General features: G+C 42.3%; 3 protein-coding genes across 5 annotated transcripts; 2 read left to right on the top strand and 1 right to left on the bottom strand.

The window, feature by feature from the left end:
* Nucleotides 1-29,378: 29,378 nt before the first annotated feature.
* LOC133950288 (B-cell scaffold protein with ankyrin repeats-like) lies at nt 29,379-43,947 on the bottom strand. Its single transcript, XM_062384537.1, has 15 exons — nt 43,927-43,947; nt 43,111-43,546; nt 41,797-41,906; nt 41,560-41,698; nt 41,341-41,483; nt 40,372-40,486; nt 39,516-39,712; nt 34,416-34,479; nt 33,973-34,188; nt 32,163-32,225; nt 30,919-31,097; nt 30,453-30,516; nt 30,266-30,295; nt 29,987-30,066; nt 29,379-29,854 (listed from the first exon to the last, which is right to left on the bottom strand). Exons 1-15 carry the CDS (start codon nt 43,945-43,947, stop codon nt 29,822-29,824), a joined length of 1,890 nt encoding a protein of 629 aa, XP_062240521.1. The 3' UTR covers nt 29,379-29,821.
* Nucleotides 43,948-47,139: 3,192 nt separating this feature from the next.
* Nucleotides 47,140-107,533, top strand: LOC133950002 (protein phosphatase 3 catalytic subunit alpha). Of its 3 annotated transcripts, none has more exons than XM_062384145.1 (14): nt 47,140-47,340; nt 72,046-72,246; nt 80,047-80,171; nt 80,742-80,853; nt 81,305-81,450; nt 82,301-82,440; nt 85,716-85,793; nt 86,730-86,824; nt 94,337-94,462; nt 95,512-95,583; nt 98,702-98,786; nt 98,992-99,089; nt 102,497-102,526; nt 105,731-107,533. In XM_062384145.1, exons 1-14 carry the CDS (start codon nt 47,280-47,282, stop codon nt 105,934-105,936), a joined length of 1,575 nt encoding a protein of 524 aa, XP_062240129.1. In that variant the 5' UTR covers nt 47,140-47,279; the 3' UTR covers nt 105,937-107,533. The 3 variants fall into 3 exon arrangements, with proteins under 3 accessions (XP_062240129.1, XP_062240130.1, XP_062240131.1); XM_062384146.1 differs by lacking the exon at nt 102,497-102,526 and adding an exon at nt 97,246-97,272; XM_062384147.1 differs by lacking the exon at nt 102,497-102,526.
* A 1,436-nt stretch (nt 107,534-108,969) lies between these two features.
* On the top strand, nt 108,970-115,998 carry LOC133950045 (uncharacterized). Its single transcript, XM_062384209.1, has 13 exons — nt 108,970-109,173; nt 110,208-110,267; nt 111,523-111,603; nt 111,912-112,028; nt 112,336-112,431; nt 112,571-112,660; nt 112,741-112,770; nt 112,859-112,879; nt 113,176-113,223; nt 113,360-113,458; nt 113,702-113,726; nt 113,823-113,905; nt 114,993-115,998. The coding sequence occupies exons 1-13, from the start codon at nt 109,113-109,115 to the stop codon at nt 115,004-115,006; spliced, it is 825 nt and encodes a 274-aa protein (XP_062240193.1). The 5' UTR covers nt 108,970-109,112; the 3' UTR covers nt 115,007-115,998.
* Nucleotides 115,999-117,678: the final 1,680 nt, after the last annotated feature.

The raw sequence follows: 117,678 nt of genomic DNA, 5'->3' as shown, positions 1-117,678 counted from the left end.
AATCCCAGAGGAATAGTCTGCAGTGTTTGGACCACAGCAGAATCAGTCTGCTGGGACCGAGGAGGGTCATGCAAGGTAACATCCATCTGGGTCACTGTGTCAAGTACACGAAGCTCTGATCTAGTAAAGCCTTTCTAATGGGATTGAGGACATTGGAAGAGGCAAAAGTCAGGCATAGGCGCCAATTAAGTCTCATTATGGACCTGTGTATTGGGCTCAGGGCTCTGCTGGACATGTGATGACAACACCGGGCCGCATCAGTGGTGCGCACTAGGCCAGGTGCCCTGTCCGCAGCGGGGGTGCCCTCCTCATGGCCGGTTGAGGCACTGCATGCTGCACAGAAAAGCCCACCTGGCCTCAGGCACAAACCTGAGTTCATTTGGCTATCATTAAAGCTGACCAACAATGTGGCATGCTGATATAAAATTACCAGATCTATAATGGTAATCATTATGCCATTTATCAAAATTGGCCAGTTGAGTCAACATCTGGCTTCAATGGGGGACTCGAGTCGTTGAGGGTCTTGGCAGCGTCTTGCACCCTACATATTTTCCACTCTCTTTTATCAAGGCCTGCTGTCAGTGATTTGACGAAGCTAAATAGATGATGATTTGGCCCTATTATGTTTCTCAGGGCTCAAGCAAAGGGGATTTGTTGATTGCCTTTGTGTTGCCCCCCCCCCCCCCTTTTTTTTCTTCTCTTTTTCTCCTTATGGATCCATGAGAGGTAACGGCGCCTTGCGGTTCCCTGACTGTGCACCAGAGAGAGGATGGAGACGGGGGGGGGGGCGAGTACTCTCACACAGACCTGCGAGTGCAGAGGCTGGACTGGGCCGTTGGACACGAGCCAATGCCGGCACAAAGACCTCTGTCACATCCTCCGAGTTTTATGGCAGGAGTATAATATTCATCTTATATGCGGTTGAATCAAGGTAATGAATTAATCTGATTCTTTCACCTTTTTGGCATCAAAGTATGAATGTGATGCACTTAATCAAGCAGGGAGTCATTAAGGGAGAATTTGTGCAGATTTTTCATTGGTTTATGACCAAGGGGAAGATTTATATTGACAGTGTTTCGAGCTCAAGACAATGATCATGATTCTGATACAAAAGGGAAACGTCTTTTTTGAAACCGATAAAATCTTGCAAGGGCAGACGCTCCAGTGGCTACGTACTCTTTTAAAGGCATAGTTGTGCATCGGGGTTAATATGTGCATTTGCTCTCTTTTCGAGTGGTCATTGAAAAGTTTCACGACACCCAAAGACCAGGCAATGTCCATAGTCCACAGAAAAGTTCATATTCGAACTGTAACGACGGGTTCATTTAGAAAAAATCCCATCTGACCATCTCAAGTAGTTTGCTTCCTGATCCAGCAGAGGGCGTTCACTATCAGCTTGACCTATTGCATGTCCTCTTGACCTATCAGTGAAGTAAGCAAGTAATGTCTTGCTGTTTTTGCCACGAAAATGGAGGCCCCAGGCAAGCCAAGCTGACAATCACTCCAGCATAGCAATGAACTTAGGAGAAGCTGTATGTCGACTTTGTCCCATGCAATCTGTGGGCTCACATTTCCACAAATGGAACAACGTCCAGTTTTCATTCTCATATTTGAATGTATTTGAAGAAATTGCGTTTTAATGTCAAAAAATTCGAACCAGCTCCTGCACAGATCGCTAATCAACACATGATGTCTTAATTGTTTAATCCGTACCAAAGCCACAGTTAAACAAGACAAGCTGCCGCTAGCTCTTCCCCCTTTTTCCCATTGTTTATGCTAGGCTAAAATAACCATCTGCTGATTATAGCTTCATATTTAGTTTAGAGACATGAGAGGGATATTGATCTTCACATCCCCTGGCAAGGAGGTGAAAAGAAAAAGTCTTTAAACTTGTTAATAGCAGTAATGACAGCAGGGTGCTTTACTAAAATATATTTTGTGATTTCCAATGGGAGAGAATTTTGTCCGGATGATGGACGTTGCAAAGGGACGTGCCAGATCTCAGACAACAGCCCGCGTCTGTTTGGAAAAACGTTGCTGAGAAGGGCCCGGGGAATAAAAGAGGGCTGTTTTGAAAGTGCACTAGTCTTAAATAGTACACTCAGGCTCTGTGTATTCCCACACACATTTGCATAAATTTCATAGTCTAAGTCATGGACTGTGGTTGGAGCGTGTTATTAGTCTATCTTTAGGTGGTAGTACAGGCCGATCACACTGAGGGTTGTTGTTATCTCATTGAATGCACCCTGGTATTACACCCGGCGGATTGTGAGTGGGTCTTAAGATCGTGGGATTTGTTCACATATTAAAGCATGTCTGTTTGGATGCGCAGAAAAGAAACAGGTGTTCAGTGTGTGTGTGTGTTTGTGTGTGTGTGCGTGCGTGTGCGTGCGTGTGAGAGACTGAATTCATGTGTGTGCCTTGTTTGTTTGTTCAAAAGCATGCACACGCACAGGATGAGAACACAGCGTTCATGTGTGTGTGTCAGTGTGTGTGTGTGTGTGTGTGTGTGTGTGTGTGTGTGTGACTTGACAGAGGGGTGGGGGTGCTTTATTGAAAAGTACTCCTCTCCTCCCCTGTTCAACATGCTGGATTAGCACCAACAGTTTCCCATGGAGCCGTCCCCTCCCAGCCCCCTGCCCATTTGCATAAGGCGCAGACAGGCGGAGATGTGACAAACAAACCTGGCACACACAGCGCCGGCTGCCTCCTTCACATGAACTCCCTCTGTCGCCGGGACGAGGAAAAGAGACATGATACAGAGCTGGAGCGGACCCACCTGCGTGCACACGTTTCTCCACCATACATGACCTATTTACTGAATCCAAACTGTACAGTGTAAACAAATTTAAAGTCAGGGCCAGACTGGGGGAGATGGGGGGGGCGGGGGGGGGGGGGGGGGGGGGGGGGGGTGAGGCCTGTATTCCGCCTGGTGATCATAGTGATTCACAAGTAAAGGAATGCAGCTGGATGAAGGAGGTGAGAGGGGCTTTCAATGCTCTGTCATTTGGACAAAACTCCCCTGTATCGAAGTATCCTCCCCCTCGTTTTTTTTCCCTCCTCTCTTCCTCCAAGATGGTAATGTTCACCTTAAAACATCTTTACTGTACTGTAGCTACATAACACAGCTCTCCGCGCTGCTGTCCGGACGCCAAGTTCCTATCAAGTGGCTGATTTATGGCGCTTGATGCATTCCTTGGCCCTGGTAAGGAGGCAGTTTAGCTGAAATATGAGAAGAGATGCAGGGAACACGCTCTAAGTGAGTTTCAGCTCGGCCTGCTCCGTGCACTGTGAAGCTCCCGCACAAATTTTTCTTCTGTGCAAAACCTGAGAGACAACCTGGGCGATTGTCAAAATATTCCAGAAATGTGGCATGGCCTCATCAGCATATCCTGTTGGGTGATAACAATGATGAACTGTAACCCAGCTGTCGTGAACCCCCAACCCCCCCAAACCCCCCTTTTGTTGGTCTTGATGTGCAGCTCTCGCCCTCCTAAACTACATCGAGCTTAAAATCTACAACTCCTTCCTCTTTCCTGTCTACCTACTAGGAAATTGCATGCAGGTGTATGTAGGAAAGGAGACCACCACCTTTTTCATGTGCTGCTTTTGTTGTTAATGGCTTTATTGCTCGTGCACTAAAGACCGGTAATCAATCATAAAGAGCCAAGTAGCTGTTTGGGTCTTAATGTAAAATTGCTGACTAAAATCAGATAAGCATAAACAGACATTTCTGAAGACAAGGGGGGGGGGGGTCGCGATGTGAAGCTTTCCTGCGTCGCTTTGTCCGCTCCCAAGTTACAGCAGCGTGATTACATGCTTTATTAAGTGCCGAAGTGCTCTCCCTGAGTAAAAGCAGATGTCACCACAAGGTCTGTCACTGCGTCTGGATCGGGGGTGCCTGTGGTCAGTGTCTCAGCCCGCCTGTAGCTCCCTGTGGTTTATTTTTTTTAATCACTGTATGTTTCTATTTCCCCGAACATATACAATATCAATAAACAGTGTGCGAGGCATTAAAAGACTTCAAGCAGATGTTCCCCCGCTGCACAATACTGTCGCCTGGCATGAACAATTTACAGTAAAGTAAATTTATTTATTGAATTTAGCACAGTAAAGTGCAGCAGCACCAGACCGAGGTTCGGAATAAGGAGAATTTATTATTGTTCAAATGATTATTGCTGAATGCTTCCAGAGAGGCAGGTAACCAGCCGTCACGCACGTGTGCTGGTACAAGCATCCTGAACTGCTGAAGCGTCCTTGAGCAACACATTGCAACCCAAATAGCTTGAGGGGCTGCTGCTGCTCTGGACACAAATCTGACCTTTGACCTCCCAAGCAGGGGTCGTCAACGGAGATGCTGCTCATTCATTTTGAGCGGGATGACCACATGTGTAGCTGAACTGCATTGTGGTTCCGTTGCGTCACGCTGCATGTGGTGCAAGTTGAGCAGAACTCAACTTTTCCTGCGGCAGCTGGTGAACTTGGTGAACCTGGTATATGACCATGAGGTGGTTGATTTAATCTCCTGTGCACTTCTCTTTAGGATTGCATGGAAATGTTTTCCTCTCTATATTGGTGAGCGTGGTGTTTCAGTTTTAGAGCAGGACTTATTGATTAATTGACTTTGTAACGCTTTCACTCAAAACCCTGCACTGGCACTCAAATATACCGTGCTTGTGTTTAGTTTTCCTGCTCTCCAGCTTAAGCTCTTCTCATCGCGCTCACACGTGCTTCTGTTCACACAAGAAACGTCTGCTCTTGGATATTTTACTTCTGTGCTTGAATTTTTTTATGTCAGTCAAATTCCCTTACCAATAGAATTCCTGGTGTGGTCATGATGAATTAACATGGACAGCTAGCAGGGCTCAAAAGCCCGAAAATGTATCTGACGATTGATATTGATGACTGACTGGCTGTGTTACACTTGTCGTATAAGTTATGGTCAGGTGATTATTGTCCATATCCTGTTTGCCAAAATGTTGATGGTTTAGTTAAAGTAGTGAATGCCTGTCTTTGAGCCAGTGCCTCATTAGAACAGGGTTTTCCCAAATTTTGTCATCATGTCACACCATATAATATGAATATGTATTATGTAAAACCACATCAAATCAGCAGTTTTTATTTTCTTTGGGAGAATTTATATAATTTATGGTTTTCCTCCATCGGGAAAATGATGCAGTCAGCACATGGGGGAAACACTTTAGCATCATATAGTCATAAAGTGCAGAGGTACCGTCTTATCCACGTGTATTGTGCATTATCCCATCCCTCATCATCCTTTTACATCAAATCTTATCACCTTAAACCACATTAGATTGTGTCATGAAGACACTACACTTTACCCAGAGTGTGTCTGAAAAATATACACATCCATTTCATTGATGTCTCTGTCCCACTTTCTCTACATGATGGTTCCATAACTGCGTCATTCAAGTAAAAAAACATCTGGGACCACCAAACAAATCTGATTATTCTGGTCACCATATGTGGAACAATTCAACTCCTTTTAAGACTTAATCAATGTGTTGGACGCTTTAATCTTGTCATTATGTTTTTGTGTTGAGAGATATTTTATGCTTAAATTCTTAAAGTGAGCATTTCCACTTTAAATTGTCTTTACTCCCTGTGCTCCATGTGTTTCCCAACATTGGGAGGGAACAATGTTTATGATATTTCCTGCCATAGTATTAATTAATCATTGCACATCTGTAAGTGTGTATGTCCATTTTGGTGCCTGCTATGTTTGTTGACTAGTTTGTGTGTGTGTTGCAATGGTGCTTTGGCACTTTGGCACCTGCGCTACATTATAAACCTAAAGGCTTGGATAATAAGCTGCAGGTGCACTCCTGGCAAACAGAGGAGATGCAGAGGGGGGGGGGGGTAGTACTGGAGTGTCTGTGTGTGTGTGGGTTGGACGGATGGGGGGGGAATCAACTGCTGTTGCCGGTTGGCACTCTGCATTAGCGAGTGTATGATGTCAACCTGGCCCTTTACCTCGCTCCGTATACGGCACGTCGGCGGGACTCTTTAACAGCGGAAGCGACGCTTCTCTTCCTGGAAGCTGACATCAAAGCGCTTCAACAAAGGAACCGACTCTTTTGTCCGTCACTCGCCGCCGTCTGTGGCACTGTCAATAATTACTGATGTTAATTACCATGATGATTAGGGTAATTTCTTTATAGCTGTGTTGGCAGGTATGCAAAGTAAAGATGGGCCGACGGAACGGACCACAGGAGGGGCTTCTCTCATTGACAGCATAGAGTGGAAAGTGACAGCCAATAAGGAGGCAATCTACTTCATGAAAATCTAATTATGTGATGAATGGTGCGATGTATAGGCTCTGGCACAATAATATTGCACACCCACCTGTGAAAATACTAGCTGCAATAATTGTTTATGTTGGGGGGAGGCTACTCTAGCAGGCAGTGCTGCATACGTATCGAACGTATGGTATCCATAAACATCTGCCTTATGAAAGCTGCCTCAACATACCCTCATACAGACTTCTGCTTCTGCTGCTGTGTGTACACAGTATTCTCTAAAGATGTCAGTCCTGCTCTCCAGATATTTTCCTATGTGTGAGATTCTTAAAATTCATGGATCCAATTTTGAGAATAAAAGTTGCAGACTTTAAAAAATCTTTTCCGTACGATTGATGAGTAATATTCACGTCATTATAGCCTTTGAATCCCTCACCTGCTTAACATTTACTGTACTTTTCTGCTAAAGCGCCGCTGTACTCCACTAATGGCTTCCAGACTTCATCTTGGCTGAAGCACATTGCCGTGATTGAGCGAGAATCCTCCTCTGAAGCTGGAAAGCGTGACCGACTTCTGCTAAGAAATGTTTGCGTATTCGAGGTGAGGCTGATTCTGTGTGAGGGCTTTTGTTTCAAAGGGTTTTACCTTCAAGATTAAGGCTGAATCAGGGTTTCAATCCTGCACTGCATCCCTGCATTTTAGTCCTAAAATGTATTGCGACTGTTATTAACAAGAACCACAAGCCCACCTGAAGCAGGGTGTCTGCTGGGGCATATCAAATTGACAAATCTTTGGTTTAAAGGCAAGGTAGCGAGACTGCACACAACATATGGCATTGCACGTTCAAACCTGCCAACAGGCAGCGGATTAACAACAACAAAAAAATTCTAAATGAAACAAAACCCACCGGAAAAAAAAGGACCATCATTAAAAAGGGTTCGCAAGTGTAACCTTCACTTTCATGTGCCCAGGGGAGCGGACAAGACAAGAGAGGGAGACTTTTTGATTCTTTGAGCCGCATTTGGAGACAGACTGAACACGCACCAAGCTCTCGGATCTTCTCATCCACACTTTCCCATATGGCATATGGATCTGGGTGTGGATCGAAGGATGAGACAAAAAAAAAAAAAATAAAGTCCCATATGTGTGTCTGTTTTCCTTATTAGCCCTGAGCCAAGCAGAAGTACCTCCTCAGCAGCTCGATTGAAATAACGCTGCTCAAGATGTCAAGACGGACACAGCTCATTTACACAAGGAGTTGACATCACAAGCTCAAATGTTCGCTGAGATTCTGACATTGTATCGAGAAAAAGGCTTAAATTTATGAATTATGTAATTTTCAAGTTCCCCCTCAGTCTTATATACCTTCACTTGAGTTCACTTTCATTTCTAACATTGCTGTTGCCAAAATAAGTAGACAGGTGTTGTCAAACAACTAGAATAGCTTTAACTACCCCAACATGACCTTGAGACTGAGTTATTGGAAACTAAAACTTAACAGTTTTGCTCATCAATATTTTTGGTCATTTGGGAGCAGTACAATATCCTGTGAACACAACACTGACAAACACCTTATAAAGTTGATGTGGCAAACACAAACAATTCCTTGTTGCATATTTAATCTTGCTCATACATCTTATTTGCCTTAACACCTGTTTTTAGTGGATGTTTTTTTATTTTACTTGTGTTGAAAGCAGTTCAAGTTAAATAATCTTCAAACTATATTAATGTGACATGAGTCTCATTTTGCTTTGCACAGATGGACCTGGTTGAAATGGCCTTCAGAGTGGGATATTTAACGTCACAGTGTGAGTACATTCAGAGCCTGTGCTTTGTACTTTTACTGAAGTAACAAGGTAAAACTTTACTTGAGTCATATTTAACACAAGTATTGTCCCACTACAACAAGAAAAGAATGTGTGGACTTTTGCCACCTCTGCCAGTCATACGCTCTCATAGATATCAGTCCTCTTTTCCATCAATATCAATTAATTATTCTCTGGGAATCAGGGATAATGTCAAAAATGACATATTGCAATGTTCCTTTTGTCTGGATCTACCCTCAAATTGAATGGCTTCTTTCTCGGCCCGTATCCGATACTTCCACCAAGTTTCATGGAAATCCGTTTAGTAGTTTTGGGCAATCTGCAAAAAAGTAACCTCCTTGAACGGAGGACATGAGCTTGAAATACCCTCTGCAGTCCCCCTGCAGGTCCACATCACCTGTGACACCTTTCCATTGATTATGTATAAATATTCCTTAGAGCAGCTTTAAAGTGGATTATTTTCCAGGACATGGAGCATTTTAAAATTACAATTTTCCCTCCAAAGAACTGCCCGGATTTAAAGGAATAAATACCTTGCTGTGGTTTGTGACAAGAAACCCCAAAACCTTAGGATTACATGTACTTCCAAGCCATCTATTTAAGTTCAATCCATTAATGCTCCCTCCCCACTGCAGTGACCCCTCCCTCTGCTTACTACCAAGTCTAGACAAAGTACCCATTGTACGACTGCCCTTATTCTTCCTGCAGAACCACATCTCCCTATTCCCACCCCTTTGAAGCCAAACCTACATTTTCTCAAATGGATTTACATTTAAGTTTGAGAATATATATATTTTTGATTAATCGTACATAATGAGCTGTGCAAACAGCACTTATCTGAGTCATAAAATTGTGCCTGACCTCATTATCTTGATAAAGCACTTAAAAGTTACCTGTGGTGTTAATGCTCTGCACTTTCCAATCGCGTTCCGATGACTCATTTCTCCTTCAGCTTTCCGCTGATGAAGTTGATTATAGATGATTTTAATTTTTTTTTATCTGTCAACCAGAAGCTCTCACTTGATAATTGAGGAAACCAGGTGATAGATTGGGTTGCTCTATGTCATCATGAGGGCATCTTTCTATACAGATGTTTCGGTATTAGACCCACACCACCGGGGGCCCAACAGGAAATTCCAGCATCCTAAATCCATCCAGTTCCGACAGCCATCCTCTTTGCTGAGAAGCACATGTGCAATATTTGTTATCACACAGACAGCATCAATTTGCAAATGGCCTCCCCTTTACACTTTTTTTTCTCCCCCATGTCCCCAGTGGAATCAGGATTAATCTGCTGTTACCTTGAAAAAGGTGTTGACACACAGCCCAGCACCAATGAATTGCAGTGTTGCCTCAATTAGCTGCTCAGGATCTAATGTCAGAGCCATGAGGACAAGCGGGTGATGTGATACCCTGCAGGTGAGGCTCTGTCGCTTACCTGACGGCACCATGGTGTGTCTTAGCATATCATATGCTGGGGCATGCTAATGCATACACGCTCGCGGCTCTTTTTACATGGATTCGGCCGGAACACAGCCTCAGGGGCCTCTGTGGGCCCTTGATTCCTCCTTGGGCCAGGAATGCACCTCTCCAACCAGGGCCATGCCTGACGGGGGGAACTGATCGGATGTCAGATAGTCTCTGTAAACTAGTAGTTGCCAGCAGGATTAAGGTTAAGGAGCATTCTGGTGCTACGTCTGCGCTTGAGGGCAATGTGTAACTCGGAGGAAGTAGTACCGGCAGAAGGGGGCAAGAGTACCTCCCGGTTACCCCCTAGCCACTCTCTTCCAACTGCCATCTGATGTGAGGTAACATGTGAGGGCGAGCTTCCATCTGTCCACGGTATACGCTAGCAGAAGGTGCAGCTAATGAGGCTTGATTTGCTGCTGCACCTGCCTCCAATCTGGGGGGTGATGGTAGTGGTGGTGGTGGTTTTCTCCGAGGTTGTGTGTGTGTATGCACGTGTGCATGCGTGTTTGTGTGTACTGGGGATCTCACCAGCCTCTTCCCCTCCTCCTCCTCCCAACACCCGCCTCCTCTCCCCCTCAAGGTGTAATCATTGGTTAGCTTGTATGGGAGCGCCTGCAGGTTGATGGACCCTGGGAATTCATTAGGAAGTAGGTGAGGCCTTGGGTTGAAAGGGCCTCTTGACCTGCCTCCAAACACCCTCACATTACAAAGCAGAGGACGATTCAAAGGGAGAGGGAAGTCAGCCAACTTGTCGATGCATCTTTCCAGCTATAGTGTGTCTGCTGTTTAAAGGGAAGATCTTGACGCTCGTATCGTAGCGTTGCCTTCAATTCCTCCAGAAGATGCAGCTAATTCACGAGCACCGGGATCCGCGGCAATTCAAGCTTTATGAAATGCAACCAAAACAAGACCTTCTTTAGTAGTTGTGGGTGAGACTGTTTTCCTCCAGATGGTGTGAGGGGGGAGGTGTTATGTCCACATGTTAAATGCAGCATGTTTATCCCCCATCTCTGTTCCCTGTCACAGATACCATTTGACACAAGAGCTCTTCAGGGGCCAGTTATTCCAGGCCATTGAATCCAGATCAAAACCAGCCCCTGTGTTTTTGTGACTCTGTGCTCAGCTACCCCCTTTTTACTTCACAATCAGACCCTCACTGCTCCTGGAAACTGAGACGGGAGGCGAATCCTCACCGCAGCTCTGCATTACAAGCCACAAATACGACCAGCTCCATTGACTCGCGGCCAGCCACATTCGGAACATGACATCCTGCGTGCTCGGGTCTTAAATTTTTATTTTCAACAGTATTTTGTTGTCGTTCTTGTAAAATGTTTCTTACGCACGGAGGAGCAGTTAAGAGAAAATCCTGGAACGTGTGGTTGCAATGTAAGAATTTTTGAGGGCGAGAAAAGAAAAAGATAGGAAACAAAAGGACACATTACCCCTAAGGCAGCATTTAAAACTGGTTGTGAACCCATCGTTGGGAAACTTTTTTGGAAAGCTGCGTGAATAATCCACAGGGTGATGTCATCGCCGACAAAAGCTGTGTGCCACTTTAGATTATTTTCAAATTAGCAGCTCCATTCAGTAAAGGACTTTTTCATGTTTTGGCCCAAATAAGAGCTTGCATATTTATGACTGACCTGGACAAACTGGTAACACATAGTCACATTTAATCCAGATTTTACTTTTCAAACCGACTTTTCATCAAACTCCAAAACACTCTAGTTAACTCTCAGATGATAACATCATAAGAATTACATTTTTCTCTTTATCAGGTCTGCTATCAGCATGCATCTGTCTACTTGACCATGTTATTCATCAGCACCTGGGAGGAAAACCGTATCCTTGATTTGCCTTCTAGCCGTCCCACTTTATGCAACATCTCAGGATTTCATGAATACTTTATGTGTCCAGTTTGTCCAAATGGCTCACATTTCAAATTAGTAGAACTCACTGCAGTATCTTAGGAGACAGTAAAATGATACAACATACACTTCAGCGTCTATAAATAATGGGAGCGATTCTGGCTCGTTGCAGCCATGCAGCCGATTTACAAGTTGCATTTTAATCTCCGCCTCATCTCATCTTTGGCTTCTTTCTTTTTTCTTTTGGAAGATGTCAAATCCGAGAGCTATTATAAATCAGAGCTTCATCACTGAATGAATCAAGCACTCAGAGATGAATCCAGGGCCTGTGTTGAAATTACGAGGCAGCTCCATGGGAAAAGAGTTTATGCTACGACTCCCAGAGTTGCTGATCGTCCCATCGGGCTCATTTGTTTACTTTCAAATTCCCTCTTTTGTGGGTTTGGAATTGGAGCAATGTTTGTGCTTGCTCTAGCCAAGGGGGGAAAAATCACTGGAGTGTTAGTGTGATTGAGAATATGGATACTGCCCTCTTCTGGCAGAAAGAATGATCGCTCCATATGACTCCATATCCAGTACACAATTACTACAGTCGTCAGAGCAACTCGAAAAACGGAATTAATAGGTTTGTTCTGACTAGAATATACACAGGACGTATAGATTTATACAGAAAATAAACTTCTCTCTCCTCTCAGCGAATATCAATATTATTTTCCACAAATGTATCCATTTAATGCACATAACGGTGAGAGCTTCTGGGTGTTCACATGCCAGGCTACTATAAGAAATGTGGAGAACATTTTTCCTCACCCCAGCATGCGGGATGAGGGAGAAATATATGCAAAATTAACAATTGTCAAACAGTTTACCAGGCGGGCCATCATGCTCTAACCAGGTAATTGTCTAACGTTTTAATGACGCCTGCAAATCATTCATGAAAGCGACGTATAAATCCCATATGCTTCCTCTGTCTGTCCCTTGTGTGTAATGGTTCTCCATCCTTGTGGTTGACGTGGGTCAGATCTTCAGGCAGGTGGCAGGGAAATGGAGGCAGATGGGCCGAGTGTGCTCCACCGCTGAATCTGTGAAGTTCTCTCTTCAGTTTCAATCTGCACCGATGGGCCCTTGAATTATTACCGGGCCCCCCATTCATAATTAGCCCGGGCCTGGTGGGGACCAAAGGCCCACTAATGATGTCTTTGTTGCTGCTGATCTGCGCTGCACAATCAACAAGAGAGGGATGTATGACTGGGAGAAGCAGTCCCACACTGAGCGATAACGTGCCTTTAGGGCAGCCTCTCTAAAACAATCACGCACGGTTTCAGCTCTCCCCTCGTTAAAGATGAGTGTTCGCACGGGGCGTGAGACGGAGTGTGTGTATACGTGCGTCTGTGTGAGAAAGAGAAGCTTGTAGGACTTCAGATATGCAGGTTCCCACAGGCAATATATAAAGCTTTTTGTTTTCATAAGCCTTCCAACAGCAGTTAATGTATGTTAGTGATGCTTCCAGCCTTTAAAAGATATTCAGTCCAGTTGAAAGAAATCTTAATCCACATAATTGTTTTGGGTTATTTTTCTTAATTCGGGAAAGTAACCCCAAAATATAAACTTCATTCATAAACTCATTGAAAGGAACTAATTATTTTTTAACACTACATTTGAATTCTTAGAACATTAAATCAAAAGCTGAGCTGTGGTTGATGTTTCATTTAAAAGACACCAGCAAGGTGTTTTTTTTAATCTAAAGATAAACCTCAACAGTAGATCTTCCAGCAGAGGGAAAAAAATAGAAGAAAAATGGCAGGAATGACTCGGCTGTCATCTGGCATCCAGGACACACAGCTACTGTATGTGGTCTTTTCCTGGATGCATTTTGTGTCTGTGTCAAGAAGGAGAAATCCTCAATTACAAGTAAAAACCCTGCATTGATAATTAGCAAATCTTTCAGAATCAATAGCTGTCAGCATATTAGATTATTTGTACTTGTTGAACACTTAAGATGAATTTGTAAATTTCATTTTAAGTGATTTTAATTTGAACTTTTAAGTTCAAGTTTCTTCATGTAAAATGTTGTTCTTAAAATTAACCATAACTGTCACGTTAATGAAGTGTAATAAAAGTACAATATTTTACTCTGCGGAATATAAGCATAAAGTGGACAAAATGAAAAAAAAATTGTCAAATAATTCATAGCTCTTAAGTTAAAGTATTTTATGACTTCCTATTATGTCTCTTCAGCTATTATATATGTGGTTTTCAATCCACACAGTTTTTGTATAACTGTATTTGATTGTTATGGGTATTAATTACTACGTTTCGTTTGGCACATGTCTTTAGAGCTAACATCACCAGCTCTCCTCCACCTGCCCATCAACAGCCCCCAACACCGACAGTAAAACAAGTCATATAATGAGTGGGGATGAGAGGAAAAGTCACAAGAGTGTCAGGAATATTTTCTTAGTTTCTCCTCCATGGACCTGAAGCAGCGACAGGAGGGAGGTGAGGACAGGAAATGAATCACATCTGCGCCTTCTGTTCAAATTGGGACTTAATGCGATGATAATGCCAAAAACGCAGTAGTATTATTTCATGTATGTCCACGTTAATATCCCGGTCCTTTAACACATGAGGCGATTCCTCGAGAGGATGCACTTGAACATCACTTGAGCCTCCTTCGACTGAAGGAGACTGAATATTTGGCAGCTTCTGTCACCTCCTCTGCCATTGGCAACATGGCGGAACCAGCATCTGTTTCTGGCTTGCAGTATCAAGGAGGGGTTAGATGGGAGGAGGGAAGTGGAGTTAACACTTTTGAGACTAAATATCTGTTAGATATGGTGCTCCTATTGGATTCAGATTTTAAGAGATGATGAACAATTTTTTAAGCTTTGTTTATTGCCACAATGCATCTCCAATATTAAGTTTTTGTGTGTGTGTGTGTGTGTGTGTGTGTGTGTGTGTGTGTGTGTGTGTGTGTGTGTGTGTGTGTGTGTGTGTGTGTGTGTGTGTGTGTGTGTGTGTGTGTGTGTGTGTGTGTGTGTGTGTGTGTGTGTGTGTGTGTGTGTAATGTGCAGTGCAGGACGCGTACAGCTGAGTGGGTGGATCCTAGTCCAGTGCCCTGGCCCTTTTTCAAACAACTGTGTATTTATGTTATATTAGTGTGCATTGACAGGCTGCGTATTGTTCTCCACCCACTGGTTAGGTCCAGCTTTGAAGTCACACGTGGAAGGATTAGCAATCGTGTCCATGTATGTCAAGGCAGAGCCCTCACGCTCAAACAAGTCAAGTCAAACAAGCAACTTGAATGATCCCTTTACCAAGGAATACAATGGAAATTAGTTTTCTGTGCATTAACCTCAATTTCATTTATGTTAAACTACCTAACTTTATGCCCTGTCCACACTAATGCAGATATTTTGCAATAAAAACTTTTCCCTCTGCATTTGATCATCTCATGCACACATAAATGCTGTTTGAGGTCACTAAACAGAAATTATACATAAATATTTATGTGTATGTGTGTATAATGCGTTTGGATCCAGTGTTGTCGAGGCTATATTAATGCTTAATGCTCACCTCGCTCCATAGAGATATTTCACTTCTAGATTCAGGCCGGCTTTTTGATGACTGTTTCATAAGTGTCTTGTTAATGTCAGACTGGCATGTGATCCAAGATCTTTTAATACAGCCTTTGGCACCCAACTCTTTGGAAACGCGATTGTTAAGATGTTGTTGTAGTTGCCTGAACCCTGTGAAATTAACAATGTCGGAGCGGCGCGCCTCGTTGATCACATTGTAACTAAGATGTGGGAAGTCAGCTGTGGAGAAGCCCTTTTAGGGTTTTGGCATGTTGAGGGTGTTTGCAGCCAAATATTCAAAAACTTTCAATTTCACAGATCTGAGTAAAGAGCGTTCAGTGATGCAATGAAGTGATTCAAAGAGGCCGAGATCACAGCGTTTATTAGGTTCGATAAGTGAAAGCCGTAATTATGACTCCACAGAGGGCACTTGAGTGTTTTGGATTTCTGCGTTATCACAACTTTTGCAAAAAAATCACAAAAAGCTGTTTATGACATAGCTCAGTTCAACACATTGTGGCACCATTAAAGGAGGTGCTTGCATTAAGACCAGAAACTAACAATTTCCTGTTAAAATCCCACTTCTCTCAATATTTTAAATCCCCTCTACTGACCTTCCTGCTTAAAGTTATACACATAACACACATTTACCTAGTCAACGGTGCACAGCGTCTTAAAAAAATCCCCAAGTCCATAATGTGAAATGAGATTTCCTCTTGTTTCTGGACATACTTTTGGGACAAACGCAGGACAGGCAGCCATCACTGTGCTCAGTAGATTAGACTCCTCTACTTCTTCCTGTTTCATTCCATCCAGGTGCATACTGGGAACGCTGCCATGTATATCCCTTGGTGCACAACAGTACAGCGCAGCTGTGGAAGCCACCTAAATTTGATTCCTCTCGTCGTAGCCTAGCAACGGTGGGTATTAGCGCACACAAGCTGGATGGGTGCAGTTCTGGTGCCAGAGGCAGGATGGGCGCCTGGTTGCAGCTCATTGGCAGATGACATTGAGTGAAAGCTGGCATTCTGAGATTAGGGGATCAGATGCTCACAGTGCTTTTTGCAGGAAGTAGTATGAAATGTAAAATCAATGCCAAGAGGGCTTGACAGGCTCTTTACACTTGACGTACAGATGTACATAGATACACCATTTATAATGATGTTACAGAGCACGTAATCCCACGCCACATGAACTCAGTTTTAATGTGTGGGGACACTAAATTACCTTATTTTTAAGACTCCACTATCTCAAATGAAAATGTAATATTTGCTGTTGTGGAAGAAACCCAAGAAGCATTATAAAAATTGGTTATCAGATCTTGGCTTGCTCTCCAGACTGGAAAAGTAGCCAGATGTTCTCGGGGGCCAGATTCCTAATGTCACCTTTACTACCGAATTACTTTGAGAACACAGGAGTTGATGAGTGAGTTATTTAGAAAAGGGAGCATCCTGGCGGCATTGAGGTCTGAATTGTGTGTACTATGCAAACATGAATTGGTTTGTTTCTGGTTTGAATTCGGCCCAGGAACTTTGTTACTCAACAAAAAATCGTTTCCCCTCCGAAAAACATATAACTAGCTAAAAAAATACACCTCTTGTGGATTTAAAGTAGAACCAGTAGCATTTCTACTGGCTTGAGGCTGCCGAGTGGGGGGAGGAACACTCTCCCCCGAAAGCGTTGGCAGCTACGCTAGCTTCTGTTTGCTAGAATACCAGATGCCTCACGCCACATGCTTCAACCACTTTGATTTCGTCTCCGTGCAGTTGTTGATCAGATCTGTCTCTGTTTGACACAACCTGCCTCCCATCTCCCTCGTAACTTTCATCTTCTCCAAGCTGGGCAGGCGGCCGCGGCTGTCTTGAGATGTCACCCGGTGACGTGCAGCGTCCATCTGGTGTATGTTGTGAAGGGGCCGGATGAATGAATGACCAGCCACTCCACTGCTTCCTTTATGACTCTCAGCAGTGGTGCTGTCCAACTTTGATTCCCCAGTTATTAGGGAATCAAATTCCCCACTGAGGCGACGCCCAGAGGAGAGGAAGAGAAAGAGACACACAAAAAGAGTGTGAAATCCGTGGCAGCGCTACAGAACATACTGTACAGACCACCACTGCTCTCTTCCTGGAGCCTCCTCTTTCTTTGTGTGTGTCTATGAACGCGTTTACATCACCGTCAGTGCTCGGAAATCAAAAGTTGGAATCAATATTTGAGGCAGTAATACAATATATAACATAGGTTCTTATCTGAGGTGTGAAAGTGTATGAATAATTTTTTTTGACGAATGTAGAATGACAGGCTTTTTAGAGAGCAGCAGTTTAGTCAAAAGCCATCTGAGGGTCATGTAATGAACCAAGCACCCTGCAACAGGGACAGACTAAACTAGGTGGATAAACCTCAGGGGATTTTCCTTCATCTTAAAAACTATCGACCGTTTCCCTCTGGATTTGAAGGGCTCCGACTGGATCCCGTCAGAAGGGGATTAAAGAGGAAAAGGGCAACTAGGATCACTTGGAGAGCAGACCCCTTCCACTTGAGCCAACACTCAAGCAGGGATGAAGTGTAGGCACAGAGACGACCCAGAGGGAGAGTGTGCAGAGGGAAGGGAGACACAGGGAGGTGGCATAGTTTGGATTCCCAATATGGGTCCGGGGAATCCGAAGTGAGGCCAGATGGCACAGGCCTGTCGGTCTTTGGGAATCACAGCATACGGCGGCGGCACGCATGGCAGAAGGTAGCGGGAAACAGTGCCGGGGTCAGCTCTTGATGTTGGACGCTCCCCGGAGCGGTTCCTTCCATCCCTTTGAACAAGAGAGCATCTCCACACTACTGCGCCGCGTCCCTGCTTAATGCGGCAGTTGACTTCAAACGCCACGCAATTCCCTCCTGCCCAAAGCCTCCTGAGTTCTAAACATATGTTATCAGACCTGATGAAAACACAGTGCCAATAACTTGCCACTGAGCGCCACGCATGGACATATGTGTTCTGTTTTCTCCAAACTTTCATCTCGTACAATTTAATTTGACTCACGGCTGAAGCTGACATGTGGGAGCTACGTCACGAAGCTACGGAGAAGCGGCGTAGTCACTTCTGAACGCCTGCCATGCCAGCGTGCGATGCTATGGCGAAGCGCGATATGATGGCACCCAATTATATCCGTCAGCTTTCTGAGACAGATGTCCAATATAACCTGGTTAGTGCTAATAGGCCGATTTTTAAACAAGAGTAATTATTCATCGCTCACAGGCCAGTAAAGGAGACGGATGCTAATATCTGATGCTGAATGTGTGTGACAGGTGTTACCACCAATTTCCCCCAGTCTCCTGTGGCAGCACTCGCTATGAAAACATCTTAAAACACATGTGTGCACTCACATTGTAGTGATCTCACACATTTTGAACACATACTCTTTGACTTTGGGAAAGAAGCAGTTCTGCATGTGCATACTGATTATCCTCCTCTATTTCTGTCAAAATAACAGTTTTTTTAGAAGCCAAGTGTGGTGTTATGCTTGTCGTTGCATCCCCATATCCGTGTATAGACTAAGATCCCCTCATTATTCTCATTAATTGTCCATCTGTCATCTTGGCAGAAGCCCACTGGTTTAGTTAGCTGTGATTAACATTTAATCTATATGATTTTCTCATGAAAGCAGGGCTACCACACTCAGTAATGATTGATTTGTTCACATTTTTAATATTGGCTTGCGCTGTTTACTCAGACGTTTAACTGTGCGCTGATCGTGATGCAATTGTTTTCTGAAATTCATGAAGCGCTGTGTCTTAATATTTATCAGCAGTGTTTGTCTGCAGTTATGACTGAAGTCATACACACTGTATGAAGGATTACAAAGGCTCTTATTAAACTGTAAGTGATGTCACTAGTTTACATTTTGATATGGTTGGTAGATAATCCGTCTTTGTTCATTTTCCATGTTGTTAGGTGAAAATCAAACTACATTGTTTGGCTGAATATACAGTATGGTGTTACTGTGTTTCCCCTCTCTTTCACCAAATGCATGCTGGGATGCATTCAACCCCCCTGAATAGAAATAAGCAAGTAAAGATAACGAATGGAAACAGTATATCACCTATATTCATGTGAATTCCGTTTTCCTTTTAAATTGTGCTACTTTTTTTTTTGTTATCAGGATTACGCAAAATCTACAGAACGGATTTCCAACAGATTTGTGACGGGACTACTGATTGCTGTTCTAGTAGTCTACTTAATGTTAGATTATACTGAAACCTTGTCAAATCAAGTCACTTTTCTTTACAAACAATACCCTTTTAAAGGAAGGAAGAAGCTGACAGTGGATGTTATTTGTGCAGAGACAACAACAGTAAAGTTACACTGCTGCTCTGTCACTCTCACTGTCTCAATACTATTTCACCCTATCTTACAATCCCACAGACAGCTCAGCTACCTTTTGCCTGCGTATTGGTTATCTGGTCGAAACGCTGACATCAAGCTCTTGGCTGTGGCTCAGCAGGGAGAGAGGGTCGTCTACTAACCAGAATGTCGCACCTTCGATCGCTGGCACCTTCAGTCTGCCTTTCCAAAGTGTCCTTGAGCAAGACACTGAGCCCTAAATTGCCCCTGATGCCTGCGCCAAAAGTGTTTGAGGTATAATGGAAAAAGTGCTGTGTATAGAGGCACTGAGTGAATATGTGTGTGTGTGGTTGGGTAAGACTTGTACTGCGACGCTTCCTCTAAACAACCTTTTGTCCAAGGAGAACTTCAACAAGTGAAATAATATCCCAGTAGTGCAATATCATGTGCAACGTTAGTATGGGTAATATCCTCCATTTTATACTATTAATTGTGAGGAAAGTGAAAGACATATTGATTTCTCTAAATTGTCTCTTCCAACTCTTCCTCAACAAAGGTTTTCACTAATTAAATAAACTAACAAACCCACCATATCCATAAAGCAAAATAAAAATACCTCTACTCCTCACCCCGAGGATGCCTCAAGACGCCAACTTGCGACGCAGTTGTCAGTACGAGCGCCATAGATCTGGAACCTTCCATAGGCTCTCCGAGACATCTGCCGCTCATGGCAGCATGAATAGGGCTGTTGGCTCGGGTTCAAGCGTATGAGAGTCGCCCTTTTGTCGGCGAGCGGCCCATTGTGGAAGGATAGGAGGATGGTGTTTACGGTCGCCGCTACCTTCCTGGCCCCCACAAGGAGGATAATTAGATACAGTTGTTATCAGTGACAGCCAAGGGCCACGAGGAGCCGCGTCGGCCCCTGTGCCTTCGCTCTGATCCTCCCCTTGGTGAGACAGGAGATTGGGATGATGCGGGGACAGTGTTGACTTGAAAGCTTTTCTAATTGAGTAGAAACCACCTACTCTGTAACTGTGACATATATAAATGTAAAGGGGATATGACATGAATTTTAGATTGTAATTAATCAGTTGGTCAATGAGGACTTGCGGAATCCTCTGGGGCTCTCACTTTTGTTTAGTTTGCAAATTAAAGGAGCCACAACAAAACTCATAGAACCAGTTAACTCTCCTGTTTAGTAGGTAAAATATAAACTCACGCATCTTGCAGCACGCAGGCCTCCGGACCAATAAGGGTGAAATTGATAGAAATCATCTGTTTCAAAATGTGAAGTAATGGAAAAATTACCTGGGCTAATACATATACAGAACTCATATTTCCTTGATTACTTTTTCTTTGCCCTTTCTTTTGCACCACTGAGAGTAAGACATTTTGATCTGAAATATACCTTTTCTTTCAACTTTGACATTTTTATGTTACCCGACCAACCTCCCCCCCCCACACACAGATGCCATTCATTCTTATCTCGCAGCTCAGACCAAACATAAAAGGGAATCAGTGGTGGCACAGTTTACCCAATAACCATGCTGGATGTGGCACAACATCTTAATTGATTTGTTCCAAAACCAGATGAAGTGACTCGTAAGAAAAACTGCACTATATGCCCCTAGATAAGTGCAAAGAAACATGGCTGGTGCTTTGAAGAGTATCCAGCAATTAGGTTTGGTATTTGCGGACAAACGTCATTGTTCATGGAATTTAGGGTCGAAGCGGAGGCCCGTACAGATGATTTATGTATTCAGCTGGGGATGGGGGTGGATGAAATGGGCAAATTTCATCTGGCTGTAGAAAGCTCCAGCCCAGCAGGCCTAGAGGAGGCTTAAACATAAGCAGGACGGGTGCCAGGTCCTCTCCTCGGCCATTGTGCTTTAATTAACCTACATAGGAGCTGACTGCTTAAATGTGCAGTGATAGATAAGGCCCCTTGGATGATTGATTTATTTACTGCACATGCTAGTGATTTCCATAACATTACTACCCCAATTACTAGCCATATGAGGCACAAAAGTCATTAACAGCCAGCCTCAATGTATGTATGGCCGTGAATGCACCGACATCCGGTAAAACACCCATTAAGGTGCCCGTCAGCTCCCAAAAACACCAGCAAGCTTTGTGAAGCTGGAATCCGGAGGAGAGATCAAGATCGGCCAAGGTCAGCGATGTTTCAGGGCAGAGCAGCGAGGAGCAGCTACGCAGAATGATCAAGAGACCGGTGGATCGACGACTTTGGAGACACTGTTTTTACAAAAGCACACAGGGTCTGGCTTTGTCAAGAGAAGGCTGGCATGGGCCCAGCAGCAATCTGAGGCTGTGGTTGCAGCAGAACGTCTCCATCAGAGAGCACTAGAAGGTAACGGTGGGATTAAACTGGGCACTGCTGGCACATACAGGCGGGCAGGGTGTTTCTTCTTTTTTCTCTTTTTTTTTTTGCTAGGCCATTGTTCCATATGTGCTCCACCTGCGCCTCTCAGAGCCTCGCGCCAAACACACGGCCAGCAGGCTCTAGCATCCTCGCTGATTGGAAGTTGCCATGGCGATGCTGGAAGCCAGCGCTAAAAAGGGGGGGTGCGCTATAAATCTCAACATGGTATTTTTTTAATTTAGGAAATTGGCAAAGGAAGTGTGGTAAATGAATCGTCGTTAATAATAATTCACATATGGGACAAAACACAATTAGGCTGTTTTTGGCTACAGGCAAAGAGTGATCTCATCTCATCAAAGACACTTCAGCTCCACCAGTAGTCCTGAGTGAAGAGATAGTGCGCCTCGGATCTGATAATGATGTTTATGGAAATAATATCACTGCAGATTATCGTTGGACACAGAGAGCAGCGAGATGGAGACATCAATCACGTCATGATATCCCATAAACTGATTCCTTATCAGCTCATTCAAATAGATGGTGAGAGCGATTCAGTGCACGTGCTTATTAATCAACCAAAGTTAAACTTACATTTATTTCTTCCCTGTTGGAAGGTTACCCACAACCCAATGTTGCTCGGTATGGTAAGGTATTTTTTTTCCAAAAAGTGTTAAGAGTGAACAGGAGAGGCGAGCAGCAAAGCTCACCCGTAGCTTTTAATAACATGATGGCCACCATCCAGTTTCAGACGAGCACTGGGATTGGCTGATCCCTTCACACCCTGGCACCTGGAGCAGCCAGAAGTGTGTGTGTGTGTGTTTGTGTGTGCGCGCATGTGTGTGTGTGTTTGTGTGGGTGAGTAAGAGAAGGAGAGTGTGTTATTGGTGGCTGCACTATTGGAGGCGTGACATGACGAGAATCAAAGGCCCTCACCTGCAACCGAGTGAGAAGGAAAATCATTAAAATGGTTTCAGGCCAAAAGCCTTTGCATAAAATCCAAAAACTTTTAGTTTAAGAAGAATTTTTTGCCAGTGTTAAACTCCAAAGTTCAAAAGTACGTTCAAGAAGATTCTTAGCTTGGGTTGTGGTATTTTGCAGCAGGTGTGTGAGGGAATATGTGAGAAGAAAAAACCTCCCCATTCTGCAATCTGCAGGGCTCTGCAGACTCTTTGGGTGATGCAGATAAAGCCGCAGCGATGCTCACAACTCACTGTGGTGACCCGTGTATTTGCGTATGATTAGCACCCCCTGCTGAAAACGGCTGTGCAAATATGATATGTACATTTGCATGTTTGTTGTCATTCCTTTGACCATTAATCCGTAATCCAAACTAAACTGCTGGTAAACAGCATTGTGCAGATACGTGTTTGATTGTTCAGCTGCAGTCACGGGATCATCCAGTAGGCTTTAGGGTGGAAATTGCGGCATCGATAAAGATTGGTTTTAGAATTTTTGCCATTTCCTGACGTAGAATTCTGTTTAGCTCTATCAGGAAAAGGCAGAAGTGTTTACTCTTCTGATCTCAGGATGTGTTTCTTGAGTTGGCGCTGTTTGTGGGGCTCCTCTTCTGGCTCATCCAGTGAGGATGTGACCCATCCAAGTCATTGAAAATGCAGAGTAGCAACAGACAAACTGACCTGCAGAGGAATTAGCTGCTGCTGATTTCGTCTCCTGCAAAACCAACAGCTTGAACACGCCTGGGCGCTGCCTCACAAAGGCGCTCTGCTGAGGAGGCCTATTAATCTTCCAAAAGCCTCAAAAAAGCAGAGGAGTCAGTTAGGGCCCCTGAGTCTGGTGCCTGGGGCCCGCATAGACAGGGGTCCTTGGCAGGCTCGGCGGGGTCACGCTTGGCCCCCGATCAAATAGGCGAGGGCGGGACAAGGGCACAGGACGGTGTACCTGTGCCCTTTAACAGATGCCAGGCTGAGGCGTTGCTCCAGGGAGAGGTGAGAGGATCAGTCCTGGTGCTGCTGGGCTTCAGCAACATCAATCAGGACAGAGCTGCGATTTCTCCATCATTAGAGAGGAGATAGATGGAAGGTTATCCGTCTGAAAGCATTGTAGCTCTCCCCGGTGTGGAACATGACTGTGTAAGCTGCACCTGTTGCCTTCAACATTGTGTTTGTAGTTCAAATGATCACGTAGAGACATATATTTAGTATCAGTTTGATCTCTTTATACATGAAGTGACTGCACAGCGTGTAGATTCTGGGCCTTTGGTCCGAGTTCATATTGAAGAATACCATGGACAGGTTAGTTTCTTAGTAATATTTCCTTTGTAAGGCTCAAAATCTCTTCTTACAATGAATTAAATTGGATTAAATATATATTTCGGAGTCCTGTGAGTATTTCAATTTCGAAGTTTGTGTGTCTGACGTTCCTTTTTTGTTTTAAAATTTTATTTTATTTGATAAAACATCTAAATATGTCCTGAAAATAACCCTAAACCAAAGCTGTTGTCAAACATGACCTACAAGTCAAGTCCGGAGAATTTGGACCAGACTTTGCCTGCACAACACCAACAAATCCTCTGCTGTAAAGATCACGTGACCGGGTTTACAGCACCCTGACACTGACGTCAGCTCTCATCAACACAAACTCTCTTGGCATCTTCATTTGTGTGTTCCACCTGTATAACACCACCTTCGCACCTGCTGATCCCACTGATAAGTCTTGTCTGGGTGCCTTATACTCTATATCCTTATATTACCTTAAACATATCTTAATCCTTGTTCTCTAAAGTCCACCCACTTTACACTCAGTCATATTTCTTTATTTTCTAATAGTTTATTTTAACGTCATATTAACTTCCTTGCTGACATAAATATTCAGAATATGTATTGATGTACTGAAATGTGCTATTATGAGCTAATTGATTGAAATAATTACACAATTTAAACTCAGTTGTGATCGGTAGGCTTGGGGCTCAGCGCCACAGACTGCTGGGGATATAGATGCGTGATAGACTCTGTGAATTGACATAGCAGCAATCAACAACAATGATCTGTCAGTCTGCTCTGCTGAAAGTGTGGTGAGACCATAGAGGCTTAATTATAAATCCTTATAAAGTTGAATGGCTTGTTTCTTATATGCATTAAATCTATACCATTTAACATGGTGGAAATTTTTTATTTTTAATGAAAATGTTTTCCCATGAACCCAGTAGGCTAAGAAGTAGGGGAGTTTTTAATCAGTAACACAATATTAATGTTATCTGATTATTTCTGCCACTGACACATGTTCATGAGGTGTCTTTGAGTAAGAGCAGTTCTCTTCTAGTCCCAAGGGGGAGGTTCTGAATCCATCACTGACATTTGGACTCTGTGGAGGAGTTGAAGAGAAACCAGAATTTCACATCAGAGAGATTAAAAGAAAAGAGATCACATGATTAACATTATGTATATCAGTCAACCATTTCAAGGTGAAAAGGGAGGCACTGTTGAAAATTTCGGAAAGGTGCTGCCCTTTTCAAGACAGACTTTCAAACTCTCAACGTAAGTCATAATTAAAAGGAAGGGAGAGGATTGTAACTCGATGATCTCAAGTAATTTAACAAGTACTAATAGTGGTTTTGTCATGTTTTCATATTTTACAGCATGTGAAATGCGCTCGCTCCTCTCTCTCCAGAACACTCATTGACTTCCGCACTCTGATGGAATCACATTTATCTCTGATTAAACTTGAGTTATATATCCTTTAAAAAAGTTTTGTATTTGATAGTTTTTTTTTTAGTCAGTGTCGAAATTGAAAACTTTGCTGAACTGTAAATACCCAAACGGCGCAAAGGAAAAAATAAATTTACTATAAAATCATGCCAAAAAAGCCAAATCATTGAACAGTGCTGTTATCTGGTTAAAGCTTCAGCATCCTTCCGCTGGCTCTGTTGCCTCTTATACAAATAGACCTTGCTCTGGATTTTCAGTGTGTGTGTAAGGACTTGACAGAATAGATGTTCCCCGCTGTTGCTGCTGCTCTTTTCACCCGATAGCCTGCGAGGGCTGAACAGAGCTCCACTGTGCCTCAGCGGACATTGAAATTCCCCTGACGTTTGTACAGTGAATTCCATTTCCTCGCCTTTTGATGCATTCTTTTTTTCTCCTTCTCTCTTTTTTTCTTTGCTCTGAAGTACCTTCTTGTCCCCTGTTTGAACTTGGGTGAAGAATTGCTCCGCAAATGGAGGTTGGGGTCAGACAAAATGGGTAAAGTGAGAGTTGAGAAGTGGGGGGGATCGTACTGTAAAAGAATAATGGCTTGCAATGATTAAGGAAATGCATTAAACAAGTTCAAAAATGATGGCTACTAGGATTTTAGCTATCAGATCTTCTGAAAGTGGTTTAAATTATTCGAAAGTATGGTTTACTTGATATTTAGAAAATTCAGCATTTACTGAAACACTTCTTTCTTATTTTTCTTCTTTAATAGACCTAAGGCATTGGAATTCATGCTAACAAGGCTAATGGCTGTTGGTCGGACACAAACAAGGGAACGTCAATATGCCGCATTGGACCAGATACTTCTTTCTTTCTTTCTGCGGCACCCCACATTTTGGACGCTCAAAGTCTCTATATCCATCAAGGTGTCCGTATTGACCGGGTGGCGTCGGGGGTCCAGCTCAGAACAGCTTGTTCTCATCGCAGCGAGGTACATCTTTACTGTATGCGGGGTGTGGATTAGGGGATGAAAGAATGCCACTGACTGTGAAATTGCCTGATTTTTATCAGGGATGTTGGAGAGCAGCTGTGCACAATCCTCTGCCCTAATCCTGGGGCCGGAGAGAGGACCGAGCAAGGAGAGTGTGTGTGTGTGTGTGTGTGTGTGTGTGTGTGTGTGTGTGTGTGTGTGTGTGTGTGTGTGTGTGTGTGTGTGTGTGTGTGTGTGTGTGTGTGTGTGTGTGTGTGTGTGTGTGTGTGTGTGTGTGTGTGTGTGTGTGTGTGTGTGTGTGTGTGTGTGTGTGTGTGTGTGTGTGTGCGTGCTGCTTTGGCTCCCCGTGTGTGTTGCATACATGCCAAGGTGTATAATGCAGGAGTTCTGAGTGGCTGTGTTTATGCATGCCCCCTTCAGTAGACGAGTTATCCCTGATAAGTTATCCCAGGGTCTGTGCACTCATGAGTGTTTCCGCAGCAGCGTGGAACTCGCCGGGTCGCAGGGAGGATTCGGCACACGACTGCGGCGACAGCTCAGCTTTTCATGTTTCAGTTGGTAAGAGGCCATCGCCGGTTAAGAGCTGTGTCATGACAATATTATTGATGCGTTGACCGTATAATCCTGTCTCTCCACGATCTCACCAAGCCAGATGCTGGAAGAGAAAGGAGGAGGACATCCAATTGGGAAGTGTGTCCATTTCATATTTTCTTCACAGAGTCTTCAAATTATGCACCACAGACAGTCGGTACATAACACTTTGTCTTCTAGTCGCTGCTGAAAACAAACATGGATTTGCACAAATAACAATTGCCTCCAGAGAATCATCACATAACTTTCTCTCTGTTACAAAGCGTGTCTTTGAGGTCATGTGCTGAGGTTGTCTGACCCCACTTTTCCGTTCATGAGCACCTCGCTCATTAACCTTGTTTACATTTTCAGCAAGCAGCTGTTTTAACCAAGAAAAAAACTCTGACTATGACACTGCAGGTCTCCTGCCTGGAGCCAAGTCGGAGGCAGACAAGCTAAATATAAAAGGAGGGTTAAATGTTGGACTTATTTTCATCAATTGGGCAGAAAAAATAATTGAATGGGAAGATTGCTTCATGATTTCCAGATGTGGAATAAGGCAACTTTGTTTGTTTTATCAACTTTATATAGGCTTAAGATCTGTAACATGGGATGTCAGTGTTTTGCTCCTTGCCCTCCAGGGACCCAATGATCCATGATAGCCGCTATAAAGAATATTCTGCAAATGAAGATTTTTTCATTTTAGGTGCGATATGTGGCTAAGGAGGTAGACCATGTCATCCACTAACCAGGGCGTCGGCTGTTCGATCCAGGTCTCCCTCTGTGCATGTGCATGAACCCTATATTGGCCTTGATGGCCTTTGAGAGATATACGATAGGGGAACTGCTGCATGTAGATGCACTGTATGAATGTGTGGGTGTGGGTGGCAACTATGTACATCTACATTATATATATATATATATATATATATATATATGATGTCTATTATTTAGTATAGCTTTAAGATAAATTGTAAAATGCCACAATAAATACAGTACGTGTAGAAATATGTACAAATTAGTTCTCACATGGTGTAATTATAAACTTATACCTAAATACAAGATTTATTGTATTTAGGTATAAATATATTTGTTAGATATAGACAGAGTTTGATCAATCAAGTGACACAATATTGACAGTTTGGATCATTTACATTTCAGACTATTTTTTCCCTCTCGCTGTGGATGTACAGCACGAGGTTCTGAAAACCAGGGAATCTTTGATCCCTGGTCTTTGATGCTGCTCTGCCCACATATAGAAGCATGTTCGGCGTGGGCGACGTATGCCACTGAAGTTCTCGATCCGTCTCTCTGTGACAGGGGGAATCATTTCTCGTGGCGGCGCTCGGATATCTGCATACGTGATGAATCGCGGCCTATCTCTTTGGCTGTGCCCGACACGCAGACCGAAATATACTCAGCAGGTGACAGGCAACCATATGCCTCGAATGCCATGGGGTCCCGAAGCCGGATCATCTCCAAAGGCTAACTGGCAGGTCTAAGTAGGGACGGCATTAATACATATTATTCACAAAGAGCATCATTGAACAGAAAAATGTGCCCGGCGTGTACCCAGCTGCTTTGTTGGCACACAGCTCTGCCTCTGCCTGGGTTTCAAGACTGAGCTTGGATTTAGCCATGCATTCACTGAATTCCCCATGCAGCTCTTATTCATTCATTCAGGCACAGGCTGGGCTGTACCAACAAACTGGTATCTGTGCATGTGTGTGAACATGTGAGAAAGAGTGTGTGCATTTGTGCCAGCTCCTGGATAGCTGTGTGAACCGCAGCAATTTCAGATTTTTAACAAATCCATTCCGTACAAGTTTATTATTCAGAAATTCTAAGTTTCCAAGGAGTTTCCAAGGAAAATTAAGCCTCTGACTTTGAATCTCACTTGCTGTTACAGAAAAACTCTGTAACAGGTTAGGGCCAGGTTTTATTCATCTTACTGAGCTGCAATCTTTCAACAATTTTCCCTGTGCCTCATTCATAGAATCTTGAGTATTGGCTGATGCAAAGCAAGGTTCAACACCTTTTTTGTCTGGTTGCCGGTTGAAGAGCGTCATTCACGCTGTCACCTGCTGAATGAGAGTTTTCACATTCATAAAAATATATGGATTGATTTTGTTTAACCATGGCTTGCCTCCCAGCCCTCAAGAGGTCAGCAGGTGCGTCTGTGCGCCCCATGATGGATGAATATTTAGAGATACATCGCCCTCTAGAGGCAAAGATGGGGAGGGCTCTTCAGGCCCGGACCCAACCTTGATCACAGCTTCATGAAAGTTAAACATCTTGAAATATCACATCGTTAATTCCTTTTTATTAAGCATGTATTTTTGCTTCTCGTTCAAGTTAAATAAATAATTAATATAATAATAATGATACATTTTATTTATACAGCACCTTTCAAAGGGCTTTACAATAAATTGAAAGACAGGAAATAAGATAGATCCGTAAGAACATGTTAGAAAACAAAGACTTGGGATGAAACAAAAATTATAACTAGCAAATGGTATAAAAAGATGTAAAACAAATTAAATAAAGTAAAATACTTAAAGAAAATGGTGTTAAAAATACTAAGATCAAAGAATCAAAAGCAAGATCACAGATCATAATTAACATGACTCACAATTTTCAAATATGATTAAACTAAGAATGATAGTGAAATGCACATTTTTCTACTTTATCGGAGAATTAACATCCATATATTTTGAGCGAGACAGCTGAACAAGTAGTGTGTTCAGATTAAATCAGTATAATCATTTGAAGATCTGAATCTTTGTGGAGCGATGGAGCCTGTAAATATGGAAATTGTGACACATTAGAAGATCTTAAGTAACTTAAAATGAGTTTTTTGTATTGATATTCCTTCTGTTTTTAGACTTGCCTTCACCGCTTGTTGGGTCTCCGAAAGAAATGTGACTGCAAAGTAATTCAGAGGGATATTTGTCATTGGTTTTGTTTGTCCCATTTCAGAGTATTTGTGTATATGTCTCTTCCAACTCCAGTGGTTTACAGTATCATGTAAACTGTAAACTAAATGTGGCTACTTACATGCTGCTGTTTGAGCGGCTTGCTGTAAACCCCAGACTCCACCGGTACGCTTGCTCTGCGATTCTCCTTCTGCGTATTACCTGAGGGGAAATTATCCAACATTCACAGCCACACAGAGAGAATTGTTCAGTGAAAGACAATAATGCAAACTCCCACTTAGTTCAAGTGAACCTCAGCTGTGGGGATTTGATTTAAAGACCCTTCCCTGAGGATTAGATCCTCACCACTGAAACAAGGTTTTCTCTGTGCACAGTGAGACAAGTTTTTTTAAAGACTCACTTGGAGTGTGATGAACGATGTGGATTTGATCTGAGGAGAGAGAAGACTTTCTAAGCCCTTAAAGCGATACAGTTTAATACAGTCAGTAGTTAGTTTACCGCTTGTGTCAGTTTCACTTTTACAACATTGCATATTGTTGTTATAGTCTCTGTGCAGCAAAGTTTTATATTTATTTAGAAATATTTACCATAGACACTGTCATCGTCCTCGCTGCTTTTTATCATAACGTCTCTCAACTGTGTCAACTTCTCCTGTGCACACAAACATCAGTTAACTTCAATATCACACTGACACACACACAGGCAGTTACTGACCCAATTAGATTTCTACATATGATCCGTTTTATGTTTGTTTAAGTTGTGTCATAAATATGTTGGTGCCTTTTTGGAGTCTGTTGTAACACAAATAGACAGATGGGCGACATTACAGCTCCGCAAAAGTGAAGCCAAATCATCTGGCTCCTCCATGTTATCAGATGTGACAGGGACCAGACTAAAGTACACGGAGGCGTGTCGTCCATCTTTGTTTACAGTCTAAGACATGGCATAAGCAACAGTTGGCATTTAACACAGACCGTTTTATAAGGGTTTAGTCCGGACTGCTAATTCATTCCAAATCCAGTGTGTGGGATGATGTCTGTGTGATAGACCTACTTTCTGGGTGGCGTCCATGTCCTTCTGAGCCCTCTGCCAGTCACTGAAACGCTCCAGAGCCTCGTCCACAGTGAGCGAACCGGCCTTCACCCTCTGCTGGAGCCCGGCAAGTTGCTGAAGCCCATGCATCTCTACCAAGTTGTCATAGGTGGAAGAGATGCTGGGTTCTCGCCCTTGCGCTGCAAAGAGCAAGCAGGGAAATCTGACGGTTTTTTGCAGAAAACAGACGCCACACATGGGCACGACAAGTTAACAAGGTGGATTTCACATTTGATATCACAAATTAAACTGTAAAGCAGAAATAAGAGGAGGCAGAGTTTAAACCTCGTCCAGATGGCACTCGCACAGAGGATAAGATGTGGTTTTCCCCAGCAGATCTGTAATGTCAGTGAGTCATGGGGATGGTAAGTCATTTTACGGATGATCTATGGACCTGTCATTCAGTGTCACCAACACTACAGCAAAGCAGACAAATGGCTCTGTATCTGTGTGAGTGCCAACGCAGCAGCTCCTTCTCTCTTCTGCACATTTTTAAAGATTTGTTTACTCTGAGTTTGCCCATTCATTTGCTGCTGCGATAATCATTTCTCCGTTGTGATTGCTCTAATTTTTATTTACAAAAACACCATACATTATTTACTAAGAGGTTCACCATTGACTGATACCATCGAGCAGGTAATTCCAACAGGCAATCATAAGAGCGAAGTCGGCAAAAATGATTTGTTCAGTTTGTGTCCTGATGTTTTGAGTAAAATGTTACTAAGTATATTGATGCTGCATACTTTGTCCTGGGTACCACTAACAGACCACTCCTCAGTGATCTGAGAGATCTTGCAGGGATAATATAGCACCATCATGACTGTTAGGTATTTAGTGCCAATTCCATTAAGAGATTTAATAAATAAGAGGTAAAACTTACAAATTGATCCAGTGGCAATAAGGATCTCTGCATGGATCTGAGCCTACTGCACATGTTTATTGAGAGAGAACTATTATAAGCTTGTTTAAATCAAGTGAGAAAGTTATAGAAAGGCTGGTAATACCTAATAATTACAACAATAATTACCTGATAATGCAAAACCTGAACACTGGCTCCAAACCACAAATGTATTTAAATTGACAGATTTTACTTCCACATCTTTTTCAAGCAAAAATATCAGGCTTGATCTGAGTGTAATAAGCTACAAATATATAGGATAAGGGTTGTTTTTGTGGAGTTAACATCTTTACGATCTCACACTTACCTTCTTTAGTTGGAAGTGAATATAGTTCAGCATTTCCCTGTGGCGTTTTCTTCTTCTTGAACACTGTAAATATAGAATAGCCAACTGTAACTATTGTATATTATATTATGCATAGATTATTGATTTATTTTAATTGACTATATAACCTTTTTAATATGTTTATAAAACACTTGATATGCAGCTGCCTTAACACTAAATGGTTGAGTTCTGAAATGTTCCTGTACTTAAACTATTTTGCCACAAGATGGAGCCATACTCTAAATGTAAGAACTAGATGTGAGGATTGTGCATTGCTCAAATGTGAATTGCCTGCAGATTGAAACCTGTTACTTTCCGTCCAGAAAACATATTTTACATAATAGAATATAACGACTGTCTGTGAAATAGCAGGAATCTTCATGGAATCATTCAGAGCTAAATTCTCAGTTCCTCTCAGAGAAAGAGACTCACATTCAGCTCTGGATCAAATTAGTTGCTCTGAAAGATCCCTTTGGTTTGGTAGTGAGTGTTCAGAATGAAAGGCTACACTGTTGAGCTCGTCAGAGGCGGTGGAGCTGCGGCGGTGTGACCAACGCCGGATGAAAATTCAACATCCCCAGCCTGCGAGATAATCCTCCCCCTGGCTACTTTCTCCATGACAGCATCTCTCTTTTCCACTTCACGTTCATACACAGCTTCTCTATTTCAACCTTGCTCACAACACAAGTCTGGCTCTATGGCTTACACTCAGAATGAAGAGCACTGCTGCAGATCTGTCTTTCTCTGCTGCTACTACTTTCCCTACCCCGTAGAGCGGGTGCGTTGCTATCTGTGTAAGTTACATGGCCAGCAATTCCTCCCTATTGGACTACAATTCATTCACATTTTAGTCTCATTGAGCTGCTGCTGCTAACAAAAGGAAAACTCCTCATTATTTCCACTTGTGCCCTGTTCTCTCCAATAACTGGCTCCTCTCCTAATCCTCCACCAAGCCTCATCTCCCCTCTCACATCTCTCACTGCGGCAGTGGGAGTGAGGAGCAAAATGTGATCCTTGTGTGGTTTGAAGCTCCACTGTCTCGATAGATGGAAACCTCGAAATCCCTCTCCGTTCTCTTGTGCGCTCTGGGGACAAGGACGATGGAAAACACGTGTAATGACTTATTTTGGCTGACTTGGCCTTGGTCTGGCCAAGATTGGTTGCAGATGGCAGCCGAGTAGGTTCCCTCTCTGTTGCTGAGGAGACGGTCGGGATGCAGGGAGTTCAGTGGTGCGTTCAATTTAGTTTTTTGCTTTGTAAGGCCCATTGGGAAGGTAGCTGGCTCCCGGGATACAAACAAGCCCAATATGAGGCTGCATAATGACGTTGTTCCCCAACTACAATTTTGACGGTTTTCTCAATGCGAATAACAGTTAATTATGGATGCATGTGATGGTGTTTGCATTTGCGAGATGAAAAAGAGAAGCCCCGGCCGATTTAATGATTTATAAGCCTTAATAATACCAGTCACTTTTGGATGTTTCATCTTCATGAAATATTCACGCTGCTGAAATTGAACAGTTAGGGCCTGTCGGCTCTTGATGCAGGCAAATGGCTCTTTCTCTCCCCTCGCTTTTGTTTGTTTTGCAGCAGGGAGCAACTGTGTCCTTGTGGTTTATAGGATCAAAACAAAAGTGCACCACAAAAAATAAAATCCTCTCCCCTCTCAATCCAGGCGCTTCCTCCCTCCCACATGAGCTCCCTTTCACATGCTGTGCATTAACTCAGTGTTGTCTTTACACCAAATGAGCTCCATCATATCTATAATTTGGAGGGAAAAGTAGAGAGCTACCTTGAGTGATGTATGAGACTTTGTCCTCCACCACCATGATGCTCTCAGGGCGTGGAGTGGGCGCTGGTGGGCGATTGGCAATAACCACCGCCTTCGTTGGGTTCATGAAGGTGTCATAATCATCATTCATCCCCAGCGAAGCATAGATATCCTCCATCTCCTCCTGTTCATCCTCTCCTCCCTCCTCTTTCTGCATGTCTGCGTTGGAAGGACTCCCTAATGCACAAAGTGTTTACTGGTTGAATGTCAAGATGAAGTTCTGCATGCTGTGTTTTGCTACTCGGCTACTCGGAAGCAACGGCTACATGGTGTGCCCCTCAGCACTTGGAAAAATATTCATCGGTTGGAAATGAACAGCAATTCCAGCTTAATGATACGCTGGAAAAAAAGATTCCATTGTTCTTTTTTGGCCTCCTTCCACTTCCCACCAGTCCCTCACTCACCTGCAGCGCACATCACTTTGTGCACACCGGAATCTGCATTATCCTCGCCGGGGTTGGAAATATCCTGCAACAGTAGAGTGTGAAGACCATTTACCATTTAGTGTTTAAAATGCTGATGGTTTCATACACAACAGTAGATTTTTCATGCATTTGAAAAATTCTTGATGCATTGCAGACTTGTAATTTAGTAAAGGACGTGGCTTGCTCATTGGTTGGCTCACTACATCCTTTCTTCTGGCTCATTTTCTCATTCTCCACTGTATCAAAGGCGTCAAAATTCAAGATAAAGCAGAGGTGACCACTTCCTGGCCGGTGGGCTGGCCTGGAGGCTGATGTCTGCCTCCATGCCAACCTTTAATGTGGCTTTGTCATGTTAAGATGATTTATTTTAGGTTCCTAGACGCACCTCTTAGGATTTCACTTTTGGAAAAGCAATTTCAGGGCTATGCCAGGAATTACAGAGGCGCGCTGCAACCCTGCCTGCTGGCTGAGAGAACGCAGCTTTCCCTGTGACTGCAGCGCTTCTGCCGAGTTGAGGCCCTATACTCGCTAATAGCACGCTGAGGGACGGGAGTATGATCAGGGTAATTATGAAATCAGACAATCTTCCCCTTTCACTCCAAACATATCATTTAGTGAGCAACTCAAGACCCTCGGATAGACTGGATCCATAATTAGAATGAGGATACGTGCTTTCTAATTGACAGAGATTTGAAGAACTGGAGTTGCCTTAGACATTTTTAACAGTATTTATTTTGAGAACAACACAAAAGGAAAAAGAAGAAAAGAAAAAGTGCCTCAAACCTGTTTTTCACATTATAAAATTTTTGTTTTTTTACAATGCATGAGCACTAATGCAGATTTGTATCAGCAATCTACGGACGACAGGAGCCACACATAATACATATGATAATGCTTTAGTATTACTTTAGATTCCAGTGTCTTATTAAGAGCATACACGCTGAATTGAGAAATGTCAACAATAATAATAATTCTAAGTCTTTGCAGAATATATGAGACAGAGCCCACTTTGATCAAAATATCCTCAATATAACCTGCCACGCACTGTGTGCTGTTTCCAAGCAACACAAGCACTCCTGACTCAATTACAATATTGCACTGCTCCGAGAAGCCTACTGTAAATTACTTAACGGCTGCCATGAATGCATTACTGAACAGTGGTGTTTTATAACATGCCCAACAGGTAGAAAGGATGGGTTGATTATCGTGCAGCCTGAGCATTGAATCGAAATAGTCTGATGCTGCGCTCAAGCCCTATGCGGTACTTTCAGATCGTTCTCGGATGAGGGAGGGTGTATTTATTTACTAGCCACGAAACGCTAAATCATTTTTACAGATGTCTGAAACTGCAGGAGCCCCCAGGCGTTCCAGACAAATTCGGTTTCGCCGCTCCTCAAATTGCAGCAGCGCCTCAGACGAAAGCAGTGGGCGTGATTTTGTCAGAGGGAGAACAAAATCTCGAGTGAATCTAGGGAGGGATAAGCAGTATAAATCTGTTTTCAGCTGCTGAGATGGTCAGCTCACAGGTTAGCAGGTCTGGGCTCTTCAGTGCCGCCATGCTCTGTGTCTTTTAATGGTTTCAGGACTGTTTGATACACGGCAGATTGAGTCGCAGTCAAAATCCGTCCAACCTGTTTATCTGGCATGGGAAACTAAGAGGTGGTCCGCTCAGCAGGGAAAGAAATACTTCACACTTCAAACTATATTTACTCAGCAAAGTGTGATCTTCGTAGTTTTCTTTCAACACCAAACATGTGTTATTATAGTAGGCTCTTACTACCACACTGAGCTGGCTGCTGCTCCGAGCTAAAGGCTAATGTCAGTGTAAGATCACAAACATACTGAATAGGCATGTGTGATGTTTTTACTATGACTAACAGCTTGCTATAAGGTACTGCTGGAACAGAGCGGCTGTGGTTCAGGAGGTAGAGCAGATTGTCGGTGATTCCCATAGTCCATGGGCAAGATACTGAACCGTTAAATTGCATTTTGGTAACGATAACCACAAATCTCAACCTCGTGCTGGCACTAGTGGAAAAGTCAAGGGATCGCAGACACACTGATGATTCATCATTCATCTCGTCCCTGATGAGAATTCAGGGCAACACCAATGTCTGTAGGATATAGGCCTTATATAAACATGGACACCGTGTTTCCATTTCCCCCCACTATGCAAAATTTAAACCATATCAAGGATATGAACACTGCTGATGTCATTTTGAAGTATGGTGCCGCGATATCGACATCTCTCAACCAATCGGGAGTCATTCGCTGTCAATCGTGATGTTTCACCCCTTTTTTATATCATCAAATAACACTTGAACACAGTTTGAAAATAACTATAAAAATTGTATTTGAAACATTACTTTAGATCATGTCCTGAGTTTATAACACATACACAGCAGCCAACCACTAGGGGGCAATCAAGACGATTTGGCTTTACTTTTGGGGTGCCGCCATGTCTTTATATTCAGTTGATGGTGTCTATAGTCTTACTTCCCTGCAGCAACTCTGAGAGTTAGCATCTAGCAGCTTCCCTTTTAGAACAAGGATGACTAAATCATTCAAATGATAAACAAATCTCTGGATCCTACTGATAAAGCACAGTTTCTGACCAAACACTGACAACATGCAAAACAAGATGTGTGAACCCAGCGGATCCCTCGTCTGGAGTGTAGGGTGTTAACTGATTTGAATCGGACTCCACTGTACACAAAAAAAGCGTGCAGTACACACAGCTCTTTGAAGTCTGAGGTTAGTCTCGTACAGTTGCAGGCTTATTTGTATTTATCGAGCTCCGCTCTCCGTCCGAGAGTATACGGTGAAATCCTAGTTGGAGCAGAGAATCCATCTTAATGCCAAGTGACCCAGTAATAAAATATTAAATAAGGACAATGTGTGTTTGTGTTGGTAATTATGAGCAAGCACAATATTGCAGTCGGAAGACATAAACATTGCAGTTAACAGCAGAGCGTTTTCTATATTTGTATTCTAGTTATGCTCACCTGAATAATTCAGCTTCCCCCTCTAGAGCAGTTCACAGCTAATTAACAAAGAGGTGCTCTGCCAGGGCAGACTGCTGGATCTGACGCAGGCCCTGTGAGTGATTCAGCCTGTGTATGAAGCAAGGGACCAATCCATCCAGGGTTTATTGACAGAGCTGCTACACTGACGCCCAAATCACTGATGCATCATGGGTTGATTAATTGGAGGTGGTGGTGGGGGGGGGGGGGGGGGGGGACACTGCAGATGAGTTGATGAAACCGCCATGCACAAAAAATGGAGCAGGAGCAAATACCCACCCGAGCACAGTATGGACATAGGTTCCAAATTTTAACATTAACTTGAACTACTCTCCAGGAAAACAGCAATTGTTTGTGCATGTCCAATCTGTCTTTTGTGTCACATCTTTGTGTCACATCTATAGGCTTGTTGACGTCCCTGCGGGGAGACCTCTGCGGGACTCCGCTGCGGGACTCCGCTGCTCCCTGTCAGCTCAGCCGACTCACCGAGGGTTCACAGAGAGCACTGCGACTCGCTGGAGCAGTCGGATCAAACCTCGCTCCATCTGCAGGCCCTCTCAATTAGCAGGGTTGCTAGGAGGATAAATACATTTGCGACAGCTGTTGGAGTGTCTAAATTTCCCTCGAGAGGGAATCCTCCATAGGCCGGTCCCAGGCATCGGAGAAATGTTAGAAGTTGGCGCTATTATGGAGGTTTTTATTGGATATTAAATGAGAATGATGCTGTTATCTGTTAGAAATTGATACATGGATTATAACACCTGAGACAAGCTTTAACGGATTAGTTCACACAAATGACAAAATCATAATTATAGCTCTGATAATAATGAAAATAACATTTGTTGCCAGGTATGGTTCATAATTATATGCTACGGAGCCCCCTATTGGTCACAGTGATTTCTTTGAGAGTTACGTTTGCGTTCCCCTTCAAATCACTGCCCTACTGTGTTCTTCTGGAGTGACCTCTTGATATCGATATAAATATTTAGTTCTACATGAATAACAAAAAGGATCATCTCCATGTGCAGAAGCATCTGTTGCGTTTGTGTTTGTATTTGCCGAACACTACAGAAATACATGTGCTGTTTTCAACCTGCCATCTTAGCCCTGCCACTTGGTGCATCACATTTTGTTTAATGATAATGTGCTCACTGCCTAATGAAATTAGCATCGGAAAGAACATTATGAAGCCAGTGTCCTCCAGCTTTATCAGATAAAGGGATGTGCATGCATGCTCGGGATCTATTAAATCTGGATTGCTACTCATTAGCGAGTGAGTGGCAAACACGCTGCTCTTGTGTTACTGCATCCCGCCCGGTGAAATGGAAGGTTGCACGGGAAGTGGCTCTCCATATTAACATGAGAAAATGGCAGCTGTTATGCGGGGAAATCTCCAACATTAGAGGCTGCATTAATTGTCTGAATGTATGCAGACGACTTGAACTGTGAGCCATCGGGCATGCATGAACAAACACGGCCTCTCTGGTGTGTGCGGGGGTGTTCCATTAGGAACCTCGCAGGCCAAACATATTCAGGGCGAGAGACGGGAGGGTCATCGTCTCGTCGATGGTTATGTGGGAGTGAGGTCCCCCCACTCCCTGCTTTCCACATTTCCATCCTCTCCATTCTGTTCATTATTGATAAAGCCCCACTCGCTCATAGTGCTGAGGCATTGTTGGTGTTAGCAAGAGCACTGAGTGCTACACCACATCCTCTGGCGGCGAAACCTCAAGGGCCCATGTGCACCGTGTTGTTTTCTTAAGCCATCAGCAGGTAACTAAAAACTGAAGGATTCCGCTGAGCCGATAATACATCCAGCCAGCTCCATACACACTAATAATGTCACTGGGTAACTTTAATTGGCTCACAAATCACTTAACATGAGAAGCTGTCATCAGATATTGGTATTTTTGTGAAACGTCTTCATTGTATGGAGGATCAATAATATTATATAGCCTGTTGCAAGGATGAATGTCAACTGCAGGAAGGTGACAATCAACAGGCAGCAGTCAAAACGATTGAATATTAAATAAACTGTAGATGAGGATGTGCTTACCATTGTTTTCCTCAGTAAGGCGTCCACCTCTGCGTGGCCGTGACTCCTTGCAATCTCGGCCGGAGTCTGACCGTGCTGATTGGTCGTGTGCAGCGCTCGGTTGGCGCCAGGAAACTGCAGGAGTAGGTTGGACACACCTATGAGTCCATACTGGGCGGCAAAGTGAAGTAAGGTTGGCGAACCCGCGTGGTGGAGCTCTGATGTGAACATTTGAAAGTGCAGGAAAAGCTATTTTCAGACATTTTCACAAAAGTCCATTGTGGCCTGAAAACAGTATTTGAGCATGTAATATTTCTTTCCCAGCGAAGATATCGCCACTTTCTATCCAGGTAATAACCTGACCCCGGTGCAATGTGAGCAATTTAACACATTCAGGAGAGTCGAAGAAAGACAGCTCGGAGGCACTTACTGACCTATTTGACGTGGAAATGGATTTCCAGTGCCCTTTTTAACAGAGTTAAGGATCAATCTCAGTAGCTGATGAAGCCATCAATCTCCAACATAATGAGCAAAGAAATAATGGAAGACTTTTTGGTTCCTAGTGGATAATGTGCCTCATCCAGCTGGAACGCTCTGACCGTGTCTGACCGTGCTGATTGGTCGTGTGCAGCGCTCGGACAGGAAACCAGAGGCTTCCAGTCCTGAAATCTTGTTCCTCACCTACAGATTTTGCATATTCACACATAGTCTGCTGATAGAGATCCCTTTTGGCTTCACCTTGCATCTATTCATACCATAATCAAAAAAATATCCAATCGATTTTCTGGCAAGTATACAACTAATTAGTTTGTTTTGTTTCCTCAGTGTGATTGGTCAGCAGATGTTTTTTCAAAGTGAAGTGTAGACGAAGCTGTACCTCTTTCAGGCATGGTGTCACACCGCCGTGCAGGGAAGCCTCCACTGGGCATCGCCTCCAACAGCATGGAGGACAACTTGTTGTCAAGCTTGTCCACAGACGGCACCTGAAGAGCCTGAAAATCAGACAAACACACAGCTCACTCACAGGCAGATTTAATTGAATTGAATAATTTGTTGAGAAAAGACTACACAGAAAAATTAGGAAACCCTTTTTTCCCAACAACTTTCTAGCCGAGCCGTGGTCCAGATCTAATTGTTAAACTTTACTCTGTGCCAATTGAATCTGCCAACCATGGTTATTTCATTTCTGAATTGCTGATTGGACATAGTGCCAGTTTTTCAAAAACTATTCTCTGATTAAAATAGATTTTCATTTAAACGATCCATACATAAAAAGGACGGATTGATCGCACTCAGGTCCCCGGGGGTATAATACGTTTCTGTTTTGGTGCTGCCGGCAGGCGCTGTCAAAAAAATAAAACACTCACTGAGGACAACCAAGCTGAAGTCTCCAGGTGATCTCAGTTTATTCTTTTACCAAAGCAGACCGGGCTGTTGAACTTGTTTTTTAACATGTTTTAAGTGATGACACCTGTATCATTAAAAGTAATCATCAATGTTGTGTTTAATCGCAGTGTCGTCCATTCACAGCTTCCTTATTGGAACTCATCACCTGCATATCTGCTTCCATGTTGGCGTAAAAACGTCTGGAGGCGCTAGTCTGGGCCTGGAACGTGTAAAAACTAATAGTTTAATAATAGTAATGATTTCTACTACCGTTAATATGATTTATTATAGGGCTTGGTTGAATTTCCTACTGTTTTTAAAACTTGGAAAAACACCTAACACTATCCACTCTGTGAAAAAGTGCCGACCCCAAATTTTTTTTTCCCCCTCCAATCTGAGCAGCCTGACCGAGACAACTAAAAAGTAGACATTGTTTGTAACAGCCCTTTAATAGCTCTACCTGACACATGAAATCGACGGGGTCTGCAACCCTAGCAAGAAGGCATGCGAGTTCCTCCATGCTGCTGTAGTACTGCAGCTCTGCCTTGCTCAGTGGCACTCCGTTGATATACACGGTCACTCTGACGTTTCCCGCAGGAAAATCTGCAACAGAAAACACACAATAACTAAACACAGGCAGAGCACACACATTGATTATTTTTGCTTTCATGCTGCTCACCTGGTGCATGGACACGCAGGGCTCTGTCGTTCCAGTGGACAGGCTTCACTCGCAGCGTCTGATATTCGCCAGCAAACTCAACCTCAGTGTCGCCGCCAGGAGCCTCATTTTCCAAAAGGATGAACACTTCCATAGAGGTCTGCCAGGGAGACAGTACAGTGCACTGCAGTGTAGCCAATGTTAGTGGTGCTTTGTGGAAGAAATAAGAAATGGCCTCTGACCAGACGGGTGTCTCACCCTGCAGGGAACCCTGGAAGGAACGACCACAGATCTGCAACCGATACTTTGGACTGATCCAAAGGGTTTACGTGTCAGTGGGTTGATGTTTGCTGCTCTGGCTGAAACACCTATGAGAGACAAGACATTGCACTGAATAATACACCAGTGATGTGGGAAAAGCATCGCCTATCCAGGGGCAATGTTGATTTGCCACTAACTATCAGATGCTTGGCCAAGAATTTATCTACAGGCATTCATGCTCCCCAGAGGATGAATCTTTTTTTTCAAGTGAAATGTCTCAGTCACTGTTAAAAGAATTTGGTAAAACAATTAAAAACACTCAAGGTGCGCTCGGACATCCAGTGAACGGATGTGAGAATGCAAATGTCTGAGTCATTTTCAGAAAGCTCTTGACATTTTCTGGAGCTTTTCTTTTCCCCCTGCCTCCTCGGGAAATATCTGAGTGAACCCATGTGACATTTTTAGATTCTATTACTACTGTAACATAGTGAGAAGGATAATTTATGTTTTAGCTTTACCTTGAACCTCAGAGCAGCTAGCATGACTCTAATTTAAGCCTTATTATTTAAATTAAACACGGTTAAAATGACATAAGTTTTCATATTGTGAGCTCTTGTAATTTCTATTTAAAGTGGTGGCCTAGTCGTGGAGTGTACGTTCTTTTCCTCTTTTCCTATATGTCGGCTACGTGTGCTGACAAACAAACACTATCACTCTGTATGAACAGCAAAACCACCTCTGGGTTAAAATATAACTGTTTGTGATGTCCAGGCCTCCACCACTTCACTTCAATGAAGTGATGCAGAGTGCACTCAAATTTACATGGCTTGCGTTCTGCGGCGCGGGCTGAAGAGGAAAAGACTAGCCATTTGCATCACATGTTACACACACACACATCCACCCACACCCACACACACACCCACACACACACACACACACACACACACACACACACACACACACACACACACACACACACACACACACACACACCTGTTCAAATCCTCCCCTCTGCTGTTTTAATTTACGTCTTTATGCAAAACACACATCCAGTAAAAGTATATTTTGATGGATGCTTGATCAACAAAACATCACAAAGTGTTGTTTTATCAACACAAAGTTAATATCTTGCCATCTGCATCGTATCTACACTTAGTTATGTGGGTATCGCGACTTTAAAACCACCACGCCGACATATTCGTTCATATGTTCTATTCAAATTTGATTTTGGGTATTCAAGATGGTGACACTGTGTCTTTATCAGAAATTATATGGTTTTTCTCGGTCCTCAGAAAGTAAAAAATATGATACCTTTTTTCACAACATCAGTGACAGTGGATATGTACTCATGAACGTCTTGTTCGCTGGAAATCTGCAGGCACTCGTCACCATTCAGAGGCACCAGCTCCAGCAGCGGGGTCAAACTGTCCACGCCACACAGCAGCACCACCACCTGAGCGGCGGGGCTCAACACGCGGGCCAGGAAGAAGCGCCACAGCTGGCTGAGGCCGTCCAGCATGCCTTTGGAGAGGATCAGGATTTTGCAGCTATAGCCGGCGAGCCTGAGGAAGTCGTCCCGTCGACTGGACATTGTGGTGATGTTGTAGCAGCAGATGCCAGCCTCTGGGAGGGGACCGATGAAGGCTGACTTTAGGTACGTTGCCCATTGCTCTGCTTCAGTCTGATAGATGATCAACAGGTCCTCCGCTACAAGGAAAAGGCATCTGTGAGTGCAGTTTTTAATGTTCTATGGAAAAACAAGCACATACCCACAGTGAAACAGTTTCAAGTCTAATCTGAAACTTACCCAAGTAGTTTAAAAATGATTCTGTAAAATACTGAATGTATAGGATGCAGTGACATAACTTGACTCTACCAGAGTAAATCTTGATGCTGCTTTATCACTAAATGCAAAACTATTTAAATCCCTTTTTAGACTTAAATCCAAGATATATTGCACTAATATCAAAAAAATATGTTGCTCTGAGGCATCTAATACAAAATTAAAGCAATTCATCATTTTCATTATCCTAGGAAAATTGTAATAACTCGCTGAATAATTAAAGCAAACGTAAAGCTTACCTGTGTGGCTCATGGCTACAGTGTTGTTTGCCTGCAGGTCTTCACAGTAACTATGTCAAACACCATGCCTATTATATAGAGGATCTCAGATAAGAGTGTTTCCTGTTACATCCCAATGAATAGAGAAATAATCAGATGGAACAAAAATGCCTGTCCGCTCACACAGTGATAAGGAACTAGCCTGGATGTGATGTTTTTTTTATTCAAAAATTAAAGCAGCAATTCCAAGGACTTTGATCTCAATTCGTGCAAGCTGAATTTGTTTGAAATACACAAGACGGATTCAGTTCGCTGTCAATATTTCACTGGGGATGAGACCACCAAACCTCATAGGAAAAAAATGGGGGATTATAAATGTGAAGCAATAAATCATGAAGTTATAAAAAGCTGATATCTCGCTAATGTTTATGTAGCAAAGAGGGCGGCACAGAAAGATGAAAAAGGTCTTTGTGTAACTGTAAGTATTTCCAGTTTGAAAATGTCATTTGGAGAGGAAAGGTTTCCAGATTTTCTCATGTTTTAATGGAGTTTAAAAACAACCAAATCTACAGAAGTAAAAAAAAGCATATTGAAAACGATAACATAAACAATCATAAAAATCCCACACCATTTATTTCATGGCCATAACTTAGTATTTTATTATATAAAGTCAAGGTGGCTCCATATTTAAGCAAATAAGAAACTTAAAGGTCACTGTCAAGCAGACAACAGGTGAATAGAAAGTGAGAAACCTGAGTCACAGATTTGACCAGAGTTTAATGAAGTATGCAGAGCCATCAGTGTAAAGCAAGGCGCCGGAGCCTGAGGCTGGAGCCGGAAACTAATGATCTGGTGTGAATGTCTGATTGTCTGACATACCACAGGCACACACACACACACACAACCACACACATAACCACACACATTGAGAGAAATGTGAAACTCAGGCCTTCATTAACTGCCTCCGCCTGCCAAACAACTGACTCTTAACCATACCCCCTGTCTCACAAATAGCAGTTTGCCGTCGTTTATTAATTTGTTTGCTTTGAGCAGCAGTGGCGGGGCTAACTGAAATGCACAAGCGTTGAGAAAAAATGAGTGGGTGAAAGCTGCAGTCCTCTTCTTGCAAATTGCCGCTGCTGTGAACCTGGTGACTCACCAGGGATAGATCATGCATGCAGATCCACACACTTTGCCTCCAAAGACAGGACATGATATCGTCTGGATCTGCTGTGAGTTCAACAAAGCTGAAAGTAGTCTGCAGCTGACACCAGAGCCGTCAAAACAAGCTACTTTTACATATCAAGTGACGCAGAGATAAATTAGGTGAGGGGTAAGCCATGGCCTCAAATAGAACATTGACAATTCGATCATTAGAGTAACCAAAAAGAACTGAAACTGCTACATTTGTCCTGAGGGTGGTGCTGGAGTAAAGGACGAGGGCTATTAATGTCATAGTGGTTTATCTCCATGGGAGCATGAATATTCTCTGCAGAGTTTATGGAGATATGGCTGTTAAAGTTTGAAATATCATGTGTGCAATGCCGTGGCTTTTTACTGAGGTTGGCGTTCGAGAAGAGCTCTTAGAAAATTCAAGATGAAAAGGTCAGGGGGTCATATAAGTATCAGGATTCACCCTGAGGGAGCAAAAAATATCCCGAGCAGAATTCTTAGGAATCTGGCCCTGAGATATTGAAGTTCAGGTTTGCCATTAAAAACATTTAGAGGTTAGTCAGAAGGAAAATCTAAATTAAGAGATATTTAGTTATAGTTTTGATTAAATCCAGAATTAAAGTTTTATCTCATAATTATTACTTTCTGTCTCACAATTACAATCATTACTTTTTTCTCGACAATTTTCAGTTGTGTTATGATTTACAATTTCAACTGTCTTATTTTTTGATTAATTGTCTCATTAGTTGTGCTTTATGTGTATTCATTTTAAGTTACTACCTCAAAATATAAACATTTTGAGTTCCCATCTTAGATATGTAACAGTTTATCTCATTGTAAGGATAGCTATTGATGTTGGTAGTTTCTTTAGAACAACTTTTCAACTCCCAACTGTCTAACATTAGTTAATTCACAGAAATGTAGTTTAATGTGCACTGTCCCTATGAATAAATAAATAATAATAAGATCATCTTTTATTATTTAGACTTTATTGAAGTTTTAACACACTACAAAGCTCAAATGGAATTGAATCATAATTTCCATACTTTTTAACACATGACAAAGACAAATACCTAAGCATTAGGAAATATAAAAATGTATGAATGGAATCAAAACTAATATATACAGTTTAAAAACAAACAAATATGTGCAGTGTGAGAATATGTTCAGTGAATGGGTTGCATTTGAACCATTGTATTCCACAGGCTAATATTTGGGGATTTTTTTTTTATCCTGTGTTATATTTTTTATAACAAATATTGTTTTGATGAAAATGATACTCCAATAATAATTGATAAAATTTGTTTAATTTTTACTTTGAAGATGTGATGTACTTCTTTATAATAACTGTTCATATTCTCTGCTTCCTCACTGTGGTTGCACAGCTCATAGAAAACCCATCAATATATTGGACTTTTAATAAATTGCTCAGCCCCAAATATAATAACTGACTCATGCAAGAAAATGAAGAGAAACAGCGTAAAAAAAAATCTGAGTCAGAGCCAAATGTGTGATGCGATATGTTTTGGTGCTAGGTTTAATATGTGTGCATGTTTTATATTTTTTGTTATTATGGTGAGGTTTGGTTACAGCCTCCAGAATGATGTTAAGACACTGGGACGTGTTGTATCCCCAGACCTGAAAGACTGGATCAATGCTAAAAAGTGGAGACGGAATTGAATGAATCTGTGCTCAACAGATTGAAAGGGGACATGCACAACAAACAAAACAACAATCAAGGGATTTTAAACATCTGTATTGGTGCTTAAGTTTAGTAAGCATGCATCTTTGAGTATTAGTTTACGTCCCATATCTCTGTTCATTCATTCATGCAGCGTGCACACCCTGCTACACGTTTATCATAAGTAATTCATGCAGGCTGATCGCGGCCGACTGACACGGGAACAGAAAAGTGTGAATGTACAGTGCGGGAGCGGCAGCGCGTCGCCCTCCGCCAATCGGAAGCGGCGCTCGGCGGCGCGGTGGGCGGGTCCGCGGGGCGTCAGCAAGTTAGAGTGCGCACCGCTCCGGAGAGTAGGAGTCAATCAGACGGAGCAGCTCCTCCAGCAGCAGAAACCCCAGCCCTGTCCCAGAGTCTTTTTTGGCCGCTGAACGGACCCGGTGAGATCACTGCGGCCCATTTCCCTCGGATAGACTCGGGGAGAGTTGTTCGGCAGCAGCGAGACGAAGAGAAGAAGCGGAGCGTTTTTTCTGTCGCCGCGTCGCAGCGTCATATCACACTGGAAATGTCCGAAACCAAGCCGAGTGATGAGCCGAAGTTATCTACGACGGACAGGGCGGTGAAATGTAAGTGTTCTCTTTCGCGGGGAGGGGGACGCACACTTGGGAGAGAAACGAGTGTCGTGGCAGGAGCAGCAGCAGGAGCGTGGAGCTGCTCTCTGTGGACGCGGGTGTTAGCCGGAGCGGTGACAGCAGCGCTCAACTAGGAAGTGGAGGGTAACTCCAGTTTGGTGAACCCCTTAGCACAGAGATGTCACATTTAGCCCGCGAGGTGTCTGGATACACACGGGGCTGCACCACTGTGACACACGCACTATCTTTACAGTGTGCATGCAGAGATGTTGCACAACGACGCAGGGGCGATTTCTCCTCATTTTGCATGCAATCACCAAGCATAGTTCCCCCCCAAACACTTTATTCCCCTCCTCTTCCTCCTCCTCTTCCTCCAGCGTTGCATCGATACTACTTGATGTGTGTTTCTTGTGTAGTCTCATATCTGCAGGAGGGAGGGAGGGGTGGTGGTAGTTCATCGTGTGCTTTTTGAGTGTTCATGCCATATGGGGCTGGTTCTTCCTGCCTTCTGTGTTTACAGGTCTGACATTCCACCTTTGCAGTATACCATAAGAATGCAATAAAGATCATAATCAAATCGTGCAAGGAATACGGGGGGCATATGGCCTGCTGCAGTTTAATGTCATCTTCACCTTTTAGTTGCACCATCAAGCCTGTTTCTGCACATGAGCACTGCATGCCAGTTCAAGTGACATCTCTCTCATGCGAAGCCTTTCCCTAATAAGCAAGGTGATGCCCTTATTATTTACACTGGCTGATTTTGCTCCATCACTACAACCGTTATCCTCCCCCAGCTCCTGTGCATCACAACAGGCATGTGCAGTGGGATCCCAGTGTGCACGAGGAACAGGAAGGAATTGTTGAGTAATTTTGTTCGTAGCTGCTTCTTGGGCTCAGACGGTTGAAATGATTAAATAATTGGTGGCCATTAAACAGTCGGATTTTGTTAAGAAAGGAGAAAATGCAACGCTCCAGTGTTCAAAAGAGCATGACTGGAATCATTGGCTATCTCACTGTGTTGAAGGCAAACCAGAGCCCTGCGTCGCGATGCTCGATCTTGGAATATAGCTCCACACAATCGCTTGCTGAGGCTCAGCTTGTGCCACTTGAAATCTTCAAATTATTTATTTTTCCGCAGCAAGTGCACAGCTAAACAGTTGTGTTGCTGCAGCTACATTTGCCTAAAAAAGACATGGGGTTGATCGCTGAAAGAGAGTCGCAGCATGTCTGTGGTGCTTTTGAAATTAATATTTCAAGAGATCATCCCCCTACAGCCTCCACCAACTCAACGGCTAATGAAAAATAGATTTGACAAGTATGGGTTTTGGAGAGATTTAACTATCACCTGAGACCTGGCCTATCATGTTCTATGGGTCTCTGGGTACTTTTTGTGTTGGTCACACGAGGAGATGCCTGCGCACTGCACATCTCGAGGCTGTGTTTTCAGTTGCCTCCCAGATCCGCTCAGTGAAGGTCTGCTATGATCTCAATCAGATTAAAATGTATTGATTAGTCATTAGACGGGCTGCCAGGGAATCTGAGAGGCCACTTTCTGTTCTGGCTGCTCACTCCTAAACCTGATGCGGAGATCAACAAAGTAATTCAGCTCATTATTCATCCATCAAGTTTTGAGGAGTCAGTGTTTTGGTAATGCATCACTGTTATGACAACACAGACATTGGCTGTGTACAAAGCACCTCTCCAAAATAACTGCAGGCCGAATCTGTGAAACAATTTGTTTTCAGCCGCCTAGTTTGCGAGGCAAGGTGTCACAGTGTCAGGACAACTTATCATAAGTGCTTTGCATCCCCCCCCGTTTTCAAAAAGGAATTATCATAATGCTGCTGCGAGCCACTGCCCCAAAGTAATTACTCACAGGAGTTTTATCAGCTGCGGCAGGAGACGTTACAACATTTCCATCAAGTTTTTATCCATGAAATGTACGAGCAATTTCCGGTCCACAGCCTACGACTGTTAACCACTCCACGTTAATCAGCTGATAGTCTCTTGCTTAATTTGGCTGTTGTCATATAGGAATCCTGCTTGTTAGTTGACCATTGCAGACATCACCACATCCCATGAGGGACACAGAAATGAATTGCACTAAAGAACCAAAAAACAGTAAATGGAGAGCCCATTAGCTTAATTAACATAATTAATAAACTGTTCATCATAATGTAAGTACTTGCTAGATTAATGGGTTAATAAATTCGTGGCTCACATTAGCCAACATTGTGCTATATTATGTTTGCAGTTTCTACAGACGTTTGAATTCATATTGCCACCAAACTGTGAGAATGAATGAGGAAACAATGTCTGTCTCTACTGGTATATACTATTCTTTAAGGCTACCCTCAGTTCAATATGAAATAAATGAACTGTCGGTAATATGCTCATTATTGTGCGACACTGCTCTCCGAAGCAAAATGAGCTCAGTAATGGTGTTTTTCCGTCACTAGCAGAGAAGCAGGGCCTCCGAGCCCCCGATGGTGTTCCGGGTCCTTCTCTATGAGAGGGGATGGATAACATCTGACATTTGACTTTTGAGGAGAGGCCCCAATGCTCAGACATGCATGGACTGGAGCGATGGCGGTGGTGACAGCGGCGCAATGCCAGCCACTGATCCCAGCTAGATAGCTGAGTCATTTATAGAAGGGAACATTAAGTAATGCCACATACTTGATCTTCGCCTTATGTGTGATCACCTGCACACGCGTCTGCTTGATGTTCATGAGCCCGTGTCATGTTTCTTTCAAATCAGGTGGAGACATCGTGTCATGCAGAGACATAAAATTACCATTTGTGTGGAATTTCTCTCAAGCTGTTATAATTCCGAATAATATTTGCTCATTAGCATGCATGAACTTTGTAATTAGCTGTATTTACATGGGAATAAGATTGCAATCGGAAAGTTAAGTGATTTATAATAATTGCTGAGGCTGTTTGTGATTGTTATTCTGTGTCAGGCTGCGGTGTCTGTTCATGAACTTAAAATTTCACTAGAAATAGTCTGACATATTTTTGTGCAGTCAGAGTTCCCTTGGTGTTCGTCAAGCCATGCAAATCAAATTGACAGTAACTTCATCCCAAGTTTGTTTTATGCAAATACTGAAATTTCTCCTACGGGCTTGACAGCCAAGAGGGAATGATGATGTACGTTTGCTGTTCTGTGGAATGGAGATGACGCAAACTAGATGACGTCAAACTGTCTTTTTGCATTTGGGGTTCCAGTATTCTCGGGTGGATGTGATTTATTTTGGTCAATAACTGTCAATGTTTTTGGTGAAGAGACTTAACGATGCTATTTATTCAGTCTGGGTGATTTTCCCCCTAATGGATAGACGTGATCTCTGCCTGAGAATTTAATCAATTCATGCTAAGCCTTTCCAGACTTACCTTTTCACAAAGTGTGAAAAGAAAAGTGGGTACAGCCAATTAGTTAGTTATTATATTTCAGCTCCATAGTTTCAGCTTCTTGGTTTATAAGAGACTGAAAAACTCAGACTAAACTCAATATTTTTTTCCTTTTGACCGTTGGTTCGACAAACCAAACATTTTAAAGATGTCAAATTGAGCTTAAGTTCATTCTGAAAGCCATTTAAAAAAATATTTTGACATCTATTGTTGAAAAATAATTTGCAGGTTGATCGGTGATACATGTAGATGCTGGTTATATGCCACCACAGATTGCAGCAAAATGCTGCCCAGTTTGGCCCAGGTGAAGATGAGAAAAACCATAAAGTTGAAGAAGCAGACAGTGGTTAATCACAGCTTTTAACTGGTCAGACAGTTGACCTATGAATGGGAGTGCTTCATTCAGTGAACCAGAGTAGTTGCTTGAGTAGTAAACGGTCATTTATTTGTGAAGAATTGTGATCATAATTCTGATTTAATTGTGCAGTCTTATGCCATTACCTACATTAACTACCCTTCACTGTTTAGTGTGTATTTAACTATTATGAATAAGAAAAGTGTTTGAGGTATTAAATTAGTTTCATAGGTCTGCAGTGATGTGAAGAGGTCTGGGTGCTGGTGGGCCGGAGATTGCAGCCACCTCCTCCTCTTCTTCATCATCCCTGGACAGTCGTCCACTCACCTGAAAGTGTTGCCTACAGCACAAACAATGAGTGACAAACAGATTTCCAGACAAGCGATCAAAGCCTGTCATGCTGCTGCCTGCTCTGCCGTGCCTTTTTGGCCGTTGTTGTTTATAACAATGTATTTCATAATAGCACAGCAGGGAAAGACCCGCGCTGTCTCTGCTCTGATGAGATGCACTGTCTCTGCCATCCTGAACCTGAGTGTGTGCACCTTTACCGCTCATTAGATTAAAGAGGAATTAGGCTCTGTTGTGGATTTAGGGCACAGCAAAGCGGCGGATTTGGACAGATTAAGCTCTATATATGGGGATAAAGGCTGCTCTACTCCCAGGTTGTAATCTGACTCCATGCATTAGCTGGTGCTCTTGCTAATTCATGGTTACAAATGGACGCTGGGTCTCGATAAAGCTATAGGAGGGGAACTGTTTACCTACCCCTGCATTTTTAGATTGCGGCAAAGCCTGTAAGTACAGGTTGGGGATTTGCAGCCCTTTAAACTCATACTGTAGTAGTAGTGCTTTGTACTTCTGTGGCTCTTCATATGATGCTTTACATGCACCACATGTGTCACATTTTCCTCTAGAGCCACCAGAGAACCATTTTGCAAAGGCCCAAACACGAGAATTCCACTTTTGATTGCATGTACCCACAGTGGCATTCATGAGCCATATATCATAGATCATAATGTTGTGCTATTGCATCTGGTTAAAAAAAAAAATCGGCCTCTGTATAAACAAATCCTCAGCATTTCCCATTTCATGGCTGGCAGACGCCAGCACACGATTCTTTTTGTGAGCTAACAAAAGAAGCCATTTGGAGTAGAGACGAGAGTCGAGTGTCATTAGATCCCTCTCTGGAGCTGGTCGCAGCACAGTCACAGATCCATCAATACAGTGTCTACAACACATGTAACCACACATTGGGCACCCAGTGCAGTGTGGGGGGTGTCATGCTGGCCCAGTGAACTGGGAGAAACTGGGTTCCTTGGTTTGTTAAAGACCAGTACAGTAACAAATCTGCTTTCTCGCCTCAACTCCCATTTAGGGGCCCGAGCCTGGGCAGGCACTGAAGAAACAGGAGTTTCCTTGACTACAGACACACGTACATTCACATTACATACAACACACGTCTTTTTAAGTTAATAGAGTAAGCAGATTTTCTCAAGAATTTAGATATAAAAAATCATCTGTTATTGATTTGTTGCCAAATGCTTGTGAAGAAAAAGTGAGTGAAAAAGTTAAAAGGACTGTTAATCTCTGGTTAAGAAGAACCGTAACTGAATTAACTACGAAGAGGATGATTATGTGAATTGGGCTATTTGTGTCTGTATGCTCTTTTTTTGGGGGTAATTTGATTTTGTTAATTATTGTCTAAAAAATAAATAAAAAATATTGTTGATCAATTAAACAAACATGCACAGTAAAACAATTGAGGTAATCGACATCATGTATCAGAAAAGGTTGGATCATACATTTAAAGCAGGATCCTGCAAGAAAAAATATTTGTAAAAAACAAACAAACATTAAGCATAGATTTTCCTTAAACTGTATCAAGCAGAAAACTGATTTTTAAATGTGTCTAAAGCCTTGATGTATTTTTGGTCTAAATTAAAAGTTAACTGATCTGATGAAAGGATTTGCCACAAATTTCCAATTGCTTTCGTGACGTTTATTCAAACCACGTTCACCTCACACTTCAGTCTCAACAGGACTAATAATGGTGTGTGTAGGAGTGTGCAGGTTGGTGAGTAAAAGCAAATGAGAGTGGCTGAGGGTGGTGATGGATGAACATGTGGGCACGAATGCAGCTTTTTGACAGACTTCAGATTCAGTCTATTATTTCGCTCCGACCAGCAGTTCAGTCTGTGATGCAGGGGCATACATCCAAGCAAACGGATGTTGTAAAAATACATGGGTTAGCAATGATGTCCCCAAGTCTGTGTTCAGCAGAATGAGCGTGGCCAATGTAAGTATTTTCTAAAAGTTTGCAGAGTGAATTTCTAACAGGAACGTGTAAGACGGTGTCAGGGTCACAGATTTTCCTTTAGAACCTAGCAGCAACTGATATTTGATACATAGAAGATGAGTTATTCCAAAAGAGGACAGTTGCATGGTCGTAGTTGCGATTTTTAGTTTTAAATCATCGTAAAGGCCCTTTCAGATACAAAGTGACAACAGCAGAGCTGCCCTCAGAAACCTGTACTTCTGAATGGCCTACACTGCACAAGGGCAGTTTTCGTTGTACCGAGTAAAGCTCTCGCAAGCCACAGTGACACTCTGATGAACACTCCAATAGAAATTAAGCTTCAAGCCAAGCATGAAATGCACAATGGATGAAAAGCTGATGTGTGTCTGAATACCACGAATTATATGACACAAATCCAGGAGCATATCGAGACCTCGAGAGTAAAGACACATCATGGAAACCCATTTCGATGCAAGGAAACAAAGAATGCCACATTGATACATTGATAAGGCTGATGATGTCACAGGCTAATGCTGTTTGTTAAATTGTGATGATTTATTTGATATCAATATGGTTGCTCAAGTCTGAACAGATAATTAATTTTTCCTTTACGTAGATTGATGCATATAGTTTCTCATATTCCATGCATCGATGTAATGAACAAATACCCACACCCCTTTGTCATTATCAAAAGAATGTCAGTCTGTTTGCTTTTTGATTTGCCTGACTATATAAACCCAGCCCACAGGTATGCACACACTTTGCCACCTCAAACCACATGACCACCAGCTCTAAAAATATTCTAGTAACACCCAATGTTTTGTGCTTCAGAATAAAACCTCTCCACAGTAACATTTTTATCTAGGGACAACCCCCCTCTGTGTGGACATGTGGTATTTTTGCCTCAGTTTTGCTTATGCTGTGTCATCGTCATTGTGATGTAAACGTACCTGCATGTCATATGGGAGTCTGGTGTCCATGGGGTGGGACAGGCCTCTGCATGCTGCTGTTTGTCAGACACAAACATAGACACAGATACCTGTGTTGTGCCAGGAGGTTGTTTGTATTTAAATATGGGTGAAAGGAGTAAAGCAATCTGCGTGCTGCCTGTAAATGGTAGATTAGTACGCAGAGAAAAGTCAGCAGAGGGGGAGGGGGGCTGTAACTCATCTTCTCAGTGCACATATAGGGGGGGAATAACATGGGAAGGGTGAGCAATATCTCATGGGAGCAGTCTAGTGTAGATGGCCTCTTCTCTGCTATCCAGCAGGCATCGGTACTTGTTGACACCTACACACACACATTAAAGCTGATGCAAATTCGATGTGTTCCTATGAAGACCTGATGAATATGCTGATTTTGTTATTTCATCTTCAGTTCCTGGGAATGTATCAGAGAACATACAGGAAATATACAACCTCTATTTTACATTATCGGTAAATGTGAGAATACTGCAGGAAAATGTTTGTTACATTCACAACGAGGGAGGCGGCGATTGTTCTAAAACACAACGGAAGCGAAACTGGAAGAAAACTATTATCTCACAAGTAGATGATTTGGAAAGAAAACACGGTTTGAGAGCTTTTGGCAATAATGACCGTTGTCCATGTGCTGTAAACAAAAACACTGTTTTCTGCAGTGGAATTCATACCTCATACCCTCCTGCTTGTCCCAGAACCCAACCCACACCTGAGTTTTCCACAGGTTTTCCTGTTGTAAATGTGTCTCACTCGCACAATCAAAACAAGCTCAAATGTTATACGTCTGTGAGTTTTGATATGGTCTGTTATGTCATACTCATTTTATGAGTTTCAAATTTTTTGGGGGGAAATAAAGCTCACAAATTAAAAGTTACCAATGCTACTTAGGGTTCAGTAATTTTGAAGCTGTTATAAGCTGTACATTTTTTAAAGATTAGATCAAATGACTACAAGAAAGGAATCCCTTTCGAAAAACCCATGGGAATTAACATCTGCAGTTCCTCATACTTTTATGGAGCGTTTTAGGGCCTTTCAGCCCAAAAGGGGGATCCGTTGCAGAATGCAGAATACAAGTATTGAATTCATCTCTGAAAAATGTCTGTTGTGTTAACCGAATGACTCCTGAATACAGTTTAGTTCAAAGCCATGGCATCCAATGGAGCATATCTTGAGCATATTGTCCTCATGACTGTAGATTTGTATGTTTTATTTCCCCAGGGTGGAGAACCGGATTTCTCAGAGAATTCCCTCAGATTTATCTTCAGGGTGTATCACTGTATTCCACTGCAGGTTTATTTTGGCCGGAGTTTGGTTTGGCTGGTCACTGAAGCATATACAGCAGGAATGGCATGAGCCAACATGGCATGAGCACTGCAGATTCAAGTTGCCTAGTGGTTCTTTGCCCAGTGACGGGCGTCAGATTGGAGAATGGGACTTCGACATATTTTTCAAGGCATTTCCAGCACTGGCTGTTTTTCAATATAAACCAGCAAGGAATGTGTGGGATACATATTGAATATTTTGTGTACCAACTCGCCAGTTGTTTGCCACACTGCGAAAGAACATGGTGTCGCATCAAACCCACTCCCGCACCTTTTTTATTTACCACTTTACTACCTAGAGAAATTAATCTGATACTGGACAGATTTTCATCAGACAAGAGAGCGCAGAGATCACATTGTTCCTTTTAATTAACACACCAATCAATGCTTTTAATTAAGCAACAGTGGGGACAAGAATAAGAGCCACTTTCCCTTTTTATAATGGCTGGTTTGTGTTAGGAAATAAACCCATTAATTATGTCTCTCTTCGATGAAAAGCAAAGTTTCAGATTTTTCTTACCATAGTACGGATATTTTTTAGTCCTCAGCTTCATTTGGTAAATGAAAAAAAAAAGTGCTTAATGGAAGAAATGTCTAATTACAGATGGGCAAATTAGCTCTACATACCCAATGTTTTTATCCTCTGTTCATTCACCGTTGAGTGTGCTAAGTGAAATGACGAACCCTGGGGGAACTTTTCCTTTCTTTCAGGTGTCGTTTGCTAACTAGCTAAAGAAGCCAGTGTGTGAAAGAGAGAGAAACTCCAGCTATACAAATACAGCTGGAGGTGAGGCAAGGCCCCAAGGTTTATTTACACGCATTCACACGCGTTAATTATAGACCACCTGGCTGAAAATTAACCCTCTTATTCCATGTGCTTATCTCAATGTGCCATAGAACAAAAAAAAACCTTGTTCCCTGGATGTATGCTTGCTCAGTAATTGACCTCAGGGGATGTTGTGGTGTGATTAGCATTTATGTGTCAGGACCTCATCCTGATGATGGGAAACTGATGATGCATCTCATCCCCATGTTTATCATCTAGTCTATTTTTCCTTTTACTTGTTCATATTAATACTTCATTTTCCAATTTTGCACTTGAAAGATATTCAAGCTTATGACTGGTTTGCATTTTTTCAAGTGCTTTTATTTTGGTCCCTTGACTCACCTGCTTATGACTACATCCACACTTCTCCGTTTTATTTTGAAATAGAAAATTAGTTTTTTAGCCCCTAAAACTGAGATTCTCCCTTCGCTTCCTGATGCTTCTTCTCACTCATGACTCGACTGCTACTGCAGTGAATACATAAGGTTGTAAACACTTACTGTCATTCACAGTTCCACTTCATGGTCAGTCTCAAGAAAATTTAGCCCCCCCATCTTACGTTTCACAATAGTCTTTTTTCTCCTTCGTAGTATTTTCTGTAACGAAGCAAACAACTGCAGAGTAAACAATCTGCTTCCTGTTTACACCAGCCTGCACATGTACAGGGTATTGAACTAAAACACTTGTGTAGATGGAGATTCTTTTAGTTTTAATGAAAATGTATTAATAGATGTAGCTTAGCAATGTCCCAGGAGACAACAAGCAAAGATGAGTTAAGTTTGCCCCAGAGCTAACGATGGCAGAACAATCAGTCAATCCCGCCCACGTGGAGGGGAGAGGGCGGAGGAATGCTGCCTGGCCCACTCACTCAAAACACACTCTGCAAAGGCTGACCAGAGTCGTGAGGGAGGTGTGTGTATGTCACTGAGGAGGTAGGGGGTAGACGTACTGCAGGGTTGGTGTATTTGTTATCCTGCCCTCGCTGTTTTGTCTGAATCAGGCCCCAGGGTCAGCTCAAAAGGCACCACTAGGTGACATTTCATTACTAGCTGTAGGCTCTTGGAATTTTCTCTGGGAATATTCTGTCAGTAATGTCAAGGCCAATTTGTCTTGTTTAAAGTTAGTTTTAGTGACGGGAAATAAAGCCGACTTGGCCTCCGTAGTGTTTCGAGCCTAAGAGAGTGCGATCATAGTGAAAACTGATATCTCGTCAGTCTGAGCTCACGGTGTATCTACGTCAGCCAGATTGTGGAGACGTTAGTTTGTCCCATGGCTCGAATTGATTTTGTGCATGTCCAAGTACGGCCGGGGAGCCATACATTACGATGACCAATCATTTAAGCTTTAATGCCGTACCGCTCCCTGTCGGACCATTATCAGGACAGGGAGGACTCATCAACTACTGTATCTTTTTGCTGTCAAGTGCGCCCGCCGCTTATGAATGGGTGCATTTTGCTTCATTGATTTCATGCTGAGAGATCAAGTTTCTCAGTTGACTGTGGCTGATGCGCGAGTCATTGTTATGCATGTTCGTACATGCGTGCTTGTGTGCTTGTGTTTTCACATTTGCTTGGCGGTGACTCTCAAGAATGTCAAACTCAAGGAGCAGTAGGGTTCTCCCGTCCCTCTGATTTTAGTTTACTGAAAATCATGATACTGTGGGAGACTTGTTTTTTCAGCAAGCTAACTTTGACTCCATGTGAACACCTTAGCCCAAGATGTGATCCATTGCTTGTAATTAATGCCGTTGTCACACTGAAGTCCATACACTAACACACACACACACACACACACACACACACGGACACACCTGCAGGCTCACTAGCTGTCACCCTCTTTGGCAGTTGTTTGTGCTTGGCTATATCATGCACAGCTTTAATAGCGGCCCAGCCCTTGCATGGTTGTTGAGTGACACAGAAGCCTACTGGTGCACAGTTACTGTTGTGAACACAAGTTTTAGTTTGTCCGTGTCTGTGTCGCAGAGTCTCAAGAATACCAAAGAGCACAGTGTCTTTGACGGCTCAACAGTTACTTTAGTCTGCAGCTGCTATTTTTCTGTCCTGTAAAAATACGAGACATGCGGCACAAGGTCCATTATTCACTGGCTCCACTATTTTTTGTCTCTTGTCATGTATTCCAGCCATCCCAACCAACAAACATATTTCTTTTCTTTCATGTGTTATTTCCTTTGTTCAATTTTCTCTGTGGTTTTTGCCATCCCTGCTTCCAACCATGACTACAACGCTTCCTTTAGGCCACCGTCTGCTTGCATTCAGTGTGTCTTTTCTTTACCCTCTGCACAGACTCTTCCTCACACTGCTCCTCAACTGTGTCAGACTCATGTTGTAAGGCCAAAACACCCATAATGCTTCAGGCCCATCTCCCTGTATAGACCGTAATCTGATCCCCCTGGAGGAATGTGGCAAGCCTTTGGGGACGGCCAAATTGAGGTACAAATCAGCTGGTCGGTCAGCAGATAGTGTATCCCCAAGTGATTTTAAGCCAGGACTTCAGCAGCAATTTGCTGAATTAAACAAATTCAGTTTTCTTTCCTCCTCAAGCCCATATCATGGTCATTTTCTATTTCAAATACATGACAGGAAAATTGTCTGTCAGTGGCTGTGTCCTGCATTAAACCCTAGTTGTTTTGTAGCTGGCAGTTAAGAGGGCAGAGACTTCTTTTCAGCCAAACAGATGGTGTATACAGTATAAAGCTATGCAGTTCCTCAGTGTTATACTGTACAGCTCTGCTGCTAAAAGTAAATATAGTTTGTGTTTGACAGCCATTTAACTTTAATACCCTTAGTAACCACTACCAGGGTATTTGGTGGTGTTTGATTTTGTGTTTGTCTTTAGTAATTCACTTTTTTTACCAAGATGGAAAGCCTCCCAAAGTGAAGAATTTGAAAAATGCTGACCCTGTGTATCTCGTCTTAAAATGTGAAAAGAAGTCTGGAGTCTAGACTCCCTTCAGGCAGTCAAGCTGTCAAGTGTTGCTTTCGCAGCCCTGACTTTACCCACCGACCTGATCCTCAAGGACTCATGACCTTTGGAGCAGGGCTGTTTGGTGCGAGGGGATCAGGGCCACGACCTGCAGCCTGCCACTGCTTGACCCACACTATCCCAGCAGCACATAGAGAGTTATAAAGGCCCTTATTTAGTTCTCAGATTTTCATTAGACGCTGACTGCGGAGATGGCTTCTGAATGTGATGCTTTAACTGCTTTTAATCTCGCGGCTGCTAGTAAAGCCCTGCACAGATGGTGCCTTCAGCGTAATACTCTGTTAGTGAATTTTGAAAGTGCTTTCTCTGCAATATGGAGGTCAGGCTGTCGGCAGAGGGGGATGATTTACTTTACAGTCACTTTTTGCCCAGAAGTGTTGCATAATAGCAGCTACTTCAGGGGCTCCGTCACAGCTTCTTCTGATATATAGAGCTCCTCCAGGAGGCTAGGAATGGCGAGACAAGATGTGAGTGCATGCCGAGTGTGTGTATGTGCAGAGTTTATCTCTCTCGCTGACTCAGAATTTCTTTGGTCTATAGAGAAATAATTCCTTTGTTGCCCTCCCTCCCTCCTCTTTGCTTTTCTTTCTTGGCATTCAGGTACCCCTGTAGGCAGGAGAACCCACCACACCCAGGCAGTCATGGCCTATATACAGAGGTATTAGAGATGGGTGTGGGCAAGGGGGAAAAGGAAGCAATGGCGAAAAAAGGGGACTCTTAGGTGCTTTGTTGTCTTGGCAAGAGGCAGGAGGGGGGGGCTGGCTGTGCCATCCCATTGCCTCACCACCTGTCCCCTGAAAAACCACAGTCATTCTGCCAGAAATGAAAATTCAACCATGGATCTCATGGACACTTGATACCAGAATGATGCTTGTTATAATATTCAATGCTATCTTATAAGATTTGAACATGAAACCTTGAATATTAGATTTAGCTTAATTTATTTAGAACACGCATTCAATTTCTTACCCCTCCCCTGTCCTTTTTACACAGCATGGAGGAATGCCATTTCACATATGTGATGAGGCTATTCTTGTATGGTTGCAAGGGTTTGTCCCAGTCCAAAGATCGCTCCGATAGTGGCTGTGTGGTATTCACTTTCAAGTGGAGCAAGTAACCTTCTCAGCTCCGAGGAGTACGAGGGGGAGATGGGGGTTAATTAATGATGAAGAATGTTATCTACAGTTCAGGCAGTGTTTTATTTGGGTCAGCCTCCGGTCCGGTATGCTCGTCCACCAAGTGTGGGTGCAAATATAGACCGGCCTCATCCCCTCTGTATGCGTGTAGTAATTGCATTCTAGAAATGCCAACATCTCAGCTGCCAATGAGCCCTCCTTGGGAGGTGCGATCACGCCTGTTGAGGCATATTATCTCAGAGCCAAACTGTGAATGAGTAAAGAAACACTGAAGTCAGTTGGATTTACTGGAACATTTTTCTTTTGACTTGCAAACCATATTTTTTACATATTCGATGATATCATATCTATTTTTGCATCGCGTCAGGAGGTCTTGTGATTATTGTCTGACTTGAATCCTAATTAGGGATTTGAGTGGTTGTACTGCGACCTTGGTGAGGGCCTGACCTCCTGCATGTGTAGAACAAATAGGGTTCCCTAAATAGGCCAGCCATATTCAAGGTATTATATATTAATGCATCCAATGTTCTTGAAGTTAGTATTATAAAGGCATAAAATGTCCAGATAATGAAAACAAATGATGTTCTGCAAGTTGAATTTCCTTTCCAGTTTGCACTCTAGAAGGTTTTCATATGTGGATTATTTATGAGGGCCTGGAAAAGTCAGTTTTGTGGTTTAACTTCTGGTTGTGCGACAGTGACTCCATCCCAAGCTAAACTGCACCCAGCGGCTCTGTATCAAGTCCAGCCACTCGACTGCATGTCACTACACACTCACAGAAAACGGCACCAACAAGAACGCTTTGTAAAGTGGCTGCCCAGGCGCGCTGGCGGAGCTCTCCAGGGTTAGTGGGAACATAGTTTCTCGATAGATCTGTGTCGTCAGTCCTTCCCTGTGAAAGCGCCGCTTGACAGTGTGAAGGAAAGTGATTCGAGAACCCCAACAAAGCTGGTACTGTGCACGTGCGAGGGCCAGGTTTTTGTCCAGATTGGAATCCAAACAAACCCACCACTTCCTCCTCAGCTGCCTGTCTAACTAGTTGCGCTGGACGACAGCATATAGAATGAAGCTGACAGCCTGCTGACCTGCAGCACGTACATATGTTGTCTCCTCTCATGCATGTTGTGTGCTTCGCTTTGCACAAGACCGAACGAGTGAAATCACAGATGCACTTTTCTGAACAGACAGTCACACAGCTTCACTTTCATTGACTGTCAACAGCAAGATCCATAGATGTTGGTGGCCTGTAAAATGTGGCAGTAGCAGTGCCTTGTGGTTGACAGACTGCTTTTTCTGGGCCCTAAAATGACAAGCCGAGATTCATGCTGTATTTGTCATGATAGTACTCTTTAAGGCTTGCAGGTACGTGTGGCTGTGAAACTGTTATGAGCCAAAGGTTCCATTTGTGGTAATAGCTTGCATACAGCTGAGCATGCACCCATCTCACCCTGTCTTCCAGATCCTTTCAGCCTCCTCCATTGTTCCGTCTCTGTTATGCTCTAAAGCTGATTACAGCGCCTTCTCTAATGAAAGCTAATCCTGTGTCATGGCATTGTGGAGGAAGACGAGGGGGGAAGGCCTCAGCATGGCAAAGCTAGCAGGGAATGTCTTCTTCAGGGCCTGTCAGAGTGGCTTTCAGAGGAAATGCCAAAGAGTGTTAACATCTCTGCAAAACCTAGAAATCTGCAAGGTGTTTTACATCGAGACTGAGTTTTTTTGGTTTCAGACTGTTGGCTCTTAACACCTTACACACAGTCCTGCCCAAACCAGTAATGGCCTGTAATGGCCTGTAATTCTACTAGGTTTGAGCCAGCCGCTCATCATAGCTTCCTATAGCAGCTGGAACTTACTTGTCTAAATTACTCCAGTGTTGTCACCTACTCCACTATGGCACCTCAGGTCTCTCTGACAGTATTTGCCGACTAGGTTCGGGTGATTCATTGGGTAAATATCTATAGCCTTGGGCTAGGCATCCTTGTTGTCAGGAAAACCAGCCCTGAATTTCATGCCACGCTGTGGCTTCCCTCTCTGTTTTAGTCATAGAAAGTAAAATGCATAGTCTCTTTTTTTGGTCATTTAAATTTGTCAACATCCTCTTTTTTAATTGAAGTTGTTTGACCTCTAGAACTGAAGAAAGGGTTTTGTTGGGATTTATGTGGCAACTTGTAAAACACATTTTGTTGTTTGTCATTTTAATGCAAAGATTGAATATCAGATTCCAAAATGTTATGCTGTTGCTAAATCTATACTTGCCAGAATCAGGATTGAACCTGATGTGGTGTATTGGATTGGTCTCTAGTTTTCCACCTTTTTGTGATTATCACAATTTATGATATTTGTAAATTTGAAAAGCGCTGAGACCGAAAAAGGCAACGTGATAAAATAGTCATCTTCTTTATTTCCTTTTTAACCATAACAATATTTCAACCGTGTGAGAACATGGGATTCCATGGTCTGTAATTTGTAGACTTTAAGTTCTGTGAGGATTGTAAATCTGCAGGGACATCTCATCACTGCATTTCGAGCCAGGGGATTTTTATTTGATGGATAAACAGGTGCTTTTTTCCCCCAGTAGGCATTTTTATTTTATTTCATCCCGTCTCTAGATGCATTTTTATTTCATTGACTGATTTCTCTCTCTCTCTCTCTCTGCCTGTCTCATGCACTCCTCCCCCACTCCAGCACCAAATCACTGTAGTCATTTGCCAGCCGTGATCCCGATCTCTGATGGCCTCTCACTGTGTCATTGATCGGCTGCTGCATTTATGGCTCGTCGCATGCCCAATCACCACCAAAAAACACTGTGCAGGGACAACCCCTTTAGAAAATGTGGCCCCCACCCCCACTATCCTATAACATCCGTCGCCTACTCCCATCACTCCCATCTTACATGCATACATACATACATGCTTACATCCCACCGCTCACCCATGACAGCCTCCCACGCTTCAGCCCTTACCTCGCTAATTAATCAGGGAATTAGTTAGAGTGCTGTCTGATCACCTGGCACTGCCAACACTTTCTACAATTCTCATCTAAAATCTGTTGAGCCAACAGCAGGATTAACGTTTGCTTGTCACTCAGCCTCACATCGTTGCCGTCAAGGTCTCTGAAACACTGCTATGGGCTATTTTCTGTCAGAGCTTGATGGTCTTTGATGACTCTGACAGCCTTGGCAGGACGGAGGCAGGTCTTTGGTGGAGCGTTGTCTTGTTTAGTATACGACCTGTCCGTCTTAATAATGAGGATCCCTAGATAACTCAAAGATGGGAACCACTGTGCAGACACCCGTACATGTTATTGCAGCGAACAGTTGTCATATGCTGCATCAGACTTTCCTATTGTTTGTGCTTCACCTCACTCTGCTATTATCTGCTTTATATTAGTTTTTAAGTGTGTAACAGTGGAATATGATGAGGCTTCTGTTCAAGTTTCCAACCGTGGATCAAGTCAGTGTAGAGCATAGCATGCTGCCGGCGACTAATTTTTAAGCCAATATTTTGATGGATGAAAGATTTAGGCTGAGACTCTACAGCGCTGTTTCCCTGGCAACCACTTTTACTCACTTTTATCTAATATCTCTCCCGTTTGTCGATGCGATGTAAAAGGTTGTATCTCTGCAGCAGCGGATGATGATGGTCAACAATGCTTTAAAGTACAGTAACAGTCCACTGGTAGCTTTAAATCAAGAGCCACAATTGATTATGAGATTGACCACAGTCCGTAGAGTGGCAAGTGGGGAAATGGACAGCAGGGGAAATAAAATGTGTTTTCAAATATGGTGCTTTGTTAATGCAATCCAACGAAATATATCTAGTGATTCATATTTAGATACTAAAGCAAACAGTGCCAGTAGAGCTGGAACAACATCCAGCGCTTCACAGTTGTAGTTAATTGTTGCGAAAATAAGGATTTTCATGATTATTATTAATCTAATGGAAATAAATTCAGTAGTTTGAGGGTATATGTATTCTAAAACATGGGTGCTATGTCCTTGCTGACTGGACTAACTGCAACAGCATATAACTTCCATTCAAACTGCTACAATGTATCGAACTGGCTTGCTACTAATTTGATGGCAAAATGTAGTAATTTTAAAGCATGTATTATTAATGATGGGGAGCAAATTAGGTCGTACAAGAGCACAAGTTATTAAAGGAAGCCATTGATAATGTGTGTGCACAAATGATTAAATGTGTTATCCCTTATACCTGCTGGGCTCTGGAGCATTACAACAATGTCTGATGCAGGCCCCTAGGGTCTTTATTGACAGCTCTGCTCAGTCCCTCTTTATTTTATTTCCTCTGATGCAGCTCTTTCTCTCTCTCTCTCTCTCTCTCTCTCTGGTCTGTCTGTCACTGAGAAGGTGAGTGCTGCTGGCTCCGCTCTCCTTCCTGCCTCAACCACAGAAGTAACCACTCCATTCCCATACTGCACACAGATATAATCGGCCGACTCCAGACCACTGAGCTTCAAAGCTACGCTCTGCTAAGCGTTTCGTTCAGGGCCGGCTTCTATCCCTGCTAATGCATGGTAAAGAGGTTCACGCCAATTTCCAAGTGACCTTTTTAACCATCAGCCCCAAAGCCTGCAGGCCTTTTGAAACTCGGGTCTTTCCTCTGTGGCCAGATGGTGTCCCATTCTGTTCTATAGCTTGACTTCCACTTTAATACATCTTCATGTGGCATGACATCTGAAAAACCCGAAGCAGTTGCCCTCTTTGCCGTACATTGCAAAGGCCAGATGTATGGATTCAGCTCTGACATAATCCAGCCTGTTAATACCTGCTATGGCAGAATTATCGAACAACTCTTAAGTGTGCAACAAACCATCTGGTGTTTTAAAAGAACAGATTTTGGCAAGAGACGAAAATTTGCACTCTCTAGAAATGGCTTTTCCTATTTCTTCTCCAGGCGTCCGTTCAGGATCTTTTTTTAAAGGTTCAATTGAATCCTTGTCAAATTCTTTTCCCCTTTTTTCTTTTGAATCATACTAAAAATGGAGTATGCTGCCTTCTAAGAGAGAATATTTTTCTCAGTTTTATGGTTTCTTTACTTAAGAATTTCTAAATGAAATTGTTTTAAGCATGTCTGTATGATAATATACGTCTTGTATTGTGTTATATGGGTATCATGCAGCAGCTGAAATGTATCTTGTTAATTTTAGGTAAGAGAAGCATCATTTCAATATAGCTGACTGAGCTTTTGATTGATCGTGTTATAGAGGCTTTTGCGAGTCGGTCACATCTGACATACAGTCGTGATGCTGGTGTATCCGCTGTGTGAGGTAGAACAGATTTCAAATAATATCTCACCTTGTGACTATAATGTTTCATATCAGCCGCTGCAGTTCTTTGTTGTCAGCACAGAGCCATAAGATCTCAATCTCATTATGCATGTCAGGTAATCAGCTTCCGAATGGACTCTGTGGTACTGTATTAATGAAGCAATAAACCTGCTGCCAGATGACATTTTGAAGTTGATGCGTACAGTACATCTCAGTGTTTCCTACACCGCCTACACAAACTCATGCATTCAGTTCATCCTGGACGCCCAAACATATCTTGCTCTAATTCAATGTCTTTATGTAATTTAATTAACAAACCCCGGCTATCGGTGGAGAGTGAGCCATGCACTCTTTTGTGGCCTATTCAACACTTGACAGTCTTCTTCTGTGCATACACCACACATATTAGCTGCTTGATCACTAAAAGGATTCCAACTGGGAAAAAGTCTGATTATGATTGATTTTTCTTTTTCTTTTTGTCAATATTCTCATTCTTTCACATGTGCATGTTGTCCACCTACGTCATGCTACATGCTAGTGGGTGTATTTCTTTATTGCATTGCTGCATGCAGCTCCACTCTGGGTGAGCCATCTTACCTGGCACTGGCTTTAACATACAGTTCCATTTGATCAGATAGAGTTTCCACTTGATTCATTAAACACAGATCTAGCTTGGCACTTTGCCTCAGGATAAAAAGCTCAGCATCATTTGAAAAAGGAGTGATGATGGATCAGGGTGCTGCTGTTTTGTGTGATTTAAGCAAGCAAAGTTATAGATCGGATTCAGCGGCTGCACTGTCTTTACTTCCTAAAGTTGTTCCGGAGTCTTGGTTCTGACTAGTCTCCCTGTTGGTCAAGCAGATATTTCCACTGTTCATGCTGAGTCTCACAGGGGAGGAAATTTGCTGGTGTGGTAGCCTGCCTGCTATTAGAGGGTGGAGGGTTTGAGGTGGGCCGTGACAACCAAGAGGCTTGCTTGGTGTGTCACGCTCCATCAATTTCTAGGGGATCAATTCGGCAGCTGATGGAAAGATGCTGTGCATTGCAGAACTTAGGTTTCTGGCCCTGGAGTCATAAGGATTTGTCATGAGTTGTTGCTTTTCTTGCCAAGCAGTCTGCTGCATCTATGGTTTTAAAGGATTTCATTTGTTTTGTCATTGCCCACTCACTGGCCGCAATCCCAACCTAGCTCAGACAAATGCAGACTTAATGTTTTTGTAAACTGAGGCAGAGACCTGGTTCTTCCTGTCTGTCTGGGGTAAACAGAGTTGAAATCTGCTATAGATATTTCTGCTCAGCTGATGAAATTAAACTGGTGCTATAGATCTCATAGTTGCACTAATTAGATGCCAATCAATTTAATTGTGAGTAGAACTGTATTATTCAATAAAAGTACTTCCTAATCAATTTCAGATTCTATGTTGCCACAAAATAAAGGGATACTTTGAAAAAGTCTGACCACAATATTGGTTTGCCGATTATATCCGTGGATATTAACCTTTCACAGATATTCAGAAGTTTATGTTTGCCGATATGAACATTTTATTTTATAGAATAAACAATGAGAAGAGATGAGCATTTGTGTAGATATTTGACAAGAAATATACATTTTCCTATTCAAGCTCTAAATGTGTAGTTGTAATTGTTTTTTGTTTATAATTACAGTTATATATAATAAAGGTTATTGTTAAACTATAAAGTACCATGTAAAAAGCCTCAATAACATGCCCTTGTCATAAGAACTATTTCTTAGGAATCTTTGACATTTAAAAAAAAGATATATAGCAGGCAATATATTGTATTGGGAATTATGTTCCCCCTAATATCTGTATCGACCTCCAAAAATCCATATTTTAGAGTTTGGAGGTTTGCTCTGTAGTATTTTCCTGAATTATCACAGCATGGGATGATGACAGGTTTAGTGCACACAACTATAGGATGACTGACAAGGCCACGAAGGAAAGCCATATTCAGGATTTGTAGACAACAGAACTGCCAGATCAGGCCTGACTCCCGGTTGCACTCTGTGTTCTTCACTAAATGAAGCCAGGGGCTGCTCTGCGAGCTCTGCAACAGTCTGTCTCACATTCTCCAATTAAGCGGATCCGTACAGCACCATATGACTGCGCACCTCCTGCTGTCTCATTCCTCCGAGAGATCGCATTAGCTCTGAACTACACCAACCTGAACATTTCAAGCTGCCTGTTTTCCCACTGCCTCTCAGCAGTTTCAGATGCACTGCGCCCGGTGGTGCAGATCTCTTTAGAATCACACTACAATGTCTCCAATAATCTGGCGTAATTATTCCATTCACAACTGCAACATGAATGAAGGTGGCTGCTACAGTTGCTGATCCAAAGCTTTGCGAGTTCAAGACTTAAGACGCAGTGATAATCCACTGTAGAAGGAAATCGATATGAACCTCACCGGCCAAAACAGCGTATCATACTTTATTAAACAAATGAATACAAATTAAAGCCAATTTATTTTGTCAAGTCTAAATATTCATTTCCAGAGAGAGGAAAATCAGGCTCCATTTTTATCCATTCTCTCTGACACTCGCAATTTATCCTCATTTCTCTCTCATGCGAGATTCAAGGCTGCAGTGCAATTTCCTGCTTACATAACAGAAGGGAACAGAAAAATGGTAAAATTAATGAAGGCAAAAAGCGGCCGGCTAATGGAGAGTGTTTTTTGTGAGTCATGCTGGAGTTCCAGGCAGCTTGCCTCGGGTCAGTTTATTCTCCCACAGCTGTATAAGCCCGGTATGAAAGGATAGATAGATGTACAGGGTTATTTGCAACGATCAACAGTTTCTGTGTGGGAATGTTCAGATGCTGCTGTTTGGGAGGTAAAGGGTTGAGGTTGTGCTGTGTTTTTCTGTCCAACATCGACTGCCAGTAGCTCATATTCGAATGGCTAATTACTGCTGGTGACTGAGAAAGACAGTGCTCATTATTTAGTCCAATATATGCCATCGCCATTTATTTTCTTGTTCCAATAATAAAACACGAAAAAGAGTTTGATAATTTTTTCTTTTTGACTGCGTTGTTAATCCACGTCGTCTTCTCCTGAGCTCGGAACTTTTCTCTCTCTTTTTCTATTGTACAATGTGCCACGTAATGTTTTGACAGAGGTGGGTGTTACTCTTGTTAATAAGGGGGCTGTTAGAAATTCCAATAGGGGAAAGTTCATACTGTTTCCATTGTCATAGCTGTAGGAAATGGAAGGATGAGTGTTGAGAGGTTGCCAGCTTCCATGCAATTTGTTTCTGTTAAGGAATTATTTTATTCTGTTGTTTGAATTTTACAATTTGTCATGTTTTGTCACTTAAATTGGAGCAGATGTGGCTCAGTTGGATAACTAAAGGGATCTGTATATCTGTCCGTATTTGTGCACGTCCTCTGCAAGCTTAAAGACAAAACGGAGCAGTACCCACAGAAATTGTGGGGGTGAAAGTTTAGCCGATAGTTCAAGCGTGACGACCATAGGACACAAGGTAGAGATTTCAACAATGGCGGGACTTTTTGAGGAAAGTACTTACATTTTGGCAAGAAACTACAGCAGGACGATTTTTGCATCTGTTTAAAACGCACATTGTCACAACCTCCTCCACCGTCACCGCGTATAATGTCAGAAACATGTGTCTTATGTATGTATGTCGGAAGAGACGGTTACATTGTTTGAAAATGGATGTGCATATCCTTACTGACTGTGAGCATAGTGAAAAAAATAAATTCTATGAGCCACCAGCTTTCCACACAAACAGACTATATTTTTGCAAAGAAAGTAAATGTCCGTTTTAGGTTAAGCTGCGGTCGGCTGTTTTTAGTGTTGACCTGTCATCGCATTGGTCCATAATTGGCTATCAATGTGGTCTCCGGAAAAAAAAGTAAGCACTTTACCCTCTGCCCTCATCTGACAGTTCTACACATTTACATGGAGTTCATTATGACAGCCTGCTAAAATCAATACCCCTTTATGCAGGTTTTGTGATAAATAGCAGTGCTCCTGTTCATCTGCGGAGAATATGTGGCATAATCATGTTGCAAATTGACCCGACAATCCTGCTTGGAGAGCAGACCTGTCTCCTTGTTCGAGGGGAAAATACTCTTCAAACAGATTGATAATAGTTCACAAGTGTTCACGTAGTATGTGTTATAAATCTCAGTTGCCAGCATGGTGTCACCGACCGAGCCCAAAGGCCCTGGCCTCAAGCTAGAGTTGCACAGCAGGTGTTCAGGGGGGACCAACCTGGGGCATTTTGGTAATTCTATCTGAGATGGGGATTTCTGTATACCCTAGATAACCGAGTGGAGAAACCATGTTTATTTTTTTTCAGGCTTGTTTGCATGGTTTTTGATTTGAAAGGTTTGTGGTTGCAGTAAAGACGAAAATGGATGTAAAGGTTGCCATAATATCATAATACCATACTGGCAGCACCCAGTAATGCACACACAGCATTGAAACAGTGGTTAGAAAGCAAATAATTAACAGCTAGGCAGAAGAATCTGAGTTTCCTTATAGCTTGCCAGGCCTAAGGTTGACCTTCAGATATTACAAATAGGTTTCCACTTCACCTGTTGGCTTTAGGCAATGTTAGCGTTTTATCTCAGTGGACGGGGCAATGCATTTTAGAGTAAAATGTCTGAGTTATTATCAGTGAGATAGCTGGCCTCTTGCACCATGATGATTAAACTCTGCAAGTCCAGTGAGTCTGCAGCTTCAACCGAACACCTGTTAGAAAGCTTAAACTGCTGTGAGTCGAGATCCCAAATACTGTCTGTCACCAAGTTTGACACAGATAAAGTGCAGGTCTACTTACAGCTGATGTCACCTTTGGGATGGATGGTTGTTCACGCAAACCAACACGTACACACAGACACTCACAAACAAACACACAGCCACCAACCCAACAGTTTTTGCTCCAGGCTTAGTGCATTAGTCACACCAGCATGCTATTTGTGAAGTCTGCAAGTGGACATTAATTAAGAGCATGTCTTATTGTTTAATCTCTGGGAAGCTACTGAATTGAAAAGTCTTTAATTATGTCCTTTTCGTTCCTTCCTTGTCAGTAAGTAATACGCACATGAGGGAGGGTGGTAGAAAGGAAATTTGCTCTTTCTTTGGTGAAGGCCACTGAGAGTACCTGCAACAATGGTTTCATTTAAAAAACCTAATGCTCCTTTTTCCTCGTTTGGTGTCAAGTGCTAAAAGGCAGGTCCATTTTGTAGAGTTCTATTGTGAAGGTTTCTGTTATTTTGTGAAGATAATTCGATTATTTTAAATCTGTTTAAAGGTCCAGTGTGCCGTGTGCATGGAAAACGTGCACTATGTAATGCTTTTATTGTGATTAGATTGGAAAGTTTCCACGAGGTTTCAGGGTCCTCAGCTGTTTCCATATTACTCAAGCATTAATATAGGAAATTGACAGCAACAGAGATTTACTTTAGATTGAATTAGTGTTATTCCAATGATGCCTTTAAGATTCTCAGAAATATATCATTTTTTTTGCTCTGATATAATTGTGACTAACAAATAAGACATGCAACAAATATCTACATGCATGTGTGACTGAACATTAGGTCTCCATTGTTTTATTCAGACACATAAAACCGAGCATGTCTAACTATAGAGATGGTTACACATTAAACCCGGCAAGATAGTACACTTGTTACGTTATTTAGACTTTGTCCTTGTGAAAAGCTCTTTATGTTAATAAAACAATAGATATCTGAGCTCTGCTTCATTTTTGTTCTTTTTTTTTGCTCTGAGTATTATCAGGCAAACTAGAAACTGTGTGGTACTGTTATAAATATTGAAAATTGAATGAGTCACAGATCATAGCAGCAATCTGGTAAATTGTCTCAGAGGGAGGGCTGGAAGCGTGGAAGTGAACACTAACTCCCTCTCCTGCTGGGAGTCGATCCCCTGGAAGGTACAAAGTACTTCGTAATCAAACAGCTTGAATGTGATGTGGGTGCGTGTCCTCACAATGCTTTTGTCAATGAAAAGCATAATAAAGCATTGTAATTATGAAAGTCTCAACATTAATTATTATTTTCTTATTATTTTTTGCAGCTGTCCCATTCCCACCCAGTCACCGACTGACAGCTAAAGAGGTGTTTGACAGCGATGGGAAGCCCAAAGTGGACGTGCTGAAGGCTCACCTAACCAAGGAGGGCCGTGTGGAGGAGGCGGTGGCCCTGAGGCTCATAGGAGAGGGCGGCGCAATCTTGCGCGCAGAGAAGAACCTGCTGGACATCGAGGCTCCGGTGACAGGTCAGTATATGAAAAGGGAAATTTGTGTCTTGGTCACACACAAATTTGTACTTTTACAAGAGATGTCACTAGAGACTGGGAGTTTATTAGAACGTGACCCTTCATGCACTTATATATATGTTATGTGTTATTTTTATATTTTCTCATAATGAGCGTTGATAGTTAATTTGCACTCATTGATTGTGAGTGTTTGTTTTTTCTCTTCTTATTTTTTTTTTGTGCTTTTTTTCTTTGGATAATGACAACTTACATGCAACATAGAGGAGTAGGAGGCTCACTGATACATATGCAGTCCATCTATTGTTGTCTTTCTTCCTGGTCAAGTGCCCTGTTCCTTCATTAGACTTTCTGATGAGGTCTCTTTGATGTTGTTGTAATAATCAGAGACCCACTCAAAGGATCTATGGCAACCTCTCATTTCACAATACGAGATAATTCCCAAAATATAGTACAGAGCGGCCCATACTCATATTTAGCAGGCTTCGCTCTTACTTAGATTCATGAATGCATGGCCCTTTTTCCCCCAAACAAAAGCCTGGGTCTGCAGTGCTTACCGAGGCCTCTATGATAAGAGAATACCTTGTCTAAAATTTGAAGAGAGGGAAGATTAACAAAAACAGCTTGCACAATTATGCAAGTACGTAACCTGGAGGGATGAAAAGAATAATCAGCGCTTGGAGCCACGCACTCAACAAATGAAATTCTATCTCAAAAAAAAAAAAAAGGACAACAACAACACAACAGATCCTCCAGTTTAAACTAAACATCATTTAATTTGTTAATGGCCATAGTGAGACAGTGGGCCATATGCACAAAAAGGAAACACTGTGATCTTTCAGAGCCTGTTGCTGTGCCTGCAATCAGAGCACATAATAAATCTCTTAAAGTGACAGTGTTTTGTAAAGGATTATTAACTTCAAAAGATTAAAATATGACACTACTGGTGGGATAAATCACTGGGCAATGAAGAGATCAGATTACTGACCAATGACGCATGTTGGAGTGTCACAAGACGTATAAAAAACATTGGTCGATTTCCTGCCTTTTAACCTGATCTCAATCCTGTTTTTCACATGTGGACGTGCTCTCAAGCTGACCTTTTAGTGGTGCTCAGATTTTTATTCACAGTCTGGGAAGCCCTGTGACGAACGAACAGACCTCGAGTTACAAATTTCATAACAGTTTAAATGATTCAGCCCTTAAACGTCCCTTCAGTTACATAGAAGGAGTGGACGGCTTCTGCGTGTGTGTGCGCAGCAATGAAGCACTTCTTTACCTCCCACTCAACACCCCTGTCTCAACCCCACTCCCACTCAGTAGTCCTTTTCCAACAAGGATTTCTCTGTTGCGCGTGCACATGAACCTGCTTTGTCTCCCGAGCTCACACACTCTTCTCTATAAACATTTCTTTGTCTCTCTCAGTGCTGCTCTTCCATCTGTCTGCCATGTTTTTGTCTTTCTGTGTCATGCTCGGGGAACTGTTTCTCTCCCTCTCCGCCTCACCTCCAATTCCATCACGACACATGGTCAGCAAATTAGTATGTAAATATTTATCATAGACGCAAAGCACTATGACATGTCAGCTATCTCTATTTCTCTCCGCTGCTCACGATCACTTCCTGGTTGAGCCAGATGGCAGGTGGGGTTTTCGAGGAGGAAGGGGGGGGGGGGTTGTTACGAGCAGAGCTGGCTTAGGCCACCGAGTACAAGCTGCTCCCATGGCCTTCGCACAAGTCACCCACCAATCAAGCTCCACATCACCAGGCAACAGCGAGGGCTTGCACCGTTCCAGCACTTGTTTGCAGCGCGAGGGGCTCGTCCACGTTGCATTTAACACACTAGAAAGGTTTCATTTTAACCAAACATGAAATTTAAAATGACATGTTGAAGTAACTGCAAAGTACAATCATATATAGTTCATGACCAGGCTGTGACTTTTTGTAATATTAAGTATTTCTATGACCATGAGACGTAAAGATCCTGGGTGTGAAATTCATGTCGTGCATTTAAAAAAAAAAAAGGTTGAACCAGGACCTTGATGATGATGATGATGATGGCACTTTAATGAAGATAATGTGAAGTGAATTTGCTCTGCATCATTTCAAGGCCATTAAGATTCCCCAATTGGTTCTGATGAAACAGTCTGGAGATGTCCACATGAATGGATAAAACTAGGTCAGACTGATGGCGGCTTATGACAGATATATGTCTTGTATCCTGATATTTCAAATGTCGTTGTGTTGTCTTGGCTGATAAGATTGCTTCTCCTCTACCCTATTTTCTAAACGTTTGCTGAAATATATGAACACTAAAATCTGTTAATTGTGACACAATGAAACATAACATAATATGACATGACACGTTTGAAGGCCAAAATGTAAGCCATCATCATATTGTACAGCCATATAGCAAATGATTAATGATATATCGAAGATGTTTTTAGGTCTCTTAGGAGCCCTGTCAGCATTACATAGGTGAGCACTGACTAGAATCCTTTATTAAATAACGTAGTTATCTTGTATAAAGATGTCATTCTCTAACTTTGAGGACAGTGATGTACAGACTAGTCTGAGCTTCATTACTAGTTCACTAAAATTCAGAAACCTTGCACGTGTTTGTTGTTGACCATGTTTCCTCACCAAATGTGTTTTGGCTTTTACTGTAATGATGAAGACAAGCTGTGCAACATTTTTTCTTTTTAACGACTGGCCAATTTATGTTTATTTTTTTACTCTGAAATATAAATTGGTTAAAAAGAATCAGCCTAAAAAAAAATCAAATTTTTAAAGTGTACAGTCCAACTCTCAATCAGTTACATTTACAAATTGATGTTCATAACAGACTGTGAGGTCCACCTCCACAGGATGTTAGCTCACAGAGAGTGCCATCATAAAACCTGGGGTATTGTTATCAGCCAGACTCAATCAAAACAGGATCTGGCCTCGCCGTGGATTTCTCTCGCTCAATGAGCCCGGCCTTTGGGTTGGCCTGTGTAGGTTCTGAAGCCAGGTTGTGTAATGCCCGCCGCCCACTCAATAGCTGCTGCACGCTGATATGCTGCTACTCAGGGAGATCACTTTAGCGCACAAGCAGGAGATGGCCAGAACGAATTGTTTCTCACTCCAGATAATGTACTCCCACCTGCTCTTCTTATGTGGGCTCTGTTTCTCATCTCGTTTTCTGTGTGTTGTGTGACAAGAGGGAGGGAGGCAAGGCATGTCTGTAGGTGTACAGCAGCAGATTGTGTGTTAGCTTTGATAAAGCAGATCTCAAAGCTGGAGGAGGGAGCCACTGCAGCATCTCTCTTTGTTTACTGTCGAACCGACGTTGATCACGCTCGCACAGATGTGCTGACTTCAATTCACATTGATCATAACATCGGGTCTTTTCGGCCAGTGATTGAACTTTCGCCATCGCCGTGCCACCCAGTGGTTTTCTTCACCGGCAAGTGACAGCTTTCCAAAAGGTCAGCTGGCGGTGCAGTCCTCCCACACACAGTGTGTTTGATGCGTGCTTCAGGTGAAATTGCAGCCTCTTACTCCCTCCTGCCGCGCAGACTTCTGACAACATGAAAATATCGTTAATTCCCCCTTGAAGATTGTGAGTTTTAAATAAAGCTCACTGTTGTGTTGTATATGTAGCCCTTTCAGTTCAATGAGAAACTGTATAAGCTACTTTTTCACAATAATCTTTCTCTTGGTGGTCGTCCCTTCAGCCAGTGTCGTACTAAAGGGTAAAGTTTAATGTGACTGATTTAGAAACTATTGCTTTACAGGGGAGACGGTTGCATCCATTTGTGTGTTTCTACACAATTGATGCATTTCATTGTTGCCAATGGTGATGTTCGTCGAAGGCCTTTATCAGGTCAGCAGCAGCTTAGATTTGTTTGATTTTTGTTTGTTATTTTCCTCCCTCAGTGAAACACGCTGCCATTGGAATCTTTCCAAAGCAATAACCAGCCTCAGCATGAACCATTAGGATTAAATAGTTGTGTTGTCCCTTTTTGAAATTATTTATTGTTGATGTGTAATCAACCCATACCATGAAGTCTTAATGGTGGCTAGCCTGCAAAAAGGATGCTGGAAAGATATTTCTTTAAAGTCGTGCTTATATAATCCTGCGAAGGCCACAGACACCGCCTTTTTTCTTTTCAGGTAACTTTATTATTTGTCGATTGGCTTATCAGGACATGAAGAGGATTTCAACAAATAAAATGAAGTGTTTCAGAAACAATTTACAATCTTACCCTTTAAGTTGTGAATTATTTTTTATTCCCCACCCAAGTAAACCAAGGTATATCAATAACTGTATACTCATTAAATGGCCGTATAAAATTTAAAAAAAGGAAACTGGAAGCTTTTTCTATCATTCATCTGTTACCTATACTGCTTGTCCATTGAGGGTTGCGGCGGGCTAGAGCCAATACCTGCTGACATCCAGCGAGAGGCGGGATAAACCCTGGACAGGTCACTAGAGTAGCCGGCCTTCTTGGTGAAAACACATTGGATGAAGATCAACCCTTCTCTCCATCACTTTAAAACACAAGTGTGTAACAGAAACATACAAAGAAGGGATGCACAGATGAACAGACTTAAGTCTCATTGAAGAACATGATGTTTACATGGTCAGGGTGAGCACAGACAGTTAATGAACGGTGGCTAAATAAGAACATTAGAAATTAAGTTTTATATATTCAAACACTCTTTGAGCCATTTTTGTTCCATTTAATAAGTTTTCCAGGAAGTGTACAACCAGTCTAAAATAGACCATCGTTTCATGTTTTCAGACTTGGCGTGATTGCAGGAGGGAGTAAGGACATCTTTAGAAATCGGACACAAATATCGAGGCTCCTTGATGTCGTTCCCTACTGTGGATTTTAACAGTTACACAGTGTGGGTTTAATAAAAGACAAATGGTAAAGCGGAGGTTTACGATACAGTCAAGGAGAGCTGGTTCCCGGAGCTGTCTCACACGGCTCGTAACTGGAGATAATTGCTCTCTGACGCTGTCCTCCAGCTCCTGCTAATTGGCTATCTCTCTGAATGACTTTTTCACCATCTCCTATTGTAATTCATGCTGCTAGATACAGTTCATAAAGCCACAAATGCCACTGCGAGAAAAAGAAAAGAAGAAAGTCTGTCCTTTTCAAATAAGATTGCAATCCATTCACTAGGTTGTTAATCAATTAATTTGTTGATTGCTTGAAGAAAGATGAGACAACAGATATGGAGGCCATGTTTAACGTTAGTGTCACTGCATTAATGTTCACCGGGAATATTGCTGATTATTATCTTTGTGTTGTTTGTCACAGCTCTTAGGTGAAGAAGGTGACTAACTGACTGAAAGAGCCGATATCTCGCTCTCATTGAATTACATGTCTGTTGCTGTTAACCTCTGTTTTGATCGCGATGGCTGTCGAGATCAAATTTGGACTCTTACATGTCCTGCTCTTTGTTGAAACTGAAGCCCTTGGTAATAGTGAATCACTGCATCAGAGGTCACAGTTAAAACCATTTGAATTTAGTGACATAATATGTAACAATTCTTTATTAAAATCACTAAAAATGACAATAGTGGTGGAGACGACAACTCCCATGATCCCACAGGCCATTTCCCAAGGCTTATTCAGCAGAATGTGAAATGGCCTGATTAAAGTCAAAAAATGAAAAAGCTACAACAGCTGCAGTGCAGAAAATGAATAAAGCAATTAAAAGTTGTTTTCAAGCTAGGTTTCAACCCGTCCAGTACAAAGTTGAATATATTCGGTGTCAGTTGTGGTCACCTCTTTCAGGGAAATGACGCTACAGTATGGCTGAATGCAGGGAAATTAGATCCTCGGGTTTCTTACCAAATTATACTCCTGTTTCCAAAGTTTTCCACCTGCAGGAACACTCTCTCTCTCTCTCTCTCTCTCTCTCTATCTCTCTCTCTCTCTCTCTCTCTATATCTCTGTGTATGTACGCCTCTGGACTGAAAACTAGAAGTCAATCGTTTTCGTTTTTTCAATGTCGATGCAGATATTTAGAGAGCATGGCGGCTGATGGCTGATATGTTGTTACATTTTTTGCACCTGATAAAATACAGCAATTCATTTGATTGGGTGAAATAGTGACTCTCTTTACAACTCTGCTGACAGTTTTGAGTAATTAAGCTGGAGAAAACCTGGTTATTTTTTTTATTTGAAATTGTGTCCTTATCTGCTGCCACCTAAACTAATGAATATGCAATCAAAACATAGAAGAATTTGATGAAATACTATTGTATTCTAAATATTACACGTTTGGTTTTTTTGTTCTTTGCCTTTTTGGATGAACTTTAGCAAAATGCTTATCAAGGCGATTTATCTTTCATAAATAATAAGTTCAGGTGTAACCGACCCATCGAGCAGAACAAATTGACCATAGGGCTTTTAAATCAGATGACCTCACCTGCACCCTGTCACTCAATGATGGCTAAGCAGCAAATCTCCTGTGGCCTCTGCTCATCTTGGCTCCCCGGGGTGTTATAAAGTACGGGTCACGTAAGGTGATAGGAAACCAATCGAGGTGGATTGAATCGCGGCTGCTGATTCCTGACACAGATGTGTTTGCCCCCAAAAAACTCCCCCCAACACAATTTAACAGCTGCCTGCTGTGCTGTTCATTGCTGTATAGAACTGATATGACAGATTGACTAAGTCGTGCGCTGCAGTGGATTTAACTGTGCCGAACGTGGTGAGATTCCTGAGAATGAATTGTCAGTCCATTTAGGATGAGGTGGAAGTGTTTTTCTAAATAATCTGTTTATAATTGCTGTGACAGGCCAGATTTATAATGGCATTAACTTAACGGGACATGTTTAGAAATGGATACTACTTAGAGCTTTTCCAGCCAATCAACTTTTAGTGTGTTTGGCAAGGATAGGTGTGTTCAAATTAAGTCTTACTAGCCAGTTAAAATGCCTCAAGGTTATAAACAGGCTGAAAAGGGATGTGGCGAAGAAGAGAGACATGAAAAGGAGAAGTAAAGCCAATTTTTTGATTTATTGCCACATTCAACACAAACTGTATAAAGAAAATGATTGTGCAATGAAGACTTCTTGTTTGTGCTAGTAGGAGAATAACAATAGCACTTTGACAAGTACGATAGATCTTGTTTGTATCAAAGAACATTTAATTTTAGCTTAAAATAAAAAAAAGATAAACTTGAAAAATACGTTGCATACATATTTTTCAAAATAAAAGGCATACATATTGATTAATATAACTGGTATTTGTTATACACATACATACATTCAAGTAGAAACCTGTAGTACTTCTCATTTTTCATTATATCCACATTGCTTGATTGGAATGGATTTAGGTTAAACCCTAGTTTTGTGTGAATGCTCTCCCCTTGTCCATTCTTTGCATAATTTCCTGGAGTAAGCGTGGGCTGTGGAGCTGACAAGCAGCAGTGCGCCATTACAATGCCTTTTTTCAGGCACAAATGTGCGGTTTGTACAAATAAATGTCACTTTATTTAATGAAATAAACTAATTAAAGCTAATTGAGGATTATATAGTGAACTGCCAGATAAACTGTTGTCTCCATAATTACAAATGGCCACTAACAAAGGTTATCCCAGGGTACGGGATACAGCATCATCCTCTCTGGTCCATTATTTCAGGTTAACTGGAATACCAGACTCCTTGCATATGATGGAAAATAACATGATAGATACGAAAAGCTTGTCACCGTGTGTTCTGAGGCTTTCATGTGTTGATTCTGAGTCTTAAAAATAGCTGATGTACTTCTGCTCCTCTCTCTCTGCCTCATTCCAGTGTGTGGAGACATCCATGGGCAGTTCTTTGACCTGATGAAGCTGTTTGAAGTAGGAGGATCACCAGCCTCCACGCGCTACCTTTTCCTGGGGGACTATGTTGACAGAGGATATTTCAGTATTGAAGTGAGTCTTGTGTGTTTTCTTTTTGTTTTTTTTGTCCCCACGAGGACCTAATCAAGTGTGACAAGCGCCATGTGCCCGACTGAAGCCGCGTTTATTAATAGTTTTCTTTGAGCGTAGATCAAATGAAGCTGCAGATAGTGGAGTGGTAATAGTCTTTTCTAATAACTTCAAATGTAGCCCGGATAGCAAATGTCACAGCGTAGCTTAGGGTTATGAGAGATTTATGAAGCACAACGCATGTATTTAATCTGCGACTGCATTTTGGAGTTCATACTGTATATATTTCCTGTCATCGCCTGAAACGGTATACTTTTATTAATAAAACATATTTTAATAGTGTGTGCTTTAACTGTCCTACGATGTTTCCCCTGAAGTTTGTCATCCCTTCCAGCGAGGAGCTTGAAATATGCCACAAAATGTGCCACATGAATGTTTTATTATAAGCAGAATTACTTGTAGTATGCCAGACTTTGTAATTGACAAAGCCTGACTTGCTGTTTCATCCGTCTTGTGTTATATAAAGACGATAAACTCTTCCTCTGCTTTTATATTTCTTCTTCTCTTTTCCAGTGTGTGCTGTACTTGTGGGCCTTAAAGATCCTGTACCCAAAAACACTGTTTTTGCTGCGTGGGAATCATGAATGTAGACATTTAACAGAGTATTTCACATTTAAGCAGGAATGTAAGTAAAGCTTTTTGAACTTCTTCTTCTGTTTTCTCTTTCACCTTTTGATCTACATTGAGCCGAAGTCTGTGAGAGTCTGTGCAGAGTGGAGGGAGAATTGAGTTATTCTTTTTAAAAAGCTGTTTATTATGCATCCAGCTCAGCCACTGACCTCAAACACTCACTTAAAAGTGCCCTCTGGCCTGGTACACATTCAGTCAGATTTTTTTCCCTCCTTGATATTTACACATGTCGGAACTATTTCTGTTGGACTCAGACAGGGGAAAGCGGAAAAAGACACAAAAGCCCTGTGAAATTGTGCTGTTTTAAAAATATGTTTGGGAGTTTTTTTGGCACTTTGCAAAGCCTTTTTTCCGTCTCAGACTCGCACACTGCACCCAATGTATGAGAGCCGCGTTGTTTGACTTGGCATGCTCTCCTCCCCCTGCCCTGTTTCCCCCCATGACAGGTAGAATTAAGTATTCAGAGAGGGTGTATGACGCATGTATGGACGCCTTCGACTGCCTTCCCCTGGCTGCACTTATGAACCAGCAGTTCCTATGTGTACACGGAGGACTGTCTCCAGAAATCACAAATCTTGACGACATCAGGAAAGTATGTTCGATTCAAGACCATTTTCTCTTTATGTGTGTGTGTGTGTTTGTGTGTAACAGCAGGTGGCCGTTAATGGCTTTAGAAATACAGATCATTTGTTAAAATTTGGAGCCTTCTCTCCGCTTCATGTATTTTCTGCATTTACTCAAAGTTAATGAGGTGGAGGAAAGAAAAAAATATATTCACTTTAGCGTGAGGTGCTTTGAAAATGAAAACCTTGCCTGCAGTGTGTGTGAAGTGATTCTCCCAGATCTGTCTAAAATGCTACTCAGGACTTGGCCAATTGCGAGCACCGGTCGGATCCTCACGCTGATTAAAAAATGTTGAAGACTCGGATTCTGCTTTCAAACTAATTCAATAACTCAAAATGGATTTTGTGGCAGCAATCAGAGGCCATGCATAATAGAATTTTCACTATTGAAGTGTCCATCATGGTACCCATCGAGTAATCCAGAAGCTTTTGTTCGAGAACGAGGCATCCTTGGCGGAAAGCAAAGTCATTTTATTTTCCTCGCTCCCAAAGAAAGGCTGCCATCCTGTTTTTTTCCCCAAAAAAAAAAGTCCTGTCAGGTGATGGAAGATGAGTGCTGTCTGTGACTTGTCATCTGCTCTGAATATCCTAAATATCACACTCATTTCTTCCCTGAACAGAATTTAACATCACTTCATTGAGTGCGTTATTAGGAGTCATGAGTTATTTAGGATCTAAGCAGCAGGAGGAGCAGCAGCCAGCGTGGCTTCTCGCAGAAGAAGCAACACAGTATTTTCTCTGCAGTCGTACGCGCACATCATGTGTAATTCTTTTTCCAGTCACACAGGCTAACTAGAGTGCTGCCATTTTCCTCCACAGCTAGACAGATTCAAAGAGCCCCCAGCGTACGGACCAATGTGCGATCTGCTGTGGTCCGACCCCCTGGAAGACTTTGGGAACGAGAAGACCCAAGAGCATTTCACACACAACACAGTGCGAGGGTGTTCCTACTTCTACAGGTGAGTGTGTCATCACTTACAATTTACATGTATGTTCTGTTTCTATGTTTTACTTTGCAAAATTGCATTAAGAATCAGAGAGATAACAATTGCTGTTCATATGAGAGTTTTATATCTGGCAAAGAGAATGAAGAACATCATCTAAGAAGCGATATTTCAATAATCTTGTATTGTCATCTGGTGCCTTGTCTAGTTTCAGGAAAAATAAATCATCCACTGATTAGTTTTGGCCGTACTATCTGTGGAAACCTTATTACTAAAGTGATTTTCAATATGATGAACATGTTTAAAGACATAGACAGATCATCATCAACAAATGTCGTAAAACAAAATAGGGGGAAAAGCAGCTAACCATCATCTTGTCAAAGAGGTGATAAATTAAAAAATCCTCCTGCCAAATTTCCATGTCTCATCTCTCCGTCTCTTGCGATACCTGCACTGTGAGGAGGAGGCCGACAGCTCTCAGAACGTGGCGTGCACTAGAGTCTTCCCAAAGACTCCTCGTCAGTCTGTTGCCAGTATTTATGTAACCCGCATTAGCTTCAATGGAGCTGAGTAACTGAACAAACAGAGGAAATGCACGGAGCAGGCAGTTCGCACTGTCACAAAATGGAATGAACTGGCACATTACCACAAGGCACAGTCCTGTCTCTGATTGCGCTCAGAGCTCCCTGCGCTAATTTTGGCCTGAGCGATGCTCTCTTGGCCGTGGCGTGCTCAGGGCTGGCCAGCAGCAGTAGTCTAACGTCCTGAGGCTCCCGGTATGCCGTCCCTTTTTTTTGTTGTTCTTTTTTTATCAGCAGGTGTTTCATTCCTACTGACCTAATGGTATTTTAATGTCTTTGCTCAGAAATGAACTCCCAGCTCTGAAGCTGGTGAGGATTCGTAAGGGGAATATCTTCCCTGATCGTTTTTTGCATTTTTTTTTAGTTTATGTGAATTACTACACAACTGGTTCTGTGTTGAAAGAATGTTTTCCCACTACTGACAAACAGAAATGTCCGGTATGTGGCCTTTTTACTTTTTTTTTTTACCTCAAACGACTGATTTGACTGCCACATGTTTGTGTCGTACCAGCATCCTTGTTAACCTTCGGCCACTTGGTCAAAATTCCTCTGGAGTCTTGTTTTCATCAGTCAGATGGTCACTAATTGGCATCACACTGGCACGCAGGATTTACGAGACAGTTTCAGCAGGAGCGAGGGAGAGAGAGAGACGTTTCCCCAGCCCTGCTCCCCCTGAAAAACATCAGCTTCTTTGTGGCTTCTGCCTTTCAGTAAACAATGTTTTCCCCCTTTGCACCATACGCACGCTCGTAACACTTTTACAAACACAACCCAGGCATGAAATTGCACGTGTTCTAATGTGCCTTATTTAATTATTTTTTTTCAGCCTTCACTGAGCAACGTAGGTAAAATAAGTACGGAGGGACTTGTATTTTGTTTTAATATTTGTTAATCCGAGTTTCTTACATTACATTTATTGTAACACACATTTATTTGTCCACACATGATGAAGTCATTTCCCTCACAGCCGTCCTTGTTGTCCAAGGAGCTCACTAACATCTGTGCCCTGTTTTGGGACAGATGGGAGATGCTCTAAACTCAAAAATGCAAATGACAAAAAATAAATAAATAAACCCAACTAGGCCAAAATGTATCTTGTCGCCCGTACGGCTCCATATGGCTCGCCTCTACATCTGCTGCAGGAAATCAAGTGAGAAATACAACATTCATTCCTAAATTATTCTCCCTTTTGAAAATGATAAAAAAAAAAGAATCGTTGCGTTTTATAATCCCCTCGTGTAAAAATGTTTTAGTCCCTCGTCACATCCCTCCCAGCAGACGGTTGTTGTGGTTGTCAGAAAACGCATGTGTTCTCATGTCTAACTAGAGCACCGTTGTAATGAGCCTTTCTTATCTCTTAACTCGATTTCAGTGTCTCGTGATGGATTTTCGCACAATTCTCAATTTAAACTGATTTACCTCTGCACCTTTCACGCTTTGTATCTGATTAGCGTGCAAACAGAAACAAGCCTGTCAAATCTAAGTTAATTTATTGATGTAACCCTTCATTAGAGGTCTGCCCCAAAGGACTTCACAATAAAAGATGCAATACAGCTTCAGTCTCAGTGCAGGTGTTATGTCTTTAAAAAACAAACAAACATTTTTCTTTAAAGGTTGAAAGACAAAATGTATGGTTTTGTGGGTGTTGTTCATTGTTGTGCTCTGATTTTTGCATGAGCGTTCTGCTAGGAATAGAGCACATAGTATAAAATCCTCCTCCTACTTCTTCATTGAACCACTTTCAGTATTTTAGGGCTGGTTTACGCAGTTTGATTGTTTGTCTTTAACCTTGAGTAGAAGGACGTAAAAAAAACAGATGAGATTGATTTAGTTATCTATTTTTATTTATCTACTGTCTGTATCACAAGAGGTTGTAACGAAACTGAAAATGACGCCGGAGGTTTGTCCCGGTTATTGTCAAAGGTGTCACTCATCTATTGTGAGCATTATACTACAAAGCATCTCATGATTCATAAATCCTGATGACCGCTGGGGTTTTAACCATGTTTGTCTCCAACGAAATATGGTTTACTACTGTTTTCATTTCAGAATAAAACATCTTCTTTCAGTTTGCCAGTGAATTATATTTAGTTTTTAACAAAATTCATTTTTGAATGAAACTGGTGCTGGAGTCCGAAAGGTTGTAGGTTGGAAAACCTTATACTGTGGTCTGATTGTTGGCTGTAAGGTTTTTAGTTTCCCTGCTCACAAACTGAATAGATCAACATGTGTACACACACACTCACACACACACACACACACACGCACACACACAAGGAATCACTCTTTTCCTCAAAGAAGCGGTCTGCTATGAATCATGTGTCATACTAAGCATTTTTTCTCAGGTTCATTCTAAAATATAACGCTCCATTTGAGAATGATCACTTTTCTTACAATACAAAACATTTATCTAAAGCTAAGAATGTTATGGGTTAGTACTTAATTAGTCATCGTACCTTTGTTCTTGTTTAAATTGTAAGTGGAATTTTTTAAGATAATATAAAAGCCCATTTACAGCAAACCCCCAGAGGCAAAAACCTCTTCATGACAAACTGTTGGGTCTGAAACACATTTAGATTTAAATCAGTGTTGTATATTCACTATATCCCCGAGCACAATCAATAACACTCATGATTTATTTATTTATTTCTCCTTTTCTGTGATTCTTTGATGTATAGTAAACCAAGTGTGTGTCTCTTTATTCAACAGCTACCCTGCAGTCTGTGACTTTCTACAACACAATAACTTATTATCTGTCATCCGGGCCCATGAAGCGCAGGATGCTGGGTGAGTGTCGCAGCATTTCATCTTCTCCCATCACACTGTCACACAGCAGAGCGATGCAGACCGGGGTATTAAACGAAAAAAGGTTCCTGGGTGCTCGCGCCTGTCTGGAGAGCAGATTGGGTGCAGTCTGAACTTTCAGAGAAGTCATGTTAATCCAAGAGACGAAAATGAATCCAGCAGGAGGGGGGGTGTGAGTTGGGCAAATTTGATATGACAAGTATGACTCATGCAGGTCTTGCCAAGAAATGTTGGGGATTCTTTTTTACTTCATGAGAAATTTGGGCGCAACAATGGTTATAGTAACGGAGCACCTTTGGGCACTGGAGAGCCTCTTTTGAAATGTTTGGTTTTGCAAACAGGCAGGTGGGTGGATGTGTCAAGCTGATCTCCCTCTAAGCGAGGTTAAGGCGGTGGGAAGCCCAGCACACAGTTGTTTACCATCGCACTCCCACTGTGTGGTCACATGGGACACCTCGCCATGTCTCAGAAGAGGTGGCTGCCCCAAGCCGCTGTAGGCCACAAATGAAATATATTAAATGTTTCTCTTTTTTAACATCTACAAGATTTACAGAAAAAAAAAAATTGTCACCTGAGTTTTTGACATTGTTTACCTAAAGCTTACTCCACCACCAAGCAAAGCACATACAGTAAGACCAGAGAGACGCAGTGTAGTTCTGTTTAAATGGCGAGTTTGTTTAGTATGACGGCTATTACAGAGCATGTTTTACTTGCAACACAGGGATTTACCCCCCTGGGGATATGCCAGTTTTACCCCAGCCCCCTTGCTGATGCATCAGCTGACGAGATTCAGTGAAAACAAGAGGCTGTAAACACTAATCGTATCCCGAGGGGGTGAACACCAAAGACTAAGCCATGAATTAAATGTTTTAATATTTACTAATGCTTACTTCTCTTCTGATTTGGGCATTTCACCAGATATCGTATGTACAGAAAGAGTCAGACCACTGGCTTCCCGTCTCTTATCACCATTTTCTCAGCACCCAACTATCTAGATGTCTACAACAACAAAGGTAAGGAAAAGGAATATACCATTATCAACCTCTGTGGCCTGTCACATGAATTCCACCATGCCATATTCTAACCACATTGACAGACCGATGTTTCCGAGCTGAAGAATATTGCAGTTTTCTCACATGAACTCCAGAAAATGTTTGTGTTTCACATCTGAAGAACGAAGCAGGAGTGTGCGGGTCAGAAACGTTCACAACAACAGGAACATTCACGCGAGGGGTGGTGCCTGGGGCTGGCAAGAAAAGGTTCTGGAAAATATCTGGAGCAGCTGACTCGAACATTAGCCTTCACACTTACGGCCTCTATGGAAAAATTCAGTTGAATGTCCAGAGTTCAGTGCACGTTTGAAAGCTTTACTGTTTGACTCAGGATCTGTGCAAATGAAATTACAGCATTGGGTCATTCCAAAAGGCTTTCTTTCATGTCATTTTCATATAGTAGGATCCATTTAAGAGTTTAGGTGTTTTGCATCTTAGTGGGACACTACAAATGAAGCCTGGGGCAAAGAACGTCAAAATAGATTTTTTATTATCTGCTTTAGAAGTGGTTCTGGGGGAATATTTTGAGGATATGATAATTTGTGATAAAAAAAGTAAAAATCCTGTATTTTGTCCCAAAGGTTGAGCTACAATCTGACATATGAGTAATTTGGCAATGGACATAAGACAACAGTAAGCGTTAGTCTTTAGGCTGACACTGCAGTATACTGCAGTGTATGATGAAGACCGTTTTCAGTCTTGAGTCTTGAATATTCACTCATAAGGCACCACCTCATGTTTGGCACATCACTGCATGTAACAGGTTTCGGTATCATTGTATTTGTCACACTGATCAGTGTATGCAGCTTATTAGTATTCTAGTAGAGAAGTGTTAAACCCCACACTCATAACACATTGGATCACAGTATTGTACTTTCTCGGTGCTTCGACACTGATTTTCGTCAGGTCAGTTCAGGGACGGACCTGGTGTGAAATGAAGTGGCCCGGTGCCGGCTCGCTTGGCACCTGGTGGCGCCCTATGCTGCGCTGTGGCGCCCACACAGAGTAAGGCTCATCTATGTGCTGTGAGTCAGCACTTTCCCCCGGAGAACACACAGTATCTGCTTTGGCTGTAGGGGCATGTTTGGATGGGGGCGGTGTTGGGCAAACCAGAGGAAATGGAAATGGGAAGGAAAGAGTGATGGTGCTGGTGCATTCTGTTTTGCAACTCCTCTCCTGATGAAATGCATAACTACAAGCTTTATACTGCAGTGCTGCTGGTGTGAGGACATTATAAAAAAGGGAGTGAGGGCCTTTTTCTTTAGCTGTGGCCCATTTACAGGTTTGTTTTCCCTGACCTGAGATTAGGTTGCATTAGTTTGCTCTCGTTCCTATGAGGTGCCTCCATGTCCTCCCCTCCCCTCTCCTCTCCCTGCTCTATAAAGATAGTCAAGAAACGGCAACGTGTTCCCATTTTGGCTCACTGTTTATTATTAGGGCTCCATTTGTTCCATGCCAACTAATCTTCCCAGAGCTCACAGTCAACAGAACACAATGCAAACAAATAAACAAACAAAGCAGTGTCAGGTGCACGTTGCTTTTAGTTTTGGCAACCGATCGTATGGCAACCGATCAAGCAGTCCAAGTAACTGAACTTATTTAGTCTGCAACCTCATCTCAACTGCAACTTCCTATGCCTTATACCTATTAATACCATATGCAGGTTTTAAAACACAGTTAAGAGCATTAAAAAGAGGTGATTAATTCCTTACAATTCCATTGTCGATAGAGGAGTTTCGCTCTGGTGCGTCATGTTCAACGTCACAGACACAACCAACAACTGAGGCGCTCTTTCAACTCAGTCTTGCCAAATTAGCACGTTCACCCAGGTGTTTTGTTTCCATCACGTCCGATGGGAGCCAGTTAAAACCCGTAACCCCAGTAGTCATTTGACGCGAGAGCAAATGGCGATTTAATCCATTCCCATCGCAAACTGATCATATCAAATCAGAAAGTTATCAGAAAGAAAAATATAATTCTGTTTGTATTTACAAGACCTGTCAGTGAAGGACGCCAATTTATTTTAGGCTTGCAAAAGATTTTAAGACAAAGCTTTTAAAAATTCATCACACACATTCAAACAGTTCCATGGAACAGACACAGATAACCAACAGAGTCCTACCAGTCCTGTTGATGCTCCTCTAATCAGTCATGTGTGTGGGGTACACTGTTAGAAGCAAAGCCTCTGTAATGAATTGCTCTGCTCTTAGCTTCCTGCAAGAGCCCACTGAGCATGTCCGTTGATTGATGGCCAATCGAGTGGGCAAATAAATCTCAAAGGGGAAGGAGGAGACATCGGCAGGTCCCATCAATCTGGTGCTGGTAGTTCGTCAGTTTAACCAATCAGACTTCTCCACATAGGGGAGCGAAAAAAGGTGGTGAGAAGAGCACCACATCACGTCAGACAAGAGGGGAGCAGGGGATATCCTCCACTACAGGATAATTTACCTTGTAGCTGAGTCAGGATAATCGACGCGTGTTTCCAAATGCTATCCATCCCTCATATTTTTTCTTTTCAACTCTTCTGTTGGTCAGCGAGCGTCAGACGCCAACCAGCTGTCCCTCGACGCTCTGAGGCCCCCCCCATGCGCCCCCTTAGCGAAAAGTGGCTCAGACACTAGCGAGCTGGTGGGGAAGCAGCTTTAAATGAAAACACAGCAGCAATGATTTAGCAGTTTGCACCATTTGGGTCCTGAAGTGACTGCAGTGGAGAGAGGGGAGGATGGAGAGGAGAGTCGAGGGGTGTTCTTGGCAGGTGCACACTTTGGAGATTGCTTGCAGTTTTGTATTAATGGAAGTTCTTTCTGCTGCATCATTATTGACTGGTCAAGGCCAACAACTAATGGTTATGGTGCTGGATGGAATAAAAGCGAAATGACTGAAATGCTGCCAATGCTGTCGACGCCAATCTTCAACTTCAAGCCCCAAACCTGTGAAGGATACGATAGTTTAGCTCCATTGCTCCACCTGCTAAAGCCTTATATAACCAAATTATTGTTTCATGATGAAGTAGAAACTGATAGGGTTTCAGTAGAAAAACAAGAAATGTGCTGCTGCCAAGAGAAACGGCCAGGGCTTCACTGTGGTGCACTCACTGGTCAAACTGTACCGTCACTTTTTGTTTTACTCTTTCCTTCCGCCAGTCTTGGGCTGATTGGTGGGCCGCAGAGACAGGTGATTTGAAGAGAAGGGAAATGGAGAGGCATGATTGGCTCTTGGCTCTGCCACTGGAATAAATGGCAGAATGGAAGCTGGGGCAGCGATGGCGTTTCATTCCTCCTCCCCCCCCTATGAGAAGAGTATCTCTGGCTACAGATGCCCACCCATCTGTTACCACCTTTACTGGGCTTCCATTCAGTTTCCTGTAAAAATGAGCATCTTATAGAATTTTTCTTGCTGCATCAAACAAGAAAATGATTCGGGATGATGAGCTGTTACGGAAAAAAAAAAATGTTTTTCAGAGCTATATGGTATTTTAGGATTATTTATGAAATTTGGAAAGTAAAACAAAAAATGATCTCCATAATGCATTGCATTAGTGAAGATATCCACATTTACATAAGCTGATGTTGGACTTTATGACAATGAGTGGGCAAATGTAAAGTACTGCAGTCTTACACCATGTGGCAGTTACAGTAAATGTTTTGTTATTTTAGCCAGACGTTCACTGTTGCGTGAAATTATGTGGGCAAAGTGTTTACGTTTCGCAGTGTCTGTGATGTATTTAACAAAACTTATCCTCATCACCATATTGATATTGTGCTAGTGCAAATGGAAGTGCAATAGGTCGACATTTTTACACTCAAGATCCAGCTAGTTTCACATCAGTTTCCCAGGTTCCGAACCAGGACTTTACACCCACCCTTATCAAAATAGACAGGCTTGATGGAAATGGAATTTCCTGTGGTCTCATTAACTGCAGAGGATTTATGAGCCATTTGTGCACTGTAAGCTGTGGACATTGGTCAGTCCCATCCATCCATACGTCTGACATCTAATGGAAGCAGGGTACTGAATCTAATGGAATGGGTAGGTCTGAACATCTGGAGTGGAGTACGAGCCCAGTGGAACTCCATACAACAGGCCTTACACATAGATGTGCAGTCAGCTTTAAGCTCTGAGGCAGGACAGTGGGGATCTCCCATTGATCTCAGAAGCAGATGTAAGAGTCCTCGTTACCAGGGAAACTGGCTCAAGGCACTCCCTTATGAATAATGAATGAGCGGGCGTCGCCTGGCAATATCTGTGTTACCGTGGCAGCAGGCAGCAGGCCTTAGCTACCCTGCTGGCCATCGTCGGAGCAGCAGAGACATCTAGTGGCTGTCATGTGGTGTTAAATGTAACAGTGGAGTTAAACATAACTCACAGCTGGTTGCCACAAGGGCAGTGCCCCGCTGCACCCTGTGTGAGAAATAACTTTGCATATGATTGTGCATTAGTAGTAATGAGACTTCTGCTTATAAGGACGCATAGTTCTGGTCCTGCCCCCCATATAAGCATGTTGGATGCAATGCAATTAGCGGAAAAATAAACTGTGCCTTGACCTGCTCGCACCGAGAGTTCAACAAATATATTTGTTGTATTGTACGGGGGAGGTTCTCGGGCGTCTGTTCCTTTAAAGGGAATCCCATTTGAAGGAGCAATGGCAGGAGAGCTGACCTTTTCCCCTGCTCTGCCTTTTTCCCTCTGGGATTCTGTGGCTGCATTCAATCAAGTGCCTCTACGGTGTTTATGCAGTATGTGATGTTTATGCAATGGCTGCCCACGCGTACAATTGCTTTCATGCACGCCGACGCAATTTCATAAACACCCCTAGTGCTATCTGAGTGTGTCAGACTGACACAATGATTTTTTTGCAGGACATGAAAATTGTGTTATTGCTGATATTGATAATAAAGCCGCATTAATTATACAGTCTATGGATGTTCCCCTGCAGGAGATTTTACTGTGTGTGTGTGCCTGGGGAAAGAGGTGACAGCAGTGGAATGCAATGCTTAACAATACTTAAGGGACCACTTGGATTGCACGGTTACTGCACTCTATGCATTACGGAGTTTCATTGATTACGCAAACGCACACACTGAGGCAAGCCCTGGCCTAGCAGGGTGTGTTCTGACCTGCTTTATGTTACGACCGACATTAGAGCTGCCCAGGATGCCAGGTTTGATGACTTGCTATTCCTGACCCTGACAGGGGCAGAAGCAGGAAAGTCCCCCACGGTGACCCAGCCATGGTGTTCGCTTTCCGCTGATCTGGGCCACCAGGCAGGCCTTGCTTATGAAAGAGGCGAGGGATTCTATATACAGCACAGATATATTTGTATTTGGCTGCTCTCATGTTTTCCTTAGCACCCACGTTTACATTCGGCCTCAATCATGGTTGAGATCACATGGGGCATGCCTTGGTCACTATTTGGGCAGTGGATTCTATGTCAGCTAAAACCATGTGATTGCTTAGGATTATGATAGGGTATAATATAAAATGAGCTGTGTGGAACAAAGAATAATATTTACTTCCATTCCAACTGTCGATACTGCTTAAATAATTTTCTCATGTGAGGGTAGCACCCCTGTGATTATTCTGCAGGGTAGTGAAAAAGATTATACTGCTGAAGGGGGCACCAAAACCTCCCTAATGATTATCATACCTTCCCACAAATGCGACCCTGTGAAACTTTATCTTGCACACACTAAAAAAATGGTGTTGTCTGTTGGACTATGTCACGCCTGACCTTTGTTTGAATGTTCTTGTCATCATTGGGTTACCAAGCAACCATAGGCCAAAGGTTAATTTGGGTGTAGTCACCGCTACAATATTTAGAAACAATATAATTTAGTCTTCACAGTCAGAAATGACATGCATGTTTATTTGTATATAGAGCAGGGAAGAGATATTGATCACAGGATGCATAATTGATGCTGTCAACTTGTGTTGAAATCTCTCAGGACAGATGTTGATACCAGGTCTAACAGGACCTTAAAAATACAAAATCTAAAACTACTCCTTTATAGTTCTCAGCTGTAAGTGTTGCTGTAGATCCCTGAAGTGATGCAGCACATAGATCTTTTGATAGAATAACTTTGATGATGGCAAAAGCATGTCAGCACATCTACAACAGATCGCCTGGAGTACAAGAATACACAAATGAGCACGTCGCAAGCGTTTGCCCATCATTGCCTTTGCTTCCTGTCTGTGTCTACGCTCTCCTGCCCTACTCACCAGAAATGTATGTTTGTTTTCACGTTTAACTAATGAAAAGTGCTCTAGCTGAAGGAGTCCAAATGCTGAGCTGTGTGTTTCTGCGATGTTAGTCGTGTATCCAATCCCGTAAATGACAGATGTGATTCATTCATCTGGGGGCTGTGATCAATACGCAGAGGAAATGTTCCAGGGTGGGTGAAAACAGGGGATTGATTTCTCTCTCTTTTTCCCCCCCAAATGTTGGTCCCATTCATTTTGATGCATGTACATGTTTCTAGCCTGATTTGCACATATCATCTGGCTAATTTGCATATAATCGTCACTTTGTCAGGGTGAGACATCGACGAATAGTGATTGTTTATATATCACCTTAAAATTATATTTTTCTTTAGTTTGTGTGTGTGTAGGTAGCGTTCTATTGAATATGTATATATTCCTTGTCATCAGCAGATGTTTTCACATTGCTGTCTATAAATTTGTTATTTATTTAAAAATCAAAGAATCAATCTATAAACACTTAATAATCCAACTATAGAGACGTTTTGCAGATTTTTATTGACAAGTAGAAAATATCTGGTGCTTTTTTTTTTTCAAGTTATGGATTGTGGTAGCTCATCAGCTGATGATATTACATGATATAAGTCTAAGTGGTGGTTGGAAACAGGAAGCAGACTGGTAATGGACTCGGAGCTCAGTTTGAGGTGGTGCTTTTTCTTTGTTTGTTGAAGCAAGGACTCTAATCTGCAGTTCGGAGTGCGGCATGCTGAAACTTTATAAGAAGAAGATATCATAATATTAGCCTTGCAGAAATAGCCCTCCTGGTTCTCTTCGGGTACTCCAGCTTCCAGCCATGTCCGATATCATGCAGATTGGGTTTAGGCCAGTAGGAGAATAGTTGTTTGTCCCTGTGTGTTGGCCCTGCAATACAAAGGGGACCTGTTCAAGGTGTTGCCCTGCCTCCTGCCCAGCTCCCCCCATGCGGATAAGCAGTATAAATAATTGATGGTTATACATCTATGTACACATGTCTCAATGGTCTCTTAACACTGGCAAACAGCTGTATTTTAATTCATTATGATATCAAACCTACATCTAATGATGTGGGTATTTTTCATTGTGATACATGCAGGGTGTAGGTCCTTGCACAGGAATACCATGGGACATTTGAAATTGCACATTATAAAAGCTGTAAAAGAGTGTTTCATTATATATCCAACGTTACACATATTTTAACAACTGCCTTTCTTGTCTTTTTTTACCGTGCCTCCCCAGCGGCAGTGTTGAAGTACGAGAACAACGTGATGAACATCCGACAGTTCAACTGCTCTCCCCACCCTTACTGGCTGCCCAACTTCATGGACGTTTTCACCTGGTCCCTGCCCTTTGTTGGCGAAAAGGGTGAGCATACGCATACAGCTGTAATATGCGTGAAATGAGAACAATTAGTTTCCTGGGTCAGTTATGAAAATGGCTCAGCCATGAGAAATGTAGCACATACACTCAGTGCAGTGCAGTCAATCATAAATATAAGACTTACTGCGCATGATTTATGAGCCAGAAACACACTCTCATGCAAAGTTACTAAATAAGTTAGACTTGCAAATTAAAAAGGTCTATCAGGGCTCCACAGCCTGAGTATGTCACTGGCCTTTAATATGTCTGAACAGAAAATAATTTAGGAGCATTGTGCAAATAAAGATTGCAACCATGAGACTATAGGAAGGCTAGAGGGCTTTTAATTTGAAACGTCGGATTGAGGAAGTGGTGTCACTGCAGACAGATGCTGTGGTTGAAAAGTAAATCTCTTACCCCAGCCACTATTCCTAGACATGACGGAAGACGTCACAAAATCAAAAGAAATGTTTCGGAGAATCCGTAAGGAGTAAGGAAAGGAAAGGAAAACCGCAGTGCAACAACACTTAACACTGCGATTTTTAACTTTATTTATGTCATTACAATTATTTTAATGTATAAATGTAAATGTAAGATCTAATTTATGAGCCCCTGTGCTCTTTGGGAAAATATCGATTGTTATTAAGAGACAACCGAAAACAACAAACATAGCAGAGGACCCTAATCTCTGAGTGTATTGAAGATTGTATTAGAAAATGTTAGGCTTTTTGTTTTTATATCCCATTGTCAGGTCTGTGACACATTCATGTAATTTCATCACATATACTGTCAAGGAACAATATCTGACGCACTCATTCCAGGAAGCCTTTTCTTGGGTGTGACCCTTCCGCAGAGGGCCATTAACAGCAGTGTGTGGGCTGGGTGTGTGTAGATTGGTCACTCGGGTAAATCTGTGTCCGACTATAGCCTGCACTGCCTTCTCGTGGCTGGACATTTCCCCCAGACTCGAGATTATTAATTATGGGCTGTGTCAAAAAATAAGTGGCATTTGGTCAAAAATAATATATATATTATTTTGTATATTTTTTTTGCAGTGACTGAGATGCTAGTGAACGTACTGAGCATCTGTTCCAACGACGAGCTGACGACTGAGGAAGAGATGGATGGTAAGCAGATACAAAACAGTTCACGCTGCAGTCTTCCCTACCTCCACTAGAGGGAGACACACACACACAAACAACTACTATCAGATAATTTAGTTCAACTATATTGAAGATCCCGTGTGTAGGATTCAAAATTATATTTTCATTAGTGTATAATCACCTGAAACTAATTTAATAGTTTTTCTAATTTCTAATCTTCATTATCACCATTTTCCTACAGAAGCCCAGAATAGACAAACCAATCACTGGCTATAGAGAGGGCCATTTGCTTTTTTTTGTTACCTGAAGGCCACCGTATGTCTCCGTATGTCAACACCACACTTTGCAAGAGGAAAGCAGTTGGTGGGCTCACTGCTACGTGCCACGAAATCCCACACGACAACATTCCTCAACCCTGTCATCAACAGAGAAACGATTAAGAAACCATTCAACTGATGACTCAGATGGATGAACGAGTGAATCATTGTTTTATTGCCCTCAACAGGTTGAACTTGCATACTTAAGATAACACAGGATATCAGTGAAAAACTGGAAAGAGTTCTATGAACAGCTTATTCTAAATTGAGTCTTAAATACTCATTTTGAATGTGTTGTGTTCTACTCAAACATCGCCATGAGTTCAAACATCAGAGTGAGTCACACACTATTCATGATTTGTATCTTCACAAGTTCCAGTCATCTGTTTGATCCCAGTTTAAGGCTTATCTACAGTGGAGATGACCAGTTTCACTCAGCCTGCCCCACCCCTTCCTGCCAGGAAATTATCTCACCAGTCCTTCCTCCTCCTCCTCCTCCTCCTCCTCCTCCTCCTCCTCCTCCTTTCTCTTTGTGTTTACTGATGCACATGTAAACAGCAACCAGGGTGGGAGTGTCAGGATTTCGCCTGATTTCGACACCATGTTAAACTTTAAAGGGACATTGAATGTGTTACATGTTCCCTTCATTTGTGTGTTGAATGCATTTTCCACATTTTTTAAATTATATTATTATTTATTTTTGTTTTTTGGGGGGGACGGTGGACACAGTGCACATCTACTCATCACTCTCCTCCTCATAAGCTCAGTGCTTTAGTTTATTCCCTCTATTTTCACAATTCCTGGCTCTCAATCTATCTCCTCTCAAGCTCATTTATTCTTTCTCTTTCAGTCTTGCCGATATCTCTGCTCTCACGTTGTCACGTGGAGTGTCATTCATCTGGCTCTCTCACTCACAATCTCCTTTTTTCTGTGCCCTCATAATCTCTGATTTATATTTTACTGCCTTGCTCCTTGTCTGCTGTTGTTTTCATGGTTTCCAAGTGATATTTTTAACCTCACTGCTCCTTTTCACGTATTTCCTTTTCATTCTCTCTCTCTCCCTCTCTCTCTCTCTCTCTTTCTCTCTCTCTCTCTTGCTCTCTCTCTCTCTTGCTCTCTCTCTCTCTCCATTTCTCTCATATTGTGATGTTGTCACTACCTTGGTTTGCCTCATCTAATTTCTCTTTATATTTTCCAGAGTTTTTGTGTTCAAGGCATCGCTTTTCTTTCACGTTTCTTGTCGTGCTTTGTTGCCTCTCATTTCACCATCCGCCACCACCTCTCCGCTGCGTCCTCCTTTCATTCTACAGCCATCCACTGATCACTCTATCCTTTTTCTTGTCTTCCTGGGGGTTGTTTTCATGAGAAGGACAGCTAATATATCCCCCCAAAAAAGGTACAAACACTAGCCATACCGGTGTGTGCCGCTGTAGATAGACTTTTGTGCGGTGCTTGCTCTCTGCATCTCAGCCTGTCAACTAACGTCACTATTTGAAGCAACTTTTTCACACTTCTGAGTCCCACTGTTGTTTTTAATTAAGTTTTAACAAAATATGTAAGTAGCTTTAATAAGCCCAAAACTGACATCAATGAAAACAGCTTCAGGGAGTTTCTTCTGATTTGGCCAATGGAAATTATTAGCTGTAAGCATTGAAATAAATACTTTCACAACAGAGGAACAGAATGTTTTTAAGTCATGATGCTTTTTTAGAAGAGGATTAGAGGAAGAGTCCTAAACAAGACATCAGACTGTCTCCTCTTCTCTTTACCCAAACTCTCACCACACACAAGCTTCATTTCCATCCCTCATTAGCATTTTCCACATCAGCTCCCTGGGGCCTTCAAAACTGCTATTCTGCAAAAAGGGGTTTCTCTTTTAAACAAAGTTTTCTTTTCCAGTTTGGGTCTCTTCAAGCAAAACACAACAAAGGGAAATTCATGTAGCGTGTACTCTTCAAGCTTGTTGAAAACACATGTCTGGCAGTGTCCTGCATGGGTCCATTTTTGTAAACCCGCACTGGCATAGCTCTATTCTATACTCTATCCGACTCGTCAGCCGCTATTATTTCCGAGTCAAATCCAGACCCATTAACATATGTCACGCAAACAGACCCTTCACCGGTGATTAAACAGAGGTGCTAAATACACAGTCACCCACGTTAAATGGATTTTGGCCTCCTCGTCCTCCCATGCTGTGTTCTCTGAATATTATTTGTTAATTGTCTCAGCAACTCTTTTCCTGCAGCTGTCAATGTGTTTCCTCAGCGATTATGTGCCGAGCCAGTGGCTATCAAAAGCCAATACTTTCTGGCTCATTAAATAAGCAGCAAAACCACTGAGAACATACTCGCCACTTTCTTTTTTTTTTTTGTCGTTGTCTTGAATGAAACAAATCTTTGCAGGACACAAGTTTTTAATATTTACCCTCACACCTTGGACTTATTTCAATATAATTTGTATCCAATTTTGTGCAGGACTCTGATTTCTGGTGCAGGCAATGGGGTTATTTATATGAGCACAGTACAAGTAGCATGAATGCAGTGAATGCTGAAAACTTCTTGATTGTTTTGATCTTTGGATGGATTCAAACTATTGTGTATAATCCGATCGTCAGGCGCATTGTGTTTGCATCGTGGTCTGATGCACTTCTGGATTCAACTAATAGTCCAACAAACACTCTCTGTCTAAGCACATTAACTAAATTCTACGGTACTTATATAATCTGGCATTTGGAGTTAAAAAAAACAACATATACAGGCATCGAGTGTAGATTACAGTGTTACAGGTTCTGTGCACACAAGTCACACTCTGTACGACCCTTTCAGGTGCCACCGCTTCTGCCCGTAAGGAGGTCATCCGCAACAAGATCCGCGCCATTGGAAAGATGGCTCGAGTATTCTCTGTGCTCAGGTATGCTAACATGAAAAAGTTCCTGTGTGGCCTGTAAGTTCCACTGTTGCCATGTTTCCATCAATATAATACATCTGGCAGTATTATGTAGAAATTACAAGATTGTGTTTTTGACGTTGAGTAAGAATTAGAACATCCAAAACGCATTCTTTGTGTGTATTGTTGTACCATTTATGATGTTAATATTTCTCTGTTTAAATTGCAGAGAGGAGAGCGAGAGCGTGCTGACTCTGAAGGGACTCACCCCGACAGGCATGCTACCAAGCGGAGTGCTGTCCGGCGGCAAAGAGAAGCTGCAGAATGGTAAGACTCTCACCAAGTACCCTGACACCCCCAAGCTACGGCCCCAAGAATGGATTCTCTCTCTATCTCTCTCTCTCTCTCTCTCTCTCTCTCTCTCTCTCTCTCTCTCTCTCTCTCTCTCTCTCTCTCTCTCTCTCTCTCTCTCTCTCTCTCTCTCCCACACACACACACACACACACACAAACACACACGTTCCCCTTACACAGCAGTACCCTGAAGAAAGTGCTAGCTCGGAGTTTAGGGTAAAGTATATATAGAAATATCTGCCCTTTGTCCCTCAGTGATGGGATTTCAAATTGCTGCCTCAGAGTAATACTGTAAGTGTAGTTAAATGTTTCTGGCAGCGTCAGTCAGTACTTTTATTCGTTTTTTTTAAATTAAATATTTCTAGCCTAATGCAGTTTTCCTCCCACTCCTCATTTTTCTTGGATAAATGACTATGAAATATCGAGTTATATTTGTCACAGACAGACAATTTTCTTTGTCCCTTTGTCTTCTCGAATGTGTCTCCCGCTCGATGTCTCGCATTAATACACTGTCCTCCCGTTCTCGTCTCTTTCTGTATACCACTGGTTTTTTATCTCAAATATTACCTGTATCTTTTTCTTTCTCTTTTCTCCCTAGAAACTGCAGGTATATTCGGTTGTGCAAGTATTCTGTTGTTATTTTTTTATTTTTTCCCTTTTTTCTATCTGTTAGATGAATTTAGAGTTCAGTTCACCCTCTCATGTTGAATTCCAAAGGCTCCCTAAATGAGTCTTAACAAACCGCTGCACTGAAGGATGTAAGCGCTTTTTTTTGGAAAAGCCTTTACGACCGCTTCAAATTTGAATTTAGTCAGGACTCCGGACAAAAATGGCCACCTGATTGTCCAAAACAGATTTGCTCCTGATTCAGAGCAGTGCCCCCGGGCTCCCTGTGATACAAAGGATGAACTGGAATTGACACAACCAACTGTGAATGAAAAGGGGGGTGTCGCTACTGCCTTTTCATTCACACACAAAAAAAAACGCAGAAATCCAATTAACTTCCCTCTCCTCTCACAGGTTCTCACAAAACACTCAAAGTCACAGACAGACTGAAATATCACACACATATAGATTCTATTGCCTTTGCAAGAAAAGCTATTTCTCTGTTTTAAAGCAAGTGTGTATAATGTTTGTTGAACAGTAAAGTCACAATAACAGGACGACAGCTGAAGCTTTAGATGAAGCTAAAATGTTGTGTTTTTCAGTGTGAGGTACAGGAGTGTGTACTTTGCTTAAATTGAGTAGGAGGACAGGGTCGTTCTTGGAGATTGAAACTCTAATAGGAAACATTAGAGTAGAATCTAATAGAATACCTTTATTGTCAATTTGCAAGTGATGCCAATGAATGCAAGACACATACTTTAAAATAGCATTGTGTACCAATTTGTTATTGTACAGAATAGATAATGCACTTAAAAACGATAATGAGCCACATGTTCACCTCTGTTATTCCACGTCAATCGGTGTCTGCGGCTTTTATCCTACGACACCCTTGACACCGAGGCAGGTGCACCCCCCTGCTGATCAGACCTCAGTGTGTATCTCGTGTCATAGTCAGCGGCGGCCCAGACGGTCTGTCTTCTTCTTGTCTTCTTTTCAGCCACAGCCAGTGACTGCTCCTTCCAGCAACACTGGCAACAGATGAATGACATTTTCACTCTAGAAATGCTGAGAACCTTCTGGCCACAGCAGCAAACATTTTTTCCTTCCACATTAAGAAAACGTGGTGAAAATGGCTTTTGGTTAATGTCTTCTCAGCTCTGAGCGTCAGAGCTCCTCTGGTGGCTGTAGATTTAGTTTTGTGCCTGAGAGTAGACCTGAACACACATGGACGTGTACGGTGAAGAACATTAACACTGAAGAGAACCCCAGTGGAGGCAGAGTGATGTTCAGAGATTCCTGTTGCAACATCGGTAGAATCACATTGCTCCCCTCCTTTAGGTAGACACCAGTGTGCTTCTACTGAGATGTTGACTCCATCAACCTCATTCTGTTTTGACGTTTGACTCTCATGCCCTCCTTTCTCGCCATTTCTTCTCATCCTCACTGCGTTTACGTAGTCTTCGGTGTTGTACAGCCGTCACTTTGCTGTCACCTTGTCGTACTGTATGTCAATTTGTCACCTCGGGGATGACTGTAGAGTATTGGTAAGTGGTTTAAAAATGCCAGAGATTTCCTCGCCCAGCACTTTTGATATCACATATCAAAAGATGCTCATCCTGCAGTTCCAGATGCTGCTTCATGCCGCACACAACAGTAACATCGCTTTGTTTGTCTACAGTGCTTCGATTTTACATCAATAATCATACGTCAGCCCTGAAACCCACAATTACACATACACTCACATGCTTTTTCTCCCTTTCTTTATTGCAGTTAAAGAGCAAGACTTGATTTCACATTCAGATTTTGTAACGCTCTCACTCAAAACCCTGCGCTCTCACTCAGATATACTCCGCTTATGCTTAGATTCCCTGCGCTCCAGCTTTAGCTCTTCTCCTTACCGTTAGCTCTTCTCCTTACCGTCACGTTGATTCACTGATTAGCTATTTTTCCACACTTCGTGCAACAACATTGTCAGAATTCCCCAACCTACAGAAAGCCATGCAGGGCATGAATGCACAAACCTATTTAAAGTAAGGGACTTTTGAAGACATGAAGCTCACTCACCCACAACGAGGACGGGACAATTTCGCCTGTCAACAATACACCTAGCATTCTATTGTTTGGGGAATTTTGAAGGACAAAATACGCCCGGAAGCAGACGTTTCACACATGCACAGGAGCAGAGCTATTTGAATGTGAGCACAGGATTACGAGTGAAAGCATCACGAAATCTGAAGGTGAAATCGTCAAGTTCCGCTCTCAAACGAAAGACCAAGCTCTTGAATAAAGATGGGAGGAAAAAAAACAACGCCATACTGACAAACCTTATCTCTGTTTTCCATCTCTGCCATTTCAAACTCCATTGTTGTTTTTAAAGTAAAGAATAGATTTCCAGCTCTTACCGCGTTCTGTTTGCTATCAGTGTTTATCCCTGCAGTCTCCATTTCTCACCTCGACACATTTGTCAAACTTTTTCCAAAAATCCTCTCCATGAGGTTCTTTCGCTGCCACAAACATGTCACCTTCCCTTTACAGATCTGGAACTCATCAAATAAAAGCTAAGGCTCACCTCTCTCCTCCTCTTCCTCCTCTCCTCTTCCTCTCTTTGCTAACATCCATGTGTCCATTGTCATAAAAATGTGGAGATGACGTTAACCTTTGTTGTCAGCAACTGGCTTTTGTCTTTGCTGTCCATTGACTTGTTCCTGGGACAAAATGAACTCTCCTGCTCACTTCTCTCATTCGTTTTGCAACCCCCCTTTTTCTTCTCTTCAGCTACTATTGAAGCTATTGAGGCTGATGAAGGTAAATGGGTCTGGCCGCCCTCTTCTGTTGCTCTCTCATAGCAATAGACAGGGGGCTCCACTGGGTTTTCATCCATCTCACTGGTGCTTGAATAGTGTGTTGGGTGTTTGGGCTAACAAAATGTGCCATAGTGTTAGGGACGGAGACAAAGAAGTAAGTAAGTCAGGAAATCCTGTGGTCTCACGGGTTTCAAAGGGGAATGGTTTTCATGGCACAGATTTCATCATCACTGTGATTTTGAGTGGATGCAAAGCAAATGCTACACAACTAAGTAAATGTTATCTTTCCAGAATGTGTTATTGCATCTTCAGGTCATCTACTTGATATCAGGGGCACCACTGGATGACCACGCTGTAGCAGATAGAATTAGACCACCATGTTTTAACAATGTCATCTGAAGCAGGATCTGGTTCTGAAACGTAACCTACATGGGAGGACACATCTCATCCTCTGAGTAAAATTGTGACATAAATGCCAAAATATATTTGAAGTCGCAAGTGATTTGCACCTGATGCATTTGTTTCACTCGGAATTAAAAATTCACAAATATTGATATCATATTATAAAAAAGATTTCAGGTGTGCCCATTACATGTATGTAGAAATCCTCCAATGCTTGGTAGATTTTGTATAGACACTATTCTTGTTCCATTATTGGGTTCAGTTTAATATTGGCCCTGAAGGAATCATCAGATTTGTGTAAAATAAGGTCAGAAAGACGTTATTAAATGATGTGGTAACTTTATCTGAAGCTCTTTTTCAGAGGAAGGGAGTCCCCTGAACAAACATGTATTGTACCTCAATCACTCAACATACCGGTTAAATCCACTTCTACTCCTGCTGCTCTACCCTCATACAATACAGTGAAGTCTGGCCATGAAAGCCCACAATGGTATTTCCTCTTTGAAACAACTGAAGCAGTTGTGCATTGTTGTTGCAGTTCTCTTGAAATATAATAAACAAGTTTGATCTGAATTAGTGCTCCAATGACGAAAAAGCGTTGAAATCCAAATTCTTCTGAAAACAAAATATTTTTTTGATTTTTATCACCTCCTTCTCGGCGCAAGAACAACCTCAACTGCGAGCTAAATAGTAGTTTTGCTACAGCTGCTATTTACGTTTTTAAAAGTCCAGTACTTCCTCTCCCGCCCCATAGAGGACAATTCATTGTAGTGTCGAGACCCTTCTCTCTGCTTCTCTCTCCATGTGGATCCTCTGTGGCCCTGCTGTGTCGTGTTTCTTTCCTGTGAGCTGCTAATAACCTGTGTCTGACCTGTGCTATGCAGCAAACACAACAAACGCTACCTGTGGTGCCCCGCCCCCTCTCCTTGCTCCCCACAATTTGTCTTCTAAAATGACGTCCCCGCCACCCCTTCACCCCACCCTGCCACCCCATCCTTGGAAAATGAAAAAGGGTCATCTTCTTTCCAATTAAGTTTTTTCAATCATTATGAAAAAACAGCCTTTATGAAAGGTGGAAGTAACAAAACAAAAGCATTTTTTGGGTAAAAATTGGCGAAATTTAACTTTTATTTGATTATCACAACACTAACAACAATGAAACTGACAGTGTGAATTCAATATTTTGTATAGACCAGATACCAGATTAGTACATGGATTTGTGTACTTGCTGATACCCCACCCGGCAATTCTGCAGAATCAAACTTATTCTTATGCTGGTATGGAAACATCTCTAGATTTTCCATTCACTTAGTTATAATTTGGTTTATTATAAACTCTAAATTGGATTTTGACCTCCACCCCTCATAACCTCCACTCAATCCCTAATTGCTGCATGCTCAAAGCGGACTAATCAAGTGGTTAGCACCCCAAGTACCTCTGTAGTGTCTCTGTACGTGAGCTCCGTCTCAACATGGTTCCCTTTTGTGGAAGTGAATGTCATAGTGGGCTCCACTCTAGTGTTGTGTTATCTCCCCTTGTTCTTTTTCTTTCTTTGTCTCTTTGGTCATTCTCCTTCCTCCCTGTTTTTGTTGTTCTTAAGATGTGATGTGATGGGGTCATGTGGAGGTTTGGGGTCCTCAGGTGTTCAGAAATGTGCTTAAGTCAAGATAATCTTTATCAGCCATTATTTGAACTCATATTTAATAAGAATGTGTTAGATTTACAATGAGACAGCCATTAGAAGGACCTTTCATTACATCATGGACTGATAGCACAGTGAAAACCTGTTGACCCTAATTCCGGGAGCGCCCCCCATAGATTAAGGATTATTTAATCCGTTTGTCTGTCCAGTTACAACATTTTTGAAAAATCTGATAAATGGTGTTAAATGTGATGTCGTTTCATAAAAATGAGCTCATTTATATTGAGTGTTCATCAACATTCAAAATGTTAATTCTGAAAAAATGTTGCACTATAAAATCTGTTGTTGATTTAAAATCATAACGATACATTTTTGAAAAATTACATCATCAACTGAGGAGTTCGGCTTTATATGTATATTTAGTGCAGCTGTATGTCACGTCGGGTGTGCTGCTGTTTTGTTCGATTGGAGGAATAGTTTGACATTTTGGAAAATATGCTTATTCGCGTCTTTGCCTACGAGGAAATAAGAACTTTGATTCAGTTCAATATGAGTCCAGAGTCGGCAGCTGCTCTGGTAGCATCCAGCAATGGTCAAAGAGATATATTACCACGACCTGCCAAGAAGTAGACCCTCTTTGAACAATATAGTAAACTATTTTGTCTTATTGTACATTTTTTGGACAACATTTTTAAAAAACAAACAATCTTGATAAGTTAGTTTTATACTGCGGGTGCTGTTAAGCAGATGTTGTTACCCTCAGGTAAAGCAAGGCAACATGTTTCTCCTTCATTTTAATATCTAAGCTCTGCGGCTGCTGCCTTGTGAATAAGTGTCAAATGCATAAATGTCAAACCATTCCTTTTAACAGCGAGGTCTCTGTTGACCATTATCATGCAGTTATTATTATAGTGTTCAAAGTCCGCCCAGCTGCTCATTTTTCATGGTTGAATTGGCCGACAGCTCCTCAGAAAAACTCTATGTTGTAATTTTCTCAGTAAAATTATTCCATGAACTCAAACCAAACTTAATCCAGTGACGTGTGGGTGAATGTGAGCAAGTGTGACCCCATTCTTTTAACTGTCTAGTCTGTCGTTTCTTAAAAAGACCAATCCTAATTTTCTTCACCCTCTTTTCTTACTTTTTCTTGCATCTCAACAGCCATCAAGGGCTTCTCACCCCAGCACAAGATCACTAGCTTCGCCGAGGCCAAGGGCCTGGACCGCATCAATGAGCGGATGCCGCCGCGGCGAGACACGCTGCCCTCCGACGCCAGCCTCAACTCCCTCAACAAGGCCCTTTCCTCGGAGACCAATGGCACGGACCCCAAGGGGAGCACCAGCAGCAGCGGCAGCAACATCCAGTGAGGGCCGGCAGCAGCAGGCGTCGCCTTGGCCGACAGGGCCGCCCCCTCATCTCGGCCCGCCACTGCAGAGAAGGGGCGGAGGGTGAAGGAGTGGAGGGGAGGCATGCGGCTCACACCTGGGGGGGACATGTCACTTGCTAGTCTTTGGTTATGCCTTCAAAATATTAGTTCATAGTAAAATCTGCTAAGTTATTGCCGGTTCACGTTTCTGAACACTCGGGCCTTGATTGTGCTTGACGCTTCACCACACCACAGTATGTCAGAGAGAAGGAGACAGAGGGATAGATAGATCCTAAGGGCGATTTCTTTTCTTTATATTTCTCTCCTCTTGAAAGACCCTTGCTCATTTACATCGAAACAGAAAGTCGTGTGTAACTTCTTACTAACTATTGTACGTTTACAAAAATACAGCACTAAAAAGGACGGAACATGAGAACATGTTTTTAACATATAAGGGTGTACAAACTAAATAAGGACTATTTATTGATAACTTTTTTTTTTTTGCTACTCTTATAAAATAGCTCTGAAATTAATTAGGCAGTCTTAAAAAGAATGTTGCAATGTTGTCGAAATGCCAAATAATGGAACGTTTTATGGTTTTGTACATATTATGCTTACCTCAGGTTCTTTTGGTGTGTGCTTTGACCTGAATTTTTCTGTATAATGGCTAAATAACTCTGTAATGAATAACTATTTTTCTTGAGTTTCATAACTGGAATTTACATTTACCTATCTATCATTTGCAAATATGTTTATTTTTTGTTTATTTTTGGACAGGGGTAAGGGGGGGGGTTTGCAGATTTATTGTGGCTTGCTGGAATTGAGTGTCAATTTTTTCTCTTTTTAAGTATTGCGAACAAAGTAAAATAGAGAACCTATATTGTGTAAAGAAAAAAAAGAATACAATAAACTTAAAAGTGTCTGCCTATGCATGTTTTATAAAAATCAAACAGAGGACGTAGAAAATCTGAATACCTTGGCTGTGGAGGCCTGTTTTGAGATATATTACGCTTTAGTGAACATATACTGGAAACGTATACCTGCATACTTTCAATTAACACCATGATGCTCTATGCCTTCAACTTCTTTTTGTAATTGAAGCATTTAATTATCTGAGATCGATGAGAAATCATATTTTTAACCTGCGCTTGTAAGTGCACACAGTCCAATTAAGCATGTTTGACAATTCTTGTGAGGTGTGTGGTTACATGTGGAACTCAAAAATGCATGATTAGCTGTTGGTGTCATATAACAGGTAAATCGAGTTTTGTTCAGTTTTTTTGGTTAACGTGCCACAGGAAGTGTAATTTGATTATTGATTACTATTATCATTATTTGGAACTCTGCTTTGTATATCAGTTATAGGTTTGATACTGCTCGATACTTTAAGATGAAACCAGAAAAGAAAAAATACTTCAATCTTTTTTAAAGACCTGCTTAAGTGCCCAAGTAATTCACTACACAACATGAAGCCTTGCTTTTGTAATTTAACTTCAAAACTGTTGGCAGATGAGGCATGCACTTGCAACTATGAAAAGTATTTTATATAACTGTTCAATAAAAATGTGCATGAATTTCAACTTGAAATTAAGCTGTTTCTCCTGTCTGTGTGTGTGTGTGTGTTATCAAATACATATTCCACACAGTCCTTTCACTGCCTATTCTGCTTTACACCTACACAAAGCCCTAGTACAGAGCTGAGTGTTGTGGTGTTGATCGCAGGAAATGGAACTCGCCGTTGCCCGTAAGTCAAAAGGTTCCTCTTGATGATCGTCCAGTATGTGGATGGGAAGCTGCAACAAAAGGTGTTTCCTCTTCATCAACCTTAGTGACTTCTTTGATTAATCTTCCAAGGCAGAGCCAAGATTGGTTGATACCTGCATGAGAGAAAGACCTACGTGATCACAGGCTTCCTCTGCACATACATGTTGAATGTAGATTAAATGTTAAATGTTAGTTTTGTATTTTATAGTTTATATAATAACTCTCAATCTCCGTAGACCTAAGTAGTAAATATTTGTATTTATGACCACTCGCAGCCCAGTTCTGCCAGTCACCCGTTCACACACACATTCATACAGTGCTTCTATTTGCGGCACTTTATCACACATCACTCACTCAATGTGGGCTTCAGTGTCTCGCCCAAGGACACTTTGGCATATGGGATAAGGGAGACTGGGATCGAACTGCTGACCTTTTGGTTAGTGGACGGCCCGCACGACCTCTCCAGCCACAGCCGCCCCGACGTGATTACCAAAGTATCAATCAAAGATAAGAAAAGAAAGTTATTTCAATTCACTTATTTAAGTTTCTTTTTTAGGGATAATCCAACTTTCTCCTTTAATAAAATACCAACTAAAAGTAAAAATCTCTAAAGTAACTTCGTAAGCATACAAAGCAGCTCGTGCTCCCTTCAAGGTCTCTTCAACTGGAATCAAACACAGTGTTAAAGTCACCTCAAACCCAGGGAAGTAAACAGACATCCTGTTTTGTTTTTGAGTGCATGGAGGTGGAGGGCTAGTATCAGGACAAATTGTCAGGGAGACGCTGAAATAACAGCTCATATTTGATATTTCTATCAAACTACAGTCCTGGGAACTCTAAGGCCGTTATTATCTGCAGTGTCTTATATGATTCATGAGTCAAACCCTTTTAGTCATAAGTGAAAATATGACTGAGCCTCACAAACTATAAATTGATTCCTTGTACAGACATTGCTGTGTTCCATGAGCTATAAGGAGTTTCTGAGAACAAAAGAAATTCATTTTGTGACTATTTTATTTTTGTAAGATTGTTGGGGCATGCATATGACTGTGTGTGTGTGTGTGTTTCCTATTTGTCACTTTTTTCTTTAGTTTAGCATATAATTATTCACAATGTATTCGGTTGCCGTCCTTTGTCTGAGTGGCCAGGACTCAGACTGTTGAGTCTCCTCCCAACTGGTCAAGTGGTGTCTGAGCAGGAAAAAATAAGTGATGGGAGTTGGCGATGCATTCAAATGACCCCACTTTACGTCAGGAAGGTAAGCCTGTGTATTTCCTCCCCCTCCTCCTTCTTTATCTGCAGCCAGGGCCAAAATAAGCATCGGCAGCAGAGCGCCCGAGGCTCGGACACCTTCTTTCCCACTGGCCACTGCACTGCTTCTGAGTCAGAGGGGTCCACGGCAGCGGAATCACCATGAAGACCACCATGGTTCCTGTGCTCCTTCTGCTCGCGTCTGTCCACCTCTTCACAGAAGGTAGGGACACCAGTCAAACCCATTTTTTAACATATGTAGTTGAGATTTCCCAGAATCAGAAGTGAGGGTCCTCACAGGTCCCCTGGACTGAGATCCGTTTGTTTCAGCCCTTTGTCTCTGCCACATTGGAGGATTTAAATTAGAAAAAAAAGAGTCTATTACTTTATTGTGTTGGAACATTTCCACATTTAGGATTTTCTATTTGATCGTTCATGTTGTCGTGAGACTTAAAAATATCTTTTCTTTCTTTTTTTTGAATTTGCAGCAGTAATAACTCAGATTGATGATGTTTTTCTTTTTCTCATGTAAACTGCTTTGGCTTTTGGTATGTGCAAAGATAAAGATCACTGTGTTGTTCAAAAGACACTTTGAACATGACCTCGGAGACATTCACTCATACAGTGTGTTTCCGGGCTGAGATAAGGGGTGTGTTTGTGCGTGCGTGTGTGTGTGTGTTTGTGTGTGTGTGTATTTACGCCTTGAACTGTCTATGTACTAAAAAGTCAGACAAAAGGTGACATTGTTTGGCCATATTCAGTCAAACTGACAGAAAATATGTTTTCGTGAAGCGTAAATCTAAACCCAATGTGCAGAGTGACAGCTGAGGGTCAAAATAAAAAGCAGGGGGGGGGGGGGGGGGGGGGCTCATGATTTGTTTGTTTTCCTTGTGCGGAGCCAAAAGTACCTCTAACTGTTCTGCTCTGGGCAGATAGGTGATCTAACTGCAGATAGCCAGTGGGAACCAAGCTGCCCCCCTCTCTCTCAGAGAGGGCACAGCATTGTCCTGAGGCCAGAGACGTCCCATCTGGCCGCAAATCTGCTTCCAGTGTTTTAGGCTGTAAACATCTGGAGGAAACACCCTCAGCCGAGCTGCTGCTCGGCCAAGCAGGGCCCGGGAGCGTGAGACCCCGGGCGCCTGAGATCAGTCCACAAGCTCTTAATAAATAGTCAATAGAAGGGGGTTTTAACACAGCTCTTCAGACAATGATGGGAGTTGTTTCCATTGAGCTTGCACTTGTGTTTCTGCTCAACAGTTTCAACAGAGAACTCCACTGGGCAAACTGCACTATCGCCAACAATAAAGATGACAACAGGTGAGTTCATGCGATTGTGGAGGGGGAGACGGTTGCCCACTAACTGGAATGTCGGCGGGTCGAACCCCACATGGCCTCTGATGGCTGTGAATGCTGCCTGTACTGTAAAGAGCTTAGATTGGTTGTTTAGACTGGAAAAGTTTCTCAATAACATTCATTTTACCTTTATATTGAAAATCAACAGTTTCAGAAAACATAATTATTGACTCTGAGAAGATAAATATCGCTCTCATGTTTTTTGTTAACTGACTCAAGGATGATAAATACTTATTTTGTTTAAAGAACTTTATTTAACACTCACACTAAAACATTTTTGTTTTCATAATACTTGACCTGGACTTATCTCAAATCAGGGTGGGGCCAGGGGGACACTGGTCCAGCTGAAATTTGATTGGTCCCTGCAGTGCCCCATCCTGTCAGTAGCCTTCTTTTTAGATCCAAGATCCACCACTGTCTTAAACTTATCACGGGACTCAAGTCATGGTGCTTGTTCTGCAGTACGTGAACCTTTTACCTGGACTTACTTGAAATTTGCTCTGAAATAAATATGTCCCGACTTCGACTTGTTTCAAATGACCTGAAGGTCTCAAGACCACTTGCGACTCGCTCTGAAACACTTGAGACTCGACTGGGACATTCCCAGCTCTTGGTTTCCTGACGAGGATAATGGAGCTGCATGTGGTCGCAGGGAAAAACGTGCACTAATTGACTCCGGCTCAGCTCTGCTGTGAAATATGTGCGTTGAGTTTGCAGCTGACAGCAGTGAAGACAGGAAGCTGGGTCCCACAGGACAGAGGGAGACAACAATGGTATGTCTGGGACAGGATGCAGCTTCACTCTGCAGCGCGGCTTCAAGCAGAGGATATCCACCTCAACACGCCACCACCACCTCCACAGTCATGTTGACATCTCCCCAGTCTTACACTTGGACTGAGGGCACATCTTTGTCTCCGGCCTTTAAAGCTGTGCCAAACAGGAATAATGCAAATACACGACTTTGAGCCTTAAATAGAGAATCTATCCTTGGAAGTGTTTCACACGCACAAGCTGACGCTGGTGCTTTTCACGATGTATTTTGAGTTCCTGGAGAACACGTTGCTTTTTGAAAAACGCACTTTGACCTCAAACCGTGAGGCTGTCGAGCATAAGATTTCACCTTTCAAATCTCTTGTCTTAACTTCAGACACAAAGTGGTTCGCAGCTGCATGACAACATGACACAGGTGTAAACTGACAATGGTGTTTCTGCTTCACAGTCTCGACAACTAAGTCAGTCACCGCACAAAGCAACCAGACAGAACAGACGACACAACTTTCAGTGACAAATATCACAACAGGTGAGTGCATGTGTGTTAGAACAATACTTCTACATTCAGGAAACACCTGGTAACAAGCACCAGACCTGTGGTGATAGAACCTTTCTCCATAGATACCAATGATGTGTATGTTATATTATTTACTTCCTCTGTTTTTAAACAACATTAATGTGTTTGAGCATATTTAAAAACACCAGATAAATAAAATGTACAATGAAATGATTATTATGGAGACTGTAAATCATGAGAAAAAGCTTGTTTGTCTCAGTCAATATAACAACCAGCACTTTATTCATTTATTTCCTTCTTGCTGTTTTTTTTTTTCCAAGTACCCGCTGAGCCTCCAGCTGTGACCACCATGGAGCCCACTTCTCCTATAAATGCAACTACGACCCACAAAGCTGTGACCACTGCAACCCCGGTTGTTCCCCACACGGACAATCAAAGTTAGAAGAATTTATTTTGCGTGTATTTTTATTTGGATGGTGATGATACAAATCTGTGTGGAAATGTACTGGAGAGTTTCAGTTTAAAAACAAGTGCCGTTTCAAAGTGAGCCTCGTTGCACAACTGGGTCAATATCCCATAAATTAAACTAGAAGAGCGTAATAGAGTAGAGCCTCCGCCTTCACCAAGGACCAGCATTCTTTCATTATTTGCAGCAAATTGCACACGCTCAAAAAGAGCAAAGTAACAAAGTACTGCCCCAGATTTGTTTTAAATATTTAAACTCGCTTACCTTTTGCTGTTCAGCTGTGAGAAATGACACTCCTGAGCCGGGGCCTTCACAGGCTCCGACCCCGAGCCACCACTCAAATAACGGGACGGATGTCACTTCACTCAGTCCAAGTAGGTGATCATCCATTTATGTTTTTTGATGAAATTATCTGTTTTCCTGGGTGCTGCTGGATATCAAGTTGTTACTAGTGGATACTATTGGCCATAGTAGGTTTTGTTATATGATTTTTCTTTTTCTTTTGTCTATTAGCTCTGAAAAATGAAACTGTGGGGGCGAGATCTTCTCCAACTACAAAACCAAGCAGCCGCCCTGAGACGAGAGAGACTTCCTCTGTTCCAGGTAAAACATCAGAAGTGATCCGTGTTACTGGTGTGATGTGATGATGCCGATTGAGACTGTGCTTGTATCTGAACCCTTAGGACACGATCAACAGGCAAAACCAGGTAAAGGTAGGAATCCAATGTCTTCTCGTTGTCAGATGATTCACAGCATTTTAACTTTGAATCCAATTAACATACTGATCCATATTGTCTGCAGGCACCACCGCTCGTGCCCCAGGTACATGCATCATATACACACCTTATCTTCCTCCATGTCTTTATATATATTTATGTATATTAAGATTTAAATAAAGATGAATACGGCTAACATTAATATCACTGTCTGTGAGCTGGTTGCTTTTACTCTATAATATTTGATCAAGAAAGAAAATGCTGACGAGAAAGGTGTCTTTGACTTTTTTCCTGTCCTCACATAAGTGTTTTTTCTGCACATGAAGCCATGACTGAAGAAGCAATGTAGGTAGCTAATAAGTTGTTTTATGGTCTCTAATCTAAAACCCTTTGTCTCCAAAGGTCCCCAGATTCCGGCAGGGGGTTATATGAAAGAGCCGCTCAAACCAGGTGAATTCTACCAAACTGACACTGAACCGTATAGAACTGACCCCGAAATCTGCTCACACAACAGAAACACTGATTCTTTTTATATTTAAGTTAGTTTTCATTGTATCTGCTTGATCTTCCCCTGTGTTCCCCACAGACAAAAGGCTGTGGTGGATCCTGGCGCCCGTCCTCCTGGTCGGAGCTGCCGCCGCCATCGTCCTGAAGTTCAGAAGCAAGAGAATCAACGACCACTCAGGTACATGGAGTAGTAGACTTTACCAGGGACTCATGTCCTATACACGGCCTCTAATGTATGAGTTTTAAGTGTCTTATTGACGTGGTTACAATCATTTCAACTGGAATGACACTCAGTAGAGCGCATATCTCCACCAAGGCCCAACAGCCCCTTATATTCAATCAAGCTGCGACACCTTTCACACGCTCATCATACGTGTCCCCTAAATAAACCTGATTGTCTCTCTCTTCTTCTCTCCTCCAGAAAACATTGACACTGGCACTGAGAAGTAAGTTTGATCTTCATCACCACATGCTGCCTGTATAAACCTGCGGGAACAAGCAAAGCATCCTCCTCCCCCCTGTGTCTCTCTGTCTCTCCACAGCGCATCCTTCCAGAGCAGGCCCGAGAGCACCAAAGATGGCGTCATGCTCCTCGGGGTGAAGTCGTGCGTCGGGGAGGAAAACGGTGAGCTGCCCTCCGTCCATTTCCCGCGAGATTTCCTCCGAGGGTTCCTTCTGTGTAGCGCATTCTTCCATCGCTGGTTAAAAAGCTGTTTCTCCAGACGCAGATCGGCAGGGAAGTCACAGGCTTTTAATATCTCATTGTGCTGCGTGGGCTTCTGGGCCTGTAGCTGGGCAACAGAAGGTGTTTCCTGTGATTCGGGGGCCCTCCGCCCTCCAACAAGCAGCAGGGCTTGAAAGATAGTCACTTCCCAACATAAACACAGATTATTTTGGATAGGGGCTATTGTGTTGCCTGTAAATGTCAACGTGGACCAGACGCTGCGGGCGTGTGCATGTATGGCGGTGGGGTGAATGCACGTGCACATCCACGCGCAAACTGACTCATGTACCCCTTAACCCCGCCAATTAAAAAAATCTGGCCACTAAACATTCAACCTTCCTTCCCTAATACAATCAGGCCTGGAATACTGGGCTGAGAACTTCCCAGGGAAGCGGAGTCACGCAGGAGGAATGTTACGGAGGAAAACAGTGTTTATGTTGTTCCATATTGCTGGATTTCTCTGGATGTGACTTTTGGAATCCTAACGGGACTCGTCAGGAATCTACGTCTGCACAGATAGCACTGTAAAATCCCACGCTCATGAACTGGAACTTCTCCTGCCAAAAATACATGCTAACTTCACCAGGGGTGGATGGAGGGCACTTCAGGGGCCAATCGGACTTCAGCTGGGGCCAGTGCCCCTGGCCCCGCCCCTGGATCATCCCCTGAACTGAATCCATTTTTATTTTGTATTGAAATAAACAACACACTAAATAGTTAAGAATAGAGATGCACAATAAAAGAAAGAAAAAAAAATCTATCATAAATAAAAAAAATTCAGCTAAAAAAAATAATCTCCCCTATTTGTAATGTAAGATTATTTAGCCTTAGATACTTTGGTGTCTTAATAACTGGTTTCAGATCATTTTCAGCTCCTTCACAATTCAGAATTCTTTTATTTTTATTTCTCAGACTCATTTCAGATTCCTCCTGTGGTTTTATCCTCATGTGGTTTCCCCACTTACCTCTGTTGCTATGTGTGTTTCAGCTGCTGCAAGATAAAAGAAAACTGGAGGGTGGGAACATGAAGATCAGACAGAGGATGAGTCACATCTGTCCCCCACCTACTGATCTAGCGGAGGAGCAGTTTAGATGCTTTCATGTTAATTTGTGAAACATAGTGTTGTGTGGAGCCGAGACGTGTGGAGCAATGGTTTTCATGTATGATTCTGTATGCTGACGGCAGTTTGATGGAGCAGTGGGCGTGACTGCGATGATGAATCTCAGAGCAGGTGAACCTGTTGTGGTGAGCGCTGGGCTACATTCTCAGTACACTGTTGACTCAAACCTGCAAAAGTACAGCTGCATCACTCATTTCTGTCCAAAACATGTTTCCTGTACAGTGCACTGACCTCAGATCTGTCACATATTTGATGTAATGAGTGTCTCTTTCATAGTTTTAGAATTATCCGTCGGTTTTGAATATAGCCTGTCTGTGTGTCTGTTTGTGTGTTTGTGTGTGTGTTTGTGTGTGTGTGTGTGTGTGTGTATGTGTGTGTGTGTGTGAGTGTGTGTGTGTGTGTGTGTGTTTTAGAGTTACGTAATTAAGTTTTTTCAGTAAATACACATTCGATCATACAATGAATTAGCAACAGGTATGTATTTTAAAGACACTGGAACTGCTTCATATCTGGAATTTCTTGTTCAACCTCAACATCCTGAATAAATCACTAAAAAAAAGATTTTTGAAATAATCTTTGGTTATTTGTTTGTTGGTTTGCACAGGATGGACTGGAATGCTGAATCCAGATATTTTATTACAAAGAAATTACAACATTTTGTGGGTCCAGGAATGACCTTATTGTGACCAGTTATAGCTTTGTATTGCATTTGTAAGTTTGTTTTGTTATTTCCTCTGGAGAAAAAGTTGTAATTTTCTTTTTAGTTTCACAAGATTTGCTATATTATTATTATTGTGGAAATATCTTTATATGAAGAAAAAAAATGACAAGTATAAACAAAGAGAAAAATAAATGAATTCATCAATAAATACAGTTGCGTAGCATTCATGTATTTATTTCTACTCTTTTATTTAATAATTTCTTCATTTATGTCTTTATGCGTAAATACATTTAATTATTTATTAGTTCTACATTCATTTATTTATTTAGTTGTTCTGATGTCCTTTTTTGTCCTCCATATCTTTCAACAGTTATTTAATTTGACATGTTGTCATGTAGTGATTTGATGAAGTCAACCATTGACCTCACAACATATTACATGTTTTGATTATGTGACAGAAGGAAATCATTGAGTCCAGTTTATTTTGGGGAAAGAAACGTGTTTTTTTCTTTTCGTTGCTTTTAAATGAAGAGAAATACAATGTGACAGTGTCAGTTCAATGATTAACCACTAGATGGTGCAGTAAGTCAACACAAGACAGAGCCAGCCCTTCTTGGGGCCTTCACTTCCTCAGTCAGTGTTCATCACAGGGAGGTTAAATGAGGTTGTGATCTGAAGAGTGAGACATAGTGAACCAGTGTCAAACTCTCTCTCTCTGTGCTGCTGCTCAATCTTCATAAAATCGCATCCATAAAGAGCGGGATGCATGAATTAGTTGAATAACATGTATTTCCAATAGACTTGCTCATTCTTCGTGATTAAACATTTGAGTGACCTTTGCCATTTTGCAGCAATGGGCTCCATTTTTGAATTGATTCCCACAGTGCTATTGGCTCGGTTCTACCCGCGGCCTTTGTAAGTTGACACTGGGCAACGGCTGCGACTGTGGGCAAGCGTCCACAAGAGAGACAGCGAGCAGATTGGCAGCATCCAAATCGCCCACAACTTTATGCCTCACCAGCTGTGGCCTCGGCTGAGTTACAGGATGACACGCCTCCGTCCTTCAGCTTCACTCGGTCCTCTCAAAGTGTTAAGTCTCACTTTTTATTATGACAAATACCTTCTCTTCTACCATCAGGGTGTTACCTGTGTCTTTGTGTCGCTGCAACCAGTGCACGCTTCACACAAAACTGATGGAAGTGATCACCACATGGAAAATCTGCAAATCTGTCATGTTTGCAGCACAGCAATAAGAATGCACAGTGTTAAAGTTAATATTTCCACCAGATTACTGAATGCTTAGGTTATATTGAATCCATGCTGTACATACTCTGCATGCCCTGTTTTCACTGACTTTATATCATGAAATGTGACAAATGTGGATTTGTACGGTGTCCCTGAGAGCAGCTTTTCCATTTGCTGTGCACGTGTAGTCAAATCGATGAAGATGTTTTCTCTATGCGAATGTTTAATTTCATTGTAGTGGGCTGAGCTCCCAGGGCCACCATAGGTCTGTGGTTTGAATGCAATGGTACGTGTCTCTCAATAGATCCCATAGGTTTCAGGTGGTCTTATATTAAATACTGGGCACTTGGTGGTTGCATATCACCTGAAATCTGAGGGATCTCACCTGAAGAGAAATTACAAGAGGAGGAAACAAGGGAAACTAATGAAATGGTGTGTAAGACCTGCAGGATTTTTTTCCTTTACATGCAACCACCAACTATTTTCCATGAGAAATGCAACTCAGCAAAAAAAAAAAAGGCCCCTGTTGTTAAGTTACATGGGGGGGGGCACTGTTTGCAACAAGCAGCTCGTGTTACATGTCAGCCTGGAATACCAGGGGTCTTGACAAGGGATAACGGGGTTCATCTGAATAGCGGGGGATTAGT

The sequence above is a fragment of the Platichthys flesus genome, chromosome 24 (assembly GCF_949316205.1).
Source record: "Platichthys flesus chromosome 24, fPlaFle2.1, whole genome shotgun sequence".
Classification (NCBI taxonomy): domain Eukaryota; kingdom Metazoa; phylum Chordata; class Actinopteri; order Pleuronectiformes; family Pleuronectidae; genus Platichthys; species Platichthys flesus.
This window is presented reverse-complemented; position numbering and strand designations above follow the sequence as displayed.

Excerpts from the sequence above, each read along its gene's own strand:
- LOC133950045 (XM_062384209.1), top strand. The coding sequence starts at position 109,113 with ATGAAGACCACCATGGTTCCTGTGCTCCTTCTGCTCGCGTCTGTCCAC. Across the intron at positions 112,029-112,335 it reads TCCCCACACGGACAATCAAA|CTGTGAGAAATGACACTCCT; the intron begins GTTAGAAGAATT and ends TTTGCTGTTCAG. Across the intron at positions 112,661-112,740 it reads AGAGACTTCCTCTGTTCCAG|GACACGATCAACAGGCAAAA; the intron begins GTAAAACATCAG and ends CTGAACCCTTAG.
- LOC133950002 (XM_062384145.1), top strand. The coding sequence starts at position 47,280 with ATGTCCGAAACCAAGCCGAGTGATGAGCCGAAGTTATCTACGACGGAC. Across the intron at positions 94,463-95,511 it reads GCCCTTTGTTGGCGAAAAGG|TGACTGAGATGCTAGTGAAC; the intron begins GTGAGCATACGC and ends TTTTTTTTGCAG. Across the intron at positions 95,584-98,701 it reads GACTGAGGAAGAGATGGATG|GTGCCACCGCTTCTGCCCGT; the intron begins GTAAGCAGATAC and ends CGACCCTTTCAG.
- LOC133950288 (XM_062384537.1), bottom strand. The coding sequence starts at position 43,947 with ATGGTGTTTGACATAGTTACT. Across the intron at positions 32,226-33,972 it reads AGTCTCATACATCACTCAAG|TGTTCAAGAAGAAGAAAACG; the intron begins GTAGCTCTCTAC and ends CTATATTTACAG. Across the intron at positions 31,098-32,162 it reads TTCACTTCCAACTAAAGAAG|CGCAAGGGCGAGAACCCAGC; the intron begins GTAAGTGTGAGA and ends TGCTCTTTGCAG.